The sequence below is a fragment of the Conger conger genome, chromosome 10 (assembly GCF_963514075.1).
Source record: "Conger conger chromosome 10, fConCon1.1, whole genome shotgun sequence".
Classification (NCBI taxonomy): Eukaryota; Metazoa; Chordata; class Actinopteri; order Anguilliformes; family Congridae; genus Conger; species Conger conger.
The window spans coordinates 41,969,765-42,113,943 of record NC_083769.1 but is presented as its reverse complement, the minus strand read 5'-3'; the positions used below and the strand labels follow the sequence as shown (position 1 = coordinate 42,113,943).

The window sequence follows — 144,179 nt, the reverse complement described above, 5'->3', positions numbered from 1 at the left end:
ATAGATTTTGTTTTCTCCGGCAATTTTTGGCATCGATATGCCAGAATAGCTTGGATCCGTTAACCAACTCACGTGTGTTTTCTGCATATCACTTTACTGCACATTTTGTTTATTTGGTTTTTTTTTTTTTATCAAGCAGCTCTCTGAGATTCTTTCCTCTTCCTTTTTTTATTTTTTGGTTTGATAATGGCGTAATTAAAATAATACTTGCACACTCTGATGCTCTCTTCAGAATCATGCATAATTATGCAAATGTAATGTCATTTTCAAGGTTTGTATTGCCTGTCAGTTTCCTGACGCACTGCATGCACTATCTGCATGTAAAATAATCTTCTGATTTTACTATGGGATTATTAAAGGATTAAAGAGTTAATACATAACATTTTATTACATTTTATTACATTATTCTTTATTTATTAAAAGTGTACATTGTCATTCAATGTCTGTTTTAAAATATAGGATGTTTATGTTACCCATAAATGCATATTAAGATTTTTAGGGAGGGCCCCATTTTAAGAAATGACATTGATCTTGCCAAGCAGTGTTTGTGAAAATATATTCACTTGCATACAATTGTACACGTTTACAGTCCCTTCCAAAAGTACTGGAACAGTAAGGCCAATTCCTTTGTTTTTGCAATACACTGAATACATTTGGGACAAGAGTTCAGAATTTCAGCTTTTATCTGTCATCTCATGTAAAAACCTTTTACCTCAAACTCAATTGTCTTCAGTTTAGAGCAAAAACTAGGGAATTGACCTCGCTGTTTATAATCATAAAAACACGATCATGTTATTATTCATTAGGAACCCACACTGAGCATTATTGATGAGAAACCTCAGAAGAAACTTAAAGACAGTGACAGTGGATTCCTGCAGTGGCAATAATTGCTTGGCATTGAAGGGCATCATTACGTCTTCCTTCAAAAGCAAGGCACGATTCCCCATTCCTCTACAGTGCAGCTGTGCCTGTTCATTTCACAGAGCTCAGAGACTCTGGACAGGAGTACCTGAAAGAGATGCTTTTTGCATTGGGTCTGACAATGCCGGCAGGAAGGAAAGCTCACCGAGGCGTTTCAGACTGCCAAGGACAATAAAACTAAAAGTTAATTTGAAAAAGTAAAATAAAAGTCTCAAAGAACTTACATATAAAGTATGCCTTTCGAATCACTGAAATGCATCAACATTTCAGTCCAATAAATAGTAAGTTGTGCAGAGCTCAGAGGAGCATCTAAACTATAAAATCCTTATCAAAAATACATAAATCACAAAGAGAAAACCATTCCTTTTTTTTTTTTTTTACAGAAAACTGAAATGAAAATTGGTAAGATGGTTGATGATATATCATTTTGTCTACATAACCCAAATCTTCCTGAAACCCCATTGATGTGATCTACCATTCCAGAGACTGATTTATTTGGTGTAAACACTATTTCATTGTGATAACAGTTGTGTGCTTCTCTCCTCTGTTAAATCAGGGGGAAAATCATGGACTGCCAGCTAAGAGAGTGATGAGGCTCATTCAGAGTTAAATTGTAATCCAGGGAGTTGGACACCTGTTGTACTGTAGCAGTACTCTAAATCGAATCCTTTAAACACTGCATTGTCTGCACTGGAAAATACCTAATGCTATTACGAAACCAGTTACAAACATCCACTTAAATCCATCCATTATCTTAACCTGCTTATTCCTGGTCAGGGTCGTGGGAGGTGTTGGAGCCTATCCCAGCATGCATGGGGATACAGAGGCAGGAATTCACACACACCATTCACTCACACGTGCACTCATATCTAGGGGCGATTAGGATATTCCAATGAACCTAACCTGTATGTCTTTGGACTGTGGGAGGAAACCGGAGAACCCGGAGAAAATCCACAGGGAGAACATGCAGACTCCACACAAATTCGAACCGGAACCTTCTGCCGGTGAGGTGACAGTTCCACCCACTGCACCAACATGCCGCCTCCACATCCACTTGAATTAAATCATCGTATTCAGTGTCTTCTGTCAGCCAGGATGAACTCAATGTGTCCCTGGCCTAATGAGGTAATGATATGTTGCATAGCTCGTTCTATTAAGGCACTGAAGTAAAGATACCTTTGATAGCCAGCCATTCAAAAATCTGACAGATTTGAGAGCTGGCACGGTGTCTGTAGAATCTGTCATCTTTTCTTGACATGCTAAAATTGCTTTCAGATACACGATAATTAATATGTGCTGCCCAATATAGATACATTTTTACAAGCAACATGCAAAATGAGGAAAAACAAACAAACAAATATTGCTAATTAGCAGAATTCTTCAGTTAGAAGGTAGTACCAATTGGTGATTGGCTGAGTTCATGGGTAGAAGAAAGACATTGAATAACTTTTCCTTTCTGACACCTGGACTTTATAGCACTGGCCATATCTAGCACTGGTCATATATTGCCACAAAGCATAACACACTGCAATTCCAAACTATACCAGTCATAGACCAAACGGCATTCTTGAGAGTTTGGTTGGTCTCGCAAGCTTTGTCTTCCTGCTGGGAGGCCCTTGATTCCCAGAAGGGCTTCATTATACATGACACTTTATAACACAGCGCATATGGCTTATCAACATCAATGAGTCCTTCTCCAAAACACTACAGCGGGTATTGTGAAAGCCTACAGATACTTGTATCTTTGCTGCACCGGGGGAGTTGTCTGGCTCTTGCAACAGAATCCTGTGAATGTTTCTTTTCTTTAATATGAATGTTGAAGTTTTTGTATACCACAACGTGATTGATCTTATAGCGATATGGTCAGCATTTCTCTTATTATCTGCCTAGAGCAGAAACAATAGCTTTAATGGAGAGAAGTGTGTCTTGATGCAATGGCACAGAACAGGAAGCAGGTCATTCTAATCATAAGATAAAGATGATGATACATCCAAAGCCCTTTGCTGAAGTTGTAATTAAAAGGTCATTTGCATGACAGATGGCACCATTGGCCACCATCCAATTATCTCAGTCCTAAATGTCGTACGTTATTCATCATTCCAAATCACCAAGGGATATGATGACACAACATAGACAAGGAGAAGCGAGTGGTAGTATTTTAACTGTATCCTGTAGGGGACATAAGTCTCTGGTCTTAATCTCACAAACCATATATTCTGCTGTGCTAAAACCAACACAACAAGGGAGATGCTATAAAAAATAAAATAAATAAGGCAACATCTTTGTCAAGCAAGACACTTGTATTATGTTAAATAAATTGAAATAGTAAAGTTTTTGGGGTTTTTTTTCCGAGTCTAAGGAGGACATGAGAGGCAGCGAGTGTGAGGAGAGAGAGAGCGAGAGAGAGAGAGAGAGAGAGAGAGAGAGAGAGAGAGAGAGAGAGACAGAGAGAGCAGTTTAAAACCCCATCTTTAAAAAAAATATCTTTTAACCATTCATTTCAATGTTGTTGTAAAAAACATGATACCTTTTCTACTCAAGTTTCTTGGAGAGAGAGAGGGGGGAAGAAAGAGAGAGAGAAAGAGAGAAAGAGAGAGAGGAGGAGAGGGGAAGAGAAGAGAGAGAGAGAGAGAGAGAGAGAGAGAGAGAGAGAGAGAGAGAGAGAGAGAGAGAGATCCAGCTCTGAGCTCATCTCCAAATCCATCCCTGGTTTCCCCATCAACAACACCACGGGACATAATGAAACAGCTCTCCACACTGTCAGATGCTCTGACAGCTGTAATCAGGGAGCAGGGGTACCTGCCTTCTGGAGGGTGCATCACCTGCCTGGATTCAGATGTCTGTACTCACAGCTTTTCCCAGAGAAGGGTCTTTTCAATTCCCTCCTCTGAATCTTGTGTATCGTTGTTTTAACCAGGTAACCTTATAAACGAAATGTCCTTCTTATAAGCAAATGCTTTGGTACAAATTGACAGTATAAAGGAATTGGAAAATCAGGAATGAAGAATAACTGGGCAAACCCATTAAAACTGGGAGAGATTGGGCAATAAAACACAAGCAGTGGAACAGCTACACGTGCTGGCTTGCACAAGAGAAGGTCCATCTGTGCGCTTCATATAAAAATGTTTAGTCCACTTGAAGGAGTGCCATTGCTGGGATATTATAGGCTATTTATTGGTTGGGACTTCCAGCTCCTGTTGTGTTCATGGGATGGGAAGAATATCAGGGTTTTCCTACCCAACATTTGGCTGGTGTTCCTGTTCAATGGCTTTCCATGAATGCTCTTCATGGAAACTTTCTATTCGCTCTAGCCAGGGGCTGCAAGTGTACTTGCTGAGAGGTATGTAAAGAAATTTAGCACAGTGCGTTACAGACAGTACAGCACTTATCCTCAATATGGACCGACTATAAAGGCATACCAAAGAGGTGTGGAGCTAAGATAAAGCATGAAGCCAATCTGTTACTCTCTCTTTCCATTAAGAAGAAACAGGTGGGGGGGAGAGAGAGAAATCGGTGCACAAGAACAAAAATAGTCTTGAAACTACCTAGATAAGGTGAACATGGCTGTTATAAGGGGAGTAATTTGTACATGAAAGTATAATGATAACGGACCATACATATTGAAAGCCTTAAATATTTAAGTTGTCCCTGTGTCATATCTTTAGGCTGTTACAGCTCTTTGAACATCTTCGTTTCTTTATCGGTTTTAGATAGTGGAATGCAACAGGGCTTTGATGATCATTTGTGTGTAGCTGCTTGATTTCGCTCTGAAGGATTTATGGGTATTTGGTGCAGGGACGCCAAGGCAGAACATGGAAATTGTGTGCAACAACGGTATGTTGGTCAGTAACTCAAATGCCCTTATGGGTATTGTACTACAAAAAACAAATACACAAAAACCTTGTTAATTTTGGTTCTTGCTGAATATGCTGAACTGTGATCACTTGCTAAAGTACAAAGTAGCTGGTATTGACAACATACAGGTTGTAGACCCACTGTTAGCCTATGTAATCATACAGGGGATAACTCAATCTCATTGATTGCAAACAATGTTTGGATATCTGGAAAGCTAATGCCTAAGAATGGTTCCAATTCATACCGTTTCCTCATTTTGTCTTTTAATGTTGGCTTTGCACATGGTATATGAGAGACCTTGTTTCTGGCAGTTCTAAAGGAAGTGATTGAACTGTTGAGTGTTTTTCTTAAAAAATAAATTATAGGATGAATACAGTGGTGAAGAACCCTTCAGGTTTAGCCTACAGGCCCCAACTGTCAGTCAAACCGCTATCAATGCTGTACCATCAAAGTGCATTATGTTTCTTATGTGGCCATAGTGTGCTGGGCTAAATGGATTTCAACTGCCAAAGTCTGGCCCATCACCACTTTGCTGTCACTGAGGTACCAGTATTGGTCAAATGAATGGGAAATCTGTGTCTAAATTAAACCATAACAACTCTCTCGGATAATTTATGGAGTGAATTCAGCGACGAGTCTGTTTAAATCCAATGTGAAAATACAATATTTATGTTCAAAAACACAATTTTGAATATAAACGAAGCTTGAAAATTTAAAAACACTATCTGTATGTTGGAAAAAAGATTAATAAACACAATAAAAACTTGCAAATGTAAAAAAAGCTATCTTGATATGAATTAACAGAATGTGCATGTGTACAAATCGTTTTTATTTAATTTTTTTCTGAGAGGGGTACAATTTTTTCTACAAAATACCTTTCTACATTTGCACTAGATATTCAGACACTCACACATCCATTATGGCAGTGGCACTCTCTGCTCACTGTTTGTATTTTATAGATCCACAAAAGTAGAACACTGTCCATTATAGAAACATTGACATGGAGCTAATTTTCCCCATTATTATAATCAATAATACTTATGAAATTGGTTACTGATATTTAAAAAAAAGCGGTAATATACTGAATCTGTGTATTCACAAGATTCTACTGTAGTGATGATCTGCTAAGTGTGATTTAACTCTGATGTGCTTTATCATGGTAATATGTAATATGAATATGAAATGTAGTCGTCATGACAACAGAATGTCATGTCGCAAACTGACATATCTTAAGTGCCGTGCCGTGCCGTTATCACAAACAGCCAACGACAACATTCACATTTTGCATTTGTTCATGAATGTCAAAAGCAACAAAGTCAACAGAGGTACTGAGTGATCATCTTGGTGTCCCGTTGGTTTGAGGAATCTTTGAATGTCATGTCAGACATGAAAAAGTGAAGCCCCGGAAAATACTACATTTGAGTTATCATAATAACAATAATATCTGTTATTTAGCTGACATTGTAACCAAAGTGACTTACAGTTGATTAGACTAAGCAGACAACAAATCCCTGGAGCAACACAGGGTTAAGAGTCTTGTTCACGGGCCCAACAGCTGTACGGATATTACCGGGTCTCCACCGGGGTTTGAACCACCAACCTTCCGGGACTCAGTCATGTACTACAAGGCTGCACAGGCTGCCCCATTAACACTGAGTTGCTGATCCCATATGAACAGTATCTGCGCATCAAAAATGTCCACTATTTAGGCAGTATTTTGGTTATTAATTTCATATTTATATTTCCTTATTTTGATTGAAGTAGTCTTGTATTATGACATTTATGAAATGTTGTTGTTTTTTTTTTAATTCAATTTTTATGAAAAAAAATAAGACGTTTTTAGCGTGTTTGTTTTCATTGTTCACGGGTATCCCTGTGGCCAGTTGTGGTCTTGATTGCCTCTGGAGTCTCTGACACTCTGAATGATTCCAGTCAGTGATAACACGCACTGTGTGGAATTTACTTTGAACTCATGTCCACCTGTGTTGACCAAAAATAGTTTGACTTCTATTCCATGGCAAATTTCATTAACACCTTTGCTTTGAAAAATAAATAGAAATTGTGCTTGATTTAATCTTCAAGGATTGAAACCCACAGTCTTCACAGTCTGAATGACTTTAATCTGATATATTTCAGAATATAGACATATATATGCAGTTAATTCTGAATTTCACTTGAAAGCAGGCCAGTTATAATTGTCAATTGCTGCTGCTGCTGCTACTACTACTACTACTACTACTACCACAACTACCAAGTTATCAGATTCCAGGTGAACAGTGTGTACTTTCACTTCAAGTCAAATTGTACTACTTGTAAATAATTTTCTGAAATAAATGATTGAATGGTTAAAGGAAAGTTTGTCCAGAAAAGCAGAAATTACAAAAATAAATGACAATTACCTTAAACTATGCAGCAGTAACCGTACCATTAAGTACAGATGAAGCTTCGCACAAGTCTACGGTATTAGCATAACTGTTTGCGTAATGTGATTGTAGAAGTTCTCCGAGGACTGATTGGAAGCCTTTATGCTCATCTTCTCTTTGATCATGCTGGCATGCTCATTTGTCACCAAATTAAAAATTCATGTGTTTGATTGAATGGTCCGGACTCAACGAGCACTTCTCATAAACACTGCACTCATTTTAATGCAAATACTTATCTTTTACTTCAAGTTTAGCATATCTTCTGTCCAGCAGAACCCATTAATTAAGGCATTCAATTATATAATATTATTTATTTATTTATACATTTGAATATTTTTAATATCATTATTTGATTTGGGGAAAAAAAAAAGTCCTCAAGCATCAAGCTTGTAAAAACATGTTATTTTGTTTCATAGCTTGTAAATGATGAAACAGATTTGAATAAGTGGAAGAGCCCCTCGTTCCCTGTTTGTTTTCGCTGGAGGAGGACACACTTTGATCGGTGATCTGCAACTGGAGGGCGTAAAATTACACTTCTCAGATGATCAGCCAATAAAGGAAAACATCAGCACTGCACGACGCAAAATTACAGTCTGACGCACATGCTCTAAATGTGCTAGCGGAAATGCATACGGGAATTTAATATTCGTATCGGTCCTGACGCAGCTGCGATCGACAGGTAAATTTGCGTTGTCCGTAAACCGTCGTACGGGGCTGTGTAATGCGCCAGTCAGGGGATGCCTTGTTGGCTCACCTGGGTTCAGAGCAAGATGTCAACCATGTCCGCCACGGGTTTGGCTTGCTCTCCCCGTCGCCTCTCCAAATATATGCTATTCCAGGAGCGAGGAGCCGATCAACATTGCCAAGATCATTAGCTCCTGCTCTCCCTGTGGGCCAGAGGCAGAAAATAACTTTGCCTTTATTTCTGGCATCTGCAGATACCCGGTTAAATGAAGATATACAGCCCCCAGGTCCACAGGCGTTCTCAAGGTAACCTCCGCTGTCAGGGAACATTTACTAATGCGGGCCAGGAGGAGGGCTTTGAGGAATAATACACCACCCAGGTAATGCCTCTGCAAAACAAAATAATAATGATAACAAATAAAGCAAATTCATTTTCACGGGGTGGATTTAGAAAGGATGAGCCGTCGGATTCTCCAGAAGCAAAAAAGCCCCACTGCTCATCTGCAGTTGTGAGCTTGCACACATCTGCATTATATAGATCTATAGTGTAGTTGACATTGCTTGGTAACCGCTGATTATCTTTGTGACTAACAAAGGCCAAAGATCGATTAGATTCAGGGTATCACTGTGGTCCCAACTGCTACCATTTCATGCCATTTACTATAGAACAGAATTGTCTGATGCATGGTGTTAGACTACAAAATGGCTGCCATGCATCACATAGGTGGGTGCGGCACAACTGGATAATGCATCACCCCCCTTTCATTGTGTAGTTTTCCCCACGTTTTTATATATCCAAGCCTCATTGAAAATGCCAATGCGATTTGTAGACTCAAACTTGGCCACAAGACAATGATACCAAGCATATCTCAAAATGAACCAATAAATCACTTTGAATCATTTTTCAAGGGCATGTAATTTTCAAAAGTGCTGGAAATCCACTTTTAAGGAATTTTACTTTGCTTTGAAATGACTAATGACAGAGGAATTCTGGCTACAAGGAGACCCAACTCCCAATTACACAGATCTAATAGGAGGGTGAGTGGAGGATGCTCATTTCTAAAAGGTTTCACAACAGCAGTGTTTAATGCAAGTGGGAAATTGGCAGTTAACAGAGCAATTTACAATGGCTCACACCTCATCTGACAAACATGCGGTTTAAAACATCGTCTTCATAGTTTCCATTATTTTTAAATCACTTGCGTTCAATTTACCTCTATTAAGACAAGCATGGACAGCAGTGGTACAATTTTCTGGAGATGTATAAATAGATAATCCAGTTTTAAATGAAATAATGATATTTTAGCACACTAGTTTCTGTTGAGGTGCCAATCTCTTTTACAGAGCTTGCAAAGCCAGCGCAGTTCAGCTAGGGCTGCTTGCTTCATAAGGAATGGCACAGGCAGGACACTGACAACCTGTAATTTGCAAGTTCAATCTGAAAAATGCTCCTCAAAGAACAGACCTGTAGAAGCAACCTTATTTGCCATGTAGTGAAAAGTACTGGATATTTTATTTTGAGAACCGAAGGGAAAAAAAGTTGCACATTACATAAAGTTAACTATAAGACCTACCATGTCATATATACTCAAATAATGTGGGTTAGTGTATGAGTTTATGAGGACCCAATTCACCTTTTTATCAAAATAAGAAAAGGTGCTATCTGAATTATATATATATATATATATATATATATATATATATATATAATATATATATATATATATATATATATATATATATATATATTATATATATATATTATGCATTTGTATATAATATAACTGTAGAGAGGAGGGTCTCAGTGTCTACAGTGGGAGCCTATTGGTGGAAGTGATTTGCAATGCCACTGTAAATACTGGTCATAATTGATAACAGCTCATCACAGGCAGCCAAATAAATGAGAAAACTGGTATCATTACTGTATAAGGGTGTTTGCATAATGCTATAGAATTGCATTTGTATTTTTCCTCAGCAACAAAAACAGCTCAAAGATACATAAATTTGACCCTTGATTCAGAGCAATTTACAATACAAAAGAATGACAATAGCATAGTAAGATATCCCTAAAATACTATTACAATTTAAATATAAATGGTAAAGTACTGCAATTAGTGTAAAATGGGGATGAATTATTATTATTATTATTATTATTATTATTATTATTATTATTATAAAACTGAAACAAAGTTCAAGGCTGCTCCAATCGCATTGGGAGATGACTGTAAGTGTAAAGGAATGTTGGCTTAATGCCGGCGAGCAGTTCAATCCAACACTGGGAAATGGCTGTTTGCTCCAAGCATCTCCCAGTCCTGCCTCTCCTCCAGGTTCACAATAGGTGTGTTACTCACAGGGGAACCCGTCTGAACCAAATTAGTGTTGATAGAGGGTCAGAATTATCAAAGTGATAGGATGGAGAGAATCACGGCATGTTCAGCTGTTACTGCGGAGGGGAACAGAACAGGTCTGGGGACATAAGGAGTAGCATTAAATTACGACTTCAGAGACAAGTTCAAGGATTGTATGAAAGGTCCATTAAGAGACGGAAAGGCTGAGTGATTCGCTTGTTCTTCATTAGGAGATATCCTGACAGACCCGTTCTATATTTCCGGGTGAAAAATAGCCGGACATATCAGCCGGTCTTGTCAGGTCGATGTTATAGATTGATGGTTCAGGGTGATTGAGCAGTCCGGTCAGCCAATTTCATGTTCACACTACAAGGTGATGTAATCAGAAAACTGATCAGCAATTCAAACCAAAGGAGGGGAAAAAAACTCAAACCAATCATGTGAAAATAATTAATATTTTTGTGCTTGACTGCTGTAGACAAATTGCTTTTGCTATTCAATGATTGGGATCTCCATTACACAAACTTTCTTGTTGTGTTTAAAAAGTACAGAAAAATACATGAAATAATTGAATTCAATATTTACTATTACATATCACAAGCTGACAACTAGCCATTCAAAATACATTGATCCTTCAAGACCTGTTGGGTGATCTTAATTGTGACAGATAATATGTCTGGCATTTGTATAGCATAATATCACCACAATCACTTCACTCTAAATGTAATTCATTTTAATTACAGTAAAAGCAATCATATGGTTCAACAGTAATGTTATGGTTATGATATGCATCTTATAAATTGCGGGTCAAGGGAACTAAGTAATGTCAGTTTATTGTAAAGAAATTTAAAAATAATTTCAAAAGAGTACTGAAGAAATATTTGACAACTCTTTAATGGTGCCATTAATTATGCATCAAAATCTAATTATAATTTTCTGCAGTTTGTTGTTCACATTAATTAATTGTTTTCCTTGCCTGTCCTAAATTAGACCATTTTAAATGAGTAATGAAGGGCTCATTGATACAGTCCTACACTTCTATTATCTTAAATGTCATTTGTAAGCTATGACTGATTTCCTACAGTATTTTTGGACAGGCTATGACATACATTTTAATAATATTTTAATAATGTATACATCAATGCTTAATGAATGGGGCCTTAATAGACTGTTACTGAATATTAGTGCTTTAAAACATTAATCAGCTCTTACTGAGCTCAAAGTCAACGGCAGACTCGAAAGGCAGCGAATGCACACAGATTTCTGGATTTTATTTGTACTTCATTTTCGGGTCAGGGCGACATTGGCTCAGGCGTTAAGAGCAGTCGTCTGGCAGTCGGAGGGTTGTCAGTTCGATCCCGCCCTGGGTGTGTCAAAGTGTCCCTGAGCAAGACACCTAACCCCCAAATGCTCCTGATGAACTGGTTGCTGCCTTGCATGGCAGCCAGTTGCCGTTTGATGTGAGTATGAATGGGTGAATGAGAAGCATTAATTGTACAAGCTCTTTGGATAAAGGCGCTATATAAATGCCAACCATTTGCCAACCATTGTCAAATTAACAGAAGAATAAGAAGGGGAGTGCTATGTGACAACTCTCCAAACATTCTTTAAAAAAAATGGCACCAGCTGTCTTCCAGGGAACACCACTATGGAGGTTCTGCTCTGTGTCTTAGTTTGCATACCTTAGTATAGTTAGCATGCTGTATACAGCATTAGCATAGTTTGCATGCTGTATACACCCTAAGGGGCACTCTAACCACGTTTCCAGCGCCTTCCCTTCTCTGGAGAACTGTTTGTGCCACCGCAGATGACACCACTCACATGCCTACAGTGATCGCAGCGTGGCATGAACGTGACAAGTAACATACCTGCGTCTGAAACCCTGGAGACCAGCTTCTGTCCGCCAAAGCGGTACATGCACATGCTAAATTTAGATGATGCATTGCATTCTGCCTGGCTATTTAGATCATCGTCCTTAACAAGCTTCAACATGACACAGAAAGCATCTTCGTTACGCTGCATGCAGGCATCTCTGTTCATGAAATTATGACACGAGGGACAGCACCGCACCGCATATTGAGAAATTATACATTTTCTATTTGATAACCATGACCACTTTTACATAAGCTATGCATAATTCAATGTTATGTAAGAGATGAATGCAAAACACAAGATGCATAAAACATGATAATGATCATCTTCATTCTATTAGGAGTTTAAGACATCTGGCCATCACAAGTTGATACAAATTTAAATTTCAAATAGACCTGTTTAATTTAGGAAGTTTTAATCTAACTTGCCAGTGGTTTTCCCTTTGGTAGAACATTTTGCAAATGAAAACAACAGTGTACATAAATAACAGTGTTGTTGGGTCAAACAATGTGTGTGTAGATCCACTAATAAGTGGTGGTAAAACAATAGTATGTTACTGGTGAGTACTGGCCCAATCCAAGATCCAATTATGAGTAAATATCCGTGATGTTTTGTTGGAATTGCTTGTAAGCAATAAGTAAGCAGACCCATGTAACTGATATGTGAAATTAAATGTGTCATTTTTCTCTTCACTTCCATTTGCATGGCTACACATTTTTATGCGTGATATAATCACTTTGCATTATCAAACAAAGCTGTTCACTCTCTATGGTGTGATCTATTCATTTATATTCCCTCAGAATGTAATATAAACAAGATATATATATATTTAGAATCTTGATAAGAACAAATAAGCATAACTGAATATAATCAAATATATACGGTAGAGATCTTGTTAAATGTAACTGAAACAGCAATAAAACATGTTTGGAAGATCTACAGGTGAAATGTACTTGCCAAATTCCATCCATCCATCAATCCATTATCTTAACTCGCTTATCCTGAACAGGGTTGCAGGGGGGGCTGGAGCCTATCCCAGCATACTTTGGGCGAAAGGCAGGAATACACCCTGGACGGGTCGCCAGTCCATCGCAGGGCACACACACCATTCACTCACACCCTCATACCTACGGGCAATTTATACTTTCCAATCAGCCTAACCTGCATGTCTTTGGACTGTGGGAGGAAACCGAAGTACCCGGAGGAAACCCACGCAGACACGGGGAGAACTCCGCACAGAGAGGCCCCGGCCGACGGGGATTCAAACCCAGGACCTCCTTGCTGTGAGGCGGCAGTGCTACCCACTGCACCATCCGTGCCGCCCCTGCCAGATACCCTCTCGTGTTTATGGGTTCAACTGAAAACTGAAATCAATCCTGAAGGAGGTAGTCAGTGTGGTTTTCAGCATGTATTTGTAATGGGCTATAGCTTGTGTAATTGTAATTTGTAAATCCTGTGGAATAACAAGTCTCCTTGAAGATCTCCTTGGAAACAAAGAATAAGCCCCCCCATTGAAGTTTAACCTTCACAGGACAACAGCAACCAGCACTGGATAAAGGCAGAACTCATTTAAAATGTAATGAACTGTTAATTGTTTTGGTTATACAGCAGGCTATGTTTTCTATACCTGTCATTTATGTTATTTTAGCTATTTGATGCATTTATTTGCCCAAATTATAAATGAAAAAGGGTTGTGTGGGTGTGGCAGAAGAAACCCAGCGGGTCTGTATAAGATTTCACAGTTCTAAACGGGGCAAATTCACGTAATAAATCTGATAAAATGTTTAGCGAGCATCCATAACAAGGGTAAATAAATGAACATCACACCATGAAAACATAGTAATGAGAGTAATTAAAATGCATAATCTGTTTTTATAGATTCTTTGTTATTTATTGTGTTTTGCAGGAATCATGTATCCCATGTGATATATTAAAAGTTTTAAATTAGCAGCCCTCACAGCAATAATCAAAACATAAACATGTTTTTCAGCACTGGCAGGAGATAGAAAACTAACTTCTTGCTTCTTCTTTCTCCTGCTGTCTCTCAGCTGATAGGTTTGTAGCCCCAGTTACACATGCCAGTCAAGTTTGCCAAAAGGGTAATATGCGCTCAGTGAGCACTTTATTATTAGACTTATTTTTTTACTTAATGGTCTTCTGCTGCTGTAGGCTATCCAGAGGTTTGACGCATTGTGTGTTCAGAGATGCTCTTCTGCATACCACTGTTGTAATGTGTGGTTATTTGCCTTACTGTCACCTTCGACCAGTCTGGCCTTTCTCCTCTGACCTCTCTCATTAACAATACCTTTTTTGCCCACATAAATGCTGCTCGCTGGATGTTTTTTTGTTTTTCACTCCATTCTCTGTAAACTCTAGAGACTGTTCTGCATGAAAATCCCAGGGGATCAGCAGTTCCTGAGACCAGCCACCTCTGATACAGCATTTAAAGAAATGACAGTATGCTAATGCACTCATTTAGCCTTCCATATTTTATGGTTTATAATGCCAGACATATCCTGGGTGTTCCAAAAAGCTTAAGCTGTCATTTTTCTGCTTCATATTTATTTATTGTTGTCTTTTATTTCCACAAGGTACTATATGTATTGCTTGGTCTTTTAGTTAAATTTTAAGGACCAGAACAAGAAAATACAGCGTCAGCAGATTTTAAGAACTACAGCCTTTTAGTTCTTAATATTGTTTGTGATTAAGTAGTAAGTAAGGAATTTGGCAAGTATTTAATTTTTCCATATAAGCTAGTACAGGGCCACTTTTTACAATGTTGCAATAAGCCTTCGTTAGGCTGTGAATTCATTGGTGCAAAGAACAAACACTTGAAAAGCATAGCTTTGTAACTACACTGAAAATAGGCCCTGATTTTCCTGTAAGACAAAAAAAAAAAAGGTTTACAATATTTGTTCATAACTCAATGAAGTCATAACAAACACAATACTATTAGCCTAGCTGGGAATATATATACCTAATTAAAAAATATATATATACTGTATTTTTTTACTGTTAAGAACCTATATTCTTAGTGAGCACACAGTACCGTATACAGTACTGTAAACACTGATGTGCACACACTGCACGTGTAATGCACACCACGTTTAATATCAATAAATGAAATATTAACACATAATAGGAGTGTCACTATCCAGAGTTTTGCTTTTACTTCATCAAGTGCTGCATGTGCACTTTTTACTGTGTAAGTCTAAGAAGAAAGGGAGAGGAGGGGGGAAAGGGAGGATGGGCGTCTGGAACACACGTCTGTGCCCTTGATGTGATGGTTTATGTTTGATGAAAGGTGTGATTGAGACAGTAATGGCATGTTAGTTTTTCTTCCCTCAGACTGCATGCCTCCCCCGATTGATTGAAGCAGGAGGCGGGGTCAAAGTGATGATTTCTCAAAAGGAGTCATCCAGCAAACTGTGCCTTTGTGTAATGTTGTGAGACTTGACATGGAATGAAATGTGTATACTCCATGCCCTAATGAACACCGCTGTGCTTTTGAAGTCCTGACACTGGAACATTAAAGCATTGTGTTCTCCCGTGTAATGCGTCAATACCGTACAATGGATAGACATTTTAAATAAATGATTCCATCCGATTCTGCACTGACAGAGCAAAGCACGGAATACTATGCAACACAGCAAATAAAGGTACAATAAAGGTATATTTCGTATTGTATGGTGCACACCAAAGAAGTATTACAATGGACTTTAATTTTTTTTAATTATCCTTCATCAGAAAGATTGAATAAATTGAAAATTTAGCCTAGACTACTGTATTTGAGATCCTGTTTGAGAATGGTCTTGGTTTTCTTAAGGAATCTTGGGTCACTCTTCTGGCACTTCTTCATTAGGTGCTGTATTAATCTTATAATTAACCTCCCGACAACTAAGTATTCACTCATTTAATGCATTTAATGATTTTTCTTACTCTATCTACAGTGACAAGAATGATTCTATTTCCATAAAAAATTCTGGAAGCTATCCACTCCAAGCCAAAGTTTCACAAAGAGCAGAAAATATTAATGTTTAACACTAAACTTTTTCACATGTATATTTTCTTCAAATAACATTTAAAGGAAATACACCAGCTAACACCTACTTCATAACCTTATTATTGAAAAAAGGATGCAAAAATAATAATAATTATATGCTAGCATTTGCACAGCACTTTCCCTGCCCAGGGTCATGGAGGGCATATCAAAGTTCCAGTCATCCTTTAGGACTTTAATATGGTGCCTACTGAAACTCCCATTAAGGAGCAGGTGTGAAGGGATGGTTCCATGGTTACAGTGTAATGGATGGAAACCGGTTCTCACTCTTAACTTTATGTGAAGTTTTCCATCAAAGTTAATATCGCTGACCGTGTGACCAAATAATATGGCCACTGAGGGGGGGGGAGAAGTAACCTTTGAAATACAGTATTATACAGTACACTGTGCTGCCTTCTGTGTCTTTGAAACGACTGACATTCATATTCTTAGCTCCCGTCCTGCCTTTGGTACAAAGCTGCACTGATCTTTATATCACACGGGTCGTGGGATGCTATTCTTTCCACCTGCTCCATGCCTGTCCTAGCAGTGAAAGAATGTGCCGATCTCAGTGCTGCACTCGTTTGGTTTCTAATTACAAGCTCCCAGGATACCTGTTCTTCTGAGAAAGCCACTACGCTATTCTCCACAGGGCAAACAAGAAGAAGAGGAGTTCCTTCTACATCTAACAGCTGAAAAGAACAAAGAAACCAAACTCCCTCCCTGGTGTACCTACACATGGCCATCTGCTTGTGTAAGCCACATGCTGGTCTAAATATTTATAAAACTTCTCCTGTTACAAACCAACAGACTTTGACCTACAAAAGCAATGATACATTACCTGCATTTCCAAATCTTGGAAATGGCTGGGGGGACTTCTATTAAATAATAATGATTACGTATATTATGCTAGGGCTAATATAACTGTCACGTTTCAGGTCTGTCTCGCCATGTTTTATGTTTATTTATGTTTATTTATGTTGTCTTAGTCACGTAGTGTCTTATCATGTATTATGTTGTCTAGGTTCGTCATGTTGTTTAGTTATGTCTCGTTACGATTTATTTTCTTGTCATGTCTAGTTATGTTTTCGTACGATTTTATTACCTGGTTATGTTGAGTGATTATCATCTTAGTTTCGCTTTGTGTTATGTTTTGATGCATGTTTATTGTTACGTTACTGGTCGTTGTTATGCATACACTTTTACATGTTTTTCCGCAAACCTTGCGTTCCGCCTTTTCTCTCTCTCTCTCTCTCTTTCTGTCATTCACTCCCTAAGTGTTTCCATTTGTCTATTTACTAAAACTACTAACGCTAGATCAGGATTGGGTAGAGACTAACAAACTAATCATGTGTTCATGTTACCTTACGTTTCTCGTGCATGTCATTTACTAATTTACTAATGCTAGGGCAGGATAGGTTTATTACTAACGATTACTAATCTCCTTGTTAAACTTGTCATCCATCGCACCTGTTTTCCATTTCCTTGCTACGCTCTAACTAATTGTCTGCACCTGTCTACACCCGCATTTATAGCCCAGTCGCGCTACTGTTCACTGCGAAATTGTCTGCCTCTAGTCTAACTACGCAACTCTTGAGCATTACTACTGTTTGTTTACACGTTACGATCCAAGCCTGTTATTGACCATCGTCCATTGATTTCTGTTTTGTTGACCACTGTTTGTTTTTTGACTACGTCCTCGCCTACCGTTTTTGTACTTTTGCCCCGCTGATTGTTTCATGGTTTCGACTCCCGCTTCGCCCACGACTACGCCTCTGCCTGCCGTCCGCCTGTTCATCTGCCCCGCTGACTGCTCTCCTGCTACCGGACCTCCCTGCGACTACGAGTTTGCCTCTTCCCTCGGCACCGTGCTTTTTGTTTGTTTACTTTTTGTTTGGCTGGATCTACGTGTATGGACTTTGCTTGTGTTGACTACTCTCCTGGGATTCGTCCCGAATAAAGCCCTGAGGGGTCTTTATATTACCATTGTTTCTGAGTCGTGCATTTTGGGTCCAACCCCCACGCACCTGTCTCAATAACATTGATAATAATATGAATGGTACAGAAGTGCAAGTGTTGGATATGGGAAATAAAGCATTATGTATTTGTATTATAAAGGATGCACATTTGAAGATGATCAGGGACACCCCTGCCATGCCGTCACCTAGATGGGCAGACAGATGGAGACATGATGAAACCTCTGAGACATTTTTTAGGGGTTCTGGTTTTGTTCCTTTGACAGGACTGGCAGATGACTTGAAAGGGTGCATCCTTGTTTAGAGATCTGGTGAAAGTATAAAAGAAATAATAAATAAAAAAATAAAGTTTTTTTTTAAAAAGTACACTAAAGAAAAGTACTAAAGACAAAAAAAGAGTTTCTGAAGAAAATGGTGTTTACTACATTCGCATGGAGCTCTCATGCTCAAGAAAAGAACATACAAGTTCTGTCACTGCGCACGTTTTTCTTTCTAAAAACTAGGACTTGCGGTTGGATTTAAATAAACAAAGGACATTAACTCGATAAAGCACCATTACGCAGCACCCTTCAATTCCCATCTTCGCAGTTGAGACACCAAAATAAAACCTCACAGACATAATGGCTCTGTTGATTTATGTAACCAATTTGCTGAGCAACACAATATGAGCCCCTGAAGGCAATATCTCAGTTATTATGTCCCTCATTTCCCTATTATCATGTGCTTGTCTGTGCTGTTTAAACTAAATTCGAGTAGGTGGGGGAGTGGGGGGCAGACGTTGTTTAACAACTTCAAAAACTTCTCTGAAAGTAGCGATGTCACAAGGTGAGGGAAAATAAATATCATCATTCATTCTTTAATCTAAGAATCACATGCTAAAGTTCATTAAAAATATTAATATCAGCATAATCTGCGGCAAGACTAAGGGTCCTATTTTTACTGGCAAACAGCAACTGCAACAGCAGCACTAATGCCATGAGGAGGGACTCAGATGTATTTTTTTATTTGTAATATCAGAGTATTAAAGGCAGAGTGAACAGAGTGATCTTCAGAAAAGCTGCAAATGGGCCTAAATTTCTAGATTTGTATTACTAAAACCTTGCTGACTAATTGTATTACTTTTTGAGTTTTGAAAATGTAGCTGGTCAAGCTGGTTATACTGTAAGATGGCCTAACTGGATATTAGTTGGTCAACCAGCATGGCCAAGGTCAAATCATGTCATGCTGGGAGCTGGTCTAAACTGGTAAACCAGCTACCCGCTGTTTCAGAACCTGGAGCTTTCAGTATTCAGCAGGGATAATGCTCTGTAGTCCCTCTAGTTACATGGACTCTGGGCCAGTCCATCCTACTGAAATTCTGTCTTGCTGGTGGCATATGGTGGTATACTGTATGTTCTGTATTATACATAGGTACTACTGTGTGATAAGGCATCCTGTTGCATAGTCTATTTCATTGCAGTTCAGTGAAAAAATACTTAATTTAGCAAAACCCAGTGTGCACGCATTACAGTAAAACCTCAGTAAATACAACCCTCTGAAGAGATAGACTGAAAGCCGATGAATACAGTATGTAACCTAAAGGAGCTTTGTCAAAATTTGACAAAGACAAATCCATGTCTTGGCATAACTGCAAAAAAATACAATTCAAGGAAAACCTACAGAGTTTGATATGGGTCACAGATTGCCTTAGGAATACTTCCTACATCATTTTTATAAAGCAGTTGGAAGTAATCCTGAGGCAAACTCTGACCCATATGAAACTGTTGGCTTTCCTTAAATTGGTTTTTCATTGAGTTTTTGAGCAACGCTTCGTAAGTGGCAACTTTGAAAGGTATAGCATTTTAAGTTCTGAACAGCCTTCGATCCGGATATTTGTATATTTGAGATTCGACCGTGCTTCAGATTTGGAGCCGAGATCAAAGCCCTCATGACCCAGACCCAACATGACACCACCAAGACTGAGATCCACACCAAAACCTCGGCAAGACCAGGATCGCCAACTTAGCCAGCAAAATGATTAAAAATAGACAATAACAGAAGATGTTCAATTTCAATTTCAATTTAAACATTTAATAATATGCTTTTTCTCATATACATATTTTTATGTGAAGGAAACCTAACATCATAACGTTTGGCTCATCCCATTTGCAACTCTGACCTGACATAAGATGTAATATTGAAATTAGGCTTTCAAGATCATAACATTATTTACATTGACACCAGATTTAAATAAGTATTATTTGTCATGGTAATTAACTAGCTAGTTTACCCTAAGCTAGTGCCCTATAGATTAAATAAAGTGACTAGACCTACAGTACCTTTTAAAAAAAAATCCAGCAAAACTGTGAAAACCTGTGAAAATGGCAGCCTATTGGAAGCTAGATTGCTTGCTACAGCACAGGATCACACATCTTTTCAGTCAAAGTTTCCACCCAGTCTGTTCCGATCAAAGTTTACCAATATTCCCATTAAAAGTCATCTACTGTACACTTCCTGATGGAACCAAGCATTCCTGAATTTATCTGTACACGACGGTATTTTAGAAGTTGAATGCGCAAAAGCTGATCTTTTGAATCACAGTGCTTTATAAAGCAACTCAAATTCGGTAAGCCAAAAAATGGGAGGCTCTATTTAGGCGCTGTCTACAAACAAAAACAACAAACAAGTGCTCTCTATCTTATCCTTGGTTCTTTGCTGTTGAAACACGGTGTTCTATCATGAATCTCGGTCCTTAACCTATTTCCTGGGGATTGGGGGCTGTGATGCACATTTCATGAATAGGACGACAGAGTACAAATACAGTTGGTTCACTCGGTAATCTGGGTTTATCCCAGATGTCATAACACCCAGACAACAGTCACTTACTGATAAAGAATTTTTTTAATCCGGCACTAAAATCTCTCATATCTACCCATCTTTCATGATTGCAAGTTCTTGTATTTTTAAACATAGTGCAAGACTGGAAATGTAAGTTCTCTATACTGTAATATCTCCGCCATGACAGCCAACACGGAATACAGGGACCCCCTCCTCTGACAGAGGGAAGATTCCTCTGGGAAGCAATTAGGGAAAACTCAGACACACGACGGCAGCAAAACACAGGCACCGCAAACAAGAAGCGCAACACTGCTCTACTTGCATTACAGTGCAGCAACAGGGGAAAGGGAGCAAAACTTTTTTTTTGTAGATTTCCTGGTGGTATGAAGGGCCTCTTGAGGACATCGAGTCATGATCAGTCTTCATTTTTCAGGCTGACGCGTTCTGACGCGTGCTATCAGTCTGACAGTGTATGCTCATTTAGTATTTCAATTTATTATTACCGTTAGTCATTCCCTAAAACAGACAATAACTTTTGAAAACTGATTATATACAAACACAGCCCATAAAAACATATTTCCTCAATGTCGAGGTTTTTGTGAACCACATAAAATAATGAAAGCAAGCCCTACAGTATGTCATTATCCAATAGAACTGTGCATTTTGCTCTTACTAGAAAGGCAAAGTTATACCTCATTGTCAAAGTTGATTTTGTATTTTCTAGGGACTACTTCACTATACACTGGATGTGTTTTAAATGAGAAGGTCACACAAGTGTTCTGTATCACAGAGAAGAGGATGCAAGTAAATGTACTTTGGGCCCACAGTGAATGTGCAGTTGTGAAACGCTAGCATCATTTTCCTGAGGGTAGATAGATTAGGTTGATGAATTAGACAGATTGACAGACAGACAGTGAAATAAATCTAGCTTGTATCAGACAACACAAGCATTCATGCCAGACCTTTTTCATATATACTAGGGTACATAAGAATAAATGAATTGCCCATGATGGTGAAATATGATTATGAAGCACTTGAAGAATCACCAGCAAGGCAAGGATGATGGACTTGTCTTTTTCTTTTTAACCTTGCACAGGCAATGTTTGCTTAGCTGTGAGCACACCAGGAAAATCTATAAATGATAGTCATGTTAAGGTGGGTCCATAAGTCTTTATGACCTGTCACATTATCTCAGTACTAACTGGGATTTTCTTTTGTGAGTTCAGTAGCATTCAATGGCATGTCCGTTTTTCACTAAATAAATATTTGATTCAATGGGGGAAAGTGTGCAAATGTAAATCATGAAAAAGAAAATGCTAAGATCAGTGCCAAGCGTCAAGGCAAAGCAAGTTTTCCTTTCTCTACCTTCTCTACAATGGATGCTATTTTTGTGCTGGACATATAGCTGCATCATACACTTAAAACGCTGTTTTTATCTTCACCAAATACAGGTTACCCACCTCAAAGCACACCAATCTCACTGACCTCAGGCTGGCAATGTTTTGGATCCTGGAATATAATTTCATGTTATTTTCCAAATAATACAGAAATTTTTATGGAACAAAACAGAAACTGCAGTGATAAGATTTTACAAATGTTTCAAAATACCAATAGGAATAAAATGTACTGTATCTAAAAAATAGTCTTCATAACTATACATTATTACATGTCAATATCAGCCTTGTGCATGGGTCCACTTAAACTAAGCTGAGGCAATAAAGTGAAAATATAAATTCATTAAAGAGGCTTTAGATATTTGATGGAATCCTGTGCATTATCTTCAAAATATAATAAACTACTTGCAGTCAAATTTGAGCACCCTCACTGCGGACATAAAATAAATAACCCAAATCAGAGCAAATTCCCCGAAGACTAGCGAACTCAGTTTTTATCGGCCTGCATTTTTTAAATGCAGATTTCAGAAAGCTAATGACACAGCTCTCTTTGTTATTCCAGGTTCTCCATGTGACAGTACGAAGGACACATATTTACACTTCCGCATTGTCAAGGTAATGAAAAAAACCGCAACAACATTTTGACAGCTACATTTTTAAACAATCTTGTGCGCACAACTTATCGTTGTCGTACAAGACTTGTTATCACAAGCTGCTCCACATAATCTGTACAAAACTAAAACAATAACAGTGGACAAGGGACCGAGCTTACAGCTTCTTGACAAATACTGCCTGAATTGCACTGGAGCGTAGCAAGTTAGCAGTGCGCAACCACTCATAAATCTGCTATTATGTGATGTGTTTCTTTTTAAAGGAATATAAACTGAACTCCCAAACCAAATTCTACACAATAGAAAAGTGGGGGAACAGTTTGTTAAATCAGTGTTCTTGACATTTAATAAAATCTGTTTCTATGACTGCAGCTGAATGAGTCTCTCCAGGTAAGGAGGGATATGTTACCATGAGAATCTACAGAAGAAGGGATCTTGGGTTGTTCTCTCAGACATACAGTAGTTCAGTGTAGTGCACTCTAGCCAATACCCCACAAATGGCAACGATCGTAAAGCAATATTTAGGATTAGATAACTGTACCCAGCAAAATCCAGAGCCCACCCAAATCCGGAACACGGACTGAAGTAAAAAGAGCTGTTCCAGGTTTTTCTCATGCAGTTAAACAACTAACTCTAACTAATCCTGCTTCGTGAATGACCCCCCTGCTCTCCTGGGTGTTCGCATACTGTATGTGAGTAAGCAAGTTTCCTACATTAAAAATGAAAGCGCCCTGATCCTTTTGCCTACACGTATTGCAATGAGAGGTCTCCCCTGATTACTGAGCCCGATGTTTCAGGGTCTTAGTGGTTTTATTTTTCTTCTCTTTTGTTTAATAGTGAAGTCGAAGAGCAGTGAGGGGGAGCACCTGGTGTGCCAGTCATCACATAAACTATGCGTCACAAACAGGAAGAGCTGGAAGCACTAATGAAAGAAATCCGTTCGGCGCCCTGCTGTCGGCTCCCCGGGCTAGCGAGGATCAGGCCTGCTTATGCTGATATTCACAGACACAATTTCATGCAGTTTCGGCATTTCCATTTTTCATCTTTCCCAATCTGAGGCTTTTTTCATTTATAAAGAAGGGCTTTATATTTATTTATTTATTTATTTATTTAGATGGTGAATGCCTGCATTTATATAGCGCCGTCTTCCAAAGCGCTGTACAATTAACGCTTATCATTCACCCATTTACATACTCACACTCACACACCAAAGGTGATTGGCTGCCATGCAGGGCACCAACCAGCCCGTCAGGAGCGTTTGTGGGTTAGGTGTCTTGCTCAGGGACACTTTGACACACCCAGGGCGGGATCGAACCGGCAACCCTCTGACTGCCAGATGACGCTTATTTCCACTGAAACATTCCCCTTTTATTTCACCCTACACGTGCGGTTTATTTTTCACTATGTGGTAGAACCTGCCAGCAACATCTGACAATAAAGTCAGGAATAGTGTTACTCACCACCCTGCCAGAAGGAGATTTTGTGTGCATAGGCGGATCCAGGATTTTGGTGTTTGTGTGTGTGCGCCCACTGTCACAAACATTATGAATGGTGAGATGCTACAAATTCTTGGGGGAAATGCATGTGTTAACTGAGGGGGAAGATTTCTGTTTTTGTTTTCAGAAATATATGTAGCCTAGTGGACCTTCACTTTAAATCTTCTTGTAATTAAATATCCCATGTAACGTGCTGCAAACCCAAACGTAGCACAAATCCTTTCAATCAATCTGAAGGGGTGGGGGGGTGGGGGGTCCCCTGTGCAAACCTTTAGCATGCTTTAAATTAAGCATGCGTATGAGTCTTCTGAGATAGTCCAATTCCACATATACCACCACTTAGGCTGAATGTTAGGTGTATTACATTAATAATACGGAATTCAGTACAGAACTCTGGTGTCAAACTACTCTTTGTGTGCTGGGGAAAAGGTGACTATTAATGTGTTAAACCTTCCTCAAGTTTTAAAACAGGATGGGCACACTGATGCTTTAACTTGTGGAAGAACCTATGCACTTTGGATGAAAAGCGTCTGCCAAATGACTAAAATGTAAATGTACTCCAGTACATGACTCGGAGCTTACATGTGTTCACCAGTTTGGATGAAGAGTAGACGAGACTGAACCTAGGAGCCCGTAGACAGTTCATTCCGTCTGCAGGGTTTAATAAAAAGAAAACAGAAAATAAAAAATCGCTCCAAACTATATCAAAACTAGAAGAAAAAAACAAATTCACCATTCCCACAGAGGGAGAGAGGCCACATTAATCTTAACTTAAAGCAAGGGCTTTCTAAGTGAGGGTTACCCATGCAGTGACTGCATCCATAACAGTGTTAAAAAGGGTTAATCGGCCTTATATAAAACAGCCCTGATGAGGGAAATGGGCCAAAGAGGAGTTACAGTACTGGGCGACATTGGCTCAGCCAGTAGGAGCAGTCATCTGGCAGTCGGAGGGTTGCTGGTTCGATCCTGCCCTGGGTCAAAGTGTCCCTGTGCACCATACCTAACCCCAAAATGCTCCTGACGAGCTGGTTGGTGCCTTGCATGGCAGCCAATTGCTGTTGGTGTGTGAGTGTGTGTATATGAATGGGTGAATAAGAAGCTTTAATTGTACAGCGCTTTGGATAAAGGCGCTATATAAATGCCAACCATTTACCATTTACTGTCCAGTCAGGTCAGTTCATGACCTTCCCTATCCTCCTCAGTGTCACAATAGCCACAGCAGGGTTGGACCAGGACTTTCAGGGGTGTGGATAGTTTTTATTCCATCAGAAATCTATTTCAAGACTGATTACGATGCGACACTGAATTGCAGCCTTGGAGTTGACAAGCACTCCATATTCTGTCCCAGATAAAAGCACCTGCTGAATAGATGAATATTTTACAATATTTTTCCTCAACTCCTTCCCTTTATCAAAATAAAGAGGTCATTCAAGATAAGCAAGCAGACGTTTTTGCATCGCAATCTCCCGGGCTGATTTGCAAACAAGATTGATAGCGCATTTAGATAGCGAGAGACGTCATTGGCTTTTCCTCTCATCCCATGAATCAGAGATAAGACGAATAACATACAAGATGGAGAGTGTCAGGGTAATTAGTTCCTGCGTGAGGACAGATTGGGGGGGGGGGGGGTTGAGATTGCATATGATATACGCTCAATGATCACTTTATTAGGTAGACCTGTACACCAGCTTGTTAATGCAAATATGTAATTAGCCAATCATGTGGCAGCACCTAAATGCATGAAAGCATACAGATGTGGTCAAAAATGTGGTCAGCTGTTCAGACCAAATGTCATGTGATCTAAGTGACTTTGACAGTGGAATGGTTGTTGGTGCCAGACTGGGTGGTTTGAGTGTCTCGGAAACTGCTGATCTCCTGGGATTTTCACACACAAACTGTCTAGAGTTTGCAGAGAATGGCGTGAAAAACAAAAAACATCCAGTGAGCAGCAGTTCTGCTGGCAAAAAGAGAGAGAGGTCAGAGGAGAAGGGCCAGACTGGTCAAAGCTGACAGGAAGGTGACAGTAATGCAAATAAACATACATTACAACAGTGGTATGCAGAAGAGCATCTCTGAACAAACAAGGCATCAAACCTCTAAGTGAGTAGGCTACAGCACCAGAGGACCAATAAGTAAACAAATAATAATTTTAATAAATACCTAATAAAGTGTCAATAAAAAGACTGCCTCCTGTGTTTGCCCAAGCTTATTGGTTCTGGCACGGTGAGAATGGCACCGGTGATAGACAGCCCTGGGGGTGATTTGGTGTAGATGCTGATATGTAGGATAATGAGACTTTAGGATGATGAAAAGAACCTTCAGTCAGCATGCACACCAGTACAACATGGTTCTCATTACACAGACCCTGCCTCCTTTTGCACGGGTTAAATAATGCATGCCTTTGAGTCTACTGAGACAGTTCAGTTCCACTGAACGGGACCACTGACTTGACATGAAGGTGTACAACATTAATAACCGTGTAATTCCAAATAGTATTTTGGCGACAAGCAGCTCTTTGTGTACAGGGTAATTGGTCAGTTTTAATGTGCTTAACTTCCCTCAAGTTTCAAAAGGGACAGGAGAAGTTGCTGTGTAAATTCTTAGCAGGTCTCTTAGAGTTCAGATGACTGCAAGTTTTTAAAGACTCGTATAAAGGCATTTCTTTGTTGGACAGCAACAGTCTCTTTTCTGGGAAGAGAGGGATTAAAAAGAAATGGTTTTCTATGAGATATTTGCTGGCATTAATGGAAGGTATGCAGAATCCATTTTAGGGCATTATCAAATCTCAGTTGGCGATTGTCAAACTTTAAGTGAAAAGCTATCATTCCCCAGCGTTCGTGGCATCAATCATAGCTTATCTTCATATTTCTCCATCTATAAACCCAAAAGGCTTTAGATCTCAATTGTCAGCACAGAACAGCCCTGAATTCACAGACAAAATGGTTTGATTTTGCAGTTGAAAACATTTAAGACCGCAAGGCATCGTTTGCAAGTACAGCACAATTTTCACAAAGTGCAATTATTCAGGGCATCATCCCATCCCTGAGAATGAGACAGGAGGTTGTCATTTCTCAGACCTCAAACAATTTTAGCAGGGCACTGAAGCTGCATTCAACAATGCTGGGAAGCAATTATACACCCGTGTAATGTAAGGACAACCTGAGCCATCAAATCCATGCTTCCAGATAATATATAGGAAAAGCCTGGTAAAACACAGTCGTGTTTCTCATCCCTGTGGATGCCTGCTGTTTGTGAGTGTATAAGTAATTATTTTTGCACATTATTATCCACATACATTGATTAAGTTAAACTGAATGCTGTAACTTTTGCAAATGGTACATACTAGTCAATGCAATGCATTGATTAAATGTTTATGGTTTGGTCATTATGCTGAAATATTACACTCTGGTTTAGCAAGCCAATAATACTTTTGCAAAGAGGTGGAACATTTATGCTATGGCTATGCTCTATATTTTCTAGATACGGTATACGTGTAATCTGGCTAGATTAGACCACGCTGGCTCTAATTATTTCACTCTCCAAGAGTACATAACCACAACCCATTTGCTATACGTGTAATGCAGTTTTGAAAAAGCAGGCTCAGAACTGACGTTTTGTCTGGCTTGACAATGTCCTACCATTCTACAGAGTCTAAAAGTCGGTTGAGAACTGAGAAATGATGTCATATTTACTGACACCTTTCCACTGAGAAATCACACCATCTAGTCTGAGAACTTGGGATGGATGCCATCCTTCCCTCTCCCTAGCCTTATTTAGTCTACTGTAGGTAGGAAGCCAAATTGGATAGCAACACACACAATTCTTGCTGTGAAGGCTGAGGGGCGGTAACTTTTCAGTTTGACGATTGACCGCCGAGATTGTCCTAAAATGGATTCTGTACAGCTATTTTTCAGCATTAATTGGTTGTCAGCCATCAGACAATGCAGTGACAAAAAGACTGTGTGTGTCTGACTGGGACCCTGTGGTGAATTGGATTTCCAAAGGCCGAGACGAATGCTCAAACGCCCAGCACAAACACCCGGCCCAGGCGGCCGACAGCTATGCTCCCGAGGGCTGAGAAACCGAAGACAGTCCGGCTGCAGACTCGAAAACCCCGCAAACGGAAAGCAGTACGGCCCGAAATACCACACTTCACTTCGCCGAAAGGTCAAGTGAGCTCCTGTAAAACTTTGATGGTGTCTAGTTTCACAATGCTTTTCATAGTGCCCCGTTCCGTAAGATTGCCCATTTACCGCTAGATGTGTTTTAAGTGTTTCTTGAAAATATGCAGTGTCCAATGCTGTGCAATAATAAACAAACAAAAATCATGTTTCTTTCACCTATGGATCAATTGGCTCATTTGTGCATGGCATTTATCAAACGCAGGCCTGCATTATAATGGTATTAAACTGGCAGCCATTTTAATGCAGAGATAAAATGTAATATTGACTTCATAATAACGCTGAACTTATAGGGCATTTTCACACCATAAAAAAACGTATTGTGTCTGGGCTGCCTTCAAATTTTGTGTCAACTTCAAACAAGTTGCTTACACTAATTCTAAAGGTTCAGTACAAACAAGGTGTAAACAACTTGTCTTCTCAAGTGCACTTAACTTAAAATGTTAAGTCAACCCAGAAAGTTGAAACCAATTTTTTATTTTTTTTTACATTGCAGAAGGTGTTCCAGCTACAACATTTACCAGTAATGCACATTAAATGAAAATGATATTTTAAGTACTGTAAGTGTGTACTGTAGCTAGATGGTGAATTTATTATTGAGTTATTAGTATTAGTTGTTAGTATTTGAGTTATTAATTTTGCCATTCTAATGCTGCCTATGTAAATCAGTCATTTACATTCTTGAAAAAAAGCTGTTAAACCATTTGCGGCCGTGGTGTTATATGTACCTTTAGGAAGGCTAGTCTGGCAGGAGGGTAAAATTTGATAATTGAAGGCAAGATTGCGCAGCTCCTCTTCCTGCATCAAAGGCTGGGAACATATACTTGCATTTTATTCAGGGCATAATCAGCTGCTAGTGAAGGGGGTTGAAGAGAGGAATGACGTGCTTGCACTTCGGCTGATTGGCTGATTGTAGATAAGGCAAGGTGCCGCATTCTGTGTGAGCTGTAGGTAGAGGAACAAGGACAGACAGCTGCAGTAGCCCAGTCAGGACAGACAGCTCAAAGGCCAGGACAATGAGCTGAGTAGCATAGGAAAGGGAAAAGTGGATCTTTGCTACTGTAAGGAAATGAGACTTTTACGGTCAGTCATGCCAGTTCACAGACACTGTGGGCACAGTCAGCGCTCCCCCGCCCACCTGGCTAGTAGAACAATATGATTGTTGCTGGGCCAATATTCACCAACCCAGATATCCATGCCTGCTGTGTTCCTAAATAATGAGAATATTTAAATTCCCACTCTACAGAATGCTAAAGATAATGAATAATGTCCATCTAATACGAGGTGGCAGAAATGTAATCTGGAGAGACGATCAAATGACAACGGCATTCTATCATAGACTATTATTTAAAAATCGGGAGATTAATGTCATGGTAGAAAGATTTAAGCCTTTGAAAGGATGTGAAAATTGCAGTATAGGAATAATGGGGCAGGATTCAAGGATCAAAGAAAACAAAGAGTTTATTTTTATCCCTAAGATTCCAGTTAGGCTTCATGCTCAGACAGGAATATTGATAAAATGACTGGCACACTGCAAGGCAACTGTGTGGTCATAACTGCAAATTCTGTTTGAATTTAAATGAGAAAGCACTTTGTTATTCTTCTGTTTTAAAAAAGGAAAACCTGTGAAATTTAGGTCATTTATACTTGACCAAAAAATGGCAAAAACAGTGTGAATTGGATGTAAAATAATTTGTGTAAAATAAATGTTGCATATGTCATACACATATACAACATATGTGACAAAGACAGTATTTTTGGAAATGGGTTATGTGTTCATGGTTCAGACAATATTTTGTTGTTACACAATTTAGTTATACAATTTAAAGAGACATTGAGCACTTATATATAAGCTAGGTGCTTAGTCTATAAAAAATATTGTTTGTTCTTGTGTCTACAGTTGGCTTGGCTACAACAAACCATGGGCTGTTACTATTCCCATTTGAAGTGTAATGCCCGGATCTTGTAATAAAATAAACACAATCTGACCGTCAAATGAAATATCAACGGAGCATCTTAACTCCCATGGGTAGTTGACGCTTCCCAGAGTGGAATTTCCATTTTCTGGACTGATAAAAACAAAGGTCTATGTGTCAGAATTGGCCATGTCACATGGTAGTGGTATTCTTTGACCAAAAACTGAGATTTCAATACTAGATAGCATTGACACTTGTTTGAAAACATCTTTGTTGTCAGAAGCAGGTGCACCATTTGATGGCAATATCAAAGCTCTGGTTTGGGTTGTATTTTTACTGAACCCAATCAAAAATACAAATCATTCAACACAAATTGAAGAAACAACCAATTGGCTAAAAGAAACGACCAATGGTCCACATGCATATAATGATCAATCAATCTGGTGAACTGCAAATCCAAACAACCCAGTGGAATTAGTTGGTGGCGTATGTTTCATCTGTAAGGGTCTAATTCATTTAAATCTATTTCATTTTTTAAAGGTTTTCACTTCATGAGAGCACCAGTAGAAGAGCATTATGTGTACATTTTATTTTATTTTTTATCTAAGCTTGTCGATTACATTTTGTGTTTAATCGCTTGTTACTCCAGAATAATGCCCTGTGTGTGTCTGTACCAGGATACTATCAATGTGAATTCTGGATGGCTACCAGAGTTGTGCCACTCTGTTATATTTTGACATATTGTGATTACGCCCCTGTGTTTCTGCCACCTGGGTTTGAATAGCTTGTCAGCAGTCCTCTAGTGGTGCGATCCTGATACATCCCGAGCCCACAAAGCCACCTGTTGAGCAATCAGTAATGCTTCCATTGCAGCTCATTAATTATCTTATTAGCAATTATATGATTGCTGATTATGTACAATTGCACCTTGATTCGTAGGGCATTCATGGCTGCTGACGTGTGCAGTGCCCTCCAAAATTAATCAGCATGCAAAACATAAGTACACATTTGCATTTGAATTCGTAAACATGCGTGAAATATTATTTTACATACTTTGTATAGAATAACATTTTTCTCAATTCAATTCATACATTCATTTCTCCCCCAAAAAATGACTTACTTACTTACTTATTTTTTGTTTGGTGTAAATACTAGAGGATCTGACTATTATTCCCCACAGAATATTTCCAGAATCTTCAGTCTGCTCTTGTGGACTGCCCTCTTCAAATGAAACTACGTATTTCTCAGAAAGATTCAAAGCTTTGCTCCACAGGAACCCTGGATACTGTATTTTTACATCAGGTTATTTTTTACACAGATTTTAAATTGTAGGAAATTGAAATGTAGATTTATTTTTTATCTTTTTCATTTCAAGGAAGGTTTATTCAGAATTGAACCGATTACCTTGTCATGGAAGACATGTTTAATTCTCTGTGGGTCTTCTCTAATTTAAGCAATTTGAAGGTAATATAAACAGTTATAGCTGCCAGAACACAGCCTTTTTCACTGTTTGACATACATTTTTAAACTATGAGGAATGATTATAGTCATTATATACTGAAAAATACAACAATTGTAGATTCCATTTTAATTGTACTATTACAGATGTTCATATACCATACCTCGCTCAATTACTGCATATGATATTTTAAAGTGTTAAAAGATAATCCTATAAATGTATCAAACTTGCTTTTGAAGATTAAGGAAAGCTTTGTGCGGAAATATAAGCAATGATTTCAAAGGAAGTGGAACAGAGCCATTAGTGAAGGAAAGATTACCCATCTCTGCTGTCAAATGTAGGAAGACTTAGCTTTTCATAGGCCTAATGGGAAATGGACCCTTCTCATATATTCTGCAGGAAACCTCTTTAATGAGCCACATCCCAGTACAAGACAAAACTGCACTACCAAGCCTCACAATTTTCTCTTTCATTAGTGTCAAGTTTCTTCAGATTCACAGAGTGAGGTTTCAAGTAGTCTTATGTTGTATTATGAAACCGGAAAAAAAATATATCATGACAGCCTGAAAATAAAAATGAGTATGTGGATTTCATGGGCATTATGGATTTCTATAAGACTGAAATGAGTAGGCCGTTCTGATCAGACCGGCGGCAGCACGCACGCACACACACACACACACACACACACACACACACACACCACAGATCCCAGGAGCTCAGGAAGAGAGATAACAGTCCTGTCTGCACCTGCGCTTACAGATACCAGTGCTCTCCTTCCCACAATGCCCTGTGCCGAGAGATGATTGCCCATGCTCCAGCCAATTTCAATATGGAGGACTCGGGGATAAGAGGTGATAAACCTGGGAAGGCCCCGCCCCAGTTAAAACTCTTAATGCGGACAATCTAAAGAGAACCTAAGCACCACATTCGAGTCTAAAAAGTCACTTTGATGTAAATCCTTGGTCACCTTTAGGGTCACAGATATGCCTGGACCCATAGAAATGACTAAGAGCCTGGCAGTGTACCTACACTGTAGGTTATTTTATTATTTTTAATAGACATCAGCAATAATATTCGGATGTTGAATGTGGACGTTATCCACCCTCGTAATGCTGAGTGATGGCATTGCTGCTTCACTCTGTCCTCACTTTGGCTTCCTCAGCTGGAGGAATGTCCATCCAGAATCCTCAGCCCATGCTTAGTTAATTAACAGCTACCCTTCACACAGTGCGCCAGGGAATTTCTGGAATATCCCACACTCCGTGACACAAAATGTAGAAAAAAAACAAACGTCTGGCTCGGCGTTCCAAAAATAAGCCAAAATAATTTGACACTTCAAATGTTCAATTCATTTAAATAGTCCAACTTTTTTTATCATTAAGTAAAAGAAAACACTAAGTGTTGCTGAAGAGCAGTCTATTTCCACAACGACCCAGACATTTGCCCGCTGTAGCAGTGAATTCACCGTTTTGAATTTCCGTTGACTTAATCTCTCCTAATTGCTTATGACTAATGGTTAATGTGAAGTTCCTTTGCACCAACTGGACCGGTTCCCGCGGCAGAATCACGAAAGGTGCTTACAACTCAGTGTCGCGGACAGATAAGGAGTTTTGTTTAATTAAATAGGGTTCGCGTTTCGTAACAGTCCGTGTTCGTGTGCGCTGTGAAGCAAATTCCTGAACAATGATTCAGCCATAGCCTCGGCGGTGCAGAAAATGGCGAGGGTAATATTTCCATCAAGGCATACAAATCGGTTTCCTCAGCCCTGAGATTTTTGCCAGGGCCGTTTGGTTTCCAGCCTGCTTCACTTTGAAGATCAGACTCTTTTCTGGGCTCTCTTCCCTTGTTTTGCCTTGTTCTTTCCCTCCGGTTATTCCATCACTCCTACATCATTTTTCTCTCTCGGTCCTCCAGCGGCGTTACCTGCGCAAACACTCAGAGCCAGGAGAATGCATCCAGCGTGGCAATTATATGCATCGTGGATAGTATATCATTATAATTTTCATCCGTGTTAATTAAGCATATATCACCATATTAGTGTTAATGATTTGCAAATAAACAGTGGCAGCCTGTGCTTATTGCCCATTTCATAGCTGGAGAGTGTTGCCAAAAATGCATGCTAATCCTCTGTAGGCAAGAAGCATGTTCTTCTCAAATCCTCATGGACTGTTTGGGGAAAAAAGAAAAGCTGGAGCTCATACGTTACATAAGACATTACATGAGCCTCGTGTCCCCATTTTAAAGACATACTGAAAACACAGTCTGTCTCAAAATGGCTGCCATCACAGGTCAAAGACGGCTAGAGGCAAACTGACCAAGCAGAGCAATATTGTGTTGATAGAATGATGTGCTATACCTGGATTTTCAGAAATATTGACTTTTACAAACTAGCCAATTTCATACTGTGGCATATATTGCTCTTTGACACTAGTTTTGTGTGTGTGTGTGTGTGTGTGTGTGTGTGTGTGTGTGCGCACGTGTGTATGTGTGTGTGTGTATGTGCATTTCTGTGTGAGTGTGTATGTGCATTTTGGTGTGAGTGCGTGTGGGCGCGTGTGTGCGTGTGTGCATGCGTGCATGTGTATGTGTGTCTGTGCGCATGTTTGCATGTGCATGTGTGTGTGTGAGTGTGTGTGCATGTGCGTGTGCATGCATTTGTGTGTGTGTGTGTGTGTGTGTGTGTGTGCGTGTGTGTGTGTGTGTGTGTGTGTGTGTGTGTGTGTGTTGTTATCATTGAAGGCCGAGTCAGAGTATGCACACAAGCTTAACCCAAAGAATGAATTCACAGCTTCTGGGCCTCTGGGCACTTCAGAGTGTAGCATAGCTCCAGGCCCACACTCAACAACATGCGTCACTCCCCAAACGATATTTATTTTTATTGTCATTTTATTTCTTTTTATTTTTATTGTAAAATTATTTTTATAATTATTGTCATGCCCAGGACAAGTGCCACATATGACAGTTTACAGACGGTTAAGTCCTCAGACTTCTAAATAACAAGACAAATGCAGCGTGAAAAACTGAAATTCACTGAAAGGGCTCCAATCACAAACATTTCACAGAAGACAAGACAGTCGGTCTATGATGAAATGTCAGCAGTCATTCAATACCTTTACTATACATACACAACCCTGAGGCCATGTGTTTGCCCCCGTTTTGTCTCTATTCATCCAGTTATTCATGGGCTTTTGATGGCTTCAAGGCATGCAAGCTGATCAGAGTGGAAACGTAAGAGGCAATGCAATACACCATTTGAAGCAGAACAGTAAAGAGAAAGTTGATAAACTGTTGCAGATGAATAAATATTGATAAAGTTCTTGCCAATCCTTGACATTTTTGCAGAATAAAGATTATGTGCTCACAAACATCGGTTTCAAGCCGTGTCAGTTACATAGATGGGGAGAGGAAGATCCACAGGTCGATCATTTATATATCAGGCTTTCTGAAAAAAGGATGATGTTTTCTTGCTTGAAGGAAAGATTGGGAGTGCCTAACTTCTACTTCTGTCTCCTAGAGGGAACATTTAAGGGGCTGGAATGTCCTTAACTATGACAGAGCTCCATCGATTTCTGGGTCAGCAGCAAGGAAAGGAAAAAAAATGTCCAAAAATAAGGGTTTGGAATGAACCCCAGGTTGTCCTCCTGCTCAAGCACAGTGGAAAACTTCCAGATGTGACATAACCTTTTACAGGACATTTGGGTAAGAGTACCAAAAAAGAGGTTATACCTGAAACAAATAGTTTATCTAGATATGATAGAAAGAGAATGATGCAATGCTTAATTAGAAATTGACCTGAAACCATCTTGTAGAAATACATTCTTGTCTGGATATCTCTGGATATTTCAAACAAAAAAGTATGTACTGGGGTATAAGTCAGGCCCAGTTCCAAAATGTTTTGCCCTCTAAATAAAACATGCGCCTTGCATACTGAAAAGGACAGGCTGGAGTAGCTACCATTTCCCAAATAAATTAATGAAATACATACATTTACGAATGTGATTTTCTGTACTTCCTCATTGAAGTCCAGTCAGATCACTGCTTTCTGGGACAATTTCCAAAGCCAGCCCTAGGGGACGAAGGGGCAGGTTCATTAAGTCTAAAACTGTAAGACCTGTATTGAATGTTCGCCATAAACCCTTCTACATTTGATCAATACATGGTGAGAGCAGTGTTAATCATCATATTAGAAATGCAGTCTGACTTTAACAGGACTGTGCAAGGCTGTGAAATGAATAGACTTTCAGCCCACACATCTCAGATTGGCTTGTTCCAGAAAATCTGCAGGAACGCTTGATTATTTCAGCTGTAATATCACTCTGTTATCATGAGATTTTCCAGCATCATAAACAGCACTGTATGAGGAAATATTTGGAATGAAATACCACTGCTTCCTGTTCCAAAACACACACACACACACAAACACACACACAAGAGCACACATGAACATCCTGCTTGTGGTTTGTATGAAACTTTTTGGTTTGTAAATGATTTGTGCTGCTGCCCGTCTTGGCCAGGTCTCTCTTCAAAAAGAGATTTTTAATCTCAATGGGACATTCCTGGTCAAATAGAGGTTAATAAATAAATAAATCCTTCGCCCCTACCATCACCACACTTACAACAACAATAATAATCATCATAATATGTGTTGTTGTTGTTGTTGTTATTATTTATTTAAAGTGTTAAACTACATTAAAAAAAGAACAGAAGGGAGACCCTGCAGAACGCAGTGTAAATTGATTAATAAAATCTCAAGAATGATATGTGTGAAACACACAATTTAGAAACAGTCAATATGTCAATTTCTGAACAAAATCCTCTGGGCTTCCAGACATTACATTTGGAAGCATGACAATTTCACACCATAAATTAGTTGATTAATTAACAAATGTATTCTGCCAAGACAAACTGACATGGACCTCGGTTTTCAGTGAACAGAACTTTTTTATATCCGCTATTTAAGCTGACATATTACAGGAAATGCCCAAAAGAAATCCAGATGACCTCTTGAGCTTCTGTAAATCCGGAACAATCCTGCATTACATAACACAAAACAAACGCTCTTCGGAAAATGAAGATGATACAGTTCAACATAATATACTTTCACATTGTGCGTTCCGTTCAGTGTCTTCATTTTGGGGGCAGAAAAAATACACTGTAATAACTAGAGTTATGCCAAACTGCATTTGAATTCATACTAATAGTATGCAAGGCCATTTGGATTGTACAAGTGTATTCATCTGCAAAAGACCATGTTTTTCCTTTGAAGACTGTTTACAGTATACTGGCCATCTGGGCATAGGTCTACGCATTAATGATTTTTTTTTCCTGGTGGAACTTCAATAAAGAATTGTATAATAAAAATTACGTACTGGATTATTATTGTACATTTACTAAGCAGATACTCTGATGTACTTACAAGCAACTTGTGTACTGTAGCTTACACGTTTGCCTTTTTAATATATTTTACATATAATCTGTGTATATAGGTGGATGCCTTACTAAAGTAGTACATTGATGGAGGGTACAATAGCAGTGCCTCACCAAGAACCTATCCCAGCCATTTCCATTTTCTCCTCTATTTACATTGACGAGCAAGCCAGATTAAATTGTGTTTATCGGTATGATCATTTGTCCCGTTTCCCAACAGATGAACATCTGGGCTGCTGTTTGTTCTGGTAATTATATAGGACTTATGGGAAGTTCTCACTTCACAGTTCCTGGGAAAAGGGAAAAAAGAGGTGACATCATAACCTTGTGAAACCTACATCAAGCTCAGCTTAGTGTCTCTCTAAGGGTCCTTATGCACAGAAATTGAATTTTTCAGTGGACCGACTATTTGTTTTACTAATTTAATGCCACCCACGTACACACACACACACACACACACACACACGAATGCACGCAAGCACACACACGCACATGACAAGTAAATATCTTGTTTATTTTTGCAAGGGGAAAGAAAGTAAAGCTTCTTGAAAGTGCTGATAATTCCCATGAAGCCAATCATAAAAGACAACAACGTAGCTAGGTTTTGTCAAAAAGTTACATGGCTAAAACCATGCTCTATCCGGGGAAAACCTGAGCTATATTGGGGGTAGCCAAGTTTGTTTTTGTCAAAAGGTTTCTCAACCAAGACTTTCATTCTTCTTGATGTCTAGATTTTGCACATTTAGTCGGCAGCTAGCTCTGCAAAGATGCAATCTAATCCATGTTCAAAGAAACAGTTTGTTAGTACCAAAATGGGTACGATTAGTCTCTGTAAAAACATACTTTGTACAACTGCAAAATGAAAGCTTTTTGTAAAGATGTAACAACATAATAATAAACCATTAATAAACTATTAAAATACAGATGACAAACTAAAAATAAATACATCATTTTTTGCACAGCTACAATTTGAACAGTTAAGCACTCACACACATAGCTTGCAAAACTGTGTGTGCTGAAAAAAACAATACATTTTTTAAATTGAAGCCCAAATGTTGATTTTAACTACAATGGCATAGAATCACAGCAAATGATCCCCACCTAATGAACTGTAGACTTCCCATGTACAGTACCCTGAAACTCTGACATGCAGAATGAGGTTTAATATGAAAGTTAATCTACGGAAACATGAGCTATGTCATTAGCCCCACTCGCTGAATTAAGCATTAATGGAATTTGCAGTGCTAGTCGATCTGTAAAGATATTAATGACCAGAGACCTGGTTCGGCTACTGCTTTGCTGTAGAACTGAATCAGCCCTCTAGCTGCATTACACTAAAATCAAATCAGAACAATATTAGAACTCCAGGGCAACCATTACTAATGTCATCGTTTTCCTTTTTTACTTACATTTTATTTTTAAAAATCCTGAAACCATGGAAAAAAAAAAAAAATTGAATCATTTGAAAATGGGAAATATTTTATTGCTCTCTGTCAGAAACATATGTGAGTTCTTTTTAAATCTGGTGTAGGAGGTTCTTTCTCTTTCACTGACAATAATATATTAACTGTATTTGCATAACTACACCAATTTCAGGAACCCTCTATTAATACGTCACCCTCTATTACTCTTGCACTCCAGAGAGATGACTTTCAGAAGTCCCCAGTGTTCCAAGACAATTGTTTTTCTTTGTCTCAGTAACAAAATTAATTTGGCTCTGGACTTGTAATGCTCAGTTAATTAATAATCAAGTTATTGGTAGTAGTATTAATCAAGCTTTAATATGCCACATGGGTGTTCCATGCATGCATATTCCATCGCTTTTTGCTAAGACAATAGGTCAGTAATTTCATAAATATATCTCACTCTCAAAAATAGGCTACATTCTACTTATAGCAATAGTTATGTAAATACATTGCAAAATATGCCAACATATTTGTGTTTTATACAACCAATGTACATCCATTGCATTTTAACATGCTTTAATCTGCCTATTGGCTGATAAATACTTTAAGGCAATCTAAAATTAAAATCCACTTTTTCCCCTCAATTTAGTAAATTCTTCATAACCATACAAACACGTCTTAAAGTATAAATTCCATAAAATGTATAAGCCTGTACAACTTGTTTATTTTCACACTGAAGCTTTTCTCCATTCACTTCCAGGAAAAGGATTTGAAATTCGATTTTTCATCGTGTACCAGTGAGGGTGTACGTTGATCAAATTTTCCACTCCCCTCTAATCAATCTCTATGCAGCGGAGCAGATTCCCCCCCCTCCTCATTTGACGTCAGTCAACTCAACTACCCGCCATTCAAAAATTCTTCACAATTTAATTTTCATTTTACTAGGGACAGTGCACATGAATCAACATTTCAGTTTCAGTTTCAGAGTTACCTAATGAGCTCATTCTCATCTGTAGTCCCGAACCTGCATGACTTTGGACTGTGGGAGGAAACCCATGCAGACACGGGGAGAACATGCAAACTCCACACCGAGAGGCCTGGCCAGGGCTCGAACCCACAACCTTCTTGTTGTGAGGCAACACTGCTACCCACTGAGCCACATTAAAAATTAATTTCACATATCGTGGAACCCAGTGCTGCTGTAACTTTCCTCTCAGCTTGTGTCTAAGCCATGTTGCCAACTCCAAATATTAATACACAGGTAATGTTTAGACTAATTATGCTTCCATTTGACTTGTTCTCCCTCCCACCTAAACACAATACCAGAAGCAATAAATGTCTAAACAAAGCCTTGATATTCTTCATGCAAAGCCTTTTGTGTAGTGTATTCAGTTCAGGACACTTCACGTTGCATACTCAATTAGAAATTCAGTGCTCTGGTCACGGTACGGAACTAAGAGGACAAACTATTTGTGTTTTCCCCGAATCTTCCTCGCAGGCCAGTACAATGCCTTAAATAAACTTGTCAACACACACACACATGCACACATATGCATACACACACACATACACACCACATACACACAACATACACACACACACACACACACACGACATGCGCATGCATCCACACACATACATACGCACACACGAATACACACCACACACATGCTCATGCATGCACACACATATGCACACACACACACACACACACATACGCACCACACACATGCGCATGGATGCACATACACACACACCATATTTCATACTCCCTGAATTGCATACAACCAAGAGGCAGATTCTCATGCAGCTCTGAAACAGAAAGTTCCTTGGCACTGCAAACAGAAAAACACTGTTGGCACTGTTAAATGGTAAGTCTGGCAGTAAGTCATTGCTGATGTCTACCACTTCACTATTAGCACTTGAAAACATTTCCAATCTTTTAATTATCAGCCAATCACAATGCAGAACTATTGTGCGTTCCAAAGGTGAAATATGTATGAAATTCTGGAGTCCTCCTCTACAAGCAAATATTGCAGAAGATTTTACCAATAAGAGAAGCTTCATCCATTTCTAATCTCAGTTGAAACCCCACTTCATTTAGATAGTAAAATCAACAATCACACAATAAGCTATCTTTTTTCCACACATTTAATTTACAACCACAGTAAAACTCAGTTCAGTTTTGGAAAGGTTCCCGCAAAGGCTTGTTTTTCCTCACCCATCAATAAGGCAGTCACTTTCAGATGATATAACTACAGTAGCGAGCAAAAATGTGGGCACCCCTGGTCAAAAAGCCTTTTACAATTAATATCTAAGTGAACAGAAGCGAACCTGAATGGTACAACATTAAACATGACACATTTTTTCACATTTTAAAGCAAGATTACTTTTTATTTAAATTGTTTACACTTTTAAAATGATAAAAAAGGCCCTGTGCAAAAGTTTGGGAACCAACTTTGTAACTCTTGATAGTTGGCAAGGTGTTCTTCTGTATAAAGGCTTTACCCTTTACTCTGTAGGGTGGCCTGTAGCGTAGTGGTTAAGGTAAATGACTGGGACACGCAAGGTCGGTGGTTCTAATCATGGTGTAGTCATGATAACATCCGCACAGCCGTTGGGCCCTTGAGCAAGGCCCTTAACCCTGCATTGCTCCAGGGGAGGATTGTCTCCTGCTTAGTCTAATTAACTGTACGTCGCTTGGGATAAGAGTGTCTGCCAAAATGCCAATAATGTAATGTACCCTTTTTCCTCCAAACACAACTTCTTTGATGGTGGCCAAAAAGTTCAATTTTGGTTTTGTCAGTCCAAAGCACACTTTTCCAAAAGGCTTCAGGCTTCTTAATGTTTTCTTTTGAAAACTTCAGACACCTAATTTAGCCATTTTTGGAAAGTTAATTTAAAATTAAAATGATCAAACTACAGCTTGGTGTATTTCCACACGGTAGCTAATCTGATAATCATTCTTCCATTTATAGCGAACATAAAACTGAAAAGCACAGATCATTTGACGTTAGCACTCTTTTGTCTATCTTTTATCTTGTCCTCCATAGTTAGTGTGTCCTTTAAAACCGGTCAACAGGGATAGCTGATTTCACTAGTATTCACTCTATGTAAATAAAATCTGGTAGGCTCCACAAAATTACTTGTGTTATACCCAAGAGAAATGTCCCTTTAAGGGTTAAGTGGAATTTCAATATCAAGTGCTTCAATACAAGTGATATTGTGAAGTTTTAGTACACTCAAACTCAAACAGTACATCAGAATCGTCCATGCGGCTAGACAAAGAAGTCTATTTACAACATTATTATTATTATTATTCACCCGTAATCCTGCAGTTTATGTAAATGAGAAACTGTAGGGGAAACCGATTTGCTCCCGATGACTTATTTAATTGTTTACTCTGTTCATTCAGCCAGATCATGCTGTCAGCACAAGGTAAATAAGCATGTGATAAGAGTTCAGATCAGCACACGACCCCCATTTCCCAGATGTTTCGTGATTCACCGATATTTCACAGCCTGGCTTCTTGTTTTCTCGACTGTCATCACCGTCTGTGAATAATTGCAAGCGATTTCACAGATTACTCAAAAAAGCATTCCACAGCGGCCTTTAGGGTTCTTCTTTGACGGTGGGAGACAGTGTTAAATTTAACTACACATTCTCATATTCAAAAGCTGATACAGAATCTTCATGCTGGAAAAAAACTCCAGTAGTCAACACTGACATTATTTCACAAACGTTCATAAGGAGAATTGAACAGGTTTTCCCCCTCAGTAATTTTATTATACATAATTATTAGTAGTATTATTATTATTAATTATATTATTATTATTAGTAGTAGTAGTATTAGTAGTAGTAGTAGTAGTAGTAATTCATATTACTAATATTGTATCCTTTATTATGATTACATATTTTTATTATTATTACTATTAATTCAGGGAATAGTCCCATTGCAGGCTGGTGCCATTGGTGACGTCACATTAAAACAGCTAAAAGGTCAAAGCAGTGGGACATTGTGTACAAAATATGAAAACCTCTAATCTGCGATTGCACGCACACAGCATAACTCCCTAATCTCCTCCAATGTAACTCATCACGTTTGAACACAACAGTACAGAAAATCCGAAGACATTATTCAGTGCACAATATTTACAGAACTGGAGCTTGTTCATGAAATACATGTCACGGCAATAAATGAACCACACTTTACAGCAACTTATTCAGCATAATACTGCTCTGTTACACTGCACCTGTCAGAGATTTGGGATAATGCTTTATCTTTTTCTAGGTCATGAAATAATGCGATGTAGTAAAATGAATATGTAAATAAAAGAAAAAATAGAGGATTCATACTTCAGGTTTGCATTTTATTTCTTAAAAATGAAAGTGGCAGTTTTGATTAGAAACAGTTGCTTAGCATAATTGCTAAACAGACCAAAGTATCAAGTCACCATTTTGGAACCTTATAGCTGTGTTGTCATTGGCTGACAGTGTCTATACAGCGGCTACTAAAGGAATTCAACCAAGAGTCAGACCAATAATACTCACAGGAAAATAGTGAAATGGGATGTGAAATGGGATGGGGTATTGTTGGTATTCTGCTCTGTCACACCATTTTGAGTAGTTCAATTCTCGCAGTAGCTCAGAGCTCAGGTTTGTGAAGCTGGAGATGGAGGGAGATGAGAAGGAGAGTGGCATGAGTGAGTCTGGGAAGACTGTAGATCAGACGAGCAGCAGAAGCAGCAGAAGTAGGAATAGTAACAGGATTAACAGTAGTAACAGTGGTAACCGGAGTAACAGTAGTAGCAGTAGTAACAGGAGTAACAGTAGTAGCAGGAGTAACAGGAGTAACAGAAGTAGCAGTAGTAACAGGAGTAACAGGAGTAACAGTAGTAGCAGGAGTAACAGTAGTAGCAGAAGCATAGTCCAGAGAAGCTGTGGTAGTCCACACTTCCACATGGTCTGCATTTATATAGCATCTTTATCCAAAGCGCTGTACAATTAACGCTTCTCATTCACCCGTTCACATACACACTCACACACCAATGGCGGTTGGTGCCGTGCAAGGCACCGACCAGCTCTTCTGTGTGTGTCTGTGTGTGTACGTGTGTCTGTGTGTGTATGTGTGCGTCTGTGTGTATGTCTGTGTGTGTATGTATGTGTGTGTGTGTGCGTGTGTGGCCAGCAAGCATTTTGGGGTTAGGTGACTTAGGTGACTTTTCACCCTGAAGTAAAACTTTGATTTTCAATATTGTCAGTTCAATTCAAAATTGCTATTTTCATTACATTACATTACATTACGTGGCATTTAGCAGACGCTCTTATCCAGAGCGACGTACAACAAAGTGCAAATCAAACACAAGAACAAGTGCAAAAGTGGACCTGAGAGGACAGTACAGTTCCGAGTCCTATTGTAAACATACAGAAATTCAGAACCCTTGAAGAGTACAATCAACTTTCAAACTAGCATACCACAGTTGGCAGCGAGAATACAACAATACAACAGCCAATAAAAACAACAATACCTATACAAGTAACGATATCTATACATAAGTGCCATTACGGTCTAAGGCTAATCACGGTGATTGTGAGTTGGGGAGGGAAAGGTGTAGCCTGAAGAGATGGGTCTTCAGTCTGCGCTTGAAGGAGGTCAGAGACTCTGCCGTTCTGACATTCACCGGGAGGTCATTCCACCACCGTGGGACCAGGACAAACAGTAGTCGTGAGCGTGAAGTGCAGGTGTGGGGAGGGGGAGGCGCCAGACGGCACAAAGTGGCAGAACGGAGGGGTCTTGTTGGTGTATAGGTCTTGATAAGGGATTGAATATATACAGGGGCTGAGCCATAACAGGCAGCCAGTGGAGGTTGCTGAGCAGGGGGGTGACATGTGAATGTCTGGGAACATTGAATACCAGACGGGCTGCAGCATTCTGGATGAGTTGTAGGGGTCTGATGGCAGATGCTGGAAGGCCAGCCAGCAGAGAATTGCAATAGTCCAGGCGGGACAGGACCATTGCTTGAACAAGGAGCTGAGTGGAGTAGGTGGTGAGAAAGGGTCGGATTTTCCGGATGTTGTACAGGAAGAACCTGCATGCCCGGGTCACCGTAGCGATGTTCTTGGAGAAGGATAACCTGCCATCACCATTCCAAGGTTTCTTGCACATATTTTCCTTTTCCTTTTTGGTTTTACAGTAATTGGTTCACATAAGATGTACCTACTATGTCATACATTGGACAACTAAGCAGAATTGAACACATTAATGCATTTTTACATTATGTGCACCACACAGAAAATCAATACAAGCAAGCCTTGCGTATTATGTGCATCACAAAGCAAATCAATATTTGAAACCTAAATAAACTGGGTCCACATGAATAATACGGGGACCTCACAGACATCCAACAGACTGACAATTAAATAAATAAATAAATAAATAAATAACAATCATAAAATAAGAGCAAAGCAAAAACCTGCCTTGGAATGTCATAAAACAATATTAGTCTGAAGAGGACAAATACACTGGAGCAGGGGTGCACAACTCTGGCTCAGGCTGTAAGAGCAGTCGTCTGGCAGTCGGAGGGTTGCCGGTTCATTCCCACCCTGGGCGTGTCGAAGTGTCCCTGAGCAAGACACCTAATCTGGTTGGCGCCTTGCATGGCAGCCAATCGCCATCGGTGTGTGAGTGTGTGTATGAATGGGTGAATGAGAAGCATCATTTGGACAGCACTTTGGATAAAGTCGTTATATAAATGCCAACCATTTAAATGGTAAATGGTAAATGGTTGCATTTACACTGCACATAGAGTATCTCTGCAACATGCAGACTGGGGTCATTTTTAGCAGCCATTAGACCAGATAGGATAGTAATCACTGAGGACTTGTCAGAACAATATATCATAAAGTACAGGAGGTCATCATCTTCAGCCTACATTTAACGGAAATTAATTTAACAAAAATATATATACCGAGGTCTGTGGGTCAATCAATATTTGTCTTTAGCTTTCACTCAATTAACTTTTAATGTTTTCCTCTTTTGCAAAACATGTGTTAGTTCAGCAAAGAGCGAAGTGAACAAATGAAATTGTGTTCACAAAGTTACACACTGAGTTATGGACTGAGTTACACACTGAGTTATGGACTGAGTTACACACTGAGTCATGGACTGAGTTACACACTGAGTTATGGACTGAGTTACATACTGAGTTATGGACTGAGTTACACACTGAGTTATGGACTGAGCAGTCTATAGCTGAAGAGGGTATGATACATAGTAATATACATAATTACACCTTATCAAACTCCTGAGAGAAAAGCTGATGTAAAAAAAGGCAAATGAGGCACACACTCCAAAACTCCAGAACTGTCAGAGCTCATTTCAAACCTCATTGCCGCGGTTGTGCTGATCCTCTGTGAGCAGGCTTTTCTGGAACGTAGACTCAGGCTCACAATAACTGGGCTGCGGTGAGTTTCCCGATAGCCACGTGTCTTGAAAATCTTGAAAACAACATACTTCGCACACAATTTTAAGTAATCTCTTGAAAATTTCACGCGTGTATCCCTAAACATGACCTGAGGAGGATCATTTTTCAAGAGTAACTTTTAAGAGTCACTTGAAGATCGCTTTCATTTCAATTAACTTTTCAGGTGTGTATTATAATATGGAATCAAAACGACATTAAGACGCTAATGCTAACAAATTGCACTTTCTTCAACATAATTCAAATTAGACAATAGGTTAGCCAATTTACTGAGGCAGTTTGAACAGCCTTTTGAATCAATACAAATTAAACTTGCAGAATCAGTAGATCGCTTTCATAAGATCACTTTCCAAAAACTGCTTTGTGGTAGGGTAGGGGACATAGGTAATTGATTTGTCCCATGTCAGTTTGAAGGCTGAAAGGGATTTAACAGGGCACACGCAATACTCAGAATCTTAGAACTAGTCCCAAGTGGAAGTGAGTGAAAACATTTCACTTACTACTTGAGTAGCAACATGTTTCGGGAAACACTTGCTAAAAGGGCAAATGCCGTGAAGAGATACTCCATGACATTCTTCCCGCTACGACATGCTTGGAGAATCTGACCCCTGAGCAGTTGGCCTAAAACACTTAGACACGTGCCCTCCCATCCTCAGAAGCCACACTGATGCCAGCTTTTTAGTAACCTGACAGTGACTTCAGTACAGACAGCAATGCCATTCTTTTCCAATTTCGAATCAGCGATTGTAAAATCACAGTGGACCTCAGGATAGTGTTCAAAGCAACCACTCAGAGGTTCCCGGTCAGTTTCTTTGCCCACCATGACAGTTTGGCAGAATAGAAAAAACTATCCCCCAAACTTGTGATTGTAGCCGGTGGATTTCTTGAGTGTTGTATTTCAGACATTTGATCACGATGCCCCTGAGCAATCGCCAGTAAATGTTGCGTTCCAGTGGAATAGTCATCTGAATGTAGCCATTATGGGAGCTTCACAGGGCATGTGTGGCACAATCATATACCCAGAATGTTTCTGCCGTACTGCTTCACTGAGCTCCCTTCAGAGTACTGCTTCGTATTACTGCTTCAATTTTAGTTTCTCTCACAATGAACAGGATGGCGCAGTAGCGATCCAGCCAATGACTCCCCGGTGGTGCTTCCTACGTGGGTAAACTCCAAAAAGCTTTTGTGCATTTCAGCTTTGTTTCCAGTCATTGTACATTATTGGATCATTAATGTTGGTTGCTCATCTTGTGGTGTATCTAGTCAGTAGTCCAACATTCAATGGCTAAACTTCATTAGCTTTCAGAAACTGCTTACTGCTTTATTTATATTGCATGCTGTACATTATATGTGAATAAAAGGTCCCATGTTGCTGTAAGTTGCTACTAACATCTTAGTCATTTTCTTATATAAATACATTGTCGGCAGCTTCATCAATGGATATTTTAAGGCCAAAAATGTATTTGAATCACCATCAACAGTAAGTGTAGTACACGGGATCCTTTCAGGTTTTTGCTTTTTAGTTTGATAATCAGTTACTTGATCCTCAGTCCTCAGTGTATAACTGCTATAACATGCAAAGTATGGGATGAGAAGATGATGATAATATAGTATATGGTTGAAATGTCCTCTTTAATTGTATAGATTATATATTATATATTTCATTTAATGCAGCTCATGAACTTCCACCCACTTCAAGCATGGTGTGTACTGTATAATTCAAACAAATCTATACTGCAAATTAATAATGACAATTCTTCAACAATTCTTCAGTTTTTGAATATTTTTGTTTGTGAAATGCACATGAAAAGATATATATAAATATGTATAATATAACAGAATATTCAAACTCTCCATAATAAAAATCCAATACCTACAGTATTCACAAGCTGGACATTCTGAAATCTCAATCTTTGCTCAAAGTTATTGCTTTTCATTCTACCACTCTCTCGAGTTTTTATTTAATGATAAATTAAGCCATAAAATGACTAAAACATCTTTTGAAAGGGAAATGTGTCACAAATATGTCTCATATTATACGGCAATATCGAATCAAAACTTTTAATTCAAATTTTAAGGTAATGTAATGTAATTTTAATTTCCTATAATTACAAAATTTAACATTTAAAACTGAATGCAACACCTGCATGTTTATATTGACATCCAAATTAAGCGTTCAACATCTATCCATTTGTTTTTATTTCCAGTGATAAAACCTCTGACAGATTTAAATGAAGCAAAGTCAAAATGGAGCCATCTGGCTGATTGTTTCTGAGAGCATGCATATTGATGTGTGTGCGCATGTGTATACGAGGAACACCATGTTCTGTATTCATCTGTAAAATTTCTGCAGATGGCAGCGCTCTCTCCAAAAACTGGTAATCACCCTAATCCCTTTAAGAGTCCTCATTGCAAAGTCACTGTTTCTGTATAAATTAGTGTGCGTATAACTGCTCCCATTTTATCAGGCATGACATTGTTACAATTTTAAACACAACTGTGTTTAAGGAATTGCAAATCTACATGTTTGCATGTAGCATGTGGGTACAAAAGTATGTGTGTTGGATATATGGCGTGGAAATGTTCTGTACTGTTCAGAAGCCTAGGGCAAGACGACAAACAAAAATTTAAAAATGATAAATTCAACTGTCATCAATTCCAGCATTTCCTCAGAGTGAGACTGTTTCTGGTGTGAAATGTATAAAGTCAGAAATGTGAGAATGTTACTGTTTAAAAATAGCATTTGACAAATTGCTTCTGAAATATTAAAATGCTTTTTTTCAACCAGAAATCAGCCCATTAATTCTATCAACAGTAGACTCTTGTCTTTGTCTTTAGCTTACAACTGAACCCAAGCTCTGTAACTTTATATGATCCCATTCACTAAATTATTTAATGAATAAAACAATCAATGTACTGAAAAATAGAGCCAGATCATAGACAAACTTGTGCATTGAAGTACAATGCAGCTGGTCAGTAGATGATCCCTGATTGTTAATGTATATTTTTTTGATTAAATATTGGCATTTGTTATACCTAAGAAATATATATTTAACAAAATGGAAAGTCTAATTGATTATATTCTCATTTTAAGATGTGGGTTAATCTTAACCATAACCCCAGTTATCACACTAGTAACCTAAGTAATGTAAATAGCAAAATAACTAGTAATGCAACTTAGCTAAGCCAGCAACTAGCTAGCTTGCCATCTAACCACCAACATGTTAATACAAGCACATAGCAAGTCATGAACATTTGACATCTAAGTATTCATTAGAGTTCCCAAATTATTCTAAAACATCTGGATGGCAATGCCCTTAAATTCCTTCAATTCTACATTAGGTTTAGGTTACCTGAAAACAGGTTTTGGTGGTGATGTGTGTGTGTGTGTGTGTGTGTGCGTGCGTAAATTCCAAGTCATGCCATGCAGCACTGACTGAGTCAAAAACTCAAATTTATAATTCAGGCAAAAGTTCCTCTGTTCCCCAATGATGAACCGTGGCTCTGTCTCAATGGAACTGAGAGGCTTTGACAACGCAAGGCTCAGAGCTCGGCACATACAGCCTGCTCTCACTCCTGAAAGAGTGCACCCGGGAACTTCAGCGCTCCATGCGCTTTTCTAAACTTCCCCATTAATATAGGAGCTGCTTGTGAGGAAGGAGCCGGTGTCTAATGCAAGTGGAAAATCAGAATGAACTAAAGCGGGTTATTAATGAAAATCATTTTGATAATGATCATTTTTATGGCTCTATGATAGGGGGTGCGCAGCAAGGGCCGATCCGCTTTAGGATTTCGTGCCAACTTCTGCTCTTAATTATTTAATTAGCTAAATAATATCTTGTTCAGACATTTGTATATGCACACGCCACAGCCGCAGACTGCAAGCGTACCCTAAACATTTTACTCAAGTACAGGAGTGAGCCAGCATAATTTCTAGAGCTTTCATAAAAATAAATTCAGGTAATTGGTTGGACCGAAAACCAGCTCGCAGACCGGCCCTTCAGGACCGGAGTTGTGCACCCCTGCTCTACTCCAGTAGATTTATGAATGAGGCCAAGTGCCTTTGTCTAAATGGGCTGGCCACGACTGTCTTTTATACACCCAACCATTGTCCCTGATAAATAGTTATGGATGCAACAAATCACCAAACAAACGCTGGTTGATATAGTACACTGCTTTGACGAGGTAGTAAAGCCAGTAATGTTCAAATCTCAGCAGACAAACACACGTGATGTCTAAGACAGTCTAAAAATGCTATAGAGGGCTGTGTGTATGCTGGTTTTTATTCCAGCCACAGATCTTGATTATGTACTTAATTAAATTATTTGCTGATATAGGGCTGTGGGTGTGCATATAGTGTCTATAAAGTGGAATGTGCCATTTGTCTAAATAACTGTTGCTTATATCCAGTGCTTTAATGCAGCCTTACGGTGGCTCCACCAGTGCTCATGAAAAGGATGAACCTTTCGCATCTGCGTTTGCATCCTTCAAAAAAAATGTCTGTGTCAAAACCGATGCAAGATGCTGATAATGGGTTTCTAAACTACACCTGCCAGGCACAGCAACTTTGCAGTTAGTATTACTTATTTACACAGCATTTCACCACATTGTCACCAACTGATAACTGACTTTAAATAGCAGCTGGGCAGGCACAGGTGAAACACATTTTGACTAAGGGAGGGCCACTCCTACCTGAAATTGACCTGGAAGAGGAGTGGAGAGGGGAAATGGAGGACTGTGCCATATTTGTTTAAGGTAGGGGTGAGCAGTTCCTTTCCTGGAGAGACCTGTGCATGCAGGATTGCTTCCACCAATCACCCTGGCTCAATTAGGACCTATCCAGAAATGTTGTAATAATGTCAAAACACATTCTGAACATTACTGGGATGATTCGATAATTAGGTGCAGAGGTTTGAATGAAATCCAGAAACAGATATGGCCCTTCTTGCCTGTCCATGTTGTTTCCAACACCGCCTAGAGCAGGGCTGTCAAAATCACATTCGGGAGAGCCAGTGTCCACTGGTTTTTGACGCATTTCAGCCTGCCTGATTACTTCAAGTCATTGGTTACACCTTGTTCTCAAGGCCTTAATGTTAATTGGCTGCTGATTGAAAGAAAACCGCAAAGACCTGCAGACACTTTGGCCCTTCAAGACTGGGGTTTCACACCCCTGGCATATGTGTTGTAATCTTTCATACTCGACCATGCACAAATGGGATCAGCTGATACAAAAGTCCAATTTCATACTGTAATCAAGACCTTCCTAAACTTAATATGCAGCTAACCCCATGTCAGTAGGGTACTTTGGAAACCAGTCTCAATATGCAACTGTGTACTAAAAAGTTAAGTCGGTTAAGATGGTTGTTGTTTTCACCTTATGATCAACACCTGATTCAGACCCGAAAAACCAGGTGACCCGAGTTAGCTGTGTAAGCAACTGCCTTAACCAGTCAGTCACTGTGGGACTCGTGCTGAGTCTGCCAAATGACTAAAATGTAAATGTAAAATGTAAGGATTGAGGGCAGTTACTGATAAAGTGGGCAGGAGTACAGTCGCCAGTGAAATATTCCTAATGGGCACTGTTGAAGTGGACATGGTGCTGATGCTCCTAACCTCAGTAACAATTTGAGTGAAAAATAAATTACCATATTCTGCTGTCACCCACAGTCCAGTTCAAAGTCCCTGGCAGTGAATTGTAAAGACGGGGGGGGGGACATTATTTCAGAAAACGATTCCGATTTCAGGGAAATCAATACAGTTCCATATTAGAAACAAATGCAGTGGAAAATTGCATGAATTACATTTATCGAGGATTGATATTAATCTTCAACAGAGAGATTAAATCTGGCAGCAAATTAACTGACAGAGAAAGCTTCAGAGCATTTTACACCATAATGAGGGAAATTAATATTGAAATACCAATTACACTTTGACTTTCACTAAATCTGTTGCTGTTATTCAGCCTGCTGGAACAGTGTGATAGCAGTGTGTGGTCCATCGAAAAGAAAAAAACCTCAAGCCAAAATTATATGCTTTCAGAGTTATACATAAGGGATATTTTATGTGTGAAAAATGCTCTCTCCTTCTACAACAAGGCACTGAAAAGCCCAAGAAAGAGTTCCCAGCTGATCCTGAGATTTACAGTCCTACACAGCCCAAGAATGACAATTAATATTCAAAAACCCACATGCAATTTTCTCCTACCAAACTGCAAAGAGACGCCTCAACTGGACAGGCCTCTGACAAAATCTAAGACCTAAGGCTCACTCCAGCCACTTATTTTATCCTTCCTCATTCCTACTGACTCGACAACGAGTCCGCCATCTTCAAAGACATTCCGACCCCTTAAATATTCCTTACAGGAGTTAAGGAGCCAGGAGGCTCAAGAAGAGTTCTTGAGCAAGGAAATACATGTGTATCCTCTGCGGAGGTATTTTCTTGGCATGCGTGACACATAAATGATCAGCCTGTGGACCCACCTTTCCCCATCTGCCACGTCTATAATGGATGTGGCTTTCAAAGAGCAAGGACATTCAGTATTCCCAATTCACATTTTCTCGGTTCCTCCATTCCATCCATTCCTTGCATTCTCCAATGTGTGACGTTAGGAGTTAGGAAAGGAAGCAAGGAGGTAAAAGCAAGGGATTGGTTTCAAACTCACTGCCATGGAGGGTTGTGTGTATGCTGGTGTTTCTACCCTCAGATCTTGATTATATAATTAGTTCAATTATTTGCTCAATTAGGGTTGTAGGTTTTTCACATAATCTATATCAGTGGTTTCCAACCCTGGTCCTGAGGAACTATGTGGTCTGCTGGTTTTCATTGTTACTCTGTACTTAATTAATCAATTAGAGCAGTTGATTACACAGTTAACTCACCTCAGCTGGTTACCTGGGACTCAACAGTTGCTGATTTTAAGGTGAAAACAAAAACCAACAGACTCCCCAGGACCAGGGTTGGAGACCACAAAAGTGAATTGTGTAATTTGTGTTTGTTGTCTAAATAACAACTGTAGCTTATATTCTGTGCTTTAATGCAGTTGAATGCACATGGCTGACTGAATAATTAGAAGTCATTAAAGCAGTATCAATTGGTTCGAATGAAAGTTTGAGATCATAGCAGTGAGCACAGCCAAATTTTGCTTCCACCAATTACCCTGGCTCAATTAGCTAATTAAGTCAACTGTTCCCTTGTATATTAGACCACAGTAAAATATTTGCTGTAGGGACATAAGGTACTTTCAGTCATGATTAATGGGCCTATTCTGAAATTTCACAAATGTCAAAACATAGAAATTATTGGCCTAATTAAATGATTATGAGGATCATTTTGAATGAAATACAGAAACAGATATGGCTCTTGTTGCCCACTCTTCCAAAATATACATTTCTCCTTATGTTAGCCTGACAGCAACAGAACACATCTTATGGAGAATGAATGGATTCGGAGGCAGAGACCAGCATTAATCACTTCCTTGTGATTTTGGATTATTGTATGCGCAGGACTTATGAGGCTTATAAGACGGTCCCCTTAATTAACATTAATGAATTCATTAATGAAACATTATTCACATTTCTTTTGCACTCTCCATCCTAAAGCAGACATTACTCACCATTAGAAAAGTACTTTAGGACAGACATTAGAAAACAAAGCAACTAATGCTCTGCATTAACTGCTGCTCAATGAGCATTCACAAGTAGTATTAAGTGGTTTACGATTTACGAGAGGTGCAATGAAACAGTTATTATGAATGATACACATTGACAACAAATACATGTAACTGCATGAATATTTCAAATTAATGCATTTATATAGGACTAATTAATGGGACCTCAATACAGACTAATACCAATTATTGTGTCTCATCACGTCAGTTGTAGTGCCCTATACTAAATCTCTCTCTCTCCATCTCTCTCTCAGATGTGGGCATTAGCGCACATACAAATACACCAAGACAAATTGCCATTGTCCACCATGATTACAGTAAGTCAGAAGATGGACTACCGATCCAAGTATGCCCGTCAGAGACAGTCCCCATTCAGGGACCAGGGGCTAATAAACTCAGACTGCCACAGCCAGATCGGAAGTAAATCCCTTTGATGGCTGCAACTTGTAGCGAGTGCTTGATCTCATGGCACCAAAAGCACCACGCTAGCACACGCTAGCAGCTGTTGGCATTTGCCGTCCACTTCACTGAACCAGACGTCAGTGCGGCCATGCATAATTCTTTTTAATGCATGGGAGTCGAGGAATTCAGGGACCATCAGGGTGGGTAGATACTGATCATCTCCAGTCCATGCTAATGCCAGCTGGCAAGACCTCTCCTAGGGGGGTTGGAGGAGGGGAGATGGGGGGGGGGACAGGGGTTCAAGCAACAGGAGGATCATCACTGTTAATGCAGATTCATCAACGTCCGCGAGGGGCTTGTTTGAACCCTACTCATTAGGTGACGCCATGCCTGTCTTAAAAATAAATTCAGCAAAAGAATTAGAGGAGGTGCGTTTGAAGTATGCATGTAATTACAGTCATCTTCCATCCACTTAGCCAGGGGTGTCAGAGTCCAGCCCTGGAGGGCGGCAGTGTCTGCTGGTATTGCATGCGTTTCAGCACAGGCAATTAAGTCATTGATAGGCTAAAGAGCCCATGTGCCTTGTTCGCAAGGCCTTAATTGGTTGCTGATTGAAAGAAAACCACAAAGACCAGCAGACACTGCGGCTCTCCAGGAGTGGAGTGTGACCCCCCCCAGGGCTGAGTGCCTTTGAAGCCTACAGCACAGCAAAACACCTTGAAGGAGGTCTCCTGGTGTCCTCAATAGTGGATGACAAAGCTTTCAGACAAAAATAGTAAACAGTGACAGTGTTTAACAAAAACATATAACTGAAATAGGCCATATTCTCACATTCTCTCTCTTCCACATGCAACAACTTAATGTTTTTCTTCAAATTCATTAGTAGTAATTCATCCAGTAATAACTTTACACTTCATAACTTTTACACAAGCAATAGTACAGTATTTGACACATACAGTAGCCATTTTTGCAAACATGCACAATACTCTCAGCTCTTAGTTTGAGGCTAAATTTCTATGACTTCTTTCTTTAGACTTCATAGTTCAGTCTACGATGACATTTATTCATATCGTCACGGATGAGTATCACCTTAGTGTCTACAAGCCTTGAGGAGTTATACTTGAAGTTGTAAAGCTTAATGCACAGTACTGTACACTTCGAGCCTACTGCTCTCCCCGGTGTAGGGTTTTACATGGAAGGTTACGAGGTACAAATGAGGTGGTGCATTAATTGTCTCAGCTATCTCTGTGTGGACTTGACTGTGCAGTGTGTGTGTGTGTGTGTGTGTGTGTGTGTGTGTGTGTGAGAGAGACAAACAGAGAGAGAGAGAGAGAGAGAGAGAGAGAGAGAGTTAGACTTAGTGAGGGATAGTGTCGGTCTGTCCTTGCATTAGACAAGTGTGCATGTTTCATTGAAATACCCCCAGTTGGTTTTGTATCCAAGAAGGAGATATAATGCGGTGTGGCAGCTCTGGTTCTCGCAGCAGTCCTCACTGAGAAGATTTCAGGTGAGGCTTGCGGTGTACTGAAGCTACATTCTGTCAACATGATTTTAAAAATGACTGTGCTTTATTGGGATGAATAATCACATCACAGCGCTCATGGTCCCTCACAGATTTGACTTGCTAATGTTGAGACAGCACTTGGATCAAAGGAAAGGGGGAAGCACTCCAACAGCATGTGGGTGCGCAACCACTGTCAATGTAGATTTCAGCGCAGATCTGAAGGTTAAAAAACAGGAGGACAAAATTATGATGGAATTCAGAGACGCTTCACTTCCTCCAACCCCCCAAAGTTACCAACCATACTTCAGTATCAATGCAAAACACCCCTGGAGTTGCTTGCAAAGCATCACTTGCAAATAAATAGTGATGGAAATTACATACACTGTCAGGAATAGAGTGCCACCTGAATACTACAATTTCATTTGGCCCAAACCTCTTATTAGGACATTCTGCTCCACTGAAGTGAAGTCCATTGATCTCAAGAGAAAGAAAGACATTAAAAGCAGGAACCACTCAAAATTCTCCATGCCAAAAATGTCAATAATGATGCATCATCCAAAGAATTTCACCATATTTCACAAATTAGTACTCCCATTCAACTTTAAATCTTACATAATACACAAAATTGATTGTAGGTAATGACAGTTAAAATAGAATCAGGTTGGTTACTGAATAATTTCTGAATGATTTCTTATTAGAGAGTTTTCTTTAGAGACACAAAATTCTATATTGAGAGTCAATATTGCCAGTACACTTTTACAGTTGTTATTCTTGTCAGAAAAGTTAATGCTGGATACTCTAAGTGATGAATTTCTGAAACAAACAGGATTTGTTTAGGCCTTAAGGCAACAAAAGAGAGGAGAGAGATATTACATGTACTGTGCATGAATGATTACATCTTCAGCAAAACACTAAAATCTCATCATTTTGATCCCGTTGATGTCCAAATACAACAGCAGGCTATATGACTGAACACCACAGTCCCACCGGGAAAAGAAAATGTCTTCCATTCCTGTCAGTTGAAACAAGAAAAATGAGAAATCTGTTATAACCTTGGTAATGTTCATTTCAAAACATATTACCTAATTTCCAGGAACACAGGTGTATACCCTAGAGAACTTATACCATCCAAAGTCTCTCCGATTCCTAATTTTTCTGGGACTGACTGAGCCCCAACAACAAATTATGACAGTGTATTATTTATTATCATGGGACACTGCATTAATGACACTATGCTGAGTGGTGTGTTTTTGTTAATTGTAAGATCTAATTGTATTTTTTAAGTACTGACTTTTCTCCCCCCTGAAATTACAAACCATTAGAAATCAATCATCTGTGACCAGATTCTCATCTGTGACACAGATTAGCTCACCCCCACGGACAGACATTCCTGGAATCCCCATTAATCCTTATTACAGAGCTTACTAAACCTCATCCATCTGTAGATGACTAATAATGCATTTAAATAAATACATTTCTTCTAGCCCCTGCACATTCAGAATAAGGGTGAGATGATGGAAGATTGTTTGGCACTGTGGGACTCTGCACTGGAATGGTTCTGTTAGATTTCCCAGACCAGCAATGCATGTGCACTGTGATCCAAAGGTCCCTGATTTCTGAGAACAGATACTATTATTAAAATAAAACATATTTCATCAACAAAAAAATAATAATAATAAACCCATAATCTTCATGTTTTATTTGATATGATTCACTTTCTCCCCACACAAATGCCAAATATAAAGTTCACAGGATATTTAATTTTTCATCTAATTCTGAAAAATGCTTGTGCAGCAACCACAGATATTTTGTACATATCCACCTTTACAGCATGCGCTGTAATCATAAATTTCAGGAAAAAAATATAGGAAATGACATAGGCTTCAACTTATACTGTAAGGTCTGTGAGGGGAGTGGTCACTAAAAGTGAACAGGGCTTTCATGAAACCTGTAACACTTTTTTATTCTACTGCATGTCTTGGGGAGGTATCCATTCTTATCCATAAGGAGTGTGGGTGTGGGAGCAGGTTTTGGTCCTAGGCCAGTACTATGACACCTGATATGCTAATGAACTAATCATGATCTTCAATGAAGACCTTGGCTGTGCACACTCAAATTGCACACTCATGTACCTGTGCACTCGTATTCTTATGAGCTAACTTACAAGTGCAACAACAAGTGAAGTACTTAGAATGCAAGAACATTTAAATGTCTGTTACAATGAATCTGTATGTGATTGAAGGTTGAAGGTTGAAGGTTTTGGAATGGCCACCACAGTCCCCAAACTTGAATATTATTGAAAATCTGTGGAGAGATCTCAAACATGCCGTACGTGGCCAAAATATTTCTGAGAAAGTTTCTGCCAGAAAGAATGGGGAAATACAGGAAGCATTTACAAGCTGTTACTGTATAGTTGCCCGAGGAGGAGTTACAAAGTACTGACGGGGTTTTCCTTTTTTCTTATTTTGCAACTATAAAAAATGTAAATAAAAGTAATCTTGCTTTAAAATGTGAAGAAATGTGTGATGTAATGTTGTACCATTTAGAGGTCAGGTTTGCTTCTCTTCACTTAGATATTAATTGTAAGACTTTTAGATGTGAGATTACATTCCTTTATAGTTAATTGCATATTTTCAATTCCAATTTCTTCTTTGCTGTGGGCTCTGAAAACGTGACTACAATGACTACTGGGAGCTGGTGTGCTTTGAAGCAGACTTGAATTTTTGGTTCTCCCAAGTACAACAAGAGAACTTCCTGTGAATTCAATGAGTAATTGAAAGGTTTGTGCGTGAGTTTGGGACGCACTTGACCACATGACCATTAACTTCTGTGCTTGATTTACGCACTAACTAGACCAGTCTGCCATTTCAGACACAGCCCTGGATAAGTAGAATCAGATGTCATAGTACCGGGCTAGAACAAAACACACCCGCCCTTTTTGGACACCCATTAGGGAGAGCATATGACTTGTGTAATTGGACAACATGCCTTTTTTTGATTGATTTTGTTGAAAATGTTTTATTGATATGTTACTTCATTTTGGTATAGCATAAAGTTTCCCAAGAAGTCCAAAGACAATAGAGTCACAGCATTGTTTCTATTATAATATCATTTGTGAATGTCACCCAAACTGGCAAGGAGTCAGCAGAATTGACAGTAAGTAAATGCGACACTGGCGGTGATTTATCAAACTGTACTGTAGCCTGTATGGAATCGGTAATGCAATCATAATGTGCATTCACCATGTGGCAGTCTGCAGAGAAGACAATAATCATTTGCTGCACACTGCTGGCATTGTGATAGGCTGAAGTGTGCTGGTATTGGTTTAAATAAACATTGACCAATGTGAAAAATTAATAATAATGGAACTAAGGATATGAAAAACAAGAAAAAATGCAAAGTTACTCAATTGTTTAGCTTCATTTAAAATATTAACTGCATATGATGGCCTGGAAATATATACAGTAATGTTGCGGGGGGTTGGTGGTAGCTATAGTAGAATATATCCCAGCATGCACTGGGCAAGAGGCAGGAGTACACCCTGGACAGCACACCCTGCATGTTTGTGTGCATGGTGTATGCTGTATATGAACTGTATGGTGTATGCTGTATATGAACGCTGTTGCATATGCATGAACATAACATTTTGCATGCACAAGGTAGCCTTTTTATGGGCACTGTGACTTCTAACTGTTCCTCAGCTCTGTGCCCGGCCGACCTCAATATGAGTGTTGGGAAATAGCCCGTTCCTTCACACGCCCTGGGGAGAGACTGAAGCTATGAACCCTCACACACAATCACGCATGTGTATGTCGTTATTCACTTCACTAATAATTGAACGCTCGCTTTAGTTATTCACCCTACATGATTGCCATCTCGTTCTATTGTAATTACCGGGTTGTTTTTTGCAGTTCTGCGGTAATGGTTTCTGCTCCTGTCTCTCTTTCCTTCTTTCCCGAATGTCCATTGAGTGGTCCTTGGCTGACTTCCTCTACTCCAGGCCCCGAACGAAGAAGGGTACAACAGACAAGGCTGCAGCTGGCCAATGGAAAAAAACAAGGACTTTTTTTTTTTTCAATCAACCAACTATAGGTTTTACATATAAAATGTAAACAAAATCATAGCAATACAAATGAAATATTATCAGTTCACAGACTTTGTGTGTACAGTAACTGCCAGTAACTTACAGGTTGCCAGCTTTGAGGTGATTCACACCCTGAGCAGGTTGCTGTCTTCTCCTAAGCTAGTATGACTGAGAACTGCACTCTCAACTCTGCCTGGTGAAAATCCTCCAACCATTACCTGAGCTGTCTCTCCACTGGTTTGTTCCAGTCATTCAATTACACACAAAGGTCCTGCTGGAGGAATTAAAATGTGTATGAACTACTCCCAGGTTTACCTAGAGAATGTTCTTAACCGATTGACAATACATAAATAGAATTACATCCATTCAAACCCCTTTTTTTGGGTAAGCCAGTCATCTGTCTGTCTTGTTCTAAATATTCAGTTGTTTAACGTTACCTTTCAATGTGCATTTATTCCAAAGTGCAAGTATGTATTTCTAACACAGCCTGAGTTTTTATTTTTGTTGTGTTAATTAAAAGTACTGCTTCCTTAACACCATAAATCAAATCCTCTTAGAGATCGGAGATAAACTGAGGCACCTGGTTTGATCAATTCCAAAATAAAACCAGCCTGTTAGCCTGTGACAGTACTGTATGTCAAAATAGCTGGTATGGTTAAATGGAACATCAGCTCAAATTCATCATGACAGGCAGGACCAAAAATATATATATATTTTGGAGTCATTTGTAGAAATTCAGGGAGGAACGGGAGAAAGACATAACAGAACAGCCTAGACTAGAGAGATGAAAAATTGTTCATTACCTCCAAGCATCCTAGCTGTAGACATAGTTCATCATGGGAGCTGATAGGAAGACCTGTTTATTCCTCCTCGCCTAATGAATACCTCAATCAAACAATTAAAACCTGTCCATGAATAATCAAAATGCGAGGCCATAAAAGACATTAATGTTAAAAATTGACCTCATTAATTCCCTATTAGCTAACACAAACAACAGTCACATTAAAGATATACCACATTAAAAACATGGCAGACAAACACAGTGTAACCTTTCAAGCAAAAATAAATAAATAAATAAAAAGGCCAAGCCTCCTCTTCAGAATAACTGCACAAGGTCATTGAACCTTGAAACTCAAAAGTGCTGCTCCACAAACCTGATTTTCCAGCCAAGGGTGGTCTAAGGAATGCAAATTGGTCTCGTGGGGAGTAAAAAAAAAATCAGTTTTTAGTTTCTGAAAAATGAAAAAGACGCTGGCTTTTTTTAATAGATGAGGAAGGCTTCTCTGTTCCGTTTGAGAGACCTTGTAATAGCAGTGGAAGTCAGGTCATTTATAGCAAACAATGACAAATTTCAGTGACCTTAACCTCAGGTACTGAGGCGATAATCAATAAAAATAGTAGCAAATTAAGAAAAGAGCAGTCCAGCATTGATAAAGAACAGTCACTTTGGGATTTATCAGAGCTATTTGTTAGTAATTCATCCATATCAGTGCGATGGCAAGGGGTCAAGTCTACGGCATCCGTTTATTCCCAGGGCAATTTCTTGTATTATATAGAATTTTTGAAACCGAGGCACTCAAACGTGTGCAAAATGTTTTTTGTGTCTCTATGCTCAATTAATATTGTTAATGTTACATCTTAACCCTAACCCTAACCTCTGTTGCTACAATTTTTTGCCGGTTGCCCACGGATAATGTGTAAATACATCTATATTATATCTATTATATTTCTCCTTGCAATTGCAGAATGTCATTGTGGGGTGGTGTGTATCCAGGGTTCCGTATATGTGGACCGATTTCCAGGGCATGAAAAATCAGAGTGAGATCATGCTGCAGCAATCTAGGTTGAGAGATGTTTTGACATAAAAGGGCAAGGTTAACCCCAATATAGCTCAGGTTTTTCCCATAGCCTGGCTATGTCCTAGTTGGCTATCTATAAAACTCACTTTTCATTAAAATGTTGCCAGGTTTTCACCTGCATGTCTAGACAGCGTTTCAATGAGTTTTCACCACACAAAGATCACTGGGTTGGTGCAGTGCATCATTGTTGTGTGACATTTCAAATTTTAAGTGTCCATTATCTCCTCAAAGTAAAAGATGAATTTCTCAGAATGGCAGAATTGTGTTTAATAGCCAGACACAATACGTGCTTGTTCCCCTCAAGTTAAACCCACTGTGCAATCCAATCTGATGTGCCACGCACTACAGTTTGGATTGCCAGGTCTGTCATAATTGCTCATATACAGCAGAGGAATACAGTTATGTTCCCCTTTAGTGCAAGTCACGCTGCCTAAGAACATCTGCTCAATGAATGCAATGAAGTATAATGTACGGTAATGCAATGTAATTTTCCCTCTTTGTCATCTTGAAGGAAATGGTAACAATATCCCAAATGAAACATGAGGCTAAACATAATTTAAAATGAAGGGTATTTACAATATGATTTCATTAATTGACTGAATGTATAAACTGTGGGTTAATTGTGAACTCATATAGTCGCCAAAAATCAGGAAAATGTCTTGTTTGATAAGAAATATTGGCACATTTAGTATTTCCAGAGGTCGCTGAACCTAAATTAAACTATTTGATTTATGTGCTGTGTGAGCTTTGTTTTTCAAATTAAATATATCATCATTCATCTTTAAAAACACTATTTAATCAGAAAAGAAAAACACTTAATAGTTTACTGCTTACTGAATCCAGGTCAGATATCTAAAACAATTGCGTGAAGATTTAAATGAACAAAAAAAGGCAGCTTTCCCATATGCCCGATAAGTTAAAACATAATAAAAAAGCTCTTTCAAAGGCAGTGTTTTGTTGTTTGCTTGCCTCCAGTCATTGTAACAGTGATTACTCCTATTTTTCTCTCTCTTTCTTGTTCTGTCTAATTTTTGTCTTGTAAGACGCATACTTAAGTAAGTTGAATGCACAGTGTTTTTTGGAGTGGCGCCAAAACAATATGCTTTTACCACAGGAAGCAGGGCTCTTCTCTGAATCCTGATTTTTAAAAAAGCCTCTCCTTTCAAGCACCTCCTCCACCCACCACTGGAGGGCGGTTGGGGGGTTTGGGGGTGGGGGGCAGGGGGCGGGGGCTGCTGTTGTGAACGCTGGTGCAGTTCAGCTTAGCATGAAACAAGGGGTGTGAAAACACTTCAGAAGAACAAGGGAACAGATATGTCAGGTAGATTCAGCCCTGTCTCCTCCAGAGCATCTCAGCTGCCCCTGCTGGATTGCAGCTTCATGAGAAATGTTTCACTGGGGGAGGAGGAGGAGGAGGAGGAGGAGGAGGAGGAGGAAACCTCTTCACCACTGTTTGCACAGTTCTCCCTGCATCACAGCCATCAGGGACCCTTGATCTGAGGTGCACTGTTACTCACTAGGGCACTCATAGCTGCGCTGTCTACTCAACATGTTAGTCTGTGTCAGTCACATGTCAAGTAAGAGTTAAGTAATTAAGTGAGAACAGTATTGCATTAAATATGCTGGTTTGTATTAATTCTGTCATGTATGTGTCTCACACTGGGGTCTCCAAATTATCAACATTAAGCTATATATTTTTTAAAGTCTTTAAACACTTTTTTTTTTTTTTTTTTTTTAGAAAACAACTCATGTAGTTTTATATTTTATTAATAGCAACATCAGAGTACTAAATGTACACAGGAGGAATCTGATGAGAATCGCATTTACAGTGCTTGCAAATACAGAGCTTAGAAGTACAAGAGTAACCAAATCAATATCACCTGGAAATTTAAACATATTACCAATACTTACAAAAAGAATAGAGAACCGTGATCCATAAGACAGAAAAGAAAAGTATACAACAATTGACACAGGAACTGCATCTGGTTATAATATATTTTTGTATGTCCATGTGTGTGTGTGCATATGTGTGTGTATGTGTACTCTATTCATAGATCTTATATAAAAGTAACAGAGGTACTCTTTGATATATTAAACACAAATATAAAAAGATAAAGTTTTCACTACGTACAAAGTTTTCATTTGAATGGCACGGCAAAATCTGAATCAGATTTTGTAGAGCAGAATGGAGCGGTATGCGGCTTATATTATAAGTTTGTTCAGTAGAGTGGCATCAACTTAATGTTGCCCATCAATCAAATGTAAAACATCAAAAAGAATGGTGCTATCTCAAACACATTAAGCTTTGTAAGTAATTTTGTATAATGGAAAATTATTAAAGCATTCAGATCGGTGATAGTCGCAATGTTCTGGCTTTGTATCTCCTGACAGGAGGGTCAATGCTGCACTTTATGTTTAAGTGACAGCTTTAATGGATTACATCATATTCATCATAACTACATTTTCTCAAAGGTTCACCTAACCCCCCCCTCCCCCCAATACATATGAGATATTACATATCTGTATTACAGTTCTGTATTAAGGTCTTTGAGCCTGAAATGTCTTTGTTTTGTTTGTAATGGGAATGGATTGAATGGAGAACTTGCAGACAAGTTATTTTAAAACAAAAACAAAGGGAAAAAACCTACATTTATAAAGTGCAATTTGTTTCCATTACAGGTTTGACAGAAAATTTATGATTCAATAATGTTGACATGGAAATTGGATATTTCCAAGACAATATTAAGAAAGGTATACAGACCATACTGATACACAAAGTCCATTTTTCACATTACATGACTTGTGTATTTCTGTATTTCTGTATTCCCTGCCTGCCATTTCCTCTAAGTACAGACATTTATTGAGATTGCTCTGTTCCGATGTATGGTAAATCACCTCATAAAGCTCTATGATTTACTCTGAGTTTAGCGAGAATAAAACCATGCACTAGAACTTAAAAGAATAGCTGCTTTAGTCCACACCTCAAAAAGCATGTACTGTATGATCTTCCACAGTGATTGATATGAAATTTTAGGAGTTTGCTGTCACTTTACTTTACTGAAGGATAACCTCTGGTCACACATTTGTAAATGGCTGTCATTTCTGCTTGTGCTACGGCAAATGTTTTATTTGATTATCAATTTATTTTGTCCTCGGTGAATGTAATCACGGACAATAAATGCATTGCGTTCAGGAAAATGTCTTTCTAACTAAAGTACAGCATTAAAACAACAATGAAAAAAGAAATCATATGCACTGTAAATTGTCTTTACATTTTTTGATAAATATGAAATGGGAAAGCGTTACTACGTTGTACAACTGTATGAATGTAAAATATGAGTAATGTTTGTTGTGAAGCTGATGTAATAGTTTTTATTCTATATCAGAACCTGACCTTTCATTCTTCAGGGGGTCAAACATACAGGAGACGAGATATAATGCATCCAGACGTTTACCTGTATGCATGAGCAGCATAAGAAGCCTTCTTCCACCACTTATTAGTCGTATTACTATTAATCTACAGGCAATTTATGTGACCATTAAGAGAAATACAGTATGCAGGGCACAACCCTAAGGACCATGACATAAATTATATCAGGTATCTATCCATACTACAGTTTTCAGCTTAGGTGTATGCCTTTCTCTCGACAGGCCAATGGCATCTAAAAAATACACTCTAAAAAAGACTCTGAGGGAGCAGTGGACGTAGGGGACGGCCTCCAAACCCATTTCTGTTTGAACAACAGCTACACCCACAGCAGCTAACTACTGATATTTGAACGTACACACCACACCTCACTGTTTTTTTAACCTCGTCTTGCGTTACTTTCCTACATTTTAAGACTGCGTGTAGTATTGAAACAAATTCTAATGGAAGAAAACAAATGGCAGATACGAACAGGGAATTATTTCTTCAAAAAGAGCCAGGCAAAAAAAAAAAAAAAAACATTTGGGAAAAAGGGTGTTCTGAAACCAAATAAAATAAAATAATTTCCCTTATTTTGGGTTGTGAAAGGAAGTGGAGTGAATGAGGGTGCAGAGAAATGAAGTGCATCATGGGATATTGTGTCCTTTCCATGTCCAGAAGGTTACAGGTCACACCATCAATAGACGCTAAGCCTTTTCTAAATGTTTTGTGAAAGAGTTCTTATTGAAACGCCAGACCATCAGTTTAGGCCAACACCATCCACATTACATCATCCGTAAAAAAGGTCTGGACTCCTGCAGAGACCATCACACTGGCCCTTGCTGTGTAATCTCTGTGTAATCTCTATTCTATTAATAGATATTACATAGAGATCTACTAACTTCTATTAATGTGCAGTCCAAACTTGTATCCTTTGAGATAATGAAGACACATGGAACAAGAACAGTATTAAAACCAATAATAAGAAACCCAAATCATTTACATATCGGTTTCCTGGAAGTCTAGGACCGAAGGTATATCTGTTGGATCTGATAGTTGATTTAAAACATTTGTTCAGCAGCAAGCGTGCCATTTTACAATCAATTGAGAATATTATTTTCTTGTTTGTCATTTAAAAAAAAAGAAGAAAAAAAAAAGAATTTGCAATATCATTCATTTTTATCGCAATATATAATGTAACACAAAAACTTGAGCATGGGTTGATATAATATATCCATATTTCCAAAGCAAAAACTGAGGTATAGTGTAGGAGAAGCATGTAAACAGTTCTGTACTAAACAGGTGTGCTTCAGTGCACTTCTATGATAAATTATTCAGAAAATGGTTTAGACCTGAATGTTCGGCAACAGAATGCTTTACATGAGGCAAAGATAGATGTTGGACCACAATTAATGACCCTAGATAAATGAGTTACTTGCAAGGACATCCGTTAAAACATTAATTTTGTTACAGAACCAGTTTTGACACTGGCATCGCAATGGGAGAGAGAAGCTTCATGAAATCCAACCCATCTGTCCATCCCTAATCTGTATTGACCAATCAGTCTTTTTCACCACAAAAGACTACCATTCATTCAGACCACATGACGGTCCAACTAAGTTTGGGGTTTACAAAGCTTGGCTCTTCCACCACTGTAGTGGTGAGTCTTAACCGATCAATAAATGCCCAATTTAGAGATCATTGTCATTCTGTGCCAGTTCATGACAACGTCTGAAATCCTGTCCTGCCCCTGTTTTCTTCTCTTTCTCAGTAAAGAGACATAACATAAAAATGGTCCCTTCAAAATCTTGATCACGTGATCACACAGTAGCCTCAATGTAAGCATTATGTAGCCTATTGTGTTGGCTGAAGATATCATACACACTGCTTGAATGGCAGACCGGACGTTTGGCACAAGGTTAGTCTTAAGAGTTATGAAAGAAATATCATCATAGTACCCATTGTAGTTACAGATGTAAACAGACACACAATTCCCTTATCCAGCCCCATAACACTCCCAAAAAAGGACAGGTAATTTTTTTTGTTTGTTTAAAAAATAGAACACCTGTACAGAAATGGAAGGATTAAAATAAAAAATAAAACATTTACACATGTATATTACAGCAATCTGTCAGCCTTCAGGCTCGTTCGGTAAAAATGCAGTCAGGCAGCAGCACAGCTATCTCAGCTTACTCTCCGGTGGAGAAGGCACGGTCTCTTACAGGAACTCTGAGGGGTGGGACACTTCATGGTGTGAGCTGACCCCACCAACAGGTGCATGCCCAGAGCCGCCCACGTTAACTCTGTGTGCTGCCAGATGGCAAACAGACAGGTGCGTATTGTCTCCAGGACACCCCGACCGTAACATTATGGTGTCAGGGTGCTGTTGCCCACAGGGTCGCTGACTCACAAAACATAACAAACCTTTCTGTTCATTTCCTGTGGTTCAAATTTAATCTAGCCAAACAGTGCAATTAACTATTTTTGATGCATTTTTTTTTTTATTTCTAATATTTTTCATAGTATTCTTCTAATATTTTTCATTTTCAGATTATCTTATGTAATGACAATTGCATTTCATATCTTATACTATAAATTATGAATTTATTTATGTTTACTTTTATTTATCCATTAATTTGTATGTCCAATATGCTTTGGCATTGCAGATGTCACAGTTGCTATGTCAACAAAGCTGCTTCGATTTAATACAACATCCAAGTCTTCTGTGGTTCTCACTGGCACTCCATTCATCGTACAGTGTACTCATTTTTCATAACAAGGACATCTTTAGGGATTTGACCAGAAGGAATGTGGATACCCAGCGTAGGATGTAGCCATAATTATTTAAATGAAATGGTAATGCTATTTATCAATAAAGTATGCACCAAAATTTCCCAGCAATGGCTGAACAGTCAAGCAGCACCGCATTGCTACGTTTAAAGCACACGCATGAGTGTTGTCAATGGGTGGTTCCATTGCAGTTCATGTTGCTGAATTCTGGTGAGGGATGCTTTGTATTTTTGCTCCCTTGTCTATGTAATAATAATTAATAATAATAATAATAATAATAATAATAATAATAATAATAATAATTTGTTACAAAATGGCACCTCTGTCATTCCCGTGACACAGCAGAACATGTGACCATCACCAGCGAATGAACCACGCCCTTGCTCTGGCCCTAAACGGTGACATCACACCCCACATAGTAATCACTGACATGCTCACTCGCGCAGTATGCTACACTGACACTGCATTCACGTGGATTCATTATTACATTTAAAGATGAGCGTTTGGACTCCAGCAGAGTTGAGGGAGTCGTCTGATGATCCTGAAGAACTGGCTGAGGTGCTCCGTTTAGCTTCAGCCTTCACCTCAGCTCTACGTTGACTCAGCGAAGACATAAAACTGTCTTTAATCATTTAATCAACTGGGATGTGTCAGTTTTAACCAAGAAGTAACCAATAGACCTCCTGTAAGAGATAGTGCCATTCTCCTTGTGTTAAAAAATGGTAATCATGGCTTGAATAAATAAATAAAAAATCCCCCCCCAAAATTACATTTTAATGGCCAAGTATTAAAAGTGTATTCCTACGCTGAAATTATCAAAAGTGAAACTTCACTTGGGAATAACCCTTTGACAGCAACATTTATTCTACGAGTCTAGTCCGTATCTGTATCTTGACAGCTATCTGAAATTGGGCACCAGAACATGATTAACAGTCCAAAGGTCCAGTTACAGTGGACCTGCATGTCGCGTTGTGATTCGATGATTTGTTGCTGTATAAAAATACGGTCGGGATAGGTTGGAGTTTTGTTTTTTGATTTTTCTTTTTCTTAAAAGGGGATCTGGTAACAATGCCTGGAAGAAAAGTCTTGAACATTGCGTGTAGTGTAGAAAGCAATTACAATTTCTTCTTCTGTTATCGCTGTATAGTGCTTTATACATTTTCTCTTTTGGAATTTTTACGACAACACTTTATAACTATGTTAAAACATATTCATAAAAATATTTTTTTTTCATGTTTTTTTATTTTATTTCTTTTGTTTAAAAAGGGTACTGGATTGATGTACGGGTATGACTTGGGAAATGACTTGCCCATAATGTCTTTATTAATCCATGGTATCCTGGATGGGGCCCTTCTGCACAGAACGTGGCACAAGTGGTTTTATTGGCACATTGTTCAGTAACACAGTTCAGCTTTCACTGGCAGCAGCCATTAGCTAGTACACTCTGTTGTCTTCAACGTGTGCAATTCAATTTACTCTTCAGCGCGCACACACGTGATATATATTTGCTCTAAATATATATTTAAATCACCATCGGTCTCTGGAAAATAATCTGGAGAGGCATCTGCTCCACTGTCTCGGCTGAATTCATTTTAGAAAAATAAACTTCTGCACTCATGTTCGGAGAGGTGCCGTTATTTTACAAAATTGGCTGTTGGTTCTGTTGTGTAATTGCTTGTTTCGCTTGGTTTACAGGTTTACCAATGGAATCCTGTGAAGAGAAATAAACAGTGCATTAATATTTTAAAAAACATTCAATTTACATTTCATTAGTTAGAACGTAGAAAAAAGGCAAATGTGTTAATCAGAAGGAAGTACAAAGATTAAACTAAGTGCTTACGTTGTTCATGAAACTTATACTTTTGTGTTGCATCATTTGTTGGGAATTAGTCAGTCACATTTATTTTGGTAACTTCATAACCAAGGGAGAATTAAACAGGGCTGAATGACAAAACAACTCAAATATGGTGCATAAACAACAGGTACAGTTTGTTCAAGCTAAGGACTGTCAGGAGTGCCATTTCCTATGATGACATCAGCTAAAATAACATTTTTAAAATAGCTCGCAACCTCCATGTGCACACTTGATGAGATACAGTAGTGGCCCAAATTTGTGATTTTTATTTTTATTTTCATAGTAATGCCTAAAAACAGAAACATTGGTCTTATCTCACAGGTGTTTGCTTGTTTAATGCATTTTTTGTGACAAAACCCTGAAACCCCCTCAACTTTTTACACGAATCCTGGTAGAGCAAATTCACGCCTCATGAAACCATAGGTCTTGGTCTCTTGGGCATATGGCTGCATCTATTCTTTTCTCAATATTACAGACATTACAAACATTATACTTCATTCACAAAATACACCGTCTTTAATCAGAAACAGATTTAGAAAATGTTCATATTTTATTTATGGGTTTCAACGTGCTGTATCTAGATTACAAACTCCTTTTCATTCATGGACCTAATTTATTAATTGTCTTTGGATCAGCGTGTAGCCTGCACAGATAAGTTCCCATCACCCACACAAATACTTACCTTCAGGCGCTCTATTCCCTTTCAAAACTGGGTCAATAACAAAGACTTGTGTTCTGGCCCCAAAGGGTTTAGACCATCTCTGCATGTAGTTTTTTTTATCTTTCATATTTAGAATTTTAAATTAATGTGGTTTACAGTGCTGGTGATGAAAAAGCAAGCTCGTTGGTATTCTGTGAAATGTTTCATCTGTGCTGTTTATTTCAGTTTGTACATTGGAAACAGTTCTGAGGTGAGTTGTAGCGGTAAGAATGTATTTTGTTTCCCAAAGCATGTCGGAAGCATGTCGTTAGTATGTGAAATTTGTATTATTTCCACGAACATCTAAACATACTGTAGGCTACTTAAAACTATGTGCTCTACCCTACCACAAATGTGCATTTTTTAGCAGCTCTGTGAAAGTGATCTGATGTTCTACTGGTTCTGAAAGTTTCATTTTTGTTCATTGAAAAGGCTATTGAATAGGCTGCCTCAGTAAATAGCAGCCTGTATAATTTCAATTATGCTGAAGAAAGTGCCATTTGTTAGCACAAATGTTTTGATGTCATTTTGATTCCGTATTGTAAACACACCTCTTGAGTTAACTGAGGGGGAAACTGAAGGCCGTCTTCAAACAACTCTCCTCACGACATGTTTTGGAAACGCAAATGAAATTTTCAAGAGATGTCTTGAAATTGTGCGTGAAGTATGTCATGCATTTTCAAGACACGTCGCTAATGGGAACCTCACCCCTGCTCAACAAGAAAGTAGGAATATTCAAAAAGAGGAAAGATGCCATTTTATGGAACAAGAATGACAGATAAATACAGACAGCAAATCACAGATATAGTACTTCTATGCACCAGTTTTTAACAGCAGGAAAACACCAATAGATATAATCCCTGTTAAAGTGCAATTTCTAGATTAAATATCTAACAGGCAAATGAGTAGCCATATCATGGCACTCCAATGACCAGACCACAGATATCTTTAAATGTGGCATGCATCCATCCATCCATCCATTATTTTAACCCGCTTATCCTGAACAGGGTCGCAGGGGGGCTGGAGCCTATCCCAGCATACATTGGGCGAAAGGCAAGAATACACCCTGGACAGGTCGCCAGTCCATCGCAGGGCACACACACCATTCACTCACACACTCATACCTATGGGCAATTTAGACTCTCCAATCAGCCTAACCTGCATGTCTTTGGACTGTGGGAGGAAACTGGAGTACCCGGAGGAAACCCACACAAACACGGGGAGAACATGCAAACTCCACACAGAGGCCCCGGCCGACGGGGATTCGAACCCAGGACCCCCCCCAAAATTGCTTCCACATTTTGTAGGTATGAGCAACAATAAAAAGGCTTTACAAAGCAATTAAACAATACAATTATTTAATTTGTAAGAGAATTCTGATAAATATTTTTTTTGAACTAACACTTGACTGTAGTAAAGACTTTCTAACAAAGAAACTGAAAAAAAATGTACATAATGTACACTATAAGGTTCTTTTGTCTGTAGGTTTCAACTACTATTCAAAGTTTGAGTAGTTCCAGTCATGCTCTTGCACATGTGTATTACGTCTTTTCACTCATGAAGTGGGGTGCATACGCACATTATCACAGTTAATTTTGTCCAAAAGCAGTCAGAACAAATCTTTTCTGACTATGTCCCTGCTCATGGAGGAATCACTAGACACATTTATGACCGGGCTTTTAAAGGTTTTGCATCACAATCACTGCATGTTATTCTTGTTTTAGTGCATTGTATGAAGCCTGGAAACAATCAAGTTGCATTACAAAGTCTTACACTAGGAAGGCTAGTGAGTGACCTGAACAGTTTTTTAACAGTAACAGACGCAGGACTGTATACTGTAACATTAGTTATAAGTTACTTACTGTACATGTTACATATGTACATACTGCACCTATGCAAAGCATATGCTGTCTATATACATCTGCAAATTTCTCTAACAATTATTGATATAAAAATTAAGTCAGGAAAAAAACTTTCAAAGCCAAATTGACTCAACACGTTGTGCAGGAATATGGAGATGTAGTGACCACACATACAAAGATAAACACAGGGCCAGCATTAAAATTTTTGTGAACATTTGGTCGAACGCCTAAAATGAAAACTTCACAGCCAATAATTTGGAAGTACGGAAGGATTTCTTTTTCCATCTATTTTTCAAGGCCATGGAATACATGCCAGGAATGAACAGGAATAGCATATTTAACAACACGTAGAAAAAAACATTACATCACAAACAGTGGCGGGGTCATGAAGACTGCTGTGTACTTGGACAAGCTACATGTAATACAGAGAAAGAAGGACTGTCTGATTGATACTAATACACTTCATCTGACGTAAAACACATGGAAAGAGCACGTAACAGGATGAGGATATCTATTGAATAATCGGTAGAGCAATACGTACCAGAAACAAAAAAATCAGGAAGTCTGTCCCACCGACAGGAAGTAAAGGGACTTTGGCCGGTCAGCAGGAGATTTCAAACCATTTCTCCGACACAAAGGCCACAGGAATTAGCTGCCGTTCGGTGGGTGAAGGTCTGTAGCGGGCGGAAATATTTGTTTGTGAATGTCTGTGCCAGATAGGACCCAAGGGTCCAATTAATCAGACCAACCAGCACACAAATCCACCATCTTCCCATCCCTTCAATTTTAACACCTCCACCAGTTGAATGGTTCCTGCTAAAACCAGAATTAAATCATTGAAAACATTATTGAGCCCAGTCTTGAGCCTATTAACACTAAGCTTTAAGTTTTGTGCTACCTGTTTTGGCCATGTGAATGCCTGAAGCTTTTCCATGTTAATTGCTGTGTGCTCTGTCTGTTTCAGCATGTTGCTGTATAGGACACAAAATCATGTTTTTAATGAAAGCCCAGTATGTTACTGTACACATTCAACTGAAAATGAATAATAGAAAAAACATGTGCTGAAACCAGCAAAATAAATGCACTATGCACGAGAACAATGGCATTTTATAGAAAAACTAACATGAGATTCATGACTCCATTTCACCGAATGTTGTATCAACACAAATGCTTCTGGCACATGCGTCTGCTTTTGTGCCAAGCAAATTGGCAAATGCGCAGTCTCTCGCATACAGTGAACAGAGCACAGTACAATTTACTCTGCTTTATCAAGTTCATCCGAAGAATAGCAGAACTTGGCGAAATTAATGCTATACATGTAGCAGCTGTAGCTTGGCTAATTCACTACTGAAGCCCAGTGAGAGTGTCATCAAGCGAAGGCCTCATAGCAGGTTGCCATGACAACACTCTCTGGCTATACAATCCTGAAATTCAAGCTTCCGTCATTGCCCTTGGCTATGGGTGATTTTTCCTTAAGCTGACTGGTAACACATTTGTCTACGGGGTCTTTGGGTGAACGAGAGTCAGGGGTTCAATTTCCACCTCAGACTCAGGGAAAAATCTCTAAGTCATTATATATATATATATATATATATATATAGTTGACTCCACCTGAAATGGAATTACATTCATCATGAATGAGTGTGAATGATCGCATTGTATGTTGTAATTATTATTTAATGATCAGGTGAGTGATTATAGCTTTGCTCACACATTGTAAATCAAAAGGACCTTTTCAATGGACAGTCACACAAAAGCCTTTTTCTAATAGTTTTGATGGACTTTGCTCCCCCAGTGATGATCCAGCACCAACAGGTGCTGGTAAAAGGTTACGTGAGATTAGTTAAATTTGGAAACAGACCTGTGTCCCTGCGTGGTAGCAGTATACATGGTAGCATGGCAAATGGCAAATGGTCTGCATTTGTATAGCGCCTTTATCCAAAGCACTGTACAACTGATGCTTCTCATTCACTCATTCACACACACACACCAACAGTGATTGGTTGCCATGCAAGGCACCAACCAGCTTGTCAGGAGCATTTGGGGGTCAGGTGTCTCTATATATATATTTTCCAAATATTCTATATATATATATATATATATATATATATATATATATATATACAGTACTGTGCAAAAGTCTTAGGCACCTGTATAACATTCTGTACAGATAAGATTATTCCATAAATAATTTAATGAAAGGTCCTAAATAAATGTACTATACATTTTAGTAATTTGGCAGAAGTTAAAAACTGAATCAAATCAATATTTTTTTGTGATCACCCTTCGGCATTAAAACTGCATCACTTCTCTGAGATAGCCAACGCTGTCCTGCAATTCTATAAGACAATCAGTAGGGACGTTGTTCTAAATATGTTGGAGTTCTTCTGCAGACTTTGGTTGGCTCCTTGCTTCTGATCTCAGACAGCCTTGATCAAGTTTTTATGTAAAAAGTAGTCAATTGCTTACAGTAATATGTTACTTTTCTTATTTAAACACAAAAATGTCTCTGTAAAATTAAATCTTTTGGAAAATGAATATTTGGAAATCTCAAATGTGTTCTTTCATACTAACACACACACAAATGAACATATAAAAACAAAAAAATAAACAATATATAATAAAGTCTAGGGTGCCTAAGACTTCTGCACAGTACTGTATACATATATACATATATATACACACACACATATATACGTATATATATACATATATATGTATATATGTGTTTTACATATATACATATACATATACATATACATATACATATGTTCGCATTGGTCTGCTCTCCCATGGGGGTCTACCATAATGGCTAATAATCATCAGAAATAATCATCCTTGAACAGCATCCCACAAATAAAGAAAAAACAAGGAGTTTGTCGATGCATTGCAGTTTGTGCATACAGCCTGGAGTAACAAATGTAAGAATTGATTCAAGAACTAAAATGTGATGACAGCAACACTTTTGAAATATTTTGCCCTTCTCTCATTGGCAGTTCAGCAAGAGCCCAACAGCAAAGAAACACAACAACAACAAAAATCAATGCAACAATTAAAGCAGCAAGTAGTCCCGCAATGTAGACATGTCTTTAATGAGAAATGGGTTGAGAAATGTAGGTCTTTATTTTCCAAATCTGTCAGTAGTTGCTTTCAGCAGCCAAGCAATTTCAGTAAAAAAAAAAAATAAAAAAAAAAAAAAGTTGTGCACTTTAAATTTCTGACAGATTATGTTTTATAACTACAATACTGATTGAGTTGGGGCTCATACGGTCTCCTATCACATTATTAAACCCTGAACAATATCTCTTAATTCCGTTAGGACTTTGGGGGTAAAGAGGACGAGGCCCTAGGTTGACAGACAGCCCCTCTATTAAATCTGTTTGTGGATTATCCTCCAAATCTCCGCAGCAATAATACACACAAAGTGCAGGAGGCTGGCTGAGCGCCTTTCCGATATTGCCTTCGCTAAAAGACCAAATGCTGAAAATAACGCAACCAGACTTCAGCTCGCTGCTGTTCAGCCCTGCTGCAACGAGTATCACTTTCGGAAAAGTGCAGAAGTTTCCGGAAATGCGCGTACAGTAGTGGTAGAGTCTTCACAGCCCTCAATGCAGGGTTTGAGGATTCCTCTCTAAATAAATCTCCTTTCAGTATCTCTCTGGCCATTGGCCTGAAACTCAGCTGGCCATACCTTAATCCCCAATCACTTAATTTAAAATTATTTAGGGTTTAACAATAAGTGCAGACAGATATACACTCAGTGAGCACTTTATTAGGTATTCGCTTTTTCTTTTTCTTTTTTATTTTTTATTTTTCTCTTTTGCTGCTGTAGCCTATGCACTTTTGATTTGTGTTGTGTGTTCAGAGATGTTCTTCTGCATACAACTGCTGTAATGCATGGTTATTTGTGTTACTGTTATCTTCCTGTGGGCTTTGACCAGTCTGGCCCTTCTCCTCTGACCTCTCTCATTAACAGTGTGTTAAGAACTGCTCAAACCACCCTGTCCGGCACCAACAATTATTCCATGGTCGAAGTCACTTATATCACCTTTCTTCCCCATTCTGACATTTTGATCTGAGCAACAGCTCAACCTCTTGAATACATCTGCATAGTTTTATGCTTTTAGTCGCTGCCACATGATTGGCTGATTAAATATTTGCTGGTGTACATGACTACCTAATAAATTGCTTGCTCACTGAGTTACATTTTCTTTCTTTTTTTAAACACATTTAAAACATTCCCTTCAACTGCTTTCACACAGCAGCGAGTTTCCTCACTCCATAAAACATCTGTCCCTGCTTTCTCCCCGAGAAGACCACGGGAATAATCGCGTACCTATTTCCGTTGTATGTTGTCTTGTAGACGGGGGTCTGTTGGATCATCTCGTCCGTGTAGACGGGCACAGCCGTCCGGACGCACTCGTGCGAGCACTGTAAACTGTCGTTGTAGGCCGTGAAGATGTCCACGCTGCTCGGGACGCGAGCCGGCGTGAAGTCCGTCAGGTTCTGGCAGCTCTCCTCCTGCTGGTTTATCTTCCGCTGGTGGTTACTGTGGCGACCACTCCCGCTCTGCGCACAGCTACAAAAACACGTACCAAAAACAAAAAACAAAAATAAAATCGTACCCCCGTACAAACCGTGAGAACTTGGATCGCTGAGATAAAAATCACACATTTATTTTTTAATTATGGACCTGTTTCACAAACCCAGATTAAACCTAGTCCTGGACTAAATTGAGCTGTGTCTGGAATCAGTGTCTGGAGATTCAATTAATTTAATTTCGGATTAGGCTTAATCTACAGCACGGGTGGGCAATTCCAGTCCTGGAGGACCGGTGTGTATGCAGGTTTTTGTTTCCACAAATTACTCTGGCTAAATTAGCTAATTGGCCGTATACACCAACACTAGTTCACTCAGATTAGATCACAGTAAAACCATATCATACAGGGACACAAGAACAGCCTTTGACTGTCATTAATGCCTTCATCAAGAAATGTAGCTAAAATGTCAGATGACGTAAATGTTATAACCAATTAAATAATTAAAGCCAGCAGTTGGCATGAAAACCAGAAACAGATACGGCCCTCGTTGCCCACCTCTGATCTACAGTATGTCTGTGAAACTATCCCCAAATGTGTGAAACATTTATACAATGCTCCTCATGGTAAGAGGATTTTGCCTAAACATTTTCAGTTTTCAGTTTTAAACCTCTTTTGTCAAGAGTGCCATTCTACAGTAACAATGCAATACAATACCACAAATGACTGCATATTAACGCCATTAAAATTCAACATCACAATGGATGAAAGGAATCTTTCCTACCAGTTCTTAAGGACGAGTGTTGTTATCAAGGCTGCGATTACCATGATGAGAGACACAGTGATTGTAATGATCTGGTGAACAGCCAGACCTAAACAGAGAGAAAAATCAAGATATGCAAGAGTCAGGTAATGGAAAAAAAACATGTTTATGCAGAAATGCAAATAACACAACGGGTGCTGTGCCGCAAGGAGAATGTATTTCATCTGAAAAAGTAAACACATGGGCCCCAATTAGCTGTGATTTCAAAGTTAATAACATATTTCGCCAGCTACCTTTCTCCAAATGTGCCATTTAGTTCCAGATTACGGCTAATCAAGAAACCTTGCAGTACCCACACAGAATGACACATGCCCAGACAATTTTGCATTGAGGCATAATTCAGTTACGGGCCCATATTTTCTCATTTGACAGAAACAAAATGCAATCACATTCCATATACACTTAATCCACCATATCCCACAATGCTTGAAGGTCAATTGCTGCAAGTCTGAAGTAAACTGATCTAGCACTGGATCCAGACAAGGCAGTATTATTCATTCAGTTTGGACTATGGCAACCATGTGCAGATTAGACAGTGTCATATTTAGAGTGTGAGAGAAGGAAGAGAGAGAGAGGGAGAGAGAGAGAGAGAAGGGGGAGAGGGAGAGGGAGAGGGAGGGAGAGGGAGAGGGAGGGAGAGGGAGAGGGAGGGAGAGGGAGAGGGAGGGAGAGAGAGCGGGTGAGAGAGAGAGAAGGGGGAGAGTGAGAGAGAGAAGGGGGAGAGAAAAAATGGGTCAAGGTAAGAGGTGTCAGCTTTTAATGCACTCATTGAAAATGAAGGGGAGCGTACAGCAACTGCAGATGTGCTTATCCTCAATAGAGATGAGAATCACAGGGACGTGCGCAGTCGATGTGGCCAGGCAGGAGTGTTCTCCGTAAAGAGCCATTGAAGGAAGCGGGCGCACTTTTCGGATTCGCTGCACACGCGCCACACGACAGGTGTATCTTTCATCGCAATTACACTCGGTTTCTCGCTCTCCCCAAAAAAGCACTTCAACTAATTTCCAATGAAACCGATCTTCCATTTTGCTTATTAGTTGCTACGACCCATTTCTCAGACGGTATTTTTGACATCTGTTCGCTGTTCGCTGTTGCTGGAGCCCATTAACACCAGCGTATCAAGACCATTCCTTTCCCACAACTCATGAATTTTGCATAGTTCTTGTGCATAAATTCAGAGGGCATTACACCCTGCTTCCAGACATTCCCCATTAAAGCAACACAACTGCCTTTCATTGTTTTTCTGCACCTCGGCTACCCAAAAACCCCTCCCGACAAGGCACAGATCTACACAAAGACGTTTCATTCAGTCTACCCAATGATACATGTCACATGTCAAGGTCTTTCCAGTGCACTTCTTCAGCTAATCTACTCTTGAAGTGCACTTTACCATGCTATTTTTCTCACCCTTTTTCTTTTATTGTCTTAAATACTTTACTTAAAGACTTTAAGATCAAATGTTAAATCTTAAGAAGGCTGTTAAAGCCTGACCAATCAAGTTTTTCAATGGATTATCGCTACGTCTGAATGGCTTTGCTTCAGTCCTTGATGTTTGCTGAGGGTGTCAAGTTATGTAACCCATGTTTAAGGTTTAGCAGCACCACTTACTAGCCATGGTTACAAACTCAGGGTTAAAGTGTCTATAAATGTCTTTGCTTGACTGTGTGTGCAATATTTAATATGAACTTGCTGAATATAATATCCACATTTAAAGACATTAAAATGTATTAAGGTGGAAACGTGCATGCTGATATATGATGAATCCAGACAGAGGGAAATTGTGCATCTGTGTAGTGGAAGAAGAGCTGAATTGTTGCCTTTCTTTCAGACATTAACAATGCCAAAACATCTCCAGCAAAAGATACAGAAGGCAATACAGACATCACTTCAAAGGGTTGCAGCTGAATGTAGCACACATCCACTTCCAACTCTGGAACTGGCATATGTTTGCCCTCATTCCTACTAACTCCCTGCAGATACAGAAAAGGTGTGATTATGTGATATGTTGCATTCTATGTAAACCAGTTCGTATAAGCTGCCTAAAAGCACGAAAAGGTACAATAGGTCATTTCGAACTTCTAACGGTCAAGAGAGGAATTGCAGCAACAAACACCTTCAAATCACAATACTGTTTATCCCTCCCCCTCCTCTGTGAACGTTGAAACCCCCTCAGGCCATTGGCTGTGGCAATTAGAACAAATTTTCAACCAATGAGCTTGAAATATTCAACAGCTATACAATGTTTTGTGCCGGCCTGTCAACTATATATTTTGAAACCCGAATATAAACACAAGCAGAGGGAGTCAACATGCCAGTGAGCCTTTTTCAATGATAGGAAGGGATTTACAATGGTCTTGAAACAATGTTTTAACACAAAAATCATACCTATTGTACCTTTATCTTTACACCACACAACATAAAAACGTTGCACAACACTTTCTCCATTCACTTGATGTTCCCAAAATGAGCAATAACGATGACAACAATAATGACACACACCACACACGCACATACACTTCCAGCAGATAATAGACAACAGCTAGAACTGCGCTCTCCTTCCATTGATCTTTCAAAAGCATTTCATGCAGATGGCCGAAGTTAATTCTGATGCAAAATGGTTCCGAGCAGAAAAAGGGCAGCAGGCTGCCCTCATAATTATCAAAGGAATGGAACCTGGTTAATTAGTCCTGATTGCAAAAAAACAAACAAATAAATAAATAAGGGGACCAGCAGATCATATCTTTTGAAGGTAGACCTGGCTAATGCAGTTTTATTTTTCAAAGGTGCGGTCTCTGTGGGTTCACTACATCATGCTCCTCATTTGTTACTTAATTCAGTACGGCAGCATCATCTATACATGCAACTTCAAAAACTAAAACTAACCAGAATTTGTCTGTATACAAATCTTGAAAAACAATGCATAATGTCATACAATGTGTTGAAAAAATGCTAATAATGAGCAATAATTGCTGAGATAGAGGTCATAACATTCAGAATAAATATTGTATACCGTCAAAAAGCATATTTTTTGGACTGAAATATTATGACTGATGATTAAAAACCGTATTATTAGTTCATGCAGTATTTTGAAATCACACTACTACCAATCAATTTAAATTAGAGTAGCTGGCATATATTTTGTTTTGAAAGGGAATGTGTTTCAACTTTAGTGAACTGCAGATCTAAACATGCCATTTTCCCATCATGCATTATTGTGATGAATAAGAAAAGCTTACATTTCCACCCATAAGCTACCTGCAACACATGTACTTTAGCATCATGTCAGCCCATACTGTACAGAGCATTTGTGGAATTATCACACATTCATGGTCATGAAAAAGCCAAGATTTGTTGCCATCAACCACTGAAGTCAAAGCACGATACAGATCGGGCCAGACTTGGGTCAAATATGTAGTTGTTTTGGATTCTTTTATACGCTTTACTGAGCTTGTCTGGTGTATTGGACTACACCAGGCAAGATCAATCGAGCACATAAAAGTATTTGAATCCAAAACAATGACATGGTATCTGACCCAGGTCTCGATCTGCCTATGTGTGCAAAAGTCAAACAGATTCCACTCAATATTATCCGTAAAGTTCTTCACAGATGCGCATAGCTGAAAGGAGAATTGGAATTGAAATGGTTCCAGGAGTTACGAGAGTGTTATTTTCATTTATATGTACATATATATGATAGGCATGGAAGTGTGTATATTGTAGTGGGGAACACAAACACACTGCTTTGCCTCGCAGGGTAAAAGCATTCCCAGAGTCGGAACAACAAAGCACTGTACTGTATTATTTTACTGGCCGAGTGGAGCGATACATATATATGTGGCCCAATGAAGTGTGCGTCAGGGACGAGGGTTATTCAGCTGTTACACTGGCACACGTTATGTCTGAGGTGCGACATGGCTCAGGCAGTAAGAGCAGTCGTCTGGCAGTCGGAGGGTTGCCGGTTCGATCCCACGCCCGGGCTGTGTCGAAGTGTCCCTGAGCAAAGACACCTAACCCCTAAATGCTCCTGACGAGCTGGTCGGCGCCTTGCATGGCAGCCAATCGCCGTTGGTGTGTGAGTGTGTGCATGAATGGGTAAATGGAGAAGCATCAATTGTACAGCGCTTTGGATAAAGGCGCTATATAAATGCCTGCCATTTAGCATTTACCAGGTGCGCTCCGTGGAGCTTTGGCTCTCGTGATGAAACCGGTCGCCGAAGAGAACGTCACTGTGAGCACCCATCAGCGACCTTCCTTCTCAGACTTCCTCTCTGCTAACTCAGTCCCCACGCGTCACACAGGGCTCCCTTAGTCTTCTCCCATCTTCTTTTCCATTACATTATTGCCATTTGGCAGACACTCTTATCCAGAGCGACGTACAGTTGATTAGACTAAGCAGGAGATAATCCTCCCCTGGAGCAATGCAGGGATAAGGGCCTTGCTCAAGGGCCTGACGGCTGTGCGGATCATACTGTGACTACACTGGGATTAGGACCACTGACCTCGCGTGTCCCAGTCATTTACCTTAACCACTATGCTACAGGCCGCCCCCCTCCTGTTTCTACTCCTAGCTCCACCCGTCGGGAGAAGTTAGGTAAATGCAATGGCCTTTCTCCTTCAAACGTCAGTTCGAAGCCACGTCAGTTGCAGATGCGTGGCAGATGGGGAGAGGCGGATCCACCGGCTGATCGGTTATATGTCACGCTTTCCGAGAAAATACTTCCGCAAGGGATGGGCTCATGTTTCCTTGCTCAAAGGCAAGATTGGGAGTTCCTAACTCATAGAAGGAATATTTCACTGGTTGGAATGTTAAAGATGGCGGACCTTGATCGGTTTCCAGTTCAGGGGCAAGAAAAAGAAAAATAATTGATTGGAATGAGCTCAGAGTCTTGTACTGCTAACATGGAACCGCTCTGAGGGGAGAGGGGAGGGGTTCAGCCATTTAGATGTTTTCCATTCTCGGGCGAACAGCCATGTTTGTTGTTCAACGAGCCTAAACAGGGCCGTCGCACTCATGCTTTTGACTGGCATACCAAGGGCCCGTAATTGTTACCTTACACTTGCGCCTCGGGCTGCATTCGCACTCGGATTCACTGCAATTGCGGCGTGGCAAAGGGCGCGCGGTGTCAACCCCCGGAGCGATGACAGCGGTGCCAAACTGTGCAAGACTCCTTGCCCTTGCAATTAGGGTCACTCAGTGCCAAAGACACGTTAACTCATCAGAAAGCAATTTGCAGTCCTCGTTCTCGAGTCTGACATCACAAGGCTGGAGACTCGAGTGCGGGCCGTTGTAAAAGATTAATATCTGGACAATTTCAGAGAGAGACAAATATTGCCCTTGACCTTGATCAACGGAAATGAGTCTGCTGATGGACCTATTCTTTTCAAGCCCGGTGGCAGCACTGATGATTTAAATGGATGCCTGCTCCTACAGTAGGAGAACTGTTTTGCATTAAGCTGACCGAATGTACTTCAAAAATAATATCAGCTAAATATCAAATGGCAAAATATCAAAATAAAAGTCTAAAATACATGTGGTGTCGAACAGCGTTTTTCTAAACTTCATGACAGAACAGTGTTACCTTTTTTGCGCGAAGCAAAACATATTTCACAAGATAAGACGTGTCACTTCCGTGATATTTTCAGGCCAAGTTTCAGCCAGCCAATCAGAAAAAGAAATGACAGGTTGCGTTGGCTCCGAGCTCATTCTCATCTGGGGCCCTGCAGCAGTCACCTTGCTGTGGAGGTGCGGGGCCCGGCTTTGTTTGGACAAATCAATTCCGATTACAAAGAGGAAGGGAGCGAGCAGGGCCCAGACAGAAAGGGATAAATCAAACTGTCAACTCATTTCGCCAAATTTTGATTGAATCCAATGGGAACACAATTCAAACAAAAATGTCAACAGACTCCCAGAGGCTCGCCTACATACCTCAATGTTCAGTCTTTGCCAAGTATATATTAACACATAAAAATAACATTCATATCCACACTGTTATTCTTCCTAGAAATAAGACTTGGCACATTCATGCACATGGTATGGGAGAAGGCAATACCTAAAACAATCAAACCTAAAAGATCGGTCCCAAAATCCTGTTGAGTTGCTCAATGACCTCTCTTAACCAATAGGCCAGCGGAGGATGGGCATCCCCCTATAGCCGGGTTCCTCTCGAGATTTCTTCCCATCAGCGAGTTTTTTCTCACCACTGTTTGAGGGATTTTCTCCTTCTGGGGAGTCGTTTACCTCATATGCTATTTGGGGGCATAGGGCTGATATTTCCCATGTTTCTTTGCGACAGTTTATGTAAGTACAATTGAATTGAATTGAATGATGAATGATGTCCAGGTTTATAATCAATGAAAGGTGATAATGAATCTAGATAGCAGGCCTGACCACAGCAAATAAACTACCGACACAGCATTAGGTTCCACCCCATAAACTGTATGTAAAGCAGTGGCTAATCACTTTCAGGATTATACTGTGCTATAATTTTAATCAAAGCTGATAAGAAAGCCCATACCAGTTGGTAAATACCAATAAGTAATTATAAGAAATAGGTATGTTATTTTATAAGAGACATACATAATTATTCATTCATGTTATTAATTAGAGAAAAAAAAACAAATGCTACATTTTATTTAATTTTACAAATTATTCTGAGGGAGGCACAGATATGTCCTACTCGAGATCAATTACTGTGCTTTACAATTCTATTGACTTAGTGGGAATGTACTACTGCCGTAACTTGAGCATGAGCTGTTGCACAACTGTTGTTCAAATTTCAAATGAGTATTTCAATATTCTTTTAGCTCCTGCATTCATTCCGTATTCTTCCATAAAACCTCAGCTGGCGTGATTCCGAGCAGCACAAGTGCGACGGGCACTGAGTACTGAGCTCAAAGTACTGTACTTGAGCAAGTTTAAGAAGACAGCGCTTCAGGAGGCAGTCCCACTCCACTTTCCATCCACAAATAAAACCAAAATAGTAGTACTGCCTTAATGGTATTTTTATGCTTTGGAGTTCATTTTGATTTGTCACCAGCCTCTTCTTCTCTTGTTCTGTGCCGTTGTGCACAGCTGCTGTGATGAAAATCTTCCCCACTGACTCTTGCAAACTGAAAATGTTCCTCATTTATAATGCATTAAAGGTCTACAGGGGGTCCAGCCTGCATGAGCATTAATGCCAGACACCCCGTCCCACCCCCCACCCCACACCCCCCCCAACCCCGAAATCCGCCCACTCGCTGTCTCTACTCAAACCCCCGTATCATCCCCGCGCAGAGAAAACCGCCTGTTAGTCTGTATTAACGAATTTGCCTCTGGCAACTGACGCTGATGTCAGAGTGTCAAGCTGATCTCCATGAGTCACGGCCATTCAAACCAGCTGAAGGAGGGGGGGGGGGGAAAGAAGTGAAATGTAGTTACAGAGATCAAGATGGATCAGGTCCGGCAGATACGAACTCTTTTGCCACCATCATAAACAGCCCTGTATGATTCAATAGAGAAGGCAGACAGGCTTCTGTCTACCCATGATTGCATTACTTGGTACTGAATTAAGGTGTCTCAGCAAGTCAATATAGTACATCCACTAAAACTACCCATGAATGGCTATCTAGTGACACCTCACATGTGCGTTAACATTTCTCTTTCGAAAGGCAGTTTGGCAAGTTACTTTCTCACATGGCTGTATTCTTGAGAAATACAGTGAGAACATGCTAAAAAAAGAATTTAAAAAGATCTAGTGCTGTGATTGAATTATATGGATCCATATGAAACCTTTGTTATATTGTGTTAAATTTAACAAATGTTGTATGTGATAGCCTATAGTCTGCCAGCATGTGAAGTACTGGAAAATGGTAAGCACCTTACGTACAACTGAGCTGAAATTGCATATTTCTCCTTGGTAGGATTAGTTTAATCAAGGCAGTGCTTGACAGATTCTTTTCTGTCAACAATGTCAAGCCAAGATTAAACATTCTTCAGAAAAATACTCAAGTTTATTAATGTATGGTAAAGGCCAATGCTATTTTTATGATTTCTGCAATTGCCATGGTAACAAACTCCACTGTGGATAAAGCAACATCTCCAGCCTTGAAGAACACACGACTGTCTTTACCTATTTAAATATAAGTGATTAACAGAAAAGGACTGGCATATAAAAATCAAAACTTGACAAACAATCCATTTATAAATAATCCTGTGCTGCAGGACAGTGTCCAAGCATGCACGGCACGGCCTGGTTTCACTAATGAGTTTACTTCCCCAACAAAGGAGACAAGACAATCATTAAAATAAAATAATTATATATTCCTTTTTCATTTCTAAAGAATTGATGCGTGAGCCTGGGCAGGATTTTCAAGTTTTTTTTATTTACTTAAGTGTTTAATTAACCTCTCAACCTCAGAATTATGATAACAAGCCCTGAATTATTAGGAGTGAGTCCTACCGCAGTTTTAATCATCTCGTGTGCATAGTCGGGCCGACAGCTCCATCTGTGTTGCTTTGAAATGGCGACATGTTTCCCCGGAAACGGTCCGGGAGCAGCTGTAGCGTCCTGCGTGATAAATCTCCTGCTCACACAGCGGCCACAACAATGTTAAAACATAATGATCAGAAGCGTTCCCCCGCACTTCATCACGTGCCACGCCTTTTCTGCAAGAGGGCACGCGTGTGGCAGCTGCTGAATGGCTGAAAAACTGCCCAACGGGGAAAATATTAATCACGCTTAGACCTGCCTACTCCAGTTCTCGTGGAGGAGCTTTTAAATGGTTTTACATGAAAACTAGCAGTATGCTTTATCTTCGGAAAATATAGGAAGGTACAATGACTTGGGGTCAGAGTGAAATGGAAATCCAGCAAGGTATCTAAGAGCTAAGCGCCCTCTGGGCTGACAGTATATGGGGGCAGAATAATTGCTTGCAGTGGGTAGTATCTACATATGGGATTTAGCATACATAATACAGAGGTACTGTTATTTTTCATGGTTACTGCCTTCAAAAGCATAGAAAATCTGTCTCAACATGAATGAATATGATAATGACAGAACAAACATGCACACAAACATGCTGTCTGGTGGGTCAACATGGTCTCGACCAAGAATACGATTTAAATTAAGTTTGGGAACATTGCGGGCATTCATCAAATACGTAGGGAAATAAGGAAAAATATGTAAGATACAAGTTCCAAGCTTACCAGACCCTGTCAAACAGTGCCAAAGTGACTCCTGTGGTCTGCTTCTGATGAGAAATACACCTCGCCCGTAAGAACAGCTATATTTTGGATGGAAGGAACACTGCTTGGCAGCCCAAATTAATCTTGTGTACTCAGAACCCGACAACATCAAGGTGCAATATGTTTCTATTTTTGTCCAGAAAATAAAAAATAAAAAAATGCTGATTCACCCGAGATGCCTGCAGGCAGAAATGGCAGAGGGGCTATTCACCTTTGAAAAGTGCTGTCATTTCATCAGCCAGTCTCTGTGGTCTGCGCTTAGTAATTATACCCTGCCCGCAAGCGACTGTGCGCAACACAGGCTTGTACATCACAGGAACGTACAGCCCTGCTGGATATCACCAATGGAGAGCAACTCTGACTTCTACCAGCATGCAAGTCTCTATTGTGTGTAATAACTCACTCTCTCCATGGCAAAACCCTGTGTATGTACACTCAGTGACCACGTTTATTAGGTAGACCTGTAGGCCAACTTGTTAAGGCAAATATCTCTCCAACTCAATGCATAAAAGCATGCAGATATGGTCAAGCAGTTCAGTTGTTGTTCAGACCAAACATCAGAATAGGGGAAAAATGTGATGTTTGATTGTCGGTGTCAGACAGGGCAGTTTGAGATTTTCAGAAACTGCTGATCTCGCCACCCCATCATTGGCAAAAATTTGAATAAAGAAATCAAAAACCGGATGAAACCTTTTTAACAAATGTCCATTTGCCATAATAAATGAAATACACAAATTAGTAAAACTAAAAATAAAACAAAGCAAATGCCGGGATTAGTAGTCCCGTAGTAGATTAGTAGTGTTCCCTAATGCATCGGGACAGGTTTGCAGCAGCCACAATAGTGCTACACTTTTTTTTGTTTGTTGTTGAAGTAGAAATTGCTAGCTACATTATTTGAGGTCATTTTCAAAACAAATCCCCCAATGGATGCTACTGGTAGCTGCCAGGCTAATTGCGGTGAGATGGTAGAAACAGCTGAAGAGAATGAAAGCGAAGGGGGTGAGTGATTACCCTGATGGATTTGTTACTTTTGTTACTATTGTTGAAAAAGGCCTTAGCCAACCCAAAGCTGCGAATAATAAATGCCCATTCAAAACTGGCTAGTAACAAATTCCAGAAGCTAAACAGTGGCTCGAATGCTCAGACAAATGCAACCGAATGTTTTGCTTTGCACGCAGGTTATTTGCATCTAGTATAATCGCATTTAATGACACTGCTTTCATAGCGTGAGGGTATGCTAATTGCAAAATTGGGTCAATAAAATCACGCGGCAGAAGATCACCATAATACAGCAACGTCTAAACGCCGTCGTAGTGCTGTCCTCTGAGATCAGGTTAATCCGAACACAGAGTTAGCTCACGGTGTTCTGAACAGTGCAACTTTCAACTTCCAACACAAATAAATAAGATATGACTTCCAGATCAGCTTTGGTTTTTGTGTTTGTAAATTCGAATTCCTTCCATTTTCATAAATATTTAGTCACGTACACAATCCGTTTCAACATACGGTGATAAAGTGGTCTCTGATTAGATACTGGTTCTAATACACTGTGTACCTGGGGGAACAGAGATGCAAAAACGGTTGATCTATAGAGTCCTCCTTCATTAAGGGGGGGGGGGGGGGGCACCACCGTAAAAAGAAGAATCTTTTACTTGTAGAATAGTAGCTTCCATCCTAATTAAAATGAGCTCTCAGCCAGCTCTCTAACTGTAACAGTGCAGAGATACAGCCCCAAACTACTGCACATGATTTCAAGAGCGTGCTCTACTGAAGACTACAATGGCTGGGTATTTACAGTCCATGGGTGGGCGTCAGACAATGGTAGTTGATCACAAGCTAATAGTGTTTGCAGTTGGGAACAGTAGCTACCCTGAGTCTCTCTCTCTGACAAGCTCTGTCAATGCACACTTTGCCTATGTCAGAGGTGTCTCCAAACTCAAATTACCCGCCCATTGGGCCCATTGTAGTTCTTCAAAAACGAGGGAGGGTTTAGGTGCATATTATGACATATACTGCCACTGGAATTTGCACTTCTGCTGCCGATATCTCCATACAGAGATTGCTTTGGCCAGCCACAGAGAGATAATGAATCAGTTAGGCCTTGATCTGTTAAATAAGCTAAATGTTTATTGTTCTGTGGTGAAATTCCCCTGTAAACCACATAGACTTCATTATTTAATAACAGATTCCTTGAAAATATGGAACCTGACAGGCAAATCATGGGAGGCCAGTCTTAATTAAATTGTCTAGCACCTCTTTGAAACAATTATGAACTATTAACAGATGGGTGACCATTTTTTAATCCCTCGTGGTCCAGTAAAGGGATTTGTGTATTACAAGGCATCTTTGATGATTAAGGCCAGTAAAAGTGCAAGTGTAATCTTCCTTATTTTCTTTAGCTGCAGTTGAGGTCATTGGTCACGTTTACATGCTTCCAGGCCTTTTCCGTATTCTGGTTACAATACAGCCCACGTGAACAACTTATTCTGAAAAATAAATACCTTAACAAGCTTTTATTCTGTATCAAAATAACATAGCATATTTTGAATAATAATTAAAAAATGAAAGCCATGTAAACATCTTATTCTGTTGATAACCCTTTAAATACAGTTTATGCATGCCTTCACAAGGTACTGTGTCCGTGAGGTAATTCACTCTAAAATGTTCTGGCAAGCAAGCACTTATGTACCAATGAGGAGTCCGTAAGTATTTGGGCACAGGTATCATTTCTGTTCTTTCGGCTCTGTGCTCCAGCACCTTGGATTTGAAATGAAACAATGAAAATTAGGTCAAAGTGCTGACTGTCACCTTTAATTTCAGGGTATTTACATGCATATTGGGTGATCTGTGTAGGAATTACATCCATTGTTATACATTGTTATCCCTCCATTTTAGCACCAAAAGAAATTAGACAGTTGGCTTCTCAGCTGTTTCTGATTAGTCAGGTGCATTCAACTGCTTCCTTAGGGCAGGTATGAGAAAGCTTTCAGAATCTAGTCTCGATTCTAGGCTCCACACCTTTGGAGGCTGTTATTGGTGTCTCTCAACATGAGGACCAGAGAGAGAGGCAATGACAGTCACAGAAGTCATTATGAGGCTGAGAAATAGAAGAAAAACAGTCAGAGACATAGGCCAAACAACCACCCAGTTATTGAGGCATTGTGCCAAAAATGTATAATAAGCTACGGGAAACACATTTTAAAAGCCAACAAAATTTTACCCATTATCTTAGGGTGGCAGTGAGAGCTGAATAGCTGCACACCAAATGATTCACTCCCAATTCATCCATAGGGCTTATACTGCACCATATAACTGCTCGCAGAAGAGACTGAACCAAAATTATCACAGAAAAAAAAAAAAAAAAAAAAGTTGCACAAGCTTTTTATATGTGTTTTGGGACTGTCTTACTAATTCCAATTTCTAGGAATGAGTTATGTGAAAATATGTCCCCGAACAATACCATTGAGATTCTGATCTGACTTCCTGTTTATCTCAGTTCTACATGAGCATTAAAACGTACTGTGCACCAATTGCTATTTTCTGGCCTCACCTCAGTCAAAAGGTCAGTCTTAACAAAATGGCATATGCAAAGCACAATTTTACAGTTATGTAATCCACCTTATGTTTTGTCTAGTTATATAATGTCAGATTTGTAGATCTTCAGTTTGCTGGCTTGCCCATTGCAGCATAGCAGATGACCCTTGTATCCGTTATCATTCCAGATCCCCTTGTCTCAGTGTAACTGCTGTCTCCAGTGAAGAAAATCAATATTAAAAAAATATCCAGTTACACACGGATAATACTGTATGTAAAGTGTGTACATCACTTAGGATAAAGACATGGATTAAGTGCACATTTGCAGTTGTGAAAGAATAAGCCCACAAGCCAGAGAGAGACCATTGGCTCAATCAGTAGCATTTCCCTCACACACACACACACACACACAGCTACAACCACATTAAGATCAGAGAACTAACAGTTCAGAGGGCAAAAACACAAGTTTGAAGACTCTGTACGTTGTAAAAAATAGAGAAATTCCCAGGGAAGAAAATGGGACTGGTACAGCATAATTATAAACATCAATACTAATTATTCAAATTCAGTACACTAATTACTGACTGTATGGAAACTCTTACCTCACCACTTTTAATGCAGTTATGCACCACGTCCCACTCATTACATGATACTGTGATATAGATTTTGTACAGGTACAAGTCAATAATCGGTGACCTTTTATTCATAAACCGAGAACTATGCATGCATGATAATATTTCAATAATGTAAATGTATGTTGATCAATGTGTCTGAAGTTCATGAAGGCATGAAAAGCTCATGCAGTGTGTCCCTTTGCTGACTCCCCCTCACCATCACGTTGCTCCTGTTTGACATACTTGTGTATATGTATATCTACACTGTAGGATTTCTATCAGCTCTGTATGCAATCCTCAACATGAGTCAAATCTGTATGATCACTTATGTACTTATACTTTCCTCTAGGGTCTTCAACGCACTTGTCCCTGGTTCCAATTTGCACTTTAATGTACGTCGCTCTGGATAAGAGCATCTGCAAAATGACTGCAATGTAAATGTAATGTAATGTGTAAGATTCCTGACTGTAAAATTTAGTAAATGGCAACTATAGTGGACAATGCCTGGCGAAATGAACATTGAAGCACTAGTTCCAGAACGCTGCTGGAAACTAACAGCGTCACATTTGCATTTTATTGGCTGCTTTTCATAATTGTACATCGGTATGGTGAGTGGTCTCGTTAATAGAGTTTGCAGATAGCATAAATCTCAATCAAGCATAATCATGAAGAATGTCAGTGCCCACGTCCCAGAGTCGCTGTGATTACTAATCAATAAAGCAATTGTGCGTGCATTAGCATATCCATAAATTAATTCCAGGGGGATTAACATATGCATGAGCTTGTTATATGCACTTCTCTGGCACAAGAATAAAGGGAATTCACTTCTTTTGAGAGTTCTAGCATCACTCCAATACAGAATGACAAGACATAAGCAATACACGGCAGAGCTGTATTACATACATGACGAATACTGTAAGATGTAGGTCACTGAGTTTGTTTCTTGTACATATTCTTCTGTTAAAAAGAACCCAATTATTATGCAGAAGAACTCCACTGGGTCCATACACGTAAACAATGAAGCAAGAAACACGCAATACTGTGTTGGTGATGTGCATGTACAGTATTAAGCATAGGATACGCATCCATGTATTTTTTGATACTGAAACAGAAGTAATTCTCCCTTGCAGAGATGCGCCAGAATCTGAAGAAATACATGCTAAAATAATCGTATAGCCCATTGTATTTTTAATTCACCAATTCATACAGTACGTCAACAGAATTAAAGCTATTCATCAACTCAAGTAGGTTTGAACTGCAGCAATCCAAGAACAGTAACGTAAACTCAACGTGGGGGAAAACAGGGAAGCGGCCATTTCCACCAGAGGTTAACGTCCGTTCAAGGGTAGTTTTTCTTCTGAGGAATGTGGTTTATGATTATGGTTGCCCACCGACTATCTCAAGACACTAAAACAATTTGATTGATGTGAATTGGACCAATAATTATAGAGAAAATGACAAATAACTGCACAACGTCCATGTTAGCTCACGGCCGTATAAGCCTCTCGTTAGCAACAGCTTCCCACCACAACGTCACAGTGGAGCACTATTACTATGTCACTGTATGCTGAAATGGATCACATTTGAGTTTTTATGAACAGGGAAGGAATTATACTTCACACAGACACAAAAACCAAAGCTGATCCAGAATTATAATTTTTTTTGTTATTCGTCATGACATTGCACTGGTGGGAACCTAGTGAGCTAACTTGGTGTTCGGAATGCAGCGAGTTTACGTTACATCTTCATTGATGCCTCTGCAGCCTACGAGGCAAACTACAGAATTGCTTTAATCACAAGATCATAGCCATAAAGCCCAAATAGCTTCCCTTTGTTATTGCCTTGCTGAAGAGGCTTTAAAGCTCAACAAACGGGAATGCTAATTTTCCCCAAATGGCGGACACAAGATCTTAGCACCTGAAGCAATTTCACACAAGAGGAGTCAAAAGAGCAGTTTACCTGCTGTGTCTCCGAATGGCTTTGGTGGTTTGGCAGTCTCCCCGATGATAATGCTGGATGGCGTTGTGCTCTGTCTCCTGGGGTGCATGGTGGTCACCACCGCAAAGTCCGTTTTGGGGTAGCGCTTTGTGGTGGTGGTGGTGGTAGTGGTGGTGATTGTGGTGGTAGTGAGGGCTTTGGTGGACACAGTGGAGTTGGGCACCACCCTGCCGTCGTCCTCACCCCCGTCGTCTCCCCCCGTGGGCCCCCAGTCTATAAATCCGGGCACCGTCGTCGTCCTGCTTTCCTGGGACCTGTCGTAGCCGTCCCACTTCACCTGCCTCCTCGACCTTATCAACGAGGCGCCCGTGTCCGAGTTTCTTTCCCCCGCGGAAGCCAGGGAGTCCAACTCCTTGGCGGAAGAGTGTTTCGACTGGCATTCTGTACAAGGAGGGCCCCTGTGAACAGTCCCTCTGTGCTTTTGACCCGTGAGCGGGGGCAGCTTACCCGCTTTGTCTGACTGCAGGGCCGGGCGCAGGGCCCTCTGCCCCCAGGGGCCGAGGGCCCGCCAGAGGGGCTTGTTGGGAGGGTCCCAGAGGGCCCCGGGGCCGGCCCTATATCGAGGCGCAAGTTTGGAGAGGAGTTTGGGCACCGGCCCTTGAGTCACGGGGCTACAGAAGGTGAAATCCATGGTGAGGTGTATCATGGCTAGAAGGATCCAAGCGTGGCGTCCTGGAGAGCCCCCGGATCTTAAAGCAGACATTGGACTGCAAGGAAAGAAAGACACTTTCTGTTATTATCTCATCCATGACCGGGGTCGCATCACTGCTGAGCCTCTTAAAATGATAATAAATGGACTATAATTGAGTAAAGTACATTGTAATAAGTGGAGTTCAGTTAGCAGACATGACTTTTTTTTAACCCGAGAGAAATATTGGGGTGAATATGAGTGTTCACAGAACATGCAAAGAAACAGACCCATCGGATATAAAGTTGTCTGTTCATCATGAGATGGATTTTTGCGTCAACAATTCACAATTACCATTTAACCGTTTTTCTTTTTTAGAAAGAAACCTGATCCTTTGCACTGCTCTGTTATTGCCTATGTAGGACTGATAATAGCTTTGGATTCTATTGCTTTTCCATATTGAGCACACCAAGGCTGCATTCTTCATTATCCCGGTAAATGCTCCACCCTTAAACAGAAGAAATCAATGTAAAGGCTCTATATCATTTCACAATAGTGTCAGGCAGCACGCTCTTTAAGAGATTGTGATACCTTTCTTCCCTAAGGACCACAGGCATTGCAAAATCGAAAAGGATAATGGACCAACATACTTATAAGAAGGGGGAAAAAAACGAAGTTATATTCATTTGTGTGCAGAATGCATAGATTTTCACATTATTGTACGTTAACATTACAAAACACTGCGACAATAGGAACCTATTTCTATGCAAAGAGAACACTGAGTCCACATTTATTTGCAGGGATCTGTGATTTTATTGGTCTTTTTACAAACCACAAACCACAAGTCTCAACTCTCTATGAAATATTGAGCAAAAAGAAGAACAGAAAATTGTACGCAGGAGCATTTCTGGAAGGGAGGCTATCGATTGGATGTGGGATTATCCTCTGGGTAGCAACTTCATCAAGGGATATCTGTAATCTCTATTGCCCTTGGAGAATTCCAGCTCCAATCAAGGGCTAATTTAGGGGCATTGAAGAACAATGCAAACAAAGTGAACAGCTGCATGGTCACAAAGAGCATAGCATATAAATCCATCTACAGACAGAGATCAAACAAGATCAAACTCTTGGACAATATAGAATTCCATTTATGCTATACAGGCACACCAATATGGATTCCAGATTTCAGGATATTCACATTATGCCACCTAATTGCACTTGCACTTACTGTATAGAACAAAACATGCACACAGTAAAATGTACAGTGGTAATATCAGTCCAATAGGTACCATTTGTATGCTGTAAAAGTTGATTTAAGACTTAACATTTTACTTTGCATTTGAATTTATAGTTCTCATAATAGATTGTGTCATTATTACTAGACTTGTGTTCGCTAGGATGGTTTTATTGCTACTATTGTATGTAAGCCTTTTATTGTTGCTCCTACATAAGTGTATGTCATTCTTTTCAAATGGTTTTATATATAATCCATTGTGAGATTAATCTACAAGGACCCAACTCCTTATCTTTGTTGTATTCTTAGCACTTGAAACTGTACTTCCCTCAACTGTGACTGACAAAGTGCAAAAGAACTCACTCTAGTGCCAAAAAAAAGACCACCTATAATACAATTTTGATCGTTCAATGGCTGCTGCTAGGCAACTCATCTCTTCAAGCTCAAATAAAAAAATGCTTCTGTAGGCAAACAGCAGTCACTAACAGGCACGCAACTTTCTTATGAATGTTTTCTAAGTGTGTCCACATCTCTCTGCTTTTGTCAATAGTGCAGCATATGCATGTTCTCCATATTTCATTGTAAACTGCCAGCTTCAAGGTTTCCTGGCTGCAAATTTAAGGCATTTCATTAACTCTGAAAAGATTTGAGTGTACAGTACAGCATGTAACACCTAAAGCAGCGGCATAGCATTAGCATATTAAAAATAGTACGGCCTTCACCTTCTGCTTAGCTCACTAACCAGCCGTTTGTGTGCCGACTGTGTAGTGCAGGACTGCCCAACCTTGTTCCTGGAGATCTACCATCCTGTTGGTTTTAATTTGATAACCCTAATTTGACACACCTGATTCAACTAATTATCTTTAGGATTATTATCTACAGGAGAGAGGATGGGGCAACCCTGGTGTAGAAATAGAATATGATCTAATAAGCTCAGATGCAACCAGAAATAGATGAGTGGAGAAAAGTATCTCAATTGGCTTAATATTGCATTATTACATTGACATTGCACTTACAATAAAAAGACATTACAATTGCAAAACATTTTTAAATGTTCAGATTATCATGTTTCTTCACCTGTTGCAAGCAGTTTTATCATTGTCACTTATGAGTTTGCCTGCCAAAAAAAAAAAAAATCCACTTTATTTCATGTTTTTTCTCCCATTTTCTCTCATTATACTGTGCTCTCGACACCCCGATGACACACCTGCTCACACTGGGAGCATCGTTTCTGAAGCACATGCACTTCTCCAGCGTATTTTCCCAGAGAACTTACACCCCAATAGAACAAGCTGACCAAATTAGGCCAACCCAGACCCCTTGACCCTATTTCACGAAGCAGGATCACTGAGTAACTGCACCGAGTAAAACCCTCCCAAATCATGGACTGCAGTAAAAAGTTCTGTTCTGGGTCTTCTTAAGCACGGTTGTCCAGCTAACTCATTGACATTTCCTCATGAAATAACCCCCTGGTCACAGTCCTGACATCGCCCAGATTTGTAGGCCGAGCCTGCAAAGGCCCTCACGGACAAGGCCATTACGGACTTTCCGTGATCCACCCGTCCTTCCTATGTTGTTTATATGCAGTCCTATCCTTAGGTTCAATTACATGACACTAACCATCTTAATTACAGTGTATTAATACTTTGCTTATCAATATAACTGGGGTTTCACATGTTTTTTGACATTTTTTTCCATCTTAAGTCCAGCTTGAAAATCTCCAATTTCACCACTTTGGGGAGAGAAAATGCGGAATTTAACGCCCTTGAAATTACCTCTCTCGATACATCATAATCTGATAACGCCTTAGGGGAAATGTAATTACCGATGAGGAGACCACACATTTCTAGGCATATTGTTGTAAGGAATGACAGTGGAGAAGTTGATTGTAAACAGCATGCATTATTCAGCAGCTCTTCAGACGTCCCGAGGACAATCTGGGCCTCTGCACCACCAATTTCCAGAGAAACGAAATTACTTTCGCCCAAAACTACGAAGCGACCGGTTAATTAACAGGCTTGCTCGACAGTGGAGATCAGGCAGAAGGTCAAAAAGAAGATTTGCGTAGATATGGTGCTTTTCTGCTACATGTAAATGTGTTAAACTATAGACAGCTGAAGGGTACAAATCAGCCATTGGCGTTGAATGATATGATTGTGATCACATTTTCATCATGTGGATTGTTTTATTGATAGCCCAAAACATACAGTTTCTGCAGTTGCACTTTTTTTTGTTTTTCGCACCATTCTCTGCAAACTCTAAGAGACTGTTGTGTGGGAAAATCTCAGGAGATCATCAGTTTTCGAAGATACTCAAACCACCCTGTCTGGCATCAACAATCATCTCATGGTCAAAGTCACTTAGATCACATTTCTTCCCTATTCTGACATGTGGTCTAAAAAAAAACAGCTGAACATATTGACCCCATCTGCATGCTTTTATGCATTTAGTTGCTGCCACATGATTGGCTGATTAAATATTTGCCATAACACACTGGTGTACAGGTCTACCTAATAAAGTGATCACTGAGTATATATTTTCAATTGTACAACGATTCGGTTTACATTTGTGTTACTTTCTGTTGAAAGTTCCTTTTATATGCATACATGTTTCAAAGCAAACACAAATATAATATGAAATGGTTGGTTTTAAAGGATATTTAAGGAATGACCCAAGATGCACATATTAAAATACTTGCATAGAAAATAGACACTGTAAAGTTTAGTTAAACACTGAAAAGACTGAGAAATTAATTTGATTGTCCATTTAAAGAGAAATGTGACAACAACCAAGTGAAAAACAAATGACATCATAGTTTCTGGCGAACGATTTGGAGTGAGAGTGAAAGCAAGCTTCCCTTCCAGCAGTAATCACCTGTGTGTATTCAGAGCCTATTCATGGCATAGCACTTGATGTTGACCGACTCGATTGTTTGTTACTCTTTTGGTCCCACAAATACAGCTTAAAAATATAAATAATTAATAGCTGATCTCCCAATGGTACTTTAAAATGAACCCTTGTTTTTAATTGTAGGTTTAAGATAAGAACACACAATGATTAACCCCCTAAGTCTCTGTATTCAGCCACTGTACCTCTTCCAGGAAATCAGAGACAATTGCTAATTTTAAAAAAAGGTCAATCTTTCTTGGGCATTAGCACAGCAAATATGAAATAATTTTTCTGTTTCTAAAATTTTGAGATATGACCTTTCAAAAAAAGGAAAAAATAAAAAATAAAAAAGAAAGACCAGTTGCTGAGATGAACGATTTTGTTTACATTTTTAGGGAACAATGACAAACCTCTTTGTCTGCACAGTGTTACCAGATGATGCGACAAGATGTTTTTCAAGGCACCATTTCAATCCGTTAAGCTGTACCATGCAAACAAATCGCATGTGCTGAAGTTCTTTACGCAGAGCTGTATTTTCTATTTGTATGGTAATATAGGATCCTCATCTCAATCCCACTTCGTGCATAACCATGAATGTTTCATCATGAATACACACAAAATGAGTATATCAGCATGCTGTACTAATTAATTTAATGTGAATATGTTTTTGATTGATTAGAAAAACCGATTACTACAGATTTTACCTCTCAAAAATTGTATGTTGCTTGAGTCTCCTTCCTTGTTAAATAAATTCCATAGATTTTTTTTAATGTTATGAGCGGGGATAGTGTTAGCACTGTTTTCTGTGTTCTGCGTCCAAATGTCTTGTAGCCTATTGATATCCGCTGTAGAGATGTCTGCCAAGAAAGGCTATACAATACACAAGGGCTGTAGAGATCATGTTTATTTTGGATTTTCGGCAAGCCTATAGGACTGATGGGCCCTTCACGTTTGGCAGTCAGAATTGTGAATCAGACACTGCTTGGCCAGAATGTTTTTATTTTGTTTTTGTTTTGTTTTTGTCTCGCTCTTCCTCTGAAATACACTTGTTTGCCGAGCAGCAGGTATGTTTCAAGGGTTATACACCTACTAGTTTGGAAAGTGATACATTATCCCATCGAAATGCAATTACTCACCTACGCTCCACCCAAAGAGGCATTGTTTCACAGACAAGAGCACTACAGCACACAGGAGATCTTTAAGAATGTAAGTGTGAAAATAACACTGTGGGGCCGGTCGTTCTTATCTGCAGTGCTATGAGCATCAGGCACAGAGATCTACCACCATTCATGCCCTTTTCAGTCCACTCTAAAAGAACAACAAGTTATACACGTGTAAAGAGAAAACACATCTGGAAATCTAGCATTTACTTTTTTACTTACTTCCAGCCGGTTTTCTTCAGGCAACAATAAAACGTGCATCATTTCTGTATTATTCAGTCATTTAAATGTATTTTAAAACCACCTTGTTGTGGTAATGAGTACTGCCAATTAGCCATGACGTACCCCGACTTTCCTGTAGGCCAGTGGCGCAAAGGAGAACATTCTCAACCGGTTGAAAATAGGACGATAAATTGAAAACGCTTACTTAAAACACGCGGACATATTTAATACTTTCATTGTGTTTCTTCAATGCCCTCTTGTGCGAATTGCATACAATAACCTAGAAAGTGTGACCAACCACCACGTTACTCCTTTAAACGGCTCTTCTTGATTCGGTAGCTCTAGGAAAGGAAGGAATTTGGGGGTCAATGGTATTCATGAATACTCCATTACCCCCTCATCCATGCCATTACCCCTTGGGAAGGAGGTCACTGCTTAGCAAACACATCCTGGGTCCTGGAAGAGATGCCTGGGCTGTGTGTGGGAATGGTTTTCATTTTCCATTTTTATTTGTGCGGTGGAATAAGCAGCTCCTTGGAGCTGTGAGGTTTTTCCCTATATGGATGACCTCATTCTACAGTAAGTAACCTTATTGCTAAACTCACCCAATAAAATGTGTCAAATTCTCGACATCCACCGGCTGAATGATGAATTTTATGAGAAACAACAGGAAATACAGTAAATACACGAGATTACATACGCCATCGCTCAATTTGTGCTACTGGCCTTTCGATTAAATACATTTAAAAAGCAATTAACACAAGCTGAATAAAGACGTGACGTCATCAACTTTGCAACCAGATTCAAGCTGGTTTTTATATTTTTTGATGTACCAAAAACCTTCAGATAAACCATGCGCAACGCCGCACGGCAAAGGTCAGCAAACGCTCGTTTACGAACGGAAGCCTGGGCATTATTAAAGGATAGCTCACACACGCCGAACATCGACTCCGTGTCGCGCGGGCGCGGTGTGAGCGGAAGCAGTGCAGCGCAGTGATCTATAACATTCCATCCCCCGTGTCAGGGCCCAGGGGAGCCCGGGAACGGCCATGTTCTCTGACAGGATGACTAAGATGCCCGCGACAGAAACCAGTGACATTTAATTTCTCCCGCTACACCGATGACAGCACCGGCGTCCTCCGCGCCCCCAGAAGCGCGGCGGGCACAAAGAGAGCACGCCGGAAGATGAAAAAGAATACACCTTTGAATCACCCTGGGCGTTTTTATTAGCCGTGTCTGATGACTAACAGCACAATAAAAGTTTGGAATTTTTTTTTTTTTTTTTTTTTTCTCAATCCCCATCATGCAGACCTATGACGTAATGTAGGGAAAATTCCGGTCAGTGGTCGTCAGTGCTTTCGGGAAGACAGAAATTCGATGAACTGCCGGGACGTAGAGCTGATTGGCATGGGGGATTGTGATAGAGAGCATCCGTGAACAATGAGGCCTGTCACCATAGCATAACCTTCTGAGCAGGCAGCAAATCCCCCCTGCAAGGTCTTCTTTTCACTTTGTTTTTGTTGTTTGCAAACTTAAAAAGCTGACATCATTTTTCAGTAGGTGCCCTAAGCTAAACCAGTAAGTTTGGTACAGCGAACGTCAACGCTCACTCCAGCAGCAGTAGCTAACTTCACTTTCAAAGCAAACAACCCAGAATATTTATTCAAAATTCTTCAAATGCAGAGGCATATCAAAGGCGCATTTTTCGGCCTGTGCGTCTTCAAAGAGGACGCACGAGGCCGGGGCAAATACGCAACGCTGCAGCGCCGTAATGAAAAGGCATTAAGACGTGCCGTATATCCCAAGCAATTTAGCCATTCATCATTTTCCTCAGCACTCAGGGGGGCACGCACTCGTTCCTGAACTCTTCCGTGAAAATGAAATACCATAAATAAATAAACAGTGCAGGCTCTTCCTATACAGAGCACATCGATGCCGCCCAAAACAATTAGGCCGACAATCTTCAATTTCAGCTGCGAGCGTGAGACGGAAGCAGTAGACGGGACGGGGTGCACGGAAGCTCATTTCCTGTTGAAAGTCATTACTTATGAGTCACTCATTCTTAAGGATGGGGCGGGGGGGGGGGATTATAAAATGGTCAAAAGAATCAATCACAATTTGTCTGTGTGTGTTTGTTTAGGGAAAGTTAACGCTTCAATTTATTTGGAAGGCTTACCTAAGGCCAAATATTGATTGAGGCCAAAGTATTTCAAAGTTAAAAGTTTAGGACAGTGTTTACCGAGTCCAGGCCTTCTACGTATTCACAGAGAAAATGTTTATCGGTAAACTTTGGCAATTGTTTAATTGCAAAAGGTACAAGAGGACAGAGCAATAAATTAAGATCAATAAGCAAATACGCTCTTTCTCTTGAACAAACATGATAATGGGACAAATATAATCTATGCTGAGCAGGGCATGGTCATGATATGGAAAAAGTAATATTGATACTGGTGATTGTTTTGATGGATGTCATCAAACGTCTGTCCTGTTTACATATGTTATCTTAATTTTCATTTGTTATCTCTATCATTTTACGGATTTACCACTGTCAACGACAGTGGTAGTTGGCGCCTCCCCCTCGCCACACCTGCTCTTCACACTCACGACTGCTGTCTGTCCTGGTCCCACGGTGGTGGAATGACCTCCCGGTGAATGTCAGAACGGCAGAGTCTCTGACCTCCTTCAAGCGCAGACTGAAGACCCATCTCTTCAGGCTACACCTTTCCCTCCCCAACTCACAATCACCGTGATTAGCCTTAGACCGTAATGGCACTTATGTATAGATATTGTTACTTGTTTTTATTGGCTGTTGTTGTATTCTAGCTGCCAACAGTGGTATGCTAGTTTGAATGTTGATTGTACTCTTCAAGGGTTCTGAATTTCTGTATGTTTACACTAGGACTCGGAACTGTACTGTCCTCTCAGGTCTACTTTTGCACTTGTTCTTGTGATTGATTTGCACTTTGTTGTACGTCGCTCTGGATAAGAGCGTCTGCTAAATACCACGTAATGTAATGTAATGTAATGTATACATTAATATCAGCATTGCTATACTCATAAGATAGGAATTCACAGTCATGTATGCAATTACAACTTTGAAATGTCAATTTGACAAGCCAGCTTTTAAAGCTTGAAGCTCTTCATGATTGCGCTGGTTTACAATAAAGATCCAAATCAAATACTAATTATTGTCATCTTCACTGAAAGGAGTCAGACTATTGTCAATTCCAAATGGCTCCCTGACTCTGATATTTGGCTGAGAAACAGTGGGCGCCATTGATTACAATTCTGATACAGTACAGGGCAAATTGCATTTGAAGTGCAACAGTGCGCCTTGCGATAGAGAAACTTGTAACACAAAGTGCATCTAAGAGTGAAATCGATAGTAATTGATTTTTGAAATATCAACTCATTCAAGGACAGGGGCACTCGGAATAAAATTGTGCTGAACCAAGCGCGGGCAACAAAGTCAGTTTAAAGGGACCTATTCACCTCTGTTTCGCCAATGAAGTACAGCTCAGAGGTCCAGAATCAAAGGTCCTCTTGTTGTTTCTCGTCAGTGCATTTACCAAGGGCCTTTTATTCCCACTGAAATCTAGCACACTCTGTCACGTCTCCACCATACAGACTCGGGCTGTGTCCGTAAGTGGTTTACTCGCTTCATTTTAGGAATTATGAATCTTTGTTATATTCCTAATTGTGTCAATGCTATATATTGCAGGTATTTTGTGAAACTGAAAGTAGCATTACATTTATTGTGTGATTTACGTAGCTGCATGCCTGTGTAATTTACATTAACGAATAGAAGACGAAAAAATGTAATCCTGTCAAATTCAAGCTGTTCGCTTACCCTATCTGTAACCAAACCTGTTACCCTTTACCTTAAAGTCATTAAACCATATTTATACATTGGAAAATGCCCCCACATAAGAAGCAATCAATGTTAGCATGGTTATTATACTCCCAGTCTTATTAACTTGCGCTGTGCATAAATTGCCCCTCCTTGGACCCAGCAGGTTGTCTGCTCCAAACAGCACTTCTAATGTATCCCCAGTGCTAAGTGCTAGGAGAGATAAAGAGTACAATAATTTTCTTCTGCAGACACCACACAATGGCATCATGCTAATGGGCGTGCAGTACCCTGGCTGGACACCGCAAACAGAAACTGTTCTCAAATAGTTTTCTGAAGTGAAGGTGCTCTTAGTTCATGTTCTGCATGTGGAGCAGTTAAAAATATCAGCTGGCAGAACAATTTTGAACCCTAGGTTTTGGCTAAAAATCAGACTAATGCCTCTACCCCTCCCACACACACACACACAATCACACAATCTACCCACTGCCCACCCCCTCCCCCACACAAACACAAACCAACACATGTGCACATACACACACACACACACACACACACACACATACATACTCAGGCACACACACACACACACACACACATACTCAGGCACACACACACACACACACACACACACACACACACTCCCACACACATATACATGAACACGCAGGCTCATACGCATACACTGACACCCGCGGGCAGTGTGACTTTCCCTGCCCTACCGTAACACGTTTTCTGAGAGCTTACTCTATAATTGGCAGCTGTCCCCTCGCCCGTGGCATGCGCGCAGGTACAAGGTCAGGGGAGCGGAGTTCCGCTATCTTACTGTAGTCCTGAATGGCTGAGCCTGCGAGGGTGTACGCGGCTTTAAGAAATGATGAACGCACCTCATTAGCGTCGCGGTTCCTTTGAAATGTAAAATACCAGACCACAATCAGGGTCAGGTGGAAATTTCACAAAACAAAACCCTGGCGCATCAGTGTAGCCCAAGCATGGACCGCATTGGAGACGATCGCCATTCCATTAGAGGGGGTAACATCTCACGGTAGTCTGCACTATCAATCAAAATGAAGTGATCTCTGCTCTCAGTTCCAGGAAGTATAATCAGGTCACCGACTACATTTACATACCGTATCTGAGGAACAAACAGCACGGCGGTTCAGCAATTCAGCAACAATACCCTATCATCTGCGTTGCAAAGGCTCTAGAAGCAAACCTCATCTATTATAGGACCAATGTTTGGTCTTTTCTTAATAATTGTTCTGCTGTTGTTGCTTTTTTTTTTTTTTTTTTTGTTGGTTGGTGCATTTCGCATTTTGCATAATTACCTCATTTTATAGTTTTCTTTGAAAGAGACTTCTTTGCGTGCAGACACAGCAGAACGCATCGGGGGGTCACCTGCGCGCTGTGAACGGGCGACGAGGTGTAATAAATCCTCCGTGTCCGGGCCCCTGTCGCAGACGCTTGTTAAAGCCAGCCCGCGCGCCCCGCTCACGGCCACCGCGCGGCTCGTTCTCCAGCGTAGCGTTTAGTGTCATTACACGCAGCCAACGTCCTCTCACACCACGAGGCACGTGAGAAATCTCTGCGATTTCAGCCGCCTATTTTTAGCTAATTCGCTTAAGCGCGCGGCTGGCTCTGCTCTCGCAAGGCCGCCACTCCGTTTAATACGGGCCTTAATTACACGCGCGTTTCCACTGCGACTCGGGGAGTGCTGAGAGTTCGCCAAAATATGGCTCGGGCAGACGAGAGGGGGGGGGGACCTGTCCGTTATGGGGAGACGAGCAAGCGGCATCATCTCCTCCATCTCATCCACCGCCCCGCTGCCTTCACCTCCCCGTCCCCGCTATGAATCTGAATCTATCAGCACGGCCTTTAATAACCCCACTGTTTAGTGTGTTATCTGCCTTTTATTTTTACTCTCGCACAGCCATTTCAAAGGGACTTGGCTCGATTCAGCTCCCAGTGAAGGCGAATGTGCTGGCAAATGCTACTGGCTGCACATGTCACATTTCCAGGGCTTTCTTCTCATGTATTTTTTTCAGAGGAGTATAATTTTTTTGCCATGCCTTTGTAGCGTGGTTAGCTCGGCTAGTTTGCTGGCAAGCATGGTAAAGTGCAGTGAAAGTGAAGGCTTGTAGCAGGTTACCTCGACAACACTCCCTGATGACGTAACCCTCAAATTCAAAAGAACGTTGTTGCCCTTGGCTAGAGGTGAGTTTGTCTTTTCGTAACGCGTTTGTTCAACAAATATTTGGACGAGGCCAATTTGTCACCCGTTACCTTTATCGTGTAAAAGCGACTGATTGTCCATCCGTGGACATGACATGACGTTTGGGCAGACGATCTCCGTGGTGCCCTACATTGCTGCCGTAGGGTCACCGCCAGGCCTAACGTTTGCATAAGCTTTGCCTCGCCGTTGTCAAACACGGTAGCTTTCAAGCATAATTAGTGGGCATTACACTGGATGTCTACGGAGCCCACAGCAAAGAGAATATATTTCCCTACATCTGCATTTCTACCCCGGCCTGTAATTGACATGGACAGGCGATGTGGCTATATTTTATCCCTGGCGGACTTGCCGATAGCACTTGCTGAGTGTGTGGTCAGCACTTGGGCGGCAGATAGTGATATCGGCTCCAGCAAACCAAGCTGGTCTGGCACAGAGAAGCCTCTGATATCTTGTGAGAGAGAACCGCAGTAACTTACACAGGACAAATAGATTGAAATTGAACCTCGTATCTGATAATAGCTGCACTGGGACTTTGTGGCAGTGTTGCATTATAACGATGCGGGTATTGAAACATAATTAAACAGTCTTCACAGTCCCATCATTGTCTTTGATGAATACAGAATGGCCCGAGGAGTGCACACAATGGCCTGGATTCAATCGGTCCTTAATTTTGACGAGCAATTAAAAGCAAGAATTTGTTTTCTTCTTCTTTACAAACACAGTTTTGTGAATTCAGCCGTCACTAATAACAACTCTCCAAACCGAGTTTGTCCAGAAAAGGTTAAGGACAATTGTTTCATTGAATACACAGGCAAATACTTAATTCCACAGTAAATATTCAACTACACAACAACAGCTTCTAGGAAGGAAAACCCCTTGTGACTTTGGGAGATCAATGCTTCACCGCATAAAGTCCTTATTATCAACACTCAGCACCCCTTCAGGGTGGTTCAACGTTATTCAGGAAACATCCTATGCCAACAGCTCAGCAGTCAACAGCAGTGTATGAAGGACAGTCTGCAAGGTTCTCTGCTGCTGCAAGCCTATATAAACACAAGAGAAGAACATTCTAGAAACTGAATATGCTGCAAAGTTGTCCTCTTTGAAAATATAATGGTAAACATATTTCACAGCAGTTTATTCTTTAAAATATATCTTGCAACATCTAGAAAGTAGAAATAACGCGCATAGGCCTATTATATAGCCCATATCTTGAGAAGTGCTGCACTGATCTTGATAATATAGTTTATTTCAATGCATTGCAGTATGTTCCATTTCGATAAGGGGGATTTCAAACTTAGTCTGAGCTCAGCAAAAAAAAAAAAGAAAAAAAAGTAAATGCTCAGAAAATATGTTGGCTTGCCTCAGTATCCTTTGCACTGAGGCTGCAGTCCACCGCATAAGGAAAGGTTGTTTTATATCCTCATCCAATGACAAAGCTAACACAGGTGACACAAGAGACCCTATTCCCAACCATACAAAAGGCTGTCAGGTGAAATGGGTTCGAAAGGAATCTGCATAGAGCTGCAGAACATTTTCCATGGCTTCTCAATAACCACGGGGGCCGTATGTACTCAAATCACACGCGTCACAGCGCAACAAAGCGCACACAGGAGTCCTGAATTGAATACCATTGAGAGGACCTGTGTACTGAGTAGCAGTGGAAGTAGATCACACAATTCGTTTCCATTCAACCTCTCGCTCTCTCTCTCTCTCTCTCTCTCTCTCTTTCTGGCTGTCCCCACAAGCCCCAAGCGACCGCCCCACGTGGCGGCACTGAGTCGCGGATCCCGAGAGGACAGGGCGACGCTCCCGGCCCCCCCCGGTGCGGCGACTGAAAGGCACTACGCCACTCTTGTCACCTCCGGGAAAGATCTCTGATCTCGCGGGGTGCCCTGGGGTGGCGGGTGAAAAGCCAACGCTCTTTCATCTTCACAGCAGTGCAGGTAAAAGCCACGGACTTCCAAGCCGGACGCCGATATCTGCCACATGCAAAACAGCCACTGCAGCCAATTAGCATACAGTAGCGGCAGAGCCTCGGCTTTGAACCCGAATGAGGGCGAAAAAACCTGCGCAGGCACAACTGCGTGCGATGAAAGTGAACTTGTTTGAACTTATTATTTGCAGCCAAAATAACTTGCCACATAAACCTCAACAGGCTCATAATTTATGTTCTCTTACAGGCGAAAAGCAATAACAGGAAGCTTGTACACGACTGTGCCACCAGGCCTAACAGTATTCCACCTTTCCTCCTCTGTCTAGAGGTCTACACTGAATAAATAAATAAATAAATAAACAAATAAATAAATAAATAAATAAATAAATGAGACAGGCTAAATATACGACTAAAATATAGACTATTTCTTTTTCTTCTTTTTTTTGCTAAATGAGGCAAAAAATGTGGCCAATGAGGTTTGACTTATTTCATGATTTGTCAATGGGGTAAGAGAATTTCACTTGTCGACCAAACAGTAACTTAAAACTAAACCAAATATTTTCTACTTGAGAGAAATAATTAGATTTTTTGTATCATTACAAGACTAAAACACAACACGTAGTCTAATACAATCATGTATACTTGTGTAGTCTAACACAATCACGTATATTTCATTACAGAACGGTTAAATCCGCAGTCATCCGCAGATCCTTTACAACCGCCGCCCCCCTCACTGTGCCCTTCCCCCCCTCTAGGCCCATCCCTTCCTTTTCCACTTTCTCCCCCCTTACAGACTCTGATGTTTCTCAACTCCTGCTCTGCCACCGCCCTACAACCTGTGCCCTTGACCCTATCCCCTCTTCTCTTCTCCAAACTATCACACCTGACATTCTCCCATTTGTCACCTCCCTTGTCAACTCCTCCCTGTCTTCCGGCTGTTTTCCGGCATCCTCCAAGAGGGCCCACATCACTCCGCTGCTAAAAAAGCCTACCCTGGATCCCTCCATCATCCAGAACTACCGCCCGGTATCTCTTCTTCCTTTCCTTTCTAAAACTATAGAACGAGCCGCTTCTACTCAACTTTCTTCCTTCTTTTCTAACAACAACCTGCTAGACCCCCATCAGTCTGGCTTCAGATCGGGCCACTCGACAGAGACTGCGCTCCTCTCCGTCAGTGAGTCACTTCATGCCGCACGAGCAGCCTCCCTCTCCTCTGTCCTCATTCTTCTAGATCTCTCTGCTGCCTTCGACACTGTGGATCACTCCATCCTCCTGTCTGCCCTGTCAGCAACGGGCATCTGTGGCACAGCCCTGGACTGGATTGAGTCCTACCTCTCTGGTCGCTCCTTCCAGGTTGCCTGGGCTGGTTCGGTATCGACACCTCGGCCCCTCGCCACAGGAGTTCCCCAGGGCTCAGTCCTTGGCCCACTTCTTTTTTCTCTCTACACTCGCTCCCTTGGCCCTGTGATCACTGCACATGGGCTATCCTACCACTGCTATGCGGACGACACCCAACTCTTCGTCTCATTCCCGCCGTCTGATACGCAGGTTTCAGCCCGTATCTCTGCTTGCCTGAGGGACATCCAGAGCTGGATGGACAACCACCATCTAAAGCTCAACCCAGGTAAAACTGAAATGATATTCATCCCTGCTAATACCTCTCCCCATCTGGATCTCTCCATTTCCCTCGGGGATACCACACTCAAACCTCGGCGTGGTGATGGACAGCAGACTGTCCCTTTCCGAGAACATTGCGGCGGTGACCCGGTCTTGCAGGTTCTTCCTATACAACATACGGAGAATCCGCCCCTTTCTCACCCCCTACTCGACCCAGCTCCTGGTCCAAGCGATGGTTCTGTCCCGCCTGGACTACTGCAATTCCCTCTTGGCTGGCCTCCCAGCGTCCGCCATCAGACCCCTCCAACTCATCCAGAATGCAGCAGCTCGTCTGGTCTTCAACCTTCCCAAATACTCACATGTCACCCCCCTGCTTACTTCCCTCCACTGGCTGCCTGTCATGGCTCGCATCAAATTCAAAACATTGGTGCTAGCCTTCCAAGCAGTTAAAGGGTCTTCCCCAGCTTATCTGCAAAAAATCATCAGACCCTACACCCCTGCCAGACCTCTTCGTTCAGCCTCCACAGGCCGCTTGGCACCTCCCCCTCTCAGAACCTCCACCTCACGCTCACGACTACTGTCTGTTCTGGCTCGACGGTGGTGGAACGAACTCCCCGTTGAGGTCAGAACTATAGAATCTCTCCCCACCTTCAAGCGCAAGCTGAAGACACACCTCTTCAAACAGCACCTCTCCCCATCCCTCCCTACCTCCCTGTGAACCTTAATTGTTGTCTCTGTGACTTGTGTATCGGTATTTTAGTTGGCTAGGTAAGCAGTGTTTGGATAGTTAACTTTGGTGACTTTTGCTCTGTTTGTTTGTTTGTTCAAAAAAAAAAAAAAAAAAAAAAAAAAAAAAATGGCCCTTGTCCTTATCTTTGTTGTACAGGTAGCAGTTGAAATTGTACTTACCTCTAGGGTCTTTCAGCGAACTTATCCCTGGTTATGGGTATGCACTTTGTTGTACGTCGCTCTGGATAAGAGTGTCTGCCAAATGCCAATAATGTAATGTAATGTAAAGGCACTGGGCCTGTTTAAGCCTCCCCTCGTGGTTCTCGTGCGCTTGTATTCATCCATCCCGCTCCCTGTTGCCGGGTAAAGGAACACAAGGGCAGGCGAGCAGTTCCACGTCGCCCTTCTCCGTTCCTATAATGAGACCAAGGCCCTTTAAGGGAGGCTGACCCAGAATAATCAGTGTTTTCAAGATGAGGTCGGCTAGGATGCACTTTACGGCGAGGGAAAGGCCCGGAGCAGCGTAGGGGCGAGGGGTGAGTGGCTTGACCGCGCTCTGTCTCCGCGGAGGGGGTCAAAGGGAGGATGATGATGATGATGTAAGAGCTCCAAAGCGAAAACCTTCGTCCCTCTTTTTGCACATTAAACATGTGAATCACGGGGAGTGAGTTAAACGGGCCGAAAACTATCTTTACATCAAGACAAAGGATGGTACACCCTGGATTGCTCTGGAAAGACGCTCAAAGTCGACTGACAATGGCGCGTGTGTCCCTCTGAAGAGAAAGCTTGACTTTCATCGTTGAGCTGATTGAACGGGGGGGGGGGGGGTTTAAAAATGGATTCCAATTAGTTTCCTTGTTTAGCTATGAGATCGAGATCAAACACGATAGCCAACAAACGAAGCTGACACAGCTGGAGCCAAGTGTTGAACTGTAACATATGGAACGCGTTAATCCTATTCATTTTATAGATAGGCCGCAAATTGGAGATTAGTCGGACGGGGACGTTGGCCGAGGCTCACTTTTGTAATATTTCTACATGACTGACACTGGGCTGACCGTTTTCTCATGACACACAAAAGGTTTTGTGAAATAAGCACGGACGATTACCCCATTTCCTCTAACTGGCTGGAATCAGACATCTGCAGATTAGTACCGTAAGGGTGCAAGGGCAGGCCGAGGCGTTACAGCTGAATCTCGAATTGGTATTATTTTAATTGACATATAAAATGCACGCTGAAGGGGAGCTTACACGTGCATTTATTAGACCGTTTATATGACCGGCTTTTCATTAACCAACAACACGGAGGGATATATTACACGTGCAATAGAGAGGAGGTATGGATAAAGTTTGCCATTTCGGATGTTGTTTATCGTCGGTTACATGAACATATTTAAAAACAGTTCTAATGCAAAAGCAATAATGATGTCAGCAGTTTCACTGCTCACATCCAGGCTTGCAGCTGAGCTGAAGAGGAGAGGCCTTCCCTATGGATTACCAGTGCTATAACATCCACGCTCACCGATAGATTCTGCTGTGTATGTTGCGTTTCTGAGCAGTCAGCAGTCTTGTTGGGCCAAATAAGTGCTGATGTGAGTTACGTCATTTCCACATTGACTATATGTTCATTAAAGATGACCAGTTAATTCTATCACTAAACTAGACAAATGTATGGATAGATTTGGGATGAACAGTTGTCCATGGATCAGTTGTATGTCATTGGTGGGTTTTAGGTATCAGATATATTGCATGCAATATGCATATGGAAATTGGGCCTCCAGCAAGTATGTTGGTGAACAGCTGTTATACTGTAACTGTAACAAAGTATTTAATGGTACCATCATTACATTTTCACCAATTACAGGAAGAAATATCAAGTTTGGTTTACATACAGTATGCAAATAGATTGCAAATGCAAGCAGAATAACAAAAGAACACAGAAACAAGACAACAAACAAGATAAAAGCTAAAATTAATCAAAACTGAAGTCATAGCCAGCGACAACAACAAATGACAACAAAGCCATTATTCTTTCAAAAGGACGGTCCTGCTAATGAATAGGACTGAAATTATGAGTGTAGCTTACCAAATATAAAGTATATATGAAATCACATGGACTTAAACTGTCAACCAAAAACCAACAGATACTGTATACATGTTCAAAATAATCTCACATTCCCATGCAGTATGAAGACAGTATAGATATATAGATGGAAAGGGTAAACCTAAGCCATGGTTTAAAAAAAAAACTGCAGACCAATCAATCGAAGAAATAAGTAACAGGTAATACCATCATGGGAGCATGCCGTCTTGTGTGCTAACAGAATATCTGAGAAGTCTGAATGAATGCTGGGGCTGTTTTGCTTTGAAATAAAGCACATATTGCTATTTTAATGAAAAACGTCCTCAAGCTTGCCTCTCTCCATTTTTTTGTTTAAAGATCTGTTTTGTGAGGTCTTCCCTCTGGCAGCTGTCCACATGACTAGGTTAAAAATATTTATATTATATATTATTTATTTATTTTTACATATTTAAATCTTCCATTAAATGTGTCAGCATACTGGATATACACGACAAGTATGGTATCTGACGAGTGAATTTTTGAAAATACAGATTTTTATTATTCTTTTTTTTTTCATCCGTGTTCAGAGATGCGAGAACGAAATATGACCCAAGTATATATTCTTCATCTGCATTTAGACTCCTCTCTGGTCACTCAGGAGAGCTGGGAGATTATTGGTCAGCACTTTCTACGCCTATATCGGCAACATCAACACATTTTTCATCTTATAAAACACCCCCCCAAGGAAGCTTTTCATCTTGACGCTCCGTCTAAATGGGTCAACACAAGAGACCACGGCGTTATGTGTACACTGAATTAGGTTTTACCTGTTTTCATTATGTAATGCTTTTGTGAACATTATGTAGGAGGAGGTAGGGGGTGGGGGGTCATATGGGCACATATGGGACTGCGTTTGTGTGCCTGCGTGCGTGTACACGTGCACGTGTGTGCCTGAATGTGTGCACGTCTGGAATGTGGTTGCACATGCATGACTACAAATCTATGCGTGGTTGGTGCAGTACACAAAGCAAAGTATCTTCACTGAACTACTGTATGGTGCATAGAACGTTATCATAACTGGTGAAGAGTGTTTTTGAGCGGAAAGTGGCTACACTGAAATGGCTGATGCCCACCCACTTGCTTGCATTTTAGAACGGAATTTACAATCCAAGCTTTTACTGGAATTACAAAGTTTGTGTGCTTCAGCTTTCAGAGCGACTGACACTGCAAAGAGCCCAGTAAGTGGCAATAAACGTTTTGTTGTGGATTCACTGCCCAGAACAGAATGCGAGGATTCATTTATGCACCAGAATGCCCTCCATTCATTTAGAGATGAATGAGAAAACAATTAACAAACTAGTCCACCGTATCCCTGCCTTCCTCCATGGGAAACCTGAGATCTTACTACCTTTTGCTGAACATTACATTGGCATAAAGGGACTCTCGGGTGTTTCATCTAAACTGATAACAGAACATTGAGATGAGAACAGGCCATCCAGCCCAGAAATGCCCGCATATTCCTACCACTAAAGTGTACCTACTGCTTAGTTTGCCTAAAAACGAAATACTAAATAGTGCCTAGCAAACTCAGGTTTGGTCATGTGCTACATATGTACACGAAGAAGGAAAACTACATAATATCCAGGATCATGGTCATTTCCTGGCCGGATATAGTGGCAACAATGATGCTTCTTGTAAACATGGCTGTCTTTTACTGTTTCCTGGTTTACAGACTGTAAAAGCAGTTGAGTTGAGTTCGTCAAAGTGTGTGTGCCTATGTCATAAACCTTAAAGGCAAAATGGAACAGCAAGCAATGCTTCAGGTTCAAGAAGTAACAGCTGTCACTCATTTAGGACATTACAACCAAGATGTAACTGCAGTATTACCCCCACACAAATGTTCCATTTTTTCAGAGGCTTTTCCTCGTAATCCACCGCAAATTAATCCCTGCATGGCCCCAGGTTCTTAGTTTTTAAGGCTCTAAGCTGACACGTCAGATAAGGGAACTTTCTTTTTCCTGCTTGAGATAACATTTACTGACAATGCATGGTCAACCGCAACTGTGTGATAGAAAATTGGAATTTCTTGATTATGATATCTCTCTAATCAATCTGTGTTAATTGTGTTTTTAATTTAAGTATTTTAATAATTAAAAATTGTTGGGCTAAAGGAAGGTTTTTGGGGAGTTGAGGCGGTGAGATTGTTGTACCATCAATTGGTGATTAAGCTTGACTTACATAACTGGGTTTAGTTAAATCAGCTACATATTTTTTCCATATGAGAAATTCTTGAAGGATGGAATAGCACCTCATTAATAGCTTAATGCACATGAAAAAAAAAAAAATACATTTGACATAAATATTTTCTAGCTATTGGATTTGGATTTTTTTTCCCCCAGCAATATCCAAGGAGATAATATTAAGACAATGCGGAAGACTCCACACAATATTTTACATGTTATGGCATATCAAATATCAAAAACAATATTGTGCTTTGTTTGTTCTAGGCCTACTTTTTGGTTTCATTAATAATTTCCTTTGACACAATACTTTACTTCTGGAGAACCACGGTGTACTCCAAGCAATAATTCTTCTGGCAAGTGCTCATGGGGTATGTTGACAGCACGATGTCGGCGTTTCTGGGGCTCACATATATGAGGCCTGTTGACTGAGTGGACCTGAATACTTCCTGAAAGGATGTATGAGATCAAGAGAACAAGCAGCAGCTGTTCTCATGGATGACTGCAACAATACTACACCAGATCTGCACAAGCCTCACTCCACATACTAAAGTTGAGAGGAGCCAAGATGTAGCAGCCAACGGCAGTTTAACGACCTATTAATTAATCCCTCCGCACAATATATTCCACCAAAGCCCGAACGATCTGCTGAGAATCAGGGCCCTGCCACCCACTGAATCCAAACGGAAGATTATCTCCCTCTCTCAGGATCAACCATCCAGGGAGTGCTATTAAGACAACCCTGCTAAACCACAGGAAGATTTCTAGGCTCTATATCATATGAATTATTGACTATGGCTGTGTATGATGCCTGAGGAGAAAACGTTATCCACCGCAAACAGTCCAGGTCCTTCCCCACTTGTCCGTTTAGATTTTTTACTGCAATTCGAGATCTGAGCTTTTGTGGACTGGAATAGCGTATCACCGCTTTGAAGCAACCCAGTTAGCAAGAGTCTGTGAGAGCGAGATATTTGATGCTTTGTGGCAGCGATATTGATTAAAGGAAAGTGAACTGTGTGAATTGAGCAGGCGTTATTCTTCCTCTCCCCTGCCAGGCTCAGCGGGAAACGTGAGGCTTGGTACGGACACATCTTCACTTTACAGGGGATAGGTTTGTCTCGTCTCGTTACTTATGCTTGTTTCCAACAAAGCTACCTCCTTAATATTTCATGCCATGGCTATCGACTCCCAAGGAATACACATCTCATAGCTGCAAATTAATTAAGTGCCATCTTGTTTTGCAACAACGCTTCTAAATAAGGCAACCACGTCAACAGCTCCTTTCTCAAAACTACAAAACCTAAAGAAGGAAACCTAGTTGCTCAACTGACTTTTATTTTGGATAATACTATAACAGAGTTTGCATACAGATATTCTGAACCCAGTACATTCACAAGAAACTGATTTTGAAAAACAAAAAAAATAAAATAATAATTGCATAAGCCAGGCGTCATACTGGACATTTCACAGAATAAATCACCTCTCACATTTAACTCAGGCAACGGAGGCTGCATACGGTGCGCGCACACTCGAAAGGAAAAACGACACATTTCGGTTTCCACACTCCCGAGGCCGTGCCTCGTGCCGCGGCTCCTGCTCCATTTTCTCCCCTGCCCGGGCGCCGCGTTATTTATCAGCAGGCTGTAATGGTGTAGGGAGTAAACAGGCAGCCATGGCCGGTGTCTGGCTGAGCTGGGGGCCACTTCCACTTCCCTCACAGTTTGAGACGATTTTCAATTTTACTCCCGCGGCGCAAGCGCCGAATGCTTTACGTTGCGGAGGGTCCCCGGAGAGAGGAGCCGGAGCTCCGAGACACGACAAGTCCTCGTTTCGCTACAAATTAGGTTAATGACGCTCAGGAGAGATATACCAAGAATCACCCACATAATTGCTATCAAAAAAAAATAAGAAAAAAGGAAATGAAAACGCACATAACTAAGCACTTGATGTTTTTCAGCACGAGTTGTGTGTCCTGGCATGGGTGTTGAATGAAAAAGGGTATCTCCTGCTCACTTTCTGTAACCTTCACCCATTTTCAACACGCCACCCAGACTTTCTTTGATTAACTGTTCAGACAGAGATCAGCTGGGACCATATTTCCCCATTGACACTTCTGGGCAGGGAAGGAAAACAATGATTAATGGGTTAGGAGGGCACCGTAATGAGCAACATAATGAGAAGGGGACGTATTCTGTTGAAAGCGTATGAGCTATATACAGTTGACAGGGTATGAGCTAAAGGGTATGAGCTGTATACAGTTGAAAGGGTATGAGCTAAAGGGTATGAGCTGTATACAGTTGAAAGGGTATGAGCTAAAGGGTATGAGCTGTATACAGTTGAAAGGGTATGAGCTAAAGGGTATGAGCTGTATACAGTTGACAGGGTATAAGCTATATACAGTTGACAGGGTATGAGCTGTATACAGTTGAAAGGGTATGAGCTAAAGGGTATGAGCTGTATACAGTTGAAAGGGTATGATCTGTATACAGTTGAAAGGGTATGAGCTAAAGGGTATGAGCTGTATACAGTTGAAAGGGTATGAGCTGTATACAGTTGACAGGGTATGAGCTAAAGGGTATGAGCTGTATACAGTTGACAGGGTATAAGCTATATACAGCTGACAGGGTATGAGCTGTATACAGTTGAAAGGGTATGAGCTAAAGGGTATGAGCTGTATACAGTTGAAAGGGTATGATCTGTATACAGTTGAAAGGGTATGAGCTAAAGGGTATGAGCTGTATACAGTTGACAGGGTATAAGCTGTATACAGTTGAAAGGGTATGAGCTAAAGGGTATGAGCTGTATACAGTTGACAGGGTATGAGCTAAAGGGTATGAGCTGTATACAGTTGACAGGGTATGAGCTAAAGGGTATGAGCTGTATACAGTTGACAGGGTATAAGCTATATACAGTTGACAGGGTATGAGCTAAAGGGTATGAGCTGTATACAGCTGACAGGGTATGAGCTAAAGGGTATGAGCTGTATACAGTTGAAAGGGTATGAGCTAAAGGGTATGATCTGTATACCGTCGAAAGGGTATGAGCTAAAGGGTATGAGCTGTATACAGTTGACAGGGTATAAGCTGTATACAGTTGAAAGGGTATGAGCTAAAGGGTATGAGCTGTATACAGTTGAAAGGGTATGAGCTGTATACAGTTGACAGGGTATGAGCTAAAGGGTATGAGCTGTATACAGTTTAAAGGGTATGAGCTAAAGGGTATGAGCTGTATAAAGTTGAAAGGGTATGAGCTAAAGGGTATGAGCTGTATACAGTTGACAGGGTATAAGCTGTATACAGTTGAAAGGGTATGAGCTAAAGGGTATGAGCTGTATACAGTTGACAGGGTATGAGCTAAAGGGTATGAACTGTATACAGTTGAAAGGGTATGAGCTGTATACAGTTGACAGGGTATGAGCTGTATACAGTTGACTGGATATGAGCTGTATACAGTTGAGTGTGGGGGTGGCCTGTAGCGTAGTGGTTAAGGTAAATGACTGGGACACGGAAGGTCGGTGGTTCTAATCTCGGTGTACAATAAGATCTGCACAGCCGTTGGGCCCTTGAGCAAGGCCCTTAACCCTGCATTGCTCCAGGGGAGGATTGTCTCCTGCTTAGTCTAATCAACTGTACGTCGCTCTGGATAAGAGCGTCTGCCAAAATGCCAATAATGTAATGTAATGTAATGTAATGAGTTCTAGGAGATATGTTGTCCTATTTTGGCATACTATTTTATTTTCTCATTTCCTACTTTTCTTACTGTTAACAGCTCAACAAGGTCTCAAGCCTTTGAATGAGGTGAGTGAGTGAAAACCTACAGGACAGTAGATCTCCAGGAAAACAGTTGGGCAGCCGTGTTCAGCAGTAACATAGTGCTCTACTAAGGGAAAACACACTTCATTAAATTTGCATGCACTGTAATGTGTTCACGGTATGGACCATAAAATATCTATGACAATACATGGTATAATCATAGAGGAAATATTAAAAAACATAAACATAGACCAGAATAGAATCCAACTTACAAAAATGTTGGCCAATACTGAAAAGATCCTACAGATATTTAGCGAGCAACAGCTAAGCTCCAAATAATTGACACTTTAAAACCCATAGAGGACATTGGCAAAAATAACAATATAATTTATCAGATGCTATTATTAAAATTCATTTTCTCTCTAGTTTTTAATAGCTAAATGAAATACACTGTAATACATTTCCTGGACTTACAGTAAATATATTTCACAACAATTGAAGGTGTGTGTGTGTACGTATACAGTATGTGTATGTGAAAATGGTGAAAATATTTCCCCATGCATTGTGAAGTACTGAAAAACTGAAATATACCTTCTGATCTTGATAATATTGTTTTTTGTACTTCAATATACTGCTGCATGTTCCACTTCCTTAAGGGATTAGTGTCAGAATACTTTCTCAGGGATTATTTGGAGTGTGTGCTGATGGAAAGGCTTGGTCCAGAAAGACAGTGAATATACAGTAAAAGACTAGCAACAGTCCTGTGTCAGACTCTGCACGGGATGCCTGTGCCTAGTCATCTGACCCAGTACACCATCTGATACTCACACATTGGTCAGCTCCACACTAACGGGTATGATGATGTTGTACATCAGTGGTTCTCAAGCTAAAGGGTATGATGATGTTGTACATCAGTGGTTCTCAAGCTAAAGGGTATGATGATGTTGTACATCAGTGCTCCTCAAACTAAAGGGTATGATGATGTTGCATATCAGTGGTTCTCAAGCTAAAGGGTATGATGATGTTGCATATCAGTGGTTCTCAAGCTAAAGGGTATGATGATGTTGTATATCAGTGCTCCTCAAACTAAAGGGTATGATGATGTTGTACATCAGTGCTCTTCAAACTCTGTCCTCAGGGAAACATGTGTTTGCTGGTTTTTGTTCCAACCAATCTCTTCCTCAATGAATTAAAGCTGTTGAACATGTGTTTAAGTTCATTCATAATGTATACCTTGATATTGTTTACACAATGCAGTTTAGGCTCATTATCATTTACTTTGTGATTTAATTCTTCATTATCTACAAAATGGTTACTTCTAATCCCCATGTGTCCACACCTTCATCACATAGCTGTTAATTCAGCTCAGTCTTCAGTTTGATCCATTACAGTTATATATAGTTTTATTCTTCTTGGCATGCATAGCGGTTTTTTGACATACAGTAATGTGGCTTAAGAGGATAAACAATCCCTCAAAACATGAAAAGCATAATTAAGAAAAATGAACAGCTTGTTAACATGCTGGCATTGCAACCGTGGTTGGAAGGAAAAGGGAATACACAGGGATCCCCAGGACTGAGTTTGAGAACCACTCTTCTATATCGCTCATTTGAGAAATAAAATCATTTCAAATGGCTCTTGTTGTTTGGCGGAGTTGCCTGTGCCGAAAGAATCGAGGTGAGAGTGCTCCACGGGATTTGAGTCCAGCTTTGCTAAGTTTTCAAATTGGATATGAACTGACTTGGCAACGCTTCTACCACAAATAGAAGTGTGACTGTGTGTGAATGGGTGAATGAGAAGCATCAATTGTACAGCGCTTTTGATAAAGGCGCTATTATAAATGCCAACCATTTACCATTTAGAAAGAATATTCTTCACCATATTACCGATATTACTTCGGCTTATGGAAAGTGTCACACTCTCTCCACAAACCCACTTATATTCCATGCAGACAGAGTGGAGGAACTCAAGTCAATGCCCAGACACAGCAGCTCAATGCCAGCACAGATCAAGCAATCAACAGCCCCCCACACATTCCACATCGATGCAAAACACCAAATACACTGCAATAAATGACACGCAACCCACCACAATCCTCTGGCTCTTTGCAGCAATTCAAAGAAGAATAAAACGGGCTAAGGCACACATGCATAGAAGATTTAGAATGCATATATTTGAAAAAGTAAAGTAAAAAAAAAAAAAGCAACAATCTGAATGATGGATGATGAGAAATTTCGAACTTACGCTTCTAACTCTTGGTAACCCCTTTTAAGTGTTTATTTGATTGTTACGGTATATAGTATCTTTATGTCATGTCCAGGATGTGATACAACCCAAAAGCATTTTCATTCAGTTCCATTTCACGAACAAACCGACAGGAAATCACTATTGCTTATCCCCAGTTTCTACTCTGTTCATTTTCTCAATGCATGTCAGTCAATTCAGACGTATTTCCCCTCCCTTTCTTGAAGTGCTCCCATGACTTTTGATTATTCAAACATAACAACGATACAAGGGAGGAAATATTACGTGACCTTTGTGGGTATTTATGGGGAGAAAAACAAATCTTCACAGTGCAATCTATTCCATTGGGAGTGATGGTGCTGTGGGAAGTAGGTGGCTGTATACACTGGAAAAGATTTGAAGGACACAACAGGGACCCAAAGGGACTTTGAGGCAGTAGACACTTAAATTAGTCTTTACAAACACACACACACACACAGACACACACAAGATACTGACACGAGCAGGGTGTCAGTAGCTCACTTCAGCGCGATGGCAACAGTGGCATAGCTGTCTATTCCTCGTCAGTAGCCACACAAATGACAGTGGCGTGATATAAAAAGGAGGAAAGGCTCCACTTCTCATAATACAGAGTGCCTTAGAGAGCTAAGCTCTGACGGAGGCGCCCGCCTCCACCGCTTAGTTTAATCTGGGGTTTGAGAGTGGATTTAAGACGGGCGAAAGACCAGATGCAGCCCAAGTTTAATGGCAACCGAAATATCTGGTAATGTGCTTTCAGAATTTCACAGAGGCCAAGTGCTTTAGTCAAAGCGTGTCAGTTCACATACCATCGAGTCATAATGACTCCTGGAAAGGGGCGGAGGTCGCCCCGGCGCGCTTCCACCTGCTGTAGAACGAGACCGGGTGTGCAGCCTACGTGACACGAATTTCATCAATACCGAGTCCTCTGTGCCCATTCCACCTGGAGGAACGGGACACCTCTTTACAAAAACTTTAACACATTTTTACCACTTCCATTCTGCACAACCGTTAACCAAAGCGGAGGCAAATGAGAACAATGTGACTCATTTTGAGCCTTTGGAGTGAAAGGAGGATCAATAGTGGAACAGAGACTTATAAAATTATCACAATTGAGTTACAATCAAGAGGTTTCCGAAAAGCACTCTGTCTCCTCATATCACATATCTTTGCAGTAACGCAAATAGATTAAAGCAATTACTGTTACCAAAAAAACAATAATAATTTGCACAGGTTTCATATTCTGAAAATCTGAATATTTCCAGTCATGTTGTTAGAGTAATGTGTATGTAGGCTGAATAATTCAGCCCAACTCCATCCTGATCTTTTGAATTATTGATATAAAACAATGCTTTTCATGTTGATGTTCCAATGGTAATTGATAAAACATAACTGCTGTAACACAACTGCACTCATTTCATGTCAACTTCTCGCCTTTCAACGAAAAAAAAATGTATAGATTGTATTACTATTGAAATTAAAGAGCAAAATCTTTAGATAACAACTTTCAAAAGATGCCAATGTACTGTAAGAATGTCCAGCTCAGTTTTCACTGATAAAAAACAAATACAGGATTGTGCAGAAAGGGAGTAAATTAAATTGCTTCATTAGCCACCCGCCAGTGTCACCCTCTACACACTGGCTACAAAGTATTTTCCAAGGTGTGTACATCGCTGTGGTTATAAATAGTGCATTTGCAATCATTGTCCTATATTTCTGTATGCCTGAAGACACATTTTCCTTTGGGGATATATATTCTATTCATATATCACTAGTGAGTTTCGTAAACTGTGCGTGCGTGTGAGTGTGTGTGTGTGTGTGTGTGTGTGTGTGTGTGTGTGTGTGTGTGTGTGTGTGTGTGTGTGTGTGTGTGTGTGTTTGTGTGAGTGCGTTCGTGGGTGTCGCACTTTTTTTATATAGCAGATAGAGGAGCTATTTGCCGAGACTGATGTGCCATCATCATTGCCGCTGGTTTAATATTTTCTCGCGTGCATTTGGCGACCTCCAGTGTTCAGGAAATAGAAAGTACTACATGTACTTCAGAATGAGAAATTTGTTACCACATTGTTCGTTCCAATTAACCCAATTATTAGAGATAAATACAAAAAAAGACATCGCACCAAGGATTAGCCCGTCACATATTTTCTAAATGCATGATTAATCATCCGACATATGTATAATTCGCCTGCATGACAACTAGCACTAATAGGCTACATTATGCAAAACAACTCATTTCATGGCGTAGAGGGAAAAAACTATGAAAAACGTTTTGCTATATGGGCTTATATATGCGCTACTGAAGCTTCTTAATGATTATGCGTACGACCTAGCCATTACATTTCTTGGTGACGCACTAAACTCTTATTTGACATTGTATTTTTCACTACTCGAGAAACAAAATAGCCTAATTAAAGTCGCAATCTTACCTGCGTGCAACAATCCGTTTTATCCACATTTTCTCGAAAATAATTCCGAATCAGTCCGTTAGATATCCTCCCATTTATTCACGTTCCCACAAACGTCGTTAGTCGCACATCAAAACAGTTAAGTTAAATACCTCATTCCAGGCATCAATAACGCTAGCATTCTGAGCTTCTGCTCCTCAGAATATCGGACATGAATTACTCCGAAGACGCTGCTGGTCCTCCCACAACGCACAAATGTCGAACAGAGATGAGACAAAATAACTCTATCATATGGATAGCATGATGTGTTTTTTCTCAGTGGCCAGGGTTGTTTGATATTTTAATTGAAATCAGTGAATGAAGGCATCCGAGGTGGTCCCCTCCAGGTGCTCTTCTGCAAGTTATTCAATATAAGGTGTCTTCTGTCCATTGGTTTGTGTCGATCAAACTTTAGGTTATTTCAAAATTAAAAGACGAATTCCTCTGCCAACTCCCAAAAAGCCACGAAAAATGACAAAGCGGCAAGGTGAACCGTCGACTTCCCCAGTGGCTTCAGCTTTGGAAATGACCACGCAGTTCTCGAGATAATTATTCAAAGACGGTATAATAAAATGCATACGGAAATGTTTGACGCAAGTAAAATCAAGCTTAAAAGGCGTAAGAACCAGACATTTTCAGTTCATGGTGTATTTTAACGCAGACTCAAATTCTACATTTCGCATGTTCTTGAATTATAAAAGAACAAGCTTGTAAACAATGACAAACAAACAAAAAAGAAGCGACATGGAGTCTAGTTCAGTATGTTTTGTAGAATCGGTTCCGCGGAGGCAAGCTGCCTTTCGCTGTGTGAGAAAGAGGGGGAAATCATGCACTTATCAATCGGAGAGAGTGCAATGTTATCACCCCGCGCTGCATCTTGCTGCCTCTCTCTGCCTCTCTCCGACTCACTAACAACCTGCCAGCCCGGCTTCGCCTGACACTCCTGTGACGTCATTTTAAAGTAAAATATGTAATATCGTTAGATCCTCACGCGAGCTGAAACTACCACCTTCCCCTACCTCATCGACACACACTCCTGCACACGGACCCCCCCCCCCCCCCCCCCCAAAAAAAAATCACACATTCCCTCAACACTTTGAAACTCACGCACCCGTGACACGGGCTCAGCTTATTAATAAACTAGGAGCCACCTGACAACTTGGAAATCTATCGCCGAAACCTCAATCCAGTTCATACACAAAGGAGTCGAGTTATTTTATATCCAAGAGTGGTAAGCTTCGTGCCAGACTGCTGTTCGTCACGATACTGAATTAATTTCAGTCCATAATCGGATCGCGAAGCTAACATGGTTTCCCCATGTCCTTTTGTCTTTAGAGCAATTACAGTAAGTACTCTGATTTTTTCTTTGAATTTTTTGTTTTTTTATATCGTTGCATATACCTAATTTTGTCATAATCTAAAAGGAAATACTTCAAATCACTTGATTGTTTTTCATAATTATACTCGTTAAGTCAAAATCTGACAGATTTAGATGTTTGAATGACAACCTTTAATATTTTATGAAGACTCAGACATAGCTACAGAACAGAGGGAGGTTTTGCTTGATGGGTAGAAATGGCATGAATTCTTAACTTCAGATAAACAACGCAAGTGACCCACAAGCATCCACCTGCTAATTGAGCTGACAACATATCTGTGGCCTTTTTCAGTTGCCCAGGGCAACATTGCTCAGCAAAACAAATGACTCTCGACCGAGCACAGATGCAGAGGTCTTATTCTAACAGCCGCCGTCTTGCTGTACATGAAACCAGATGGAAAACAATGAGCTTGTTGATACTCCAAGCATAAATAATAGCCTGCATTTCTCACAGTATGAAAATCAAAGTTTTGCACTTTTTGTCCATTGCATTTTAGATTCCAACCAGAAAGAAACTTACTTTGTTTACACGCACACACGCACACGCACACACACACACACACACACACACACACACACACAAAGAAATGGGTCAAAATGAACTGAGAGTGAGAAAACTGGAGCAAATGACACTGTGCTTAATTGTGTAATGCACTGAGATTAATGCATTAATATACTGTATATTATATATGTTTAAAGTAAATAAATAAATAAATAAATAAATGAATGAATAATGCATTTTGAAAGCTGGTTTAGCATTTATGTTATGCCATTTGTTTAATTGGTGGTCATTCGTAGCTGAACCCCCCAGACTAATAAGGTAAAGTCAGGTAAGCCAGTCTGGTAGTGAGGGCAGACTCAGGAACTGCATTTACAAGTGTCCCAAATGACCTGAATTCACCCCCATCATTATTTCCCTTTGGGACTTCAGTTATTTATTTATTATAATTTTTTTTATTGAATTATTGTTTCTCAGCATGATGTTTGTGACTGAGGGCATAACTATGTCGCTTCATTGATCGGAGATGTGATGTCGCACTGCTGACTAGGTCAGTTCATCTGCTGAATTTCAAGGTTTATGATAATGACGACTGGAAAAAATAGAAAGTAATCAGCAGTTATCTGGAGAAGAACTGTGACATCAATATTTTGGAGGCTGAACTAATATTGGGTGCTGTCATTCCCCATTTGAGGTGTTTACTGTCAGCAAGTTCATTTAACCAGCAGCAGATTCACCGAGCACTTATCAGGAACACTGAAAAGTCATTTTCAGCAGGCCTGCTTAAATGCTTTTTTTTCTTTGGAATGCGATATGATGCTGGAAAATTCAAATTGCTTTGTAAAATATGACAAGAGTATTGAACTGCTAATCGCAAAAGCAGACAATGTTGGCTCCTTTTTGTGTTTTTCTTGCCTTTCACAAGACTACGCGCTCAACTGGTAAAATCAACTAATTACCTGTATCCAGGAGCTCTCCTGCTAATCATGTTATGCTGCGCTGCAAAAATCAATGTCACCCGAGAGTCTCACACTTAGTTGTGAATGATACTGTATCCTAATGAACTGGACCCCAAACCCATTTAATCAAACAAAATCTACTTTTGTTTTGTAAATGTGCCAAAAAAGACCCTTTCCTCCTCAGTACTTTAGGCAAGCAAGTCAAAAGGAAAAGAATACTTTATAAAGGGGTTATGTTGTAAGTCCAGAGGGGAAAACCCGGTAATTGCAGATGATTGTCTTTGTCAAAACAAGACAAATGCAATGCAGTGTTTGTCTGTGAAATCTCCCCCTGAAGATCAGAGTTAGAACTGTTTCTCCTCTCCCAGATATTAAACAAGGGAAGAAAAAACATCTCTATTCCAGTTCTCATTAGGGGCCAGGGGTTTTCCGGGGTTTCAATTGAAATACATAAATTTGGCAACCAGTTTGAGTTCTCGATAAAAGTAAAAATAAAACAGACAATTTTCTCCCTCTCTTTCATGTGCCAAGCACCTCCCCGGATGAGAACACAAACTTTCCTGAGTACACAAATCCCCTTTTGCCCCCAAGGGCATTTAATTGGTATTACAGTATACTGTAAATGGTTGGTGGCAAAAGTTGGCCTCTAAATATGAAATGGGTTTTGGACAAAGAAAGGAGTACTTTTTTGAAAATGTTTCTTGAGCGATATTAAAGAAAGTCCATATAGAACCCTCCCATTAAAGCATTAGCGCTTTGCTGGAGCAGTGTTGGGAGAAGAACAGATACGCCTCTGTGAACAGCCGTCAGAAGATCCCGGGCAGATTGAACGAGCAGAGTGGGAGAAAAAAAAGGGACATCCTGCTGGAAGCGTCTCGGTGTCAGTTAGCTTTTTGTGTGTAGTCACAGCTCACGTCGAGGAATCGCAACCGCAAATCCGTAATTAAAGGCAGTACCTGCTGTGCGGAGATTGTTTAGGACTGGTGGACCAGGGCTAAGGAGTGACAGGATTTTGGGGAAGTCCGGTAGACTCTTCAGAGCGCCTGTGAGCTGCGGTCAGGAGCATCCAGATTACATCATTTTCTCAGGGAAGGTGCCTTCAGTTCATCCCTTTATATGTGAACTTGCTTGTGGACAGCTTTTGTTGATAAGGAGAGTAACAGGGGAGACAACCAGTTAATGCACAGCAGGGAAACTGTCCCTGCCTCGGGAGAAAAGGATAAAGGAAGGTCAAAAACCCCTAAACCCCCCAAAAGAAATCCCAGAGCTAGCTCACACGGAGAATAGAGCATGAAAGGGAATGTGAAAATAGCAGCCCTGTAACCGTTTGTTTCATCTTTTCACACATGTCAAAAGAAGCCTTTGTGTCTGCAGGTACGCACACAGGTGCTGCAACTATAACTGTAAAGCAGGAAACAGGCTACATCTGCACGACGCAGTGGTGCATTATTCATGTTGTGTAATAATTCCATTTTAATGGGAAAATGGTCTTCAGCAGAATTTCGAGGATGTCATATCATCATGTCACAAGAATATTTCTGTGCAGTTGGTTTTGGCTTGTCCTAATTGTTTCTATCAGAATTCCATTAAATGCCTATAAATAAAATCTTAGACATTCACAAACATAAATCATTACTCAGTTCTATTCATCCGTCAATTCAACAGTTCTTTGATTCCCAAAAAGTCTCCAATTAAATAATTTTATAGACTAATAAAAGTTTAAACAAAGAACATAATTGCCTTCATTCAAATCAGTATTTGTCATAGATGTTTACTCAAATGCAAATGTAAGCTTGAGAAACACAAATGCTGACTGCTCTCTGTAGTAAATGCATGGCTGAGTGGCAGAGATGTGATCTGCATTAAAGACAACAACAATCAAGTAAGCTGAAATTTTATTAATGTTTTTAAAAAAACATGACTATTTTATGCAGTCACTCAGTGCAATGCAAAATAGTGTGTTAAATGAACTAGGAAGTACATTTTTATTCATACTGAATTAATTTAAACTTTTGGGGTCCTTTGACAGTATAAGCAGTCTTTCTCCTGAATGTCATGTACAGTAAGAAAAACACAGCCAGGCTGGCATATAAACTGGCACTAATCCATGGTACAGTGAGATTTCAGTTGTCTGAACAATCCACAACAAAATATAAATGTACCTTTAGTGCATATTCCACAGGGGAACTAATTCTATACAAAGAAATAGCAGCTTCAAGCCTACTGTCATATCATCATACACTCAGTGAGCACTTCATTAGGTGTTGATCTGGTGGTCTGAGATTTTCACACACAGAAGTTTCTAGAGTTTACAGAGAGTAATGTGAAAAACATAAAATGCCCAGTGGGTGGAAGTTCTGTGGGCAAAAACACCTCGTTAACGAGAGAGGTCAGAGGAGAAGGCCAGACGGGTTCAAGCTGACGGGGAGGTTGCAGCAACTGAAATAACCACGCATTACAGCAGTGGTATACAGAAGAGCATCTCTGAACATACAAGTCAAACCTTGAAGGTCTACAGCGGCAGAAGACCACACCAGGTCCCGTCAGCTGAGAATAGGAAAGTGAGGCTACAGTGGGCATAGCCTGAGCGGTTGAAGATTGGAGAAACATAGCCCGACCTAACGAATTGTGATTCCTGCAGTGACACGCAGATGGTAGGGTCAGAACTTGGCCTTATGTCAAGGGTTCAGGCTGCTGCTGCTGGTGTGGTAAATGTTGTTTTCTTGGCAGAGATTAGGCCCCTTAATACAAATTGAGCATTGTTTAACCCTATCCACTTCGCCCCCTGGTGGTTGAGCCGGCAACGTCTCAAATTATTGTTGCGTTCATATTACAATACAAAAAAACTGACGTAATAAAACCGAAAAAACGGCAATGCCAGATTGTTCAAAAGACTCTCAGTTGCTTGTGTGCAGCTTGGTTAGAAAGGATTTAGGGCGAGTCATCCTTTTCGGCGAGCTTTTTGGACACTTTGGGCATGCTTTTAAAAATAAAATAAAAAGTCTCCTATGTGAATAAAAAACACGTGACGGTTAATTTTCTTTTTAAAAAAATCTTTTAATAGCAAAATAAGCTTTTGTGATCAGTCATGTGTCTGGCCAAAAAGATATGCAGATGTTTTGCGTTTAGAGAGATTTAGGGACTGTATGTTTTATCTTCCAGAAGTAGCTTAGCTAAACCAAAGTTAAACAAACATACACTATGTAGGTCAATGACATGTGCCAAGTACTACAAGACTATCTTACATATAAATATACAGAAAAACAAAATTAGTTGGCGCATGAATATGCTTAAGGTTCCTTTGGCCTTTGTCTTAACTTAATATTTATGTAGACATTTGTATTTAAATAATTACATTTTTAAAAGTTTATATAAATCTATTTTTTTATTCATTGAGAGGCTTGGTGTGAAAAAGCAATGTAATAAAGATAATGTTTGGCTTTAACTGTGTGTCAATATTAATGCCAAACAGAATTGGTCCAGGGTCATAAAGTCAATACCATCATATGTGTTCACTAAAGGGTAACAGCTCTTAACCGCTCAATAAAGAACAATGACAATTACATTAAAGATGCTTAGGGTAAGGACTCTACTTCTGTCCCATTGATGTGTATTGACCCCTGTCAGAGCAGTTGAACAGTTCAGTTTTCAGTTTTACTGATAAATGTTTTTCAGTAGTAGAGGATATTCTGTGACCATATTAAAAAATGTTGATATTTTCATATCACAGGAGGATATTTTGGGCAATAAAATCGATCTAAAAATATATTTGTGGATAATGTGGTGGTAAACGGTAGACTTAAAAAGTGCAGCTATAGGAAGAAAACTTCCTGCAACCCCAATCAGTGCCTTTGATCTTTATACTATTTGAGACCATCATCGAAGTGGCTCTCTTTTACAAGAATCAGACGAAGAATATGAAGCAAGAGTCGTGGACTGACAGGTCGACTGAACAGGATATGAACCCGGAAGTAGCATATGCAAATATGCCTTTTCAAATCCCATAAACGATTCTCTTTGTTATTATTGGCCCTCCAAAACATGAGCATTTAAATGGAAATGAGACACATCATTCATAAAAACCCAGAGAACGCACCTCTCACTTTCCCTGAGCTGTGTGTTGGTTTCATTAAAAATCAAGGGAATCATTTTCTCAGGGAATATTAATAATGAAACAAAAAAGATCATATCTACTCGTACGATAAAACATGCATTTTAATGCACTGCTGAACACATTTATTTGTGGTGCTAGAAGCAGTTTAAGTTATGCTAGATTGTCAGGGGCTGCCTATGTGACAGCAGATCACTGCTCCCTTTTCAGGTTTCCCCTCACTGTGTCCTCAATGAAACAAAAATCGTCCCTAGCTTGTTTTGAGCTCATTGTCTGGCCCAAAAATCCTTCTGCCCAATCATTTTCCCAGTGGAATTGTGTTTCACTGTAGTTGGCACACATTCATTCTTAATAGCATTTCATCATAATTTGTTTTCTTTTGTTTTCGAGAGTGCAAGAACAATCGGAGCAATGAAAGGCTACAGAATGGTTATTGTGCTGATGTGTGTTTACGTACTTTACTTGAAGCCCCAGGAGTGGATGTATGCGCTATCATTAGAGAGGCCAATGGTAAAATATTATACTTCTTAAAAGACCCTGTGTAACACTTTTCCTGTTTACAAGATTCATCACAATTTATAACAATATAAAAAACAAAGCATTTCACTACACAATGTTAAATTAATTTCACTCTTTCAAACACACAAATATTTCATTCGATTACAGTATTTAGCAGATGCTTCAGAGCAACTTACTACATACATAGCTTTTGCATTTTTCTATAGTATCCATTTATACAGCAGGGCATGCTGTATGCTGTAGCAGCTAAAGGTTAAGAACCTTGCTCAAGCGTACAACAGCAGTGTTCTACCTGGGAATCGAACATTTAGTTTAAATCCCATAACCATTGCACTGCACTGCTGTTCATGTTACGAACGATCCACACTCCCACTTCTTTTTTTTTGTGTCTTCAAATTTGCAGTTTAAACTGTAGGGACTACAACTTCCACATTCCCACAGGAAAATTCTGCGACGTCCACCACGAATGACGTCTAACTTGGTTCAGCCAATCCCGTAATGGCGGGAGCAATAAACGGTCCCGTATAAGAGCAAGACACGTTCTTGGGATCTCTCTTCTGGCTCTTCTGCTTCTTCTTCTGCTTCTTCTCTTCGACGCACCCCTTTTGGCCAGTCGCTTCAGCTCATCTGCTCCGAGACTCGGACAGAGGCTGAATGCTGCACAGCGCACTACCAGGCCTACGGACACACCCAGTTACCTCGCGGTAACTACGTGGCCTATAGTGAGTGGAAATTGTTGTACGCGGAACGCTACATCAGTTTACCCGAATAAAGCTCAACAACAAAACGGCAACGAACTTTTACACCTGGAAAAGGACCAGCGGATCAGACGACAACGCTGCTAAGACGCTAAGACGGGAACACCCCAGCCTGCGCATCTCTCCCAGACACCATTCACAGCACCATCGCCGCTTCTACAAGGACAGCATGTCTTTTGGATCCAGCAATGCGTATGGACTCAGTAAGAAAACAAACATTCAGGCATAGCCAGTGTTTAGTTTAGTCTTAACTGTTTTTGTGAATCTGTGTTTCAATATTTACCATCCAACCATTGTAATGTGTTTGGTTAGCTACATATATATGTACGTGAATTGATTCGCCGTCTTTTGCGCATATATAGAGTAAAACTACGCAAGTAGTCCCTTCTCACAGCTAACTCTAACTCATTACCACACTCAGAACTCTAGCTTACTCAAGCTAGCTACTCTCACCTTTCCTTTGTTCAAGCGACACGCGCGCTTGCGCGCGCCACACACACACGCACACACACATACCCAACTAAATTTCCCTACTAATTCCCGTTCGTTTATCTGTTCTGTGTTTTACGTTTGTTTAATAAATATATTTTATTAAACCCCGGTGTCCGTTTTGGAATCGCATAGACATGAGAGCCGAGTTAAAGCAGTCTTTCGAAGAACTTCCAACCTTCAGGTTATCGGTATGTTTAATCATTAATATTGGTTATTTTAATTATTAATTAAAATACTAAATTTGTGGTTAGATATTTCTGATAATAGTAATTTTATGAGACTGATTACTTTTTGCAGTTATACTGCTACACAACGTTTAACTGGCGCCCCGGTTTCGTAGAGAGTAAAATCCCTGCGTTATTTGGCGGCCCGTGCGAGGACCCTACATAATTTGGAGTCCCGTGCGAGGACCCCTACAAAACTATGCAGCGCAATATCCTGACCACAGTTGTGATCTCTTTTACAGCTGTAAAATAGCAAATCACATTGCTCTAGAACTACAATTACCAGTAGTGACTTTTTAGAATGTTTAGTGAAGAACAGTGATAGGGGGGGGACCATTTTGCGGCAGCCATTTTGCCCAGATTTTGATGAGTTTCTTCTTCTGTCTTAACTTTGCAGCCACGGAGAGCAAGAGATACATATCCTTGGCATGCACAACACGCAACCTGACATTTCCATTTACTGTAGTCCTGCCCTGGAATTTATGAGCTGTATTGATTCAGTAAATGAGCCTGGATTTTTACTCAGTCATGCATCTTCGATCAGAATGACACATTTTACTTTTAATATCAAAATGCGAGTAGAGTTTTAAAGCATTTTCCACACACTGTGCCTTCTATTCCAGAACAGTTAAGGGCCATAGCAACACACCACAGACCCTGGCCACCTACAGTAAATACACAAAACATACTGTAAGCCACATATCCCTTAACTTACAGGCACTGTGTACAGTATATTTTGTACACAGTATACATGTCTTATGACTCACAACATTTTTTTTTGTATTATTCACTTGGAATCACCCAACACTGGCACAGAATTATGACCATATTGGATGAACTGTGCCATACTCTCATCTTAATAGAATACCCAGAGGCAGATTTGGCATTCAGTGTTTACAGGGTCATCAGAAGTTCAATGGTATAGATTTCGAACAACTGAAATGCGACCAATTTGCCCTTCATCCTTAAAAAAATCTAAATCTGTGTTATTGTACATTTTTTGGTTACTTACAGTTCTATCGCTTTCATTAAGCTATGCTATGTTGTGTTGCAAATCATTGTTTATTATTATTATTACCATTAATATTATTATTAATAATAACTTGTAGCAGGTGTAGCTCAGCTGGAGAAGCCCAATGAGGTGTGGTAAAGCAAAGGCCTCATAGCAGGTTGCCGTGACAACACTGATGAAATCCCACTCCAGAATCGGGCGAATCTCTAACTCGTTACACAACATAAAATCAGCAGTTTAATTCCTTGATTGAATCAGGGCTTAGACCTGCGGAGGAGGAGGAGGCCCTGGCCTCTGCAGTCAGCAGGTTTGTCTGAGTATCAGTGAAGCCTTTCCCGCTCTCAGTCTGTGGATATCCACTCTTTGTCATGTGTTAGAGAAAATAAGTTGGTGGCAGTCATAAGCCTGTATTGCCTGGTGTCATTTTTTTTTTTGTACCTAATCAGCTTTTCACTCATTGTTGGAATCAGCATCTCTGGCATATTGGAGAGTCATTTTTGACTAGAAGTAAACCTTTTTGATCAATGACTTTAATTTTTGCTTCCTCAAGTCATCTCCGGAAGATAATGGAAAAGCTCTGTTTTAGTCACATCAAGCACAATCCCTCCCAGCTCCCCGTGCAGCACCCACTTACACCATAACCCAATTTCTGCAGTAAGGTGTATGAAGTACGGTGTAGAATGCACACTCCTTCACACTCACCCCTCCGGTCTGAGGGGTTCCCGCGGTCCTACTGTACGTTTTTTTAATGCTCTTCCCGGGGACCCCAAAAAGAAGAGCATGGGGTGTCTTTGAGAAATCGCCGCGACTTCCTGGCAAACATGAGGACAGCTGAAGCCTTTGTTCCCTCTCACGTGCCACAAGCTGTCAATAGTACCATTTACATTACATGTCATTTGGCTGACACTTTCATCCAAAGCGACTTACAGTTGATTAGACTAAGCAGGAGACAATCCTCCCCTTGGAGCAATGCAGGGTTAAGGGCCTTGCTCAAGGGCCCAACGGCTATGCGGATCTTATTGTGACTACACCTGGGATCGAACCCCCAACCTTACGTGTCCCAGTCATTTACCTTATCCACTACGCTACAGGCCGCCCATTTGCTCTCTAGTGGGGAGAATGAACATATGCATTATGACAAGTTCATGCTCCCCCCCCCCCATTATCTACTGGTATTAACTTCATTGTTGAGGCAAAAGTGTCGATGCAAAGGTCATAATGATGTCTATTTGGTTTTCTACCCCAGCCAAAGTTGAAAACTAAAAGGACCCATCGCATTACATTACAACAGGCATAGCAGAGAAATGACTGCTATAAATCGGAGGTGCTTCATTAAGGGGGTGTTCAAAGGGGAAATATCATATGATACTGAACTACATGATGGATCACAGGGTACTGAAAGGGGAAGTAAGCTGGCAGCATCGGGGGCGTCTATCGTATCGCCTTAAAAATTAACTTAATTTATTTGCTGAGATTCCACATGGGCTGCTCCGTTCATTGGAAGAGGCCTGAAAGTGCCTGACAAAAGGTTGCCTGTAGGGGTACACAAACGCTATATTTCAGTAAACAGCCTCATTTAGACACACTGTTGGATGCTTCTTTCAGCATCGCTCCATGCATACATACCATTTCCAATCCTGCAGGACTCGTCTACAATTTTCCCAGCAGTTGCGAGAGGATTTTTTTTTCAATAGGATGACTAATTTGTCATGTACTCGGAGAGGAAATTATTTTTATTGATCTTTTTTTTTTTGAGACTTCGCTATTCTTCTTTTTTATGAAACGCGGCAGCGCCATCCCTCCTGTATAATAGTTACATCCTTTCCCAGACTCGTCCTTTTGTGCACATCAATCAAACGTCCTCCTGTACGGTATTAGCCCCTTGATAACATCCTCCTACAAGAAGGAGCGACTTTGGATTTTACCTCATCTGCGATTGATATGGGAGGCAGGGCGTCCAGGTGCTGCTGACAACTCCAATCGTACCTCTGCCGAGGATCTGAAATATAACTCAATTAGTGGCATGGCCTCCCCGCCAAGCACATAAGTTTATTGAGATAGCTCCTGGATCTCTCTGGGAGGGACTAGGTGAATTAATGAACGGCCCAGGCAGAATGTATCATGAGGGGCTAAGCCAGCGATGCCTGTCTCTCAATCAAGATGCACACTCCAGCAAACTTGCTGGAATTAATGCAGCGGTGCCTATTGATCCAAGTGCTGACTTCATGGACTGCCACAATTGACTTCTCCGTCCAAGACAAAGACGGTCCCCCCGATCCATCTGAGCAGTCAAGCCCTCTGCAGGGTTCAATTTAGGGAATGAACATACGTCAGCGTCTTTTAAGCAAAAGGACACGGGGCAAACGGTGCGTGACACAGGAGGAAAGCAGGGGAGATGAACTACAGCAGAGAGCAGATTTTAAGGCGCCGAGCCTCCAAGCAGTACAATACCAGAGTCTTGACTTGTCTGATGTAGCACAAAAAATCATTCAATACTGCATGAACCTGAAGTGAACAGCAAGCCAGAAATGAAAAGAAAAGCCACAAAACCGCATGACATTTTTCTGTCCTTTCCAACCTGTGTGACACACATTGTATTATGTATTACAGTATATTTCTGCAGTTTTTATACTTGATTTGTATCATTTTGACAGACGCTGAAAGGCATTGAAACTGAACTGCTACACTTGCTCATATTACTTACTCGGAAATTACGAAGGGCAACCGAGTTGCCCAAACACCGATCCTTACTCCTCACATGTTTTTGAAAATTCTAAAGGTTTATGAGATAAAATCACTGTGTGATCCTAACATCTGCCTCAGTTTTATCAGTCAGTGGTCAATGGACTCACTTCAACCTAAGCTTGTCTTCTGCAGGTTGACCAGCCTCAGGCTTACCCTCAACATGCAGCTCTGCATGTTGCTGCAGTACTGGGGTCTTTGTCATCAGAAAATGTGCATGTCAGCCAGCCCAACGTTGCCCGTGCCTTCGCCATTAATTTTTAATCTGCTGTTTAGAGGAAGCCAAGAAAGCTAATTTATTGAGCTACATAAAGCAAATACACTGGAAAGGCAATGTAAGGCAACAGTCCAGACAAGGAAAAAAAATGCACTAGCATTAATGTTGTTGGCTACTTCTGGATATTTTTTTTTAAAAGGTCATGTAATTTAATGTTGCTTGCACGATAAAGCATTCGTGTCTCTTGTTCATAAATTACAGATTGTTCATAAATTATTCATAAACCAAAATAACGTCCCACCCCCTACAGTATGTGACAGCAGTTGTCAGCTGCTACTGAATTAAAGTGTATTTTTATCGGTACTTTTAAAAGCTCCCTATAAATGTTGTCCTGCTAAAATTATTGTTTTAGCAGGCCCTTGGTAATATGGACTCTTACGAATGGTGCAACCACCACAGGAGCAGGAGAAAGGGATCGACTTTTAATCAAATTAATTGAATGCAAGTTTATTTCTACAGAAATACCTTTTGAGGTCCTCCAGTGCTCCAAATGCAAATAATGTGATGGAATATAGAGCCTCATGGCTTCTGAATTAACTTATCTTTAATAAGCATTTGCAGAAGAAGGCAAGTACAATAAATGAACGATAAAAGTTACTGCAAGATTTCCCCGGCCCACTTATACTTTCTAACAGTTTGTCTTATAATGAATGCAGCCGGAATACTCACAAACTGAATCACAACAAGATTATAGTGGATTCAAATCAATTAGTCTTCACTGGTTTCACTTGTCTGCCCTGTCAGCAACGGGCATCTGTGGCACAGCCCTGGACTGGATTGAGTCCTACCTCTCTGGTCGCTCCTTCCAGGTTGCCTGGGCTGGTTCGGTATCGACACCTCGGCCCCTCGCCACAGGAGTTCCCCAGGGCTCAGTCCTTGGCCCGCTTCTTTTTTCCCTTTACACTCGCTCCCTTGGCCCTGTGATCACTGCACATGGGCTATCCTACCACTGCTACGCGGACGATACCCAACTCTTCGTCTCGTTTCCGCCGTCTGATACGCAGGTTTCAGCCCGTATCTCTGCTTGCCTGAGGGACATCCAGAGCTGGATGGACAACCACCATCTAAAGCTCAACCCAGGCAAGACTGAAATGATATTCATCCCTGCTAATACCTCTCCCCATCTGGATCTCTCCATTTCCCTCGGGGATACCACACTCACGCCGTCACCCAGTGCAAGGAACCTCGGCGTGGTGATGGACAGCAGACTGTCCCTTTCCAAGAACATTGTGGCGGTGACCCGGTCTTGCAGGTTCTTCCTATACAACATACTGAGAATCCGCCCCTATCTCACCCCCCACTCGACCCAGCTCCTGGTCCAAGCGATGGTTCTGTCCCGCCTGGACTACTGCAATTCCCTCTTGGCTGGCCTCCCAGCGTCCGCCATCAGACCCCTCCAACTCATCCAGAATGCAGCAGCTCGTCTGGTCTTCAACCTTCCCAAATACTCACACGTCACCCCCCTGCTTACATCCCTCCACTGGCTGCCTGTCATGGCTTGCATCAAATTCAAAACATTGGTGCTAGCCTTCCAAGCAGTTAAAGGGTCTTCCCCAGCTTATCTACAAAAAATCATCAGACCCTTCACCCCTGCCAGACCTCTTTGTTCAGCCTCCACAGGCCGCTTGGCACCTCCCCCTCTCCGAACCTCCACCTCACGCTCACGACTACTGTCTGTTCTGTCACAAACTCCCCGTTGAGGTCAGAACTGTAGAATCTCTCCCCACCTTCAACGCAAGCTGAAGACACACCTCTTCAAGTAGCACCTCTCCCCATCCCTCCCTACCTCCCTGTGAACCTTAATTGTTGTCTCTGTGACTTGCTTTGTGTATCGGTATTTTTAGTTGGCTAGGTAAGCAGTGTTTGGATAATTAACTTTGGTCACTTTTGCTCTGTTTGTTTGTTTCTTTGTTCAAAAAAATAAAAAAAATAAAAAAATAAATTGCCCCTCGTTCTTATCTTTGTTGTACAGGTAGCAGTTGAAATTGTACTTCCCTCTAGGGTCTTTCAGCGAACTTATCCCTGGTTATGGGTATGCACTTTGTTGTACGTCGCTCTGGATAAGAGCGTCTGCCAAATGCCAATAATGTAATGTAATGGTTTTGATATTAGAGCTTACCGAATATTAATAATAGAAAATGGCACAGTTTTGAAAACAACACCATTGTTTGCTTTTCAAAATATTACAATATTGCACATTTTACAATGAAGACCATGTATGACACCCTCTCATACCGAAACTGGATGATTACTTTTTCAGAGAAGTCTGTGATATTAATCTTACATCATGACTGGATATTTTTAGCCTTCTCTATTATCATTTACTCACAAGATATGCATGTTTTGTATAGTGATTATAGTGATTATCCTTGACTGTGAAGCTTGACTTATGACAGCTGAAGTTTGAGAGAAAACTACATGTACATGATGTGAATAACACATCTACTGACTGTTACCTTCTGCAAGTATCAGCTGTGTATGTGTGTGTACCAGTGCCTTTCCTCCCACCTGTGGCTATTTGTGTCTGAGGGTCTGCTGACTGACTTTGATAACCTTTTCCCAGGACTGGCCCCCCTGCACTGCAAAAGGCCCAGGATTGGCCCTCCCCACCCCAAAAGGCCCAGAACAAGCCCCTCTCCACTACAAAAGGCCCAGAACTGGAACCTGGTTTCTCATGTCGATTAATCCAGTCATATATTTCCAAGGTCAATTCCACTTCAGTAACAGCATGTAGCTTGAAAAGGGGGCATTGTTGCACTGCAATGCCCAAGTGAGATAATGTAAACTCAGTGAGTACTTTATTAGGTATTTATTCATTTTATTTAGACTCATTTTATTTTTACTTATTGGTCTTCTGCTGCTGTAGCCTATCCACTGAGAGGTTTGATGCATTGTGTGTTCAGTGATGCTCTTCTGAATACCACTGTGGTTATGTGTGGTTATTTGCGTTACTGTACTTCCTGGCAGCTTTGACCAGTCTGGCCATTCTCCTCTGACCTCTCTCAATAACAACACATTTTTGCCCGCAGAACTTCCGCTCACTGGATGGTTTTTGTTTCTCACACCATTTTGAGTAAACTCAACTGTTGTGGGTGAAAATCCCAGGAGTTCAGCAGTTTCTGAGATACTCAAACCACCCTTGTCTGGCACCAATAATAATTCCACGGTCAAAGTCACTCAGACAAAACATTTCCCCCCCCCAATTCTGATGGTTGATGAACTGAAGCTCCTGACCCAGATCTGCATGGTTTGACGTATTGCACTGCTGCCACACGATTGGCTGATTAGATAACCACATGAATACGCAGGTGTAGGTGTTTCGAATAGAGTGCTCAGTGAGTTTATACAGTTACTGAGATAAGTAGTGCTTCCATTGTAAACAATGGTTTATTGTTTAATGATCTGCTGGAAGACAGACGGTTTTTAATACATGGCCATCTGTATCAATTGCAGCTCCAAAACGGTCTAAATAGAACCCAATAATTTGTTTATCTAAAATAATAACCATTTTGTTGATATTAATGGGTCATAAATCTCTTATATTTTTGTAACTCTTTTTCATCTCAATTAATTTTAATTTTAGTTTTATTGCATCATATGTATACCTTTGAAACAAGTGTTAAAATAATTGGTTTCATGTAGTTATAGAAATTGTCAACAGGAAACTATTATAAATAATAAAATGAAACAGTCTGTTGTGTAAAAGAGAATGGGGAAATCACCTCTTAGGCTATAATTTCAGGCATAAAAAGTTAGCATCAGTGAATACATCTCTTTTGAATAGACACTATTTATTTTCTTGCATGTTGTACTGTTATTGAGTGTAACAATATCATGTTATGTAATGTTTGAATGTGTGATCATCACCAAAAAATAAACATTATTTTTAATATTTTTTGTTTTCCAGAAATATGGTTCCAGGCTTGGACTGCATAGTCTGGCGTATAATATCACTCTGCAATACCAGAGTCAGAGTGGACTTAAGTTGAACAGTACAAAACAGACTTTCTTAAACCCTGAATCAATATATGTAAAACTTTCCCATGACCCTGGCAAGCCTCTCTGAGTCAATATTAGGATTTGAAAGGTTTTGCTGCCAACTAAATCAATACTTAGTCAGCCTTTTGTATATTAAATATTCAATGTTTAATTAGTCTCTGCTTGAAACGTCACTAACGGAAATTCAATTCTGCTAAAAGTTTAAACTAAGTGAAGCTTTTAATTGAATTAAAATATATATGCCAAGAGATTAAATCTGACTTGTGTGGTAAGGTTTAAGAGACCCAGAGCCAGATCAAGTACGATTTAAGACTCTGACCTATCCACTAATCGTATCATCTTTTTTACTCTTTCACAGGGGCGAAATAACTCTACTCCAGAGAGCGAAGCATTAATGCTTAAATACGATCTAATTTTACAGATCAAGATATGACCTGGTTTCCATTTTGTTGGTGGTTTTATTTTGTTTCTTTTCAGAACTAGCTATTTATCTTTTTTATTTATATAGTGCTAAATGTCAATATAACATTCTTTTTGATTCGGATTCTGTTTGTAATTACTATTTTGCCTCCATAGTGTTTGGCTCATTTCCCCTCAGTTTTCTCTTGTTTAAAAGGCTTATTTTGCAAAGCCAATTGTGAGAACATGCTTCAATAGACAATGTACCTGTGGTGTCTGGCAATCTACCTGTGTACAGTAGAACAAGGTGTGTGGAAAGATAAGGCATCTCATCTTACAATAGCAGTGGAGGTAACAGATAGTGTATGTGCTGTGGGTTGTCAATGTAATTTTGAATAAAAAGTGCTGTTAGTTTTGAGCCAGTATAATGATACAATGGTAATAATGTGTATGTATATACACTCTGTGAGACTGTTGTACGTGAAAATCCCAGGATATCAGAAGTCTATTAGATACTCAAACCACCCTGTCTGGCACCACAATAATTCCACGGTCAAAGTCACTTTTCTTCCCCATTCTGACATTTAACCACTTGACCACATCTGTATACTTTTATGCATTTAGTTGCTGCCACATGATTGGCTGATTAAACACTTGCATTAACAAGCTGGTGTACAGGTCTACCTAAAAGTGCTCGGTGAGTATAAATAATGGTATGTGTATTTTTACTTTACTGTGGTTTTACGGTCAGAGACAGTATAAGGAACAGTATTGTAAATATGTCAATACACCCAATAGTCTAGTTTATATGTAGTTTCTAGTCAGATGTGAAATTGGCTGCTTAAAAACTGAAAAAAAGGTTGAAATTTGTTGTTGCATTCTTGTAAGAACATCTGAAATCCATTAATTTTTAGAGCCATACAAAGGGGTTAGATACGCCTAGACATAGACAAGACAGGGGGGCATGCTGAAGCATTGGTACCGAAAGCACAGGAGATCAACAGACCGTTTACCCAAGGTTAAACAGGACAAACATTAATTTGCAGGACACTGCCAATACATGTTGTTAGTGTTTATTTGCCAATGTATTCCACTGACCAGAGAGCTGAAGACAGCTGAATCGTACTGTGGGTTCCTGACTATTAAATACCTTTACTGGGACGTGGGGTGGCTCATCATGTTAAGGCACTGTTGCCACAATCAGTTCTAGCACAGAGATCCTCACTCCTGGAGAGCTGCAAGGTGCGCTGCCTTTTGTTTTTGCCAATTCAGCCAATTCAGATGCAAGAAACCAGGTGAGGTGAGCTAACTGTGTAATTAGCTGCTTTAATTCATCAATTCAGTACTGAGTAACAACAAAAGCCAGCACACTGCGGCTCTCCAGCACCAGGTGTGAGGACCATTGCTCCAGCATTGCCAGACACGGGAGCGATCCAGTCGGCCAGGATGACAGCGCCTCAAACAAACAAGCAACCCCTGCTGGTCCATCAAGTGCTTTTAAGTTGACAGCTGAAGTGTCTTCCCGCATGTCTGTGTGAGCGAACTGAGAACTGAGGTGTGATAAAAAGTGACATTTGGCATTGCATTGGGCGGAGGAGAGCACATGCTTGTCCGTGTTCTCCAAAACTGATGGCAGGAGGTGGTAGCAATGAGCACTTACTTTAACGTACTGTGCACTGCAAAAGTATGGTAATGACCGAGTCAAATGTGTTATTTTTGCAGTATACTTATGGTATTGGGATTTTTCAGATTAAAAGATGAATTTGAGACAAAAGATCAGACAATCTGCTGTAAGGGCTGTAATTCCTACCCGGATCACGGCAAAGGATAAATTCCACATAGATATAAGGAAGTATTCCCCCCCCCCCCCCCCCAAACAGAAGCAGGAACAGGATCCGGGGCCCCTCAGTTTTCGGACTGCTCACATTCCGGGACCTATCTGCATGGCACCTCTCAGAGCGGCAGGAGAAATTGAAATGAGAAGAAGTCACACATCATGTCAATGATAGTCGGCGGCAGTGTTCAATCACTTCGCAACACGCCTGGAGACGCTCCCCCCCCCCCCGCTTCTGCGTTCCGGGACCTGGGAGATATATCAGTCACCTCTGTCACACAGGCTCTGTCTGCTCTGGCACCTCCTGATTTACAATTTAAGCTCTGGCCATAAGTATTTGGACAGTGACATGTTTTTTTGTTTTTTTTGTCATTGTTGTTGTTTTGGCACTGTACTCCAGCACAGTGGATTTGAAATGAAGCAATACATGAGATTACATATACATATTCAGCCATATCAGGAGATTCATGTAGGAACTGCAAACACACACACACACACACACACAAGCATAAAAGAATGTAGAGAAATGGGGATATGACAGGAATGAGTACACTGTACATCCATGGCTAAACTGTTATTCCTGTTTGTGGAGCATGTACAAAAGGACAGGACTGGGAAAATGTATGGCTGATACTGGCAGCATCTGAAATTGTAATTAATTAATAATTAATAGTGGTTTTCGCCCATAAGAATATACAGAATGATAATGTGGTTATGGTAGAAAATGAAGAGTTTCTGCACTAGTGTAGAGAATGAAGTGTTTCTGCACTAGGGTAGAGAATGAAGAGTTTCTGCACTAGGGCAGAGAATGAAGAGTTTCTGCACTAGGGTAGAGAATGAAGTGTTTCTGCACTAGGGTAGAGAATGAAGTGTTTCTGCACTAGGGTAGAGAACGAAGTGTTTCTGCACTAGGGTAAAGAATGAAGTGTTTCTGCACTAGGGTAGAGAATGAAGAGTTTCTGCATTAGAGGGTAGAGAATGAAGTTCACAGTAGTTAAGCGGATACATTTTTAACTGGCCATTATGCTGTGCGAGCAATTATGGTAAATTACTGCTTGCAATATTACAGTAATTTTCCAAAAGCTAACCAGGAAAGCATGCAGCTAACTGCAGATTAAATGCTTGAAGTACCAATGATTTGGAATTATTTATTACTGTAGGTGTGCAACCCTAGAAACTACTGGTCCAAAAAAACCACAACATAACAGAATATAAAGAATCAAATTATTATAATCAAATAGTCACCTGATTACCATCACAAACAGGTATTTCTGATGAGAACTTCTTTTCGTTGTTGCAGCAGGAAAAAACAATTTACATGAAGAACAATTTAAATACTGCAGTAAGGTATTCAATTTCAAGGATAGGTGCAAGAAATCCCACTTTTCTAAAAAATCTATTTCATGGCAGAGGTAAGATCCACATGCACTACAGACAGTCACATTAAGCACATCCTTTCTTACTTGGATTTAATGACCGTGGTGGCAAATATATATCCTACATAATTCCCAAAAGGCTCAAAGCAATCCCATGTGAGTGCTAGTCTTTCTTTGTCCAAGACAGCTCAGCCTAAAATGAATCCTACTTCTGTCACAATATCTAGCAATTACAATAAAAACCATGATGGATCTTCTAGATATTTTCAGAAAATGACCTGTGCAAATTGAGGGTATAATTTCCCACTCGATAGAAAGCATATCCGCTCTGAATAGTTATCCACTCACCGAGCACTTTATTAGGAACATTTTTACTTTATTACACCTACTTATTAATGCGATTATCTAACCAGCCAATTGTGTGTCAGCAGTGCAATGCATATAAGCATGTAGATACCAGTCAGGGGCTTCAGTTAATGTTCACATCAACTATCAGAATGGGGGGGAAAAAATGTGATCAAAGTGACTTTGACCATGGAATGATTGTTGGTGCCAGACAGGGTGGTTGAGTATCTCAGAAACTGCTTATTTCATCATTTATACATCAGGCTTTCCAAAAAAATATTTCCACAAAAGGATGTGCAGATGTTCCCTTGCACAAAGGAAAGATTGGGAGTTCCTAACTTCTACTTCTATCTCCTAGAAGGAACTTTTAGTGAGGTGAGTGGAATGTCCTTAATGATAGCGGGCCTCAATCAATTCCTGGGTCAGGAGCAAGGAAAAGAAAACTTGGAAAGAAATTGAAGCCAGTGTCTTGATTTTTGGCTTTTGAATGCCTTTTTGTTGTCTGTTATTGGTGTTTGTCAACATGAGGACCAGAGTTATGCCGATGAATGTAAAAGCCGTTGTGAGGCTTAAAAAGTACACAGTGAACTCACTCACCTTGCATCTGAATACCAAAGTGAAAATCCAGTATGTTGAAGTATACCAAAAGTATCAAAATTTGCAGTTTAGAATAATTGAAGTATACTGTAATTCAAGTTTTTATGCCGAGTAAACTATTTTTCACTTGGGTTGGGTGCTATGGGCCCAGGAGCCCGTATCATGAGGCAGGCTAAGTAGGTTAGCCAGCTAACATCGGGTACACTCCAGAGTTTCTGCTATCCCCAAACATC

At 40.2% G+C, this 144,179-nt stretch overlaps 1 protein-coding gene across 1 annotated transcript; it reads right to left on the bottom strand.

The window, feature by feature from the left end:
* Window positions 1–69,332: 69,332 nt before the first annotated feature.
* On the bottom strand, window positions 69,333–122,516 carry ajap1 (adherens junctions associated protein 1). Its single transcript, XM_061259242.1, has 6 exons — window positions 122,408–122,516; window positions 93,129–93,874; window positions 77,757–77,844; window positions 76,771–77,013; window positions 72,976–73,108; window positions 69,333–69,728 (listed from the first exon to the last, which is right to left on the bottom strand). The coding sequence occupies exons 1-5, from the start codon at window positions 122,434–122,436 to the stop codon at window positions 73,036–73,038; spliced, it is 1,179 nt and encodes a 392-aa protein (XP_061115226.1). The 5' UTR covers window positions 122,437–122,516; the 3' UTR covers window positions 69,333–69,728; window positions 72,976–73,035.
* Between the last annotated feature and the right edge of the window lie 21,663 nt (window positions 122,517–144,179).

Bases quoted from the DNA above. Each gene is read 5' to 3' on its own strand.
- ajap1 (XM_061259242.1), bottom strand. From the start codon at position 122,436: ATGTGGATAAAACGGATTGTTGCACGCAG. The intron at 93,875-122,407 runs GTAAGATTGCGA...CTTTCCTTGCAG, and splicing joins AAACGGATTGTTGCACGCAG to TCCAATGTCTGCTTTAAGAT. The intron at 77,014-77,756 runs GTAGGAAAGATT...GTGTTTTTGTAG, and splicing joins ACACTCGTCCTTAAGAACTG to CTGTGCGCAGAGCGGGAGTG.